This window comes from Columba livia, chromosome 22, assembly GCF_036013475.1.
Source record: "Columba livia isolate bColLiv1 breed racing homer chromosome 22, bColLiv1.pat.W.v2, whole genome shotgun sequence".
Classification (NCBI taxonomy): Eukaryota; Metazoa; Chordata; class Aves; order Columbiformes; family Columbidae; genus Columba; species Columba livia.
In genome coordinates, this window is record NC_088623.1 from 6939044 (window position 1) to 7074277 (window position 135234).

Below are 135234 nucleotides of genomic sequence, written 5' to 3' on the forward strand. Positions count from 1 at the left end.
GCAGCTCTGGCGGGTTCTGCAGGTGAGGAACAATCTCAGCTCCCTCTGCTGGCACCTGTCAGACCAGGCCCTTCCCCAGCAAATCCAGTTAAAACTGACAGCTCCAGCACCTTCCCTGCAGGACACGGTGTCCCTGCCCAGGGAGACGCTCCCCGGCTCCTGCTGCAACCAAGCACGAGCAGCTCATCGAGCAGAAGGACACACAGCCCGTCCGTCCAGCCCGCGCAGGGTGTTCACTCCTGTCTGATGGGTGAGCGAGCCGGTGGTGAGGGGCAGCTGGGGACGAGCTGCGGTCCTGCTGAGCCCCTGCAGAGCTGGGCAGCAGAGACACGACACCCATGAGCTCCTCTGGGTGTTCAATAAGTCCTGGTGGTCTCACTGCTGGATGGGCACTCAGCACCTCCAACCTCAGCCTCCCGCACCTACAAAACCCAGCGACCGCTGACCCGCTGGAACAGACCCGGGCACGAACAGCCAGAGGATCCCCAGTGTCACCGCGCACGTCACCGCCGCGGCGCTCAGCCCGGCCGCCCGCGGCAGCAGCTGCGGAGCAGGAGCTGTTTCCAAGTCAATAAAGAGTTTGCTCCGGAGAAACCACGGCCACCAGGGCGATGGGCTCTGCAGGACACCAACCGCATCCACACCCACACCTGCTCTCTGTCCAGGTTCGGGGTTTGCTTGGAGCGCGTGGACACGTCAACAGCATTTTCAGCAGCTGTGGGCAAGAGCTGGGGGCTCTGGAGGGTTTCACTGTGCCTCGAGCTGCAGCAGCATCACCTGGCTCACACACCTGGCCCAGCCCCAGCCAGCGGGACAGCTCTCCAGAGCCTTTTCATCCCCGGTTGTAGAGCTCACTAATGAATTCCCATCAACAGCCCATTAGCACAGCCCCAGAGGTGAAAAGCTGGTACTTGACTGCTGGAAAAACACCCCACTTGGTGAAGAACAATCACTCCCATGCACAGCAGCCCCCAGCCAGGCCTGCCCTGCGGAGTGAGCCCAGGCGCTCCGGGGGCAAACACGGCTGCGCCGCACCCGCGCCTGCCATCTGCTCCTGCTCCCTCACCGGGCTTTACTACTCGGCTGTTCTATGAATGGGGTAGGAAACATTTGCGATTAGATTTCCTTAAATAATTTCTGTTTAACTGGGCATTTTCCAACTAACGCACAGGCGGAGCACACAGGTGACAGAGCACAGGCGGAGCACACAGGTGACAGAGCACAGGCTGCAGAAAGCTTCCAGAGAACACCTCCGCCAGTGGCTCCCGCTGACCCCGCGCACCCAGCGCAGACCCGTCCCCCCAGCACCCCCAGGGGTCCCGGTGCTTCCCCGACAGCCCCGGTTTGCAGAGGGAAGGAGGTGAAGAGAGCACAGATCCCCCCTCCGCACCCGGGACCTGCTGGACAGAGCAGGGAGGAAGGGAAAGAGAAGAACAAAAATCACAAAAACCTGCCCTTTTCTTCCCTACTGCGGCACTGGAAAACCTCCAGCCCACACCTGCAGGTATAAGGACATGGGGTGATGCTGTGCAGGTTTTGGGGCACACTCTGCACTTTGCTGTGTGTTCAGGGGGTGAATTCATCTCACACAACCCACACGGCACAGAACACCTACCGCAGCGTCGCCTCAGGGGCCAGAGGAGAGCTGCTTAAAACCAGAATTATTGTTATTACTTTCGATGGACAATGATCTGGTTGTCCCCCCAAAAATAAAGGAGCAGCAAAAGCAAAGCCGAGCGGTTCCCAGGCGAGCGCGGCCGTTTGCCTTGGCGTCCTGCCCCCGCGCCCGGGGACCCCGAGAGCGGCCGGACGCCCCCGCTCGCTGCTCGGGCCAGCGCGAGGCGCATGGCATTGTCCCGCGCTGGCAAACTGCAGCGGGTTGCAACCCTGAAAACAAACAGACTCTTCCAAGCAAATAACTAGAACAGGAGAAGCTGTGCGGAGGGCCGGGGAGGCGATGCTGACCTGCCCACACGGGTCGGTCCCGCGCAGCACCAGAGCACGGGCTGCTGCGTCCCAAGGTGCTGAGCAAACAGCCGCGGGCACGGCGAGCAGGATGTCTGTTCCCAGGGAGGCTTACACAGCACACGAAACCTCCAGGCATTTATTCAAATGTTCAAAACCAAACCCAGTGCACACGTATTGAGGCTTCTTGCAAGGATTAGTAACGAAGGTGCCTGTAACAGAAGAATGGCTGCAGGTCAGCGGCTCCACCGCGGGTCACACAGGGAACATTCCCACCGCTCCCCACATCCGCACCCCGACCCCAGCGCCAGCCCCGTCCCAGCTGCAGCGGAAGGTGCCGGGAGCGCTGGTGTCACCGCTGTCCCCTCCGCAGGCCGCAGACACTGCACCACCCCACACCGGTGACCTGGCCCGGGACCCAGGGACACCCGCTGCTGCGGTGACCCGGCACGGTCTGAGCCAGCTCCGTGGGCCGGTGGGACCCTCCTCCTCGTACCCACCTGGGGAGGAGGGTGGGGAGGAGGTGGTTCACAAACGCAGCATGCACTGATTTTTAACGTGATTTGGGGCAGAAGCAGGTCTAGAACTGGGTTTAAGGACACTGTGCCTTAGTGACTCAAGACACTCGAGACAGAAGTAACCAGGGGACATTTAACTACACAGTGACACGTCCAGAAGTTTTGGCAGCTTCAATAAAACTCTCAACAGCTACAGAACATTTTTTTTCTGTGTTAATTTAATCATACAAATATTCATTTATACATCAAGGAAACAGCTTCCTTTATTTTGACCCCCAATGTGCTATCATAGGACTTCTCCCAGACTCAACCAGGCAACACACCATCCTGCTCTACACAAGCACTCCCGCAGAGGCCAGACGGGCTGCAGCACCCACGCACTCGCACACGCAAAAATAATTAAAACACACAACAGAAAGCCAGAGGTGGGACAGCGTGCATTTCCTCCCCGCAGAGCCCCCGCGCCGCTCCGTGTCCCAGCCCTGCCGGGTCCCGACCCAGCGCTCCGGACGGGACCGCGCCGTGGGCTGGCTCTGGGGATGTTGCGTTTGTCGGGGCTGCCACCGCCCAACGTGTATTGATATGAGCGGTGTGGTGCCGCAGCCACAGCGCTCAGCGCGGCTCAGGACCCGCGTCAGAGCCCACCAGAGATGTTCCGGTTGTGTTTTCCCTGGGGGTCAGGGTCTCTCCTGCCGGCGCACAGGCCCCATGCTGGGGGTGTCACCCGAGCGGAGCCGACGCAGCGCTCACCGCACCCCGTGCCAGCGGCACGGCCCCGGCAGGAGCAGCAGGCTCCCCACCGGTTCACCAGCCCAGCCAGCGAGGGTGTGGATTCCACGGCTCCCACAGGCCCCGGTTGTGTGTTCCCGGCTCGGCGGGGCCAGGTTTCCTGAGCCAGCGCTCGGGCCCCCACAACAGCCGCGTTCTGCACTGGACAACCAGCCCAGCTGTCTCCCGTAGCTCATGGTGACAACTCTGCGAGTTCAAAGCACCAGCCCTACAGAAACCAACGCCACCGCAGTGCCCTGACGCCACCTGGAAAAAGCTTTGCTGAACTCATCTCAAATCCCCCCATTTCCGAGCTGGAAACCTGACAGCAAGAGCAATTCAAGGGCTGGCTGCACCACTAAGCTCCAAGGAACCAAGGAGATGAAACCACCTTTGGCCTCAGCATAACAGTTTCTACTTGATGAGAAACCCAGAGGTAGAACAGCCAGCAGTTCGCACGCAGCGCGAGGCCGCGGGTGCAGCAGCAGCGCGGTCCGGCCCTGCTCCCTTCACACCTCCCCACGGACACGCCTGAGCACGCCGCACGGGGAGCTCTGTGCAGAGCAGGGGTGCCTTCGCGCTGGGGAAGCGCACGACTGGGGGTGCATGCAAGGTTTGTTCTCAAGAGAAGGAAAAGTTGGGTCCTAGAGGAGCAGGGCACACGAAGCCGCAGCCGTTGCACAGAGACGGGAAAGCCAGCGCGGGGCGTCGAGTTCAAGGGTCTCCGGGTGCCTCGGCTGACACAGGGCAAGGGCCGCAGCACCAGCCACAACACGCGCTCTCAGATCTCGATTCTTCCTCCCTTTCTACTATGCAGCTGGTAAAAGGAGCTCAATGATAAGGAGTCACCCTGATCCTCAGTCTCCAGCGCTTCAGATGGGCAGCGGCAGCACCGCGGGAGCTGTGACAGGTGTGTCTGTGTCCTCAGAGCTCGTCACGCGAGCCGCCTGTGCGGAAAGGCGGGAGCGGAGAAAACCCACTTGCCCGCGGAACCCTCCAGTGACACAGATCAGAACTCGTCCAAGGCCAAGTGACCCGCCGGGACAGGAGCAAACGCCGCGGCCGCCCTGGGGGCGGCACCGCCGTCCCGGGCTCCGCTGGGATCCGAGCGCCCTCCCAGCTCCAGAAACTGCCGAGACAGACCCAGCGCTCACCGAACGGCAAGTATGCACGTTATTTCTTACATGTCACTTGTCCTTCCCAGGAAACAGATCTTTGAAGAGAGACTTCAGATAACAGGGACCTTCAACAACGAAACCTCTCAAATACAAACAAAAATCTATCGCCCGATTCTTTCTCCGTTGGACACAAGTAACTCCTGCTGCCTTCTACCATATCCATCTGTGTGTGCCAAGACAAGAGAGTCCTTGGTAGCTACAAGTAAAATTAATCCCCCATTCAAAACCAACCAAGAAAGCAGAGCCAGTCCAGGGCAGGCAGTGTAAAGGAGGCGCTGTGCAGCCCCCCCATGCGCGCTGGGACAAACAGCCGCCGGAGAGGCTGGGAAGGAGGGAGCGAGAGCTTTGCATGTTCCTGTTTCTTTGGCAGATGGCTGCTCCAGCCTTGCTCGCGTTTCTGAGAGGACTGTGTCCCCTTAGCAGCAGCCCCAGGGGGACACGGCACCTCAGGAAGCCACCGCAGCATCGGGGCCACTCTCCCTCTCCTCTCACTGGACCTTTTCAGTCGTAACTGGAGGCGAACCCGCTGGAGGAACAGCAGAGCAACCCGAACCTGTAGAGGAGCCCTGGAGAGCCCACCCGAAGGGAAGAGCCCGAGCGAAGCCATGAGCCAGGACGATGAAGGCAAGTGAATACAAGGCGATGGGCTCCAGCTGCTGATGCTAACTCTTGCTCTGCATTTGGAAACACAAACAATCAGCCTCTAAGCTAATACTTTATCACAGGAGAAATGAATTCAAACTTATATTCTGTAAGAGAGAGATGGGAGATTCAAAATTAAAAGGACAAGACTTTTGTAAAGCTTTGCAACTACTACCAAGTGAATTACGGCTACAGAGTTTCCTCTTGGCACAAAACCGATGCGCTTGCGCGGTTGCTCTAGGCACAGCTACTGTACATCAAGAGTTAACAAAAGGGTATTTTAAAAGGCTAACCACACAGGACAGCTCTGGAACTTTAATAAACCTGCTTCTCATGGCTACGGGTGTGTATCTGTGTGTACTGCAGGAGAAACGGGCCCTCCGTGTTAGCATGGAAGTCCCAGAGTCTCTCTCCAACTTCGGCCCCGAGCCCTGGTCTTCAGCGCGGTTCCCAACGACACGCGGGACAACCAACAGCAAAGAAAAAGAAACCAGAGGAGGTTAAAAAGCTGGGAACTAAAAGCAGCAGATGATACTAAAAACGCAGAGCTGGGTGCAGCCCCAGCCTGTCACCAGGAGAAAAGCCTGACACAGTCACGGCACAAAGCCCAGAGGATGCCAAGCAAACTCCCACTCGGTAGCAAGCAAACATGACAGTTCCATAAAAATGCACGCTGTCCCTTATTAAAAAAAAATCGGAACAAGAAACAAACAGAAATTAAACATTTGCTCAAACTACAACCGCTCTGTAGGCAAAATATTTTTTTTAAAGATGGCTTTTTCATTTTCATTTTTAAACCTTTTAAGCTACCTAATTACGTGAGAATGATTTCTAAAAAACCCCATGGTGGTGGTATATTGTCGTTCTCATAGCATTAAGCAACACTCCTGAAATCCAGCATTCACACATGCATACTTAGATTTCGCATTTTGCTCTGGAACAGCTAGTCTTAAAGATACTGGGCTTTTGTTTTCTCTTCTTTATCCAGACCGGGGAGGCAGAGGAGGCGGCTCCGCGCTGCGTCTGGCTGCACGGCATCCCCTCCCTTCCCCAAAAGTCACTTCTTTGTTAAATTCTCCTCTTGGCGATACCCGTTTTGTGTTTTAAGACTGTCCGAAGGGATAAGGACCGTGGAAACCCTGAAAGAAAGTTGGAGACATAATCAACGTCAACAGGCAAGAAATAAAAAAGCCGATCAGCGTTCACCTGCAAACACCGACCATCCCGTCCCAGCGCCGCGGGACCAAGCGCAGCAATCGCAGCCGGCGGCGCCTCGTCCACAGCTCCCGGGCGGGGCTGGCGCGCGGAGCTGCCGGACGGCACCGACTTACCTCCCAGCGCCGCGAACAACGGGGTCACCAGATCTTCTGCACCAGAGCAAAAACCCCCGAGGGACGCGACAAACCCTGCGAGGCCCAGCAGCTGCAGCGTCCCAACTCTGTCCTAAGGATTTACCGCCAACAGCGAGGTGAGAGGCTGCAGCTGGTAGAGAGTCCTTAGAAAACACCCAGAGCTGGAAACCTGCACTCCCACAACCGCCACTTTCGCTCCCTCGGGATAATACACATTTCCTCAAGTGGAAATCAACCAGTCTTGCTACAGAATCCATCCTCCTTCCCTTGCCTCCTGAAACGAGTTGCCTAAACGACAGATCCAGGAACAGCGCTCAAATCAGGTGGCAAAATACAAGACCATGGTAAAATGAAGCATCTATCAGCAGCTCTCGGAACGCGAGGAGGAGGATTAGCAGACAATTAAACAGGACATCTCATCAGCTGTGTGGGAAGGGAGACTGGGAACTTGGAAACTGCTGTTTGCAGACAGAAATACGGGCAAGCGATGGAAAAACAAACAGGCTTCTGCCCTGGGAATACTGCACTCCGGGTTGTAAAGCTTCTCAAAGGTAACACCCGCAGATTCCAGCACAACAGTCCACGCCACAGGGAAATCTAGAGACCGAGATATCCAGCATTCCTGAGAAACAGTCACTGACACACGGAGGGCGGGAACAGCAGAGAGGAACGTTAAAATAATGAGAATGGGAGCAAGAAGTCCTCAAAGCACGCAGAAGGAAAGCAACGTTCCAAGCGAGATCCACCTCCAAGGGGTGAAGCTATTGAACTTGTTATTGCTCTGCAGAAGAAAACCAGGATTTGCTGCAGATTACCTGTACGCTCATTTGCCAGAATCTGCTTTCTCCTTTAGTTACCTGCCCATTAGGGTTTGTTTGCAGACACCGGCAAACTCAAACCCCAGAGGTTTAAACACGAGCTGCTCCGCTGTCCCTGCACCCTGTGTCACAGGCAGAGCCCCACTGGGGGCACTGGCCAAGGCGTCTCCATCGCCCCCGACACGCAGAACCAGCACGGTACACGAGCCCTCGGCTTACACAGACAGTTCAGCATGAGGGACCAACCCTGTTAACCTCAGCTTCAGGGAAACCCTCTGCACCTTCAGATGCTCTTTCCTGCAGCACCTAATGTAAAGCTACCCAATTATGCTAATCATGTGTCAATTAAAACGAGAATTTAGCTCACCTTCAGAGCAACAGACTACTAAGCACATACAGCTTTGTACCACTCGCTACCCCGCTCCTGACGGGCTGCCATCTCGAGCTTCGCCAGGAGCGACCCCAGGAGCAGCCCAGAGCGTGCCACGAGGGCGGCTCCTCCCGGTGGAATCAACGCCACCAGGAAGAAAAGCCCCAACTCTTGGCTCTTGGGGTTGCCACTTACCCACGAGATTTGCTAGTGTACACGAGAACTTACAAAATGAAGAACCACTTGTTTCTTTTCTTTAGGATCGAGCGCAGACTCGGCTTAACATCATAAAAAGGGCGATTTGCAGTTTGTCACACAGTTAATCCCGCGCATGCCACCAGTTAAAAAAGTAATAAATGCATAGTCCTGGTGCAAAGCGGGTCACTAAAGACGATCAGCTGGCGAGGACAGGCAGCTCAGCCAGGCAGGAACTGAAGTGCTCCAGGTGAACTAACATTAGGGCTTTATTAAGTCATTCAGCAACCATTCAGCCTGCTTAAAGTACAGTGAAGCATTGTTAAAGGGTTTTAAAAATCAAACTAGTTTGACATACGACAGTACACACCTACACACACTGGCTGCATTAACAGGTGGATTCTGAATTGTAAATAATCCTGCAATTCATTTTTCACACACAAGCAAATAAAAACAGTCAAAATATCACTCCGACTCATATAGCATCCACCAAGCAAGCCCCCGAGAGCGGCTGAACGTAAGGGTTGTTTAGAAGTGACCTGCGGTTGTGACAAGACAAGGTCACAGCCAGGAACAGTTCTGTGATCGACTGTTCCTGACCGGCGGCTCCTGGGATCACAACGTGAGCTCTGTGGTGTCCCCACACCAGCTATAAAGAAGCTCTCTGGTTACCTGGAGGGTTTGGGGTGTGGTTATTGTTACTCTTGTCAGAACTACATAAACTCAGGAGCACATCTAGAGAGATATTTTGACTTATTTGCACACGCAACTGGAGTGGGCTCCAGCCGCCAAGAGTCACAGCACCCAGACAAGATTATATAGATTTTAAGAAGGACTTGAAGCGAAACCAAAAAGGTGGATCTGGTAGAGTCTATCAGAAGCAAAATATTGTAATACAACATGAGGAGCTGGCAGAGTCAGACAGTCAAAGGAAACCTTCCTCAGCAGGTCTGGCAGAAGCAGAAGGGAAGGGCTTTGCAGTTTGTACCGAAGAACTACGCCACGCAGCCCAGGCTCAGCACTACCCGTTCTCCTGCTCCCCCAGGGCACCTACCTTACTGTACGTCACTACCGACAAGTTGTTCGAGTGACTGCTGGGGGACAGATTTACAGAGTTTTGTGACAGTCCGTTCTGATCTTGTTCGATTTGGTCAGGAGCAGGCCCCCATGTGTTTTTGCTGATTGTGCCTAGCTCGGAACCCCCAGGGTCTTTTAGGTTGTTTTCGTCTGGTTGCCTGTTCTTCTGTGGAGAGGCGAAGGGGTTAAAGTTTCCTTCTACCTTGCGATGCGGTTGCGTGTTGAACTCTGTTTCGAAGGACGACAGCTGCTGCGTGACGCCCAGGAGCCCTCCCACCTCCACGCTGAGGATCACCCAGATGACATCTGCGGAGAAAGAGACGCTCGATGGAGTCGCGGACAAGAGGGCAGAAGGAGAAAATCAGAGCGTTGCTACTGGCAGAATAAGAAACACATTTAAAGCTCTTACCTAATGTGTATCTGTCTCTTGTACATAGATAAGATTGCTATTTTACTTACCATTTCATTTACACTTCATGCAAACATTATGGCCTATTTAACTAAATACATTTCTTGGTACACATTCAAATTCAGTTTTACTGCCTTCCCCCGCCCCCTCTGTTAAGTGTGCTGCAGTTTTGTTGTGCTGCACAGAGAGGGAGAATTAGACCAGCAGTGATCCCTCATCTTATCCCAGCAGGTCTAATAGCAGCACCCGCAGCCCACGGCCCGTTCCCAGGTTGTCTGCGGACAGCGTTCCAGCCGGGGCGCTGCCGGGGGTCAGCGGGTGCTGCTGGCTTTAGCCCTGTCACCCCCAGCACGGCTCGCCGGCTGCAGCTCTCCCCAGTTTAACAGCGCTGGGCTCCTCACCTGGCGTCTGCGCCAAATCAGGACGGCAGGAGCACACCCTCCAACAGCCAGCCTGGGGAGGTCCCCGCACGCACCCCCAGTTCAGCCCAGTCCCCCCGCATACACCTCCAGTTCAGCCCAGTCCCCCCGCACGCACCCCCAGTTCAGCCCAGTCCCCCCGCATACACCCCCAGTTCAGCCCAGTCCCCCCACATACACCCCCCAGTCCAGCCCAGTCCCCCCGCATACACCCCCCAGTCCAGCCCAGTCCCCCCGCATACACCCCCCAGTCCAGCCCAGTCCCCCCGCATACACCTCCAGTTCAGCCCAGTCCCCCCGCATACACCTCCAGTTCAGCCCAGTCCCCCCGCATACACCTCCAGTTCAGCCCAGTCCCCCCGCATACACCCCCAGTTCAGCCCAGTCCCCCCGCATACACCCCCCAGTTCAGCCCAGTCCCCCCGCATACACCCCCCAGTTCAGCCCAGTCCCCCCGCATACACCTCCAGTTCAGCCCAGTCCCCCCCAGTTCCGGCAGCACCGCAGCGCCCCCTGCTGGCCACGTTCGGCGCCGGCCGGTAATTGCACAAGGGCATTAATTAATTAATGAATGCTCTCGGGGAGGGCAGCTTGGGCTCGCAGCTCAGGAGCCAAAGGGATTTTAATCCGTGCGTCTTTTCCAAGATGTGACACTTCGGGAAGTTTAGCGAGATCTCAGCCTGTTGCTCGGCAGCTGGGAAAAGCTCGGCTTTGTAAAGCCCCGTGCTGCTGAGCACAGCGCTGACTGTGAGCGCCAACACCTCTCACCCACACCGCATCACCCGGGACACCCCAACCACCAAAACAGACACAAAGGTGCTCTCGGGACAAACTACAGCTGGCTAAAAATGACTGCACGACTCCAAATGAATCAAGATGCTGGTGGCTCAGGCTGAGCCACCAGACAATATGAGAAAGCGGCTTTTAAACACAGAAAAATGGTTCACAGTAGATACACCAAGTTACACTATTAAAGCCTGGAATTTAACCGATGAGGTTTTCACCCCTTAAATAGATTTTTAAGCCCATATGTAGCTCATGATGTTCAGTGCTGGAAAATCAGGAGAGAATCCTGACAAGAGCCCCTGGGAAAGAGGCTCCGGCAGAACTGTGCAAGCGCCTTTGTTTTTCAGAGCTTCGTGTAATCTCAACTAGTGCCAGTGTTTAGAAAACTGTTCTGCGCTGACCGAGACAACAAAGCAGCTGCCCGATGCCTCCGAGCGCGCAGGGCTCTGCCCGCACAGCCGGTGACGGGGCGCAGGGGTCACTCACCTCCGTAGTACAGTCCCGTGGCCGTGCACATGCGCCACTGTCCCTGATACATTCCAGCTGTGCTGGGGCTGCACATCTGCACGCTGACGTCGGCCATCTCCTGGGGCTCCAGGGACCGCACCATCACCATGTTCACGTGCCCAAACTGGTCTCCCCCAACGTACTTCAGGCAAACGCCCGGGGGCCATGCCTCTGTCCCTGCGGGCAAACAGAAACAGCTCCTGACCGTGCACCAGGAGCGGCTCCGTGTCCGGGTCAGGCAGAAACAGCTCCTGACCGTGCACCAGGAGCGGCTCCGTGTCGGCATCAGGCTGCATGAAACAATTATGGAAACAGTCGTGCAATTGTTGAAGGAACACCAAGACACACAGAACTCAGTGACGGATGCTCAAGAATGCAGTTTTGAGATAAGGCTTAACTGGTCCATTTTGAAACTAGCAGGACAACTTACACTTTGATATTTTGAATAATCTCTAGGTCTTCTTTACATAGAAAACTTCTCAAAGTTAGTGTAACGGCTGTAAAACAAATCAGCATCACCGACATGCGCGTGCTTTACCCACGCCACGGACGAGACGAGCTCAGACCGAGGGGGTTCATTTCCCCTCATTATTTTCTGCCTCCCTACACGCAGCTCCTGAGCCTTACCACATCGAAACACACGTCACTAACACCAAGTGCTGCAAACATTTTAGTTCAGCAATTTATTTTTTTAAGCTTGTTCAGTGTCAGGAGAAACGAATAGTGTGAAGTATAATTGAAGAGCTAGTACTATTTTCTAAGCGGACTTTTTGCCCTTCTGCACCTTCTCTCAGCCTCGTGCAGAGGTAGAAAGGACGGTGAACACCCCGTTTATTTGAGAGTTCGGACAGCGGGCCGGGCAGCGCGAGCTGGCGATCTGCAGACACAGAGCAGGGAGTGCGCGCAGGCACAGCCCTCGCCCACGATAACGCGTCCTGGGCTGACAGAGACACTCGAGAAAAATCAGTTTAGCAGAATTCTCTTTTGCTTCTTCCCCAGCGGCGGGACACGACTAAACCAACGACTTCAGGAACAGCTCCTGCTTGGTTAAGGTGGATCGGAAAGCTAAGGAAAGCTTGGACCCCCTTGGTATCTAGTCTGAGATGAGAACGGTGGGTGCTGATCGGACCGTGGGCTCCCCCAGCGTCCCTCGCAATGGCCTGCCCGCTCATCTAATCCCCGCGGAGACTCAGGGAAGACACAGCAGGGACTGCTTTTCTACTCAAGTCCTTGCTCGTGGAGCTCACAATCTAGCAGGGACCCTCGGAGCGGTGGCTCCGTCACCGCGGACGGACACGGCGCTGAGAGGGAGCGGAGGCCGGGCTGACCTCAGAGTGGCGCGTGGGAGCTGACCACCAAGTCCCATGAGAAAAGGCTGGCAGCTCAGCAGCACGGTGCACTTTCCATAATTTATGTGATTTTTATCGGTTTCAATGGCTCTAGGCTTGCAAGGTGCCCAGAACGCCCCATAAAATGAAGCGACGGTGATGCCACTGCGCAGCGCGCTCGTCTCCCATCTCTGGTGTCTGTCCCGCAGAGCCAGCAGCAGCTGGGGCAGAGGGGGAAGAGGAAACAGGCCTGTTAGATCCTGCTGCTCCCTCAGCAACGGTTCCACTATACAAACTGCCCTTTTGGCAGCCAAGCCGAGCACTGTCCTGCAAGATATCAGAGCAGGGTATCAGTTTTAAATAACACCTGAAAACCTGACTGAACCTGGCTTACCGCTCGCACGCCTGAAGCCGACAATCCGCGAGCCCGTCAGTCTCGTCAGACAGCGAACGCTTCGGTGACACACGCCTCAGGTATTTCGTGTTCTAGAACTGAAGTCATTTAATCAAAGGCTCCCGTAGAGCCGTTCAAAACCTTGGCTTTGCTTCAGTTGTCTACCTAACAAGCAGATATTATCTGGAAACATTAGAGTCCTTTGATATTATACCTTAATTAAACCATAAAATGGTTTTAAAATGCTACGGTCCTCCTCAAACTGCAGCCGGAACAGCTCGTGAAGCCGCGTTACCGAAGCGCCTCTCCGCGGGCTCCGCAGACCCGGCCCGCAGCACCGCCGCCGCACAGGCCCACGTTTGAAAGTCGGGCTTTACCCCACACAGAAGCCAAAACAAATGATGGCCTTGCCAGGAACTTTAAGTCAAGATTAACTCCCTTTCCTCATTTTAGAGGCACATGGGTTTCAGAAGGTCAAACGTTCCAAGAACAATGAAATGTTTTTTGAAGTAGGATGTTAAATTCAGGCTGGATTTGCATGAGGAACAAGAGAGGGAGGAGTCTGAGAGGAGCAGGACAGGAGTGTAGTCATAACACACAAATTAAGGTACTAACAGCAGGGAAACAAGCCCTGTCCAATTCAGTACATTTGGAAGACCTGTATTGGAGACAGGTAGAAAGAAACTGCCAGGTTTTCACATTAGTGGAGTTTACACAAGGTACAAAGTCAAACAAATGGAGGCAGAAAATGTAAACTGAAATATTTAAGCCCTTTCTCTAGACTAAAGTCTCTATAAACTGGTGTTCTTAAACACACGCACCTTCTCCTCACCGCTCCCGTCCTGATGAAATACTCCTGCATCTTTAGTCTCTGTTACACTTTGATATTCAGCACAACTCTGTACAGCGGTTATTTACAAGTTGAAATACAAACAGAGCTGAACTTTACTCATGATGATTCATGATAACATGCCTTGTTGTGCTATCATTCTTCTTCACAAAAGTGCAAGCAGGTCAATTAAATTCAGACACACAGCTTAAACATTCATGCAACATCCTGTCACCGCAACACAGGAACACAAGGTATGTTCCCCTTGCACCCATGGATCTCATTTACCTCTATTTCCATTAAAAACAAACCAAACCTCCATAAAACAGAACAGCAAAAAACCCCAAACCTTGCACTTGGATTTCTATCACCTGCCTACAGAGGTTCCCCAGAGCTTTTGTGTGGTGGCACGAGGAACAAGACTGGGGGGCTGACTGAGCTGCCCCACAGCAGCTCTGCTGCCCCACACGTGTCCTGCCGCAGCCCCACAGCAGCTCTGCTGCCCCACACGTGTCCTGCCGCAGCCCCACAGCAGCTCTGCTGCCCCACACGTGTCCTGCCGCAGCCCCACAGCAGCTCTGCTGCCCCACACGTGTCCTGCTGCAGCCCCACAGCAGCTCTGCTGCCCCACACACGTCCTGCCGCAGCCCCACAGCAGCTCTGCTGCCCCACACGTGTCCTGCTGCAGCCCCACAGCAGCTCTGCTGCCCCACACACGTCCTGCCGCAGCCCCACAGCAGCTCTGCTGCCCCACACGTGTCCTGCCGCAGCCCCACAGCAGCTCTGCTGCCCCACACGTGTCCCGCCGCAGCCCCACAGCAGCTCTGCTGCCCCACACGTGTCCTGCTGCAGCCCCACAGCAGCTCTGCTGCCCCACACATGTCCTGCCGCAGCCCCACAGCAGCTCTGCTGCCCCACAGCAGCCCCACAGCAGCTCTGCTGCCCCACCGCAGCCCCACAGCCTCACCTGTGTTCTGTATCCTCCACGTTTTCGTAAACTGGGTATCGGGAGGGATGGACTCTCCTTCACCTATGGTGACATCTTCAACAAAGGACATGGAGGGGACGTTGATATTTGGACTCTCAAAATCATAGTAGGCTCCAATGGCGGCTTGTAGATTCCTAGAAAGCAAAGCAGCGGATCACAACCTAAAGTACAAGTGGTTCAGGTCCTTTTTGCAGGTTTCTGTATGTCATCCTAAACAGTTACACAAGTACTATCCAGCCCAAATTAGCTCTGCTGCTCATGTTTTCTTAAAGCTTTTCTCCCTATCACACACGGATTCTCCAAGATAAGAGAGCTCAAAATACGGCACTGCACTTGCCAGGGACACTGCTTTAGAGCACTTTCCTACTCCACTTGATTTTCAGTGGGAACCTTGGAACTCAGGAGTCTTGGGGAGTTCCACCGCATTAGCTCCTCAGGACATTTGCCAAAGAGTCCAAGAGACACCGAGGAACGCAGCTTGTAAACATCCAGGTGGGTTCTTCACACCAGCCGCGTCTCCTCAGCTCAGTTCAGAAGGACTGAACCTCTCTTTTATCTGGGCACAAAAGGTCCAAAGGAGCACAGGAAAGAACGCTCTTGTGACAACTCCAGGGCCAAAGGGCGTCGGTAGCTACGGACAACAACGCGGGCCTTGCTGCTTCAGAAACACGTCGTGTGAGCCACGAGTGCTTAAGGCTATTTATTAATCATTAAAGCGCCTGCTCATCTCTGGCAGTCACAGCTCAAAGGAACTTATAAACCACCTGAGTCAACCGTTCTGCTGAATAAAGACCAACGACACTGGAAGTGTGTGAGGCATTGAGGATGCTCAGAAAGCCACAGATGCTATTGATTCCTGAGCCGTGGTGTAACAAAAACTCTATGATAATTAACTTGCAAAGAGGAGCAGTCGAACAGGAAGAGGATGCGCGAGTCCCCGCTGCCGTTCCGCGATACACTATTAAGTTATTAGGTAAGTCTGGCAAGTCCTGTAATTCCTCTGTTTGCACGTGTCTGTGAGACTGCGGCCCCGATTTCATGTTGTGAGCAGGTGCTGCGAGCGGAGGCGAGTACAACCTCACCAAAAGCAACGGGCTTGACAACTGGTTTTCATTCACTGGTACAAAAACCTGGGCTGCTTTTTTGAGTAGGACAAAACGCCCAGCCGCCGGGAGGCGGGGAGCACCGCCCGCAGCAGAGGCGCGCAGAGGGCGGCCCGCGCGGGCGCTGCACGGCGCCGCGTGCGCGGCTGAAGCAGCGCCAGAGAGCCAAGGTGAAAGCAAGAGAAACATTCGCAGCGTGACCCTGAGGGACAGCAAACACGGGCTTTTGGGACGGCTTGCCAGCTGGAGAGAGCCTCGGAACAGCGAGCAAAGGCACGGCTCCCGTTCAACTCCTGCAGCGTTCACCCAACTAAATAAAACCAGACACTCTGAGCGCCCCAGCCAGCGCTCTGCGCAGCGCGGCCGACCCGGCACCTGCCGCAGCCACACGGGCCCGGGCGCAGCGGGGAAACCGAAGAGCCCCGCGCGAGGTTTCCGTGGCCAGAACAGCGAAGCCCGGAGCAGAAGCCATTACTCATCTCGAGGCGTTTTCTGCCGAGTGCCAGGGCTATATTTAACGCAGCGGCTCGGTCACACGCCGCAGAAGGGCGCGTGTCACAGCAGCCAATAAACACAGACAAGTGCTGGTTTTACGTCACCAGCCGCCTGTTGCCTGTACGCGGCACCAGATTTACATAACCGAGGCAGGGCCGTGCCAAGGGACTCCTGCTCCTCGGCCAGCGAGCCGAGTCCAGCGTGCACCAGGATTTCTCCCTGTATTACAGCAACCCACGGCAAACGAGCCACACATGACAGCAATATGGCTCTTTCTCTTCCTAATCCACTGCTGCACAAATACCTCTTCAGACAGACCACAACATCTTGTGAGTTACGATACTGGCACCAGCGGCAATGACATTTTCTTGATGCTGAGCGGACGACGAGGGGCAGATCTCCGCTGTGAGGTGCTGTGAGGTGCTGTGAGGTGCTGAGCCGCGCACCCGCACCGGCAGCGGCTGTTTGTGCCGCGGCTATTTGTGCACACCGGCCCTGCCAGCTCCCCGGGTCGCGTTTCAGCGCTGCCTTTGCCATGGGGAAACGGCTCCGGGCTGCCGCAGCGGGTTAAAAACTAACTGGAGAACACAGGCTGCAAAGCAAACTCGCGCCATTTGTGATCAGGTACTCGCAAACCAACCTTCCTGCTCCCACCATTTTCAGTGTGTTAATGTTTTATTTGGGGTGAGCCCTCTGTGTGTTTGCCTACATCTTGCCCTTCCCCCTAGAGAATTAAACAGAAGCTTCCAGAAACTAAAGAGAAATCGAAAGTGGCAAGAGCCAAAGTCAGGATGACAAAGCAAATCTGACTGAAGTACAGGCTCTTTGACACAGGAGATAGGCACCGCTGTGCCGCCGGAGATACCGCAGCGCCCGCGCTTGCTGCTGTTCTCGGCTTATAAACCAGCAAGCGCTCCCTGAGCCAGCGCTCCCCAAGCCCCCAGGGTCCCGGACTGCGCAGTGCCATCCGCAGAGCAGCGACCGCCGCTCCGAGCACAGCGCCACCGCACACCCGTGACCCGCAGCCCCGAGCACAGCGCCCACCGCACACCCGTGACCCGCAGCCCCGAGCACAGCGCCCCCCGCACACCCGTGACCCGCAGCCCCGAGCACAGCGCCACCGCACACCCGTGACCCGCAGCCCCGAGCACAGCGCCCCCCGCACACCCGTGACCCGCCGCTCCGAGCACAGCGCCCACCGCACACCCGTGACCCGCAGCCCCGAGCACAGCGCCCCCCGCACACCCGTGACCCGCCGCTCCGAGCACAGCGCCCACCGCACACCCGTGACCCGCAGCCCCGAGCACAGCGCCCCCCGCACACCCGTGACCCGCCGCTCCGAGCACAGTGCCACCGCACACCCGTGACCCGCCGCTCCGAGCCCAGTGCCCACCCTGCGCCTTAGGGCTGGAGCGGACAGGGAAACGCGAGCGCCCGTGGGAGACACGGCTTCAAGGGCAAACACGCTCCAGGCCGTGAAACTGGTCCTTTTTTAACAGCTTTCTTTTTTCATCTTCACCATTGTGTCCCAGCTGTAATTTCACAGCCCCAACTGCAGATACTTTGGGGGCAGGAACAAAGTCAGAGCTCTGAGGAAGGGCTTCTCCTCTAAAGCTTTTGCTTACACACCCCCACCTGCTTCCCTCCGCTCCCAGGCGTGACTGCACCACGCGAGCCCTGCTCTCCAAAGCCCGCCCAGGCCAGCGGGGTCGCTCCAGCAGCGCCGTCCCAGCCTCAGGCCCCTCACCTCCCGCTCCAGAGCGGCCCGGGCTGCAGCAGCCCTGCCGCGCTCACAGAGCAGGTCTGACGGGGTTCGGCTCCAGCTCCCGAAGAGCCTGCGATCGGTCACCCCGGGCCGGGTGAGCCCCCTCACCACCGACAGCGCCAACGCGAGAGCTGCGAGCGGGACTCGGCACAGGGAGAGCCGAGGAGGCTACAGCTCCGTGTCAGTCCACGCCGCTCCCCCTGCGGGTCTCCCACGCCCTCCCCTCCAAGGCACCCCCGACTCCTGGTACTCAGCCCTTTTCCGATGGGAGAACGTGTTCCTTTGCAGACCAAGGCTTTGTTTCCAGCCTGCATGCAATGAAGTTAAAACCTTCTCCACTAGCAGCTCTAACAGCTCTGGAGACGTCCCTGAACAACTCTTGAGTGTTTGCAAAGAGGTGGTTTATCTTGAGCCACCCTTCCCCTTCCCTGTCTTTTTTCCAGACGGCCTTTTGTTATGTTAAACAAATATATTTAGACAGTAATTACTCCCAATTAACTAGGTCACCACACAGTACTCAAAAATAAAAGAAACTCTCCCAAACCAATTCAGCAAGCAGAGGCCTCCTCATACAACCTAACTGTGGTGCAAACAAAAAGCAATATATGGGTAATTGGCTTTTTTTTTTTAAATTAATTGAATCAGATTCTTTTTTAGGAGAAGAGAAACCAGAGCACTGAGGCTTCACTCACTGCGGCCTTATGCAAAACCTGCGCAACATGCAACCCTTCTGTTACCAATAAAGCGTCTGATTCTCTCAAGGTCTAGAAATGAAGCATCTTGGAACAAAAGCCACACAAACAGGTTGTCCTGGCACACGCCACAGGGAACACCGGAGTCCCGAAGCGGAGCGCCCTGCGCTGCCGCCCCCACGGGAACGGGCTGGGATGGGCTGCGAGCCAGCAGGGGAAGACTGCAACTCCGAAAACCCCCGACACCTAACAATTCCACTCCGAAATAACATTTACGGTAGAAAGCAACAACTTTAACCTTTTAACTATAAATATTATAGGAATCTGTCAGTTTTCATTATTGTCAAATTCTTTGATGAAACACCCAAACAAAAAGACCCTTAAAAAAGAGAAAGACTGACGTTTGGGGAGTAAAAAACCAAATCAAAGGTTAAGCTCAAAGGCAGGCGGCGCACGGGGAGCCTGCGGCGCTCGGGAAGGCAGGGCTGGGCTGCCAGGGCCGCTCAGAACTTCGCCCCGGCTGGACCGTGCCCAGGCGGTGAGCAGAGCGCGTTCACCCGGCCAGGCAGAAAGACTTGGACAAATGGACTTGGCCGCCTCACCGTGCAGAGCAACTGTAACAAAGTGAATGCCAAGGTACCTTTCTGTCCCTCCACAGAGAGCGGAGCCAGGCAAGAGTCCAAGCCATAGGGTATGTTCATGGTATGTCCTCAGCACTCACATATGGCACTATATTTTGTCATGAGAAAAGCAACTCGGCTGTTATTCTCCTGGAAACGTGCAAGGCAAAACCTGAGCAGTGATATAAAAGGACAATAAAACCTCAAGAACACAATATGTTACGCAGAACACCTCGTACCCTTTCCGTAACTGAATTCTCAACCTTTAGAGACCTTCCTCTCGTTCTCCAAACGCGGTATGTAACCGGGCACCATAACACCCCACCAGGTGTCCACTGCTACAGCCAGGAAGAAATGTAGAAGAGAAAGAGTGCAGCAGATGGATAATTTCTCACTCCTAAATAATGGAACATCTCTACATGATACAGGTGGGAGAGACTAAAAATGTATATGGAGGACATCCAAATAAGGCAGTCCCAGCGCGCTCCTGCTGCCTCAGTCTCCAGTGTCGTCTCTGCTCCAGCTGTCGGGGCGGGATGGACAATATGGACAATCCCGCCGGCCAGGACACCCCCAGCGGCGGGAGCTGCCCCCGGAAGCTGAAGGGACACGGGGAGAACACTCGTCACAGCGCAGGGAAGCTCTTCTACCTGGAGTTTTCCATTCAAACGTTTCAACAGAGGTGACACGTGGCAATTAAGTGGAAAGCCTTGAGATGTTTGGAAGGAGTGGAATTCTAAGCATTCAACAGCTTTCAACAGACATTTCAGAAAGCAAAAGTTGTGTATCAGTTATCTTCACTCTTGGCCTCCTACACACTAAACCATGAGCTTGGGAAACTACCTTAGAAGACGCTGGATGATCCAACAGAACCGCTGAGGGAAGCCGGAAGCTTTAAGCCGAACTTACACAGCTGAAGGAGGGGAGGCAGGGAAAAGAGCTGGCTAATTCAAAGCTTATGTATTTTCTCACATGAAGCCACAGAAAAACATTTCATTGTCTTAGCTGAAAACAGCCAGTTCCAAACACAAGTGGGACGTTCCAGAAGAAGAGACCTGTGGTGCCCAGAAGTGATTCCGTGCTCTCCGGGGCAGCACAAGGGAACCCCGAGGGCACAGAGCAGGCACAGTGCCGCAGGATGCCCGAGCAACGGCACCGGCCTGCAGCCGGGCTGTGTCACACCACCGTCACCGGCCTGCAGCCGGGCTGTGTCACACCACCGTCACCGGCCTGCAGCCGGGCTGTGTCACACCACCGTCACCGGCCTGCAGCCGGGCTGTGTCACACCGCCATACCGCCATCACCGGCCTGCAGCCGGGCTGTGTCACACCGCCATCACCGTCCTGCAGCCGGGCTGTGTCACACCGCCATACCGCCATCACCGTCCTGCAGCCGGGCTGTGTCACACCGCCATACCGCCATCACCGTCCTGCAGCCGGGCTGTGTCACACCGCCATACCGCCATCACCGTCCTGCAGCCGGGCTGTGTCACACCGCCATACCGGCCTGCAGCCGGGCTGTGTCACACCGCCATACTGGCCTGCAGCCGGGCTGTGTCACACCGCCATACCGCCATCACCGGCCTGCAGCCGGGCTGTGTCACACCGCCATACCGGCCTGCAGTGGGGCTGTGTCACACACCCAGGGCAGTCACACCGCGATGGCTCAACAGCGAGGGCCTTGGGACACAACCAACCTGACCAAGCAGCTCCACGTCCCCACAGCCCCAGCAGCTGAACCTCCCAAAGCAGCTGGTGGCAGCTCTCACTGGTGCCACACCCCAGGAACGGCAGCGCAGGAGCTGCTCGCTGCGGCACCGACACCGGACACGGCGCTTCCCGGGGACGACACCTGGGGCAGAGGAGTCTGGAACCGCCGGCCCCCCGGCCTGACCCGCGTCGCCAACCCGGAGCTGTCCGCGCTCAAGGGAAGGGTCACCCACGGAAACCGCCCCAGCGCGGGTCCAGGCACGTAACACAGTCCGGCCAGACCAAAATCACATTGTACCCGATTCCTTCTGCCACAGCTGTCTGCCTACTTTTCCTTTTCACGAGCACCCAATTTTTAAGTGTTTTGTAACTTGGCGCACAGCACAATTACAGTGTTTTCTATAGTTAAATATACTATATAAAATGTAGGTTTCATTCAAAATGATCAGGTAAAACATTTTTGTTATTCTGGAGGTATGCAGACTGGTTTTTTAAAGCACTAGATAAAAGCTGTCCAAGAAAATACTTTTCAGTTGTTTAATTCTATATTTTTGTTACTGTTAGCAGCACCAGGGGACGGCCACGTCCTACAACAGGGGTGACATCCACTCCGCTTTAAGTCAGCCACAACGCATTAAAAAGGTGAAACCCTGTTTTCTCTCCGCGGCCATGGGGTGCGATCGACGCCGTGTCCCCGCTCCCCACACAGACACAGCTCCGGGCACACGAGAAAAGCAGCGGCCTCCGCAGACCTGACTGCCTCACTCAGGTAACCTTGAGAAGACCCTTTTCACCAGAAAGCCAGGGCAAAAAAGTCTAAGGTTTGCACCAATGAAACTTTTCCGCACGCACAATGGAAACCACCATTATCTGACACATTCCAATTGAATCTCACACCTACTAGACTAATAAAAATTCAGCTTTCTAAACAAAAGCTTAAAAAAGAACCTAAAGAAATATTACATGTCAATTACCGAAATATACATAAAGTCTTCCAAATTAGGAATCTCTTCACAACTGTGTTGAAATATGCATTTGCAATACAGCACCAGTAGCTACTTCAAGTCAAATTAATTCACTTTCTCACAGAACTAAAGCAGGTCCGAGCCTCCCCAATCAAAACAAAAACCATTCCTCCTCCCTGTCACAATACAACTTCCACACCAGCTTCAGAGAGACCTAATGACTTTAGTGAAAGAGCCTTCACTGAGCACCCCCAACCCCGCAGCCCCATAGCCCAGGGGCAGCATCGAGGACCCCTGCCCGCAGCCCCACAGCCCGGGGCAGCATTGAGGACCCCCTGCCCGCAGCCCAGGGGCAGCATCGAGGACCCCCTGCCCGCAGCCCCACAGCCCGGGGGCAGCATCGAGGACCCCCTGCCCGCAGCCCCACAGCCTGGGGCAGCATCGAGGACCCCTGCCCGCAGCCCCACAGCCCGGGGGCAGCATCGAGGACCCCTGCCCGCAGCCCCACAGCCTGGGGGCAGCATCGAGGACCCCTGCCCGCAGCCCCACAGCCCGGGGGCAGCATCGAGGACCCCTGTCCGCAGCCCCACGGGGCAGCAACAGCAGCAAGTGTTTCATGCAGACTTGTTCAGCATCGCACATCCCACCTAAACAGTCCCGACTGCAAGAACATTCACGGCAAGGGCTTTCAGGAGTTTCTCATGCGGGTAGACAGAGTCTAGACAAGTTCAGACACGTTCCCGGCCACACTATCACGTAACAGCGAGGAGCTGCAGACACCTGGATTTAACTTCCCCACAACAACGGCTCCCGGGAGCCCCCGGCAGCGGCGGCACAACATCTGGGGCGCGGGGGAGCAGCACAACGCTCTCCCAGCCGCTCCGCCCGCGTTTGCCTCCCGAGGAAGAAATACCTGGTGCCAACACATCTTTTGGAAAAGCTCGCTTTTGGTTTCAGGCCAGAGGCTCCAGGCCTCGCTCCAGCAGCGCACCTCTGCTGAGGGAAATACAGTGAGGACGGAGAACGGGGACCGCGGGTACAGAACACACAGCCGGGACCCTCGGAAAGGGCAAACTCGGATTTAGGCAGCAGAGAGCTAAGAAGTTAGACCAGCCCACAAACAAAACTCAGCACTAATTAAAAAGAGGCAGAACTTTAGGAAAGTGTTTAATAAATAACAGGGAAAAAGACAACTCACCAAAGCGTTTAACCTGTATTTCTTGAAGATCAAGGAACAGTCTCTCAGAAAAGTAGGATGCATTTGTTCTACCTGAAGCATTTTTGCAATATTGTTAATGCAACCAGCTGGCAGTTTCTTAGTCCTGTCCCAAGTCTGCCAGAACGTGGAAGGGGCACGGAGCAAGTCAGGTGCCCTGGAGGAGTGGACAGGCTTCTAAAGGCTCCTCAGGTGTCTACATCAGTCCACACTCAAACGCTCTTCTTCCCCCAAACCGGCTGACCATGCTACTTTGAAATAATCCCTCTATTTCATCAGAACTGCAAATTCACTTTAAATACGTTAAATACAATCAATAGCGATACTATTGGAAACATTCTTTCCAAAGGCCTTACAACTCAGAGTATTTACTGCACAACACGTGAAAGGCACAAACGGAACCGAGTTCAGGACTGGAGAACACACAAGGATCACCGACGAGCAGCTTTGTAGCGAAAATTATGGAGGTGACCAAGAAGAACCCAGTTTCCCACGGAAGGGCAGGGAAGGGCACCTCACCCTGCGGCCAGCGGGAGAGGGAGCGACCACCACTGCGGGAAAGCGCCTCCTTCTAACAGGAGAAACCCACTTGACGGACTCATCAAGGCAAATCATTTGCAGGAGGTGATGCAAGATTCTGACCCTAATCCTAGGCCACAAGGCCCAAAACTCAGCAGCAGCGGGGGCAGGGGGGTTACACGGGGTCCCCACGCCCGGCACGAGAAAGCTGTTTCTAGGAAAGGCAAACGCGTCTTGACGGCAGCTTTTGCAGCGACCCAGAGCAGGGCTGGCGCACCCAGGCCGATAACCAGAGGCCGCCCTGGGAGCTGGAGAGCAGGACACAGCCCAGCCCTCCGCACGGCTCGGCAGCTGATCCTCCACCGAGTTTCAAAAGTCACGTTTTCTGAGCCAAAATAGCCACTGAAGTTGTGAAATTAAAGGTATTTTAATCACCTAAGATTTTCTTCAATTGTAATTAAAAAAAAAAATAATTAAAAGCCACTGGTTACAAGATTATATTTGAGATACTGTTACTTCAAAAAGAAATTAAATACTCCTGAAAAAGCGCGAGCTTCTTCACCACCAACCAGGAACGCTACGGTTACACATAGTATCCCCACAGGTGACTCCCAGGTTCAGCTCTAGGCTCCCTGCTCTCCCAAGGAGCTTCACAGAAAACACCCGATATTATGCTGCAGTGCTGGTACTTTTATTCGTCTCGTCGCCGCGGTTCTGCTGCGCGCCACCTCTGCTCCCGCGCGCCTCCGAGACCTTCTCCGCATTGTATCAGCTTACAAAGCACGTGGTGTTATTTGCTATTCCCTTACTCCCTCTGCAGATGCAGATTTGCCAATATGATTTAATATGGAGCTGCAGAAGGAGGGAAAGTTGAAAGGAAAAAGGTGACAAAGTTGTCGCGTTGCTGTTTATTAGTTCAACAACTCCGCACAAGTTTTTTTCCCAACTGTTGATATCAAGACTTTCTCTCGGATTTCAAGCCTCAGACGCGCGGTTTCTGGGTTTGGAACCACAGCACTAATGGTGACTGCGGCCTGGCTAAGCAACGGCTGTTCACAGCACCCGAACCGGCCAGCGCGGCGGGGCCGGGGCGCCCAGCGGGAGGGTCCCGCGGGGTCGGGGCGGGCGGCGGCTCCGAGCCGGCCCCGCAGCTCGGGCAGCGGCGGTTTCACAACCCCTGGCAGTCACGGGGCTCGCGGCGCCGCTAACGCGCTTTTGCACCATTACGCTGCGTGTTTCCCACGTTTTCCTCGGGCTGCAGCTTCCCTGAAAACCTGCCCCTGTTTTTTCCTGAGCAGCAACTGAGACGCTTCGTAAAACGCAAACGCGCTCCCTAAGTCAGGAAACTCAGACACCCGGTTTGCGGGCAGACGCGAAGTTTCTACCGCACACCTGGGTAACTTCCACACAGAAAGCGCAGCAGCTCCGGCACTGGCACACAGCCGCTGCCCCACGGTTCTCCGGTTGTAGGGGCCGGGGCACACCCCCCCGCCCCGGACCAGCTCGCCCTCCGCTCCGCGGAAGCGCCTCCCAGCGCGGCCGGGCCCGCCGGACACAGGCCCGTCCTCCCGCCGCTCGTTAACAGCTCCGCAGCCCTTTGACCGGCCCGCTCCCGGCCTGGCGCACTCGCAGCCCGGGCCCCGCTCCGCTCCCCGCGCTGGGCCCGTCCCGCACACACCCGCCCGGCCCGGGAGGGGAACGGGGCCCCGCGACAAACACCAACCCCCCGGGGGGCCCCGCGGCGGCGGGACGGGCCTGCGGCCTCCGCGGGCGGCCGGGGCGGCAGTGCCGAGACCCCCCCGGGCGGGCGGGCCCCCCGCCCCGCCCCGCGGCCTGGGCCGCTCCCGCCGTCACCCCCGGCCCGCGCCCCTCCGAGCCCTCCGGGCCGGCGCCCCCGGCCCCGCACCAGTTGGTCATGTCGAGGAAGAAGGCGCAGCCGGCAGGGCTGAGCTGGAAGCCGAGGAGCCGCTGGAACTCGCCGATCAGCACGTCCTTGTCGGTGGTGCCCAGGCAGCTGAACTTCTGCATCAGCTCCGCGTCCAGGTCCACGTCCATGCCCTCCATGGCGGCGCCGCCCGGGCCGCCGCTGCCGCCGCCTCAGCGCCGCATGGGGGCGGGGGGAGCGCGGGCACGGCGGGGGGCGCGGGCACCGCCGGGCGCTGCCGCCACTGCGCAAGCGCCGCTCCGCCCCGCGCGAGGGGCACGCGGCCTATGACGCCACCGCGCTGGCGCCAGGCGCGGTGGCGTCACCCCTCGCGCGGCGAGGGGGCGGGGCCGCGCATGTAAATGAGTGTTTGGCGTGCGTGGGCGGGACATCGCAGGAGGAAATTTGCATAGCTCGGTCGCGCGCTGCCATATATGGAGGTGGCGCGCGCACGTGCTTACGTGCGCGCATTGAGCGCGCGCCTGCCATGGCGTCACGCGGCGCTACGTTCTCGCCCGGGGCACTCACAGGCTCGCACGCCGCCCTCTATACGTTAATATTTCAATGTAAATAAACTCTCCCTGGGTTGCGACTCAAACTGCTGCGTTACGTTAACGGTCTTTCCCTCCCAAGGGCCCGCAGCCGCGGGCCGCGCTCCAGAGGGAAACAACACCCGGGACGGGCCTCGCCGGCGGCGGGGTCGCGGTCGCCGCGCCCGGTGTGTTGGGAACAAGCGGTGACCGGAGGAGCGACTCCCGGGAGCGCCGGGCCCGCCCCGCGCCGCCGCGCTACGGGAGCCGCCGCGGGTCAAGCGCCGGAAGGCGTCGTTACGCGAGTGCGTCACTTCCTGGCGGCGCGGGCGGCGGGGAGCACCATGCCCAAGTGAGCGCGGCGGGGGCCGGGGCGGCGGGCCGGCGGGGCGGGGCGGGGCCGGGCCGGTCCGGTCCGGTCCGGTCCGCGGGAGGCGGGGAGGGCGCCGGGTGTCCCGGGCGCTGCCCGGCCGAGCCCCGGGCGCCCGTTCGGCGCGGGGCCGCGTCCCCGGGCCCGCCCGCGCTCCCGCCCGCACCGCGCGCTGTGGTTTCGTAGTAACAAGAGTTCTCCCGTTCAGGTTTTACTGCGATTACTGCGACACGTACCTCACCCACGACTCGGTGAGTACCCGGGCCGCATCGGCTCCGCCAGAGTAGCAAGTGCGTAGAAACGGAACGTACACAGACTAAAGGCACGTTCCTCGAAATATCGCAACGTCCTGCTTGCTTGGCCTCGTTAATCTCCTTTGCAGAAAAGGAGCAGGGGCAGGCGGGGGTTGAGCGCCAGCAGCGCAGGGCAGTGCCCCTGGTGCTGCGGAGGTTCCCCCGGCAGCTGCTCTCAGGGCAGCCCCTCCTGCTTAAACCTGTGCCTGTGCGCTCAGAGTTCGTGTGAAGGCTTTGCACGTCACCCCTGCCCGCGCTGCTCACACAAACCAACCTGTTTTATGCTGCTAAATTGCACAGGTTTAAAATTATACAACAGTTCCCAGTAATCTTTGGTTTTATGTGATATAGTCTGAGCTTTGGGTTTACCTGCTCTTTCTCAGCCCTCTGTGAGAAAAACCCACTGCAGTGGCCGGAAACACAAAGAGAATGTGAAAGACTACTATCAGAAATGGATGGAGGAACAAGCTCAGAGCCTGATTGATAAAACAAGTAAGGCTAATCCTTCCATGGCCCTGGATCGCTCTCCCTTTACTTCCTCTGCCTTTCCTCCCGCTGCTCTTCTTCATACCTCCCTGGTGTGTTTTCCTCACTCCCCTTGTGCGTCGTTGCGCTGTGAATCATGGGTGAAAACGTCGTGTGGAATACCTGGAGTTGGAAGGGGCCCAGGGGGTCGTCAAGTCCAACTCCCTGCTCCCGCCTGAACCTGGACCGCGTGACTCGGAGCGTCGTCCAGACGCGGGGCCGCGGCCGCTGCGCTGAGGGCCTGTTCGTGACCGAGTCCCGCTCCGTGCAGAACCTCCTCCAGTGCCCCATCCGGCCTTCCCCTGGCACAGTTTCACTCCATGTCCCTGTGCCTGCTTTTCTCATGGTACTTCCAGCCTTCCCATCTTTTGCCTTTCCTCTAGTCCGTCGCAGTCTTTTGAATTTCTCCGTTTCCCTTTCCCATAAGACTTTTTCATGCTTTTCCTCACCTCCCCAGGTCCTTGCCTTATTTCCAGTTTGAGCTGGCATGTCTTTACCTAACGATCCCAGGTGAAAGCTGCAGCTGCGAATCACGCGGTGTCTTTACCGTTCGCCCTCCTGTTAGGTGACATTCATCAAGGAGCTCTCTAGTCTCGGCTGGAGGAATTACTGTAATAATTGTCTTTGAGAGTATCAGGTGCATCCGCCGTGACAAGCAGCACGAACCAGGGATCTGTTCCGGAGTCAGAGCGCCCGAGCGCGCAGCATGACGTGAAGGACGCTCTGACCGCGTGGCATGGGAAGGACGATTGACAAAGGAGCTTCCTCTGCTTAGTAACTGGTTTTTTCTCCTGGGATTCTTTCTTTCCTTTTTTTGTTTTTCTTTTCCCCCCCAATGTAGCGGCTGCATTTCAGCAAGGGAAAATCCCACCGACGCCGTTCTCGGCACCGCCTCCCGCCGGAGCCATGATTCCCCCTCCGCCCAGCATCCGTAAGCCCGCACGCGCTTTGGGGTGGGAGGGCAGCGCCTCGAGCTGTGTCGCGTTTCCTGGGCTTGTAAAGAAAAGTGCTTTTAGCTTGAAGTCAAGCTAAGAATATCACAATGTAAGAGGATGCTCTGAGAGTTTCAGCAACCGTCCTGACCTCTAGTTTGTCTCACTTTAGTAGCGTTGAGTACGTTAATAGGCTGCGTGTGAGCTGCCGTGTAGAGAGCTTTGTTAAAACTTCCAGCACGGTGGGGTTTGTGTTGTTTGAAATAGAATAGGATTTATAACGTTCTTCTGCCCTTCAGCCGGCAAACGGCTGCGGGTCCTGCGGCTGGAAACGCTCTGCGTGTGCGGAGCTGGAGCCGCGCCAGCACGTTCCAGTGCACTGTTTTGGCACTCGGAGTGAGAGTAGAAACTGAAACTGAAACCAGTCTAAGACACCGCGATTTCTGAAGCGTCCTGTGAGCTGCAGCAAGCGCTTGCGCTGCACGGTGTGGCTGAGTGACGCACGGGCGTGTAACCGATGTGTCTGTGTGCAGCTGGACCCCCCCGGCCGGGCATGATGCCGGCCCCGCACATGGGCGGCCCCCCCATGATGCCGATGATGGGCCCCCCCCCGCCAGGAATGATGCCGGTTGGACCCGGTAAGTGTGGGAGTGGGGGTGTCTGGCCGTGGGGTGCTGCGTGGCCTGGTTTGGAGGAGGTTTGGGGTCGGTGTTCCGACTCGCGGAGCGTTGTGGCGGGGCCGGGGGTGCGGGGGGCGCTCCGGTCACAGCGCGCGCCGGGGACGTCGTGTGGGACGCAGCGCAGCCGGGCGGCCCCGCGCGCCAAGCTGGGCAAGTATTTCAGTCCGCGGGTACTATATACGTGTGAGCTCGTCCTTTGTGCTCTGCGAGGTGGGACACAAAACAGCCTTACAGCTGCTCATTCAGCTCCTTTACTGCTTTGAGTTACTGGCCCCTCTCTACAGCTGCTCTGGGAAATTGTAGCTTTTCTACTTCTAGTTGTAGCAGTTCGATATTTAATTGGTTAGCAGCTCTCTGTTGGCTGTGCTTACACTTTTGCACAAGGGGTACACTTCAGCGCTAAATGGATTTTATTGTTTAAAACGTCTTTAAGATAATGTGTCTCAGAAACAATGTACCGTAGAAAGTTTTCTGAGAGCTGCGAAGGCAAACTGAGAAGTCTCGGAGCTGCTGTGCTGTGATTGACTGGGGTCTGAAGGCTTCTCAGGGCGCGTCTGGTCGAGGTAGAGACTGGAACACCTGGAGGGCTCTAACGTCCCCTCTCCCGCAGCGCCCGGGATGCGCCCGCCCATGGGGGGCCACATGCCCATGATGCCGGGTCCCCCCATGATGAGACCCCCCTCCCGCCCCATGATGGTGCCAACGCGGCCGGGCATGACCCGTCCAGACAGATAAAGGGGGAAGCGGAGCCGCCTCTTCTTGTTCGCGTCGCCCTCTTCTGTACGATAAGCCGCCGCAGACCCGAGTCGCTGGGATTGTGCATCACACTGGCGTGCGGGGAGAGCTGCTGTCGGATCGCAGACGGTTCGACCTGCCTGCACCCGCACCGGTGCTTTTGTACCGGGTTTTGTTTGTGTAGTTTCCCTCCCCCGTTGAATGGTAAAACAACAATAAAACGTTAATGCTGGTTTACACCTGACTGCGGGTGTCTCTCCGTGGCCGATGACCGACGTGTTTTTCAGCGTTACAGCGGGGCTGTAACCCTCCCCATCCTCAGCGCTGGGGAAGGAATCGGCGGCGATTAGTGCTCATCAGCACGGGGCTTTGATGAAGTTGTACGTGGAAACCAAGTAGCACACAAATACTTGAAACTTATGTTTTCTCTTCCAAGCAGCCTCACTGGTTACATTGTTTTATATCTAACAATTTTAATGAAAAAAAACCCTTTGAAACTTATTTTTGGCTGACCTGGGAGTGCTTTATACAAAACGGCAGCGTGACCCCCAGCTGCTGTGGGCCTCGTGCCTTCCCACCGCGGCTCCAAGCCTGCGCCTAACCAACAAGCGATTTTGGGGGGGTCCGCCTGTGGAGTGCGGCCGCCAGGGGGCGCTGCGGGCGGGGCGGCGATGGGCCCGGCGGCCGCCAGGGGGCGCTGCGGGCGGGGCGGGGCGGGGCGGGGCGGGGGCGGCGATGGGCCCCGCGGCCGCGGCGCTGGGCGGCCCCGCGCGGCATGGCCGGGATCATCAAGAAGCAGATCCTGAAGCACCTTTCCCGGTGAGAGGCGCTGCCCGCGGGGCTGCGCGGGGCTGGGGGGACCGGGGCCGTCACCCACCGCCGAGGGCCCGCCGTGGGGCTGCCGGGCCCGGGGAGGGGCTTGGCGCCGGGGGTCTCCGAGAACCCGGGGGTGCCCGGGGGCCCGGCGGGAGCGGGTCCGTCCCCGTCTCGCCGTGCGCGGGCCCAGGCGCCCCCTCCCCGGGCCGCGTCCCGCGGGGCTCAGGCCCCTCAGCCCGGCCGGTGCCCCCGGTGCGGGCGTTCCCGCGGGCCCGGCTCCTGCCGCGGTGCCCCCGGGGGAAGCGGCCGGTGTGCGCCCCTGGGGCCGCTGTGCCCGGGCGGCCTCGGGCCGCAGCTCCTGCCGGACGGGCAGCGGGTGGGCCGGAGCTCGGGAGCGGGCGGGCGGGCGCGGCTGCCCGGCCCGGCTGCTCAGCCGCTCGGTGGTCGCTTTCGTTGAGGCTTTGTCGCTGGCAGGTGCTCGGGGGGCCCGTGGCCGGTGCGCGGCCTCGCTCGCGCCGGGGCCCGTTCCCCTCCGGGGCGCGGGAAGAGCCGGCCGCGTTATCTCCCGGCCGCAGGCGCATCCTCCCCGTTGCTAAACGCTTCTCAGAAACGCGCTTTGCCCGCAGTTTAGTGTTGCATAAAAACGGTGATGTTTTTCCATTTCGGTTTTGTTTCCTCTGAACGCCGCAGCTTCGCGCTCCCTCTGGGTCTTTCTCTCAGCTATGCTCGTTTGCCTGGAACAATTTTGCTACTCAATCATTAATGTGCCTTTATTTTCTGATTTCAACGTGCATGTGAAATAATTTTTTGTTCCTTTTGTTATTTCTTCACGTGAAGTCATTTCTGCATGGGGTGTGTTTTTGTTCCTGTTCCATCTGGAAACTTGCAAGCAACAGTCACAGGAGACAGCGAGATGGGGGAGACGGTGGCGGGTTCAGCAGCGGTTCGGATGGAGGGAATCGCGTGTCCAGCACTGGTGCCGATCTGTAAAGCCGGGCTTTGCGGGTGCTGATGGAGCTGAGCTGCAAATGTGGTTTACAAGGCTTAGCCTGCGTTGTGCTTCAGAATTCCTGGACCTCGTCTGCCCCGCAGCAGCACGCGCTCCCGGGCTGCGAGGCGCTGCAGCCGGCGTCGCCCGCGGCTCGGTGGCGCTGGGCTCCGGGGCCGGACGGCAGCAGCGGGACCTGTTACCCCGAGGGGACCCGTCCCGCCCCTCGGAACAGACGGGCAGAGGGGCAGGGCGGTGGTTCCGCGGCCGGGACGGGGTCCGGGCTGCCGTGCCGAGCCCTGGGGACGGGCAAAGGGCGGCTCGTGGTGCCCGATACGCATCGTTTGCCCACCGTGGAGGCGTGGGGGGTTCTGTGAGCCAGAGAGCCCTTTTTTCCCCACCTCAGGGCTTAGATTTTTGGCTAAATGCTGCAATCTGGAAATCGCTGTAAGGAATTACGGTCTGAATTCTCCGGTCTGTTTAGTTCTCACTTGTCCTGAAGCATTTTGCAGCAGTGCTGCGTGCTCAAGCGCTGAGGGGCAGCTGTGGCTTCTTTTACTGTTCAAAATGTTAATATTGAGGAATTCTTGATGGAAAGACAGAACCCCAGGCTATTGTGGGGTAAAGAAATAAACAGCTACGGCTTCATTGTTCAAGACGGGCAGGGAAGGGGAGTGTGTGCACAACAGGACGTGACATTTTCCTTTCACAGAGAGTAATCTCTCAAATCAGTGCTGCTGCGCTGCAGTTTGCCAGAACAACCCAATCCGGATTGATGGAGCGTGTGTCGGCCGCTGGGTGCTGGGTGTTTGCAGCCACTTCCACTGGGCTCTGTGCTGGTTCTGGAACGCTGAGCAGACTCCCGTTGCAGCACGAATGAACAGCGCTTGCGCTCGGGAGGGCGCGGGCGGGCGGCTCCTCCGGCGCCGCGGGTCCTGCCCACGGCGCCCCAGCCGGGGCGTCAGCAACGGGGCCGCTCAGCGGCTCCGCTGCCCTTGCCTCCTTTCTCCCCGGCTGCTCGAGCTCCGGCCGCCTCTGCAGCTTCTCCGTTGAGTCTGAATTATGTAATGACCTGTCGTTTTCTGCAGGCTGGAAACACAAGTGCTGATTGATCGCAGGGTGAATAATTTCCTAGAGTCAGGGAAGTGGGGCTGCTGACTCGTGCATTTATTTACGTTTCTTCCTAGTTCTCTTTCGTGTGTTATGTTTGAGTGAGGTTTAGTGCTGGGAAATTCCCTGGCGGCCGCCGCGGGTTTGGATTCCGGGTTTCGGAGCACGGGGCAGTTGGCATTTAAACGCCGCTGAGCTCCCAGCCGAGGAGCTGGAAATAGTAAAGCAGTTCCTCGGCGAGGTGGAGTTCAGCCCCTGCCAAAACCCCGGCCTCTCCTTTCGGGTTCTTTCTGGTTTGCTTTACAGGCCTCCCGGTACCAAGTCAGTCGACGGTGGGTGCACCTGGTCTGGAGCCTTTGCAGTTTTCCAGTGTCACCTCTGCTTGGGACGGGGCCGTGAAGATGCGGAATTCTCTGTTTTGTGGAACAGTGCGGACTCGTTCCTGATCTCTTTAGAAATGTTGATTTTCCTTTGTGAGTTTAGCTTGGAATTTCAAGGTCTTGTTACCTTAGTTTTGTATTGCAGTAGATAAGTCGGAGCCTAGAGAGCTGATAACTCGTTTGTTTTGAGCATGAAGATGTTTTGCAGCACTTGCGAGGCGGTGTTTGGTTTGGGTGGGTGAGCGGTGCGGCCGCTCGTTCGGTGTTTGGTTTGGGTGGGTGAGCGGTGCGGCCGCTCGTTCGGTGTTTGGTTTGGGTGGGTGAGCGGTGCGGCCGCTCATTCGGTGTTTGGTTTGGGTGGGTGAGCGGTGCGGCCGCTCGTTCAGTGTTTGGTTTGGGTGGGTGAGCGGTGCGGCCGCTCGTTCAGCGCAGTTGAAGGCTGGGAAGAGGGGAAGCTGGAGTGCGGAGCCAGCAGTGGCACGTCCGGGCGGGCGCCGGGGAGCCTGTCGGGGTGCGCAGAGCCGGCCCCGGGGAAGCGCACGGAGTTACGGTGGAACTGGAGCCGGGCGAGGTCACCGGGCTCATTGCGCCGGGACTGTCCCCAGGGAAAGCCCCATTGCCGTGTGGGGCGCAGGGTGCTGTGCGCAGGCCTGGAGTGGTGGAGGTGGCTGATCTTTGTTAATGAGATGTGATGCTTTCCATCTTTAAACAGTTGGTGAGCCTGGGATTGATGAGATTCCCTTAAGTTCTCAGTGCCTTCCTCCCGAGCGGGCATGGTACGGCTGGGTCAGTGCTGGCCCCTCTAGCGCCGCGATAAACGCGTCCCACGTTGTGCCGGTTCGGCGTTGGTCTCCTCGTGCAGCTCTGAGCGCGCCCTCAGCGCCGGGTGCGCTCACCAGGAACGTTGTTCCACGGTCGTACCAACAGCCTGGCTGACGCGGCTTTTCTTCCTGAAAGGGCTTTTACTTCTTCTTCCTGTGTCATGGAGGCAGCTGGTTTTTCCCGTTTTACTGAAGTTTTGATCACTTGCCCAGTTTTATTTCCTCCGATCTTATTTTTGGTTCATCCTCAGACACAATCTCACCGCTGAAGCTCCTGCCTCTGTCTCCCTTGAAAGTTCTCTTGTGTTTGGAAGTCACTGACCTCTCTTACTAGCCATGGACCTTTTTCCAAGTAAACGTGCCCTTTGGCTCCTGAGAAAAGAAGATGTAATGTGAGGAGAGATGTTGTATCACAGAGGGGTTGGTTTGTATTGGAGAAGGTCTTCCCATGGAAGATGGAAATCCTGTTAAATGACCTGTCCAGAACCTGCCCAGCCCAGGCTCTGGGAAGATTCTGGGTGAGGAGCAGATCCGCATTGGCCAGAATACAGGGGGAGTTTCGAAGTCTAATTTCTGTCCTGCCATAGTTGCTTAGATTATGTATTTGTGTTCCAAATTAAACCAGAAGGTCTCCGTGTCGTCCTTTGCTGTTCCCCTCATGGAGTCAAGAGCCTCGTCTGCAGCCGCTGGTATCGCTTGTGTGCTCCGACGGCGCCGACACGCTGCCCTTCCCGCTGTGCGCGTCTGGGGTCTGTCCGTCCGCTGCAGCCGGGGCGCGCGTTGCAGCCCGTACGGCGCTTGCTTCTGCCCATAGATGCTGCGTGTCATTAAGTAAAATCAAGGTCACTGGTGCACCGCTAATTAGTTCTCATGACTCTGCAGTGACGATTCCACAAAGGGTTTCTGGTTCGGCTTTTGTCGTGGTGATCCCGGCAAGCTCAAAAGGAACGCTGCCGTTTGAGTTTAGCGGCTTAGTGCTACGTGACTTCTGATCCAGTTGAAAATGAAGAAGTGCAAATATCCCACACTGTCAGTTTTCAAAGAGCTACCGTTTCCATTGAGGTTTCCCGAAGGCAGCAGTCCGTGCTGCCAGAAATGCTCCTGCTGGTCGTGTGGATGGCGCGAGCCTGCCAGCCAAACCTCTGAGCCGCTGCCCTGCGTTTGCCACGCCTGGCACTGACCACCGAGCTCCTTTCAAGTAATGAGGAACTCCCGAGCTCAAGGCACACCGCCTCCGTTTTCCTCCTGTAAGCCACGTCTCCCACATGTTGTATGTACCCACATGCCCTAAATGTGAAGATTATTCTGTTTGAAGAGCTCAGATTGCAGGAGGAGGGACCGGGAGCAGGGGACTTGGCGATGGGCACAGCTTCAGGGGTTCTGGGTGTGCACTTTAACGGAGAAAGCCTGTTTCTGGCTTAGATTTTTGTTCAGAAAACTTGCAGCTCCTGTTGTCCCCTCGGGTGGGCTCTGTGACCTCCTTCGGGCTGGAACGGTGCGTTTTGGTGCACCTAGAGCGCCTCATGGGCAGGAGTCCGGTAGTACTCGTGGTGCCTTTCTTACCGGGTCAGCGGGATCTCTGCAGCCTTTCCCTGGCGGTGACCACAAACACCTGTTTGTTGTGAGCTAGCTCGTGTTTCATACCACTCTTTCCACCAGTGTCCTGTTTCACAGCTGATGCCCTTTTGCTGCGTTACTGGGTTTTTTGATACACATACGCACTAGGTAAAAGCAATTCCCGGGTTTAGACGTGTCCTTCTGTCTTTTTTCCGCATTAGCAGCTGAAAGCAGCTTCCCCGGCTGAGCGCGCTGAGCCCGGGATGAGGCCTGAGCCGGGTCTGATCCTGCTTTGCGAGCGTGAGGAAGCGGCTGCGCGCAGCCTGTCCCGCCGTAAGCCGATCGGGGCCCGGCGGTGCCAGGCGCTTTGTGTTACCTACCCGCCCAGCTGGGTTTGTTTTATTCTTAGTCTGCAGTCCCCAGTGGCCAAGAGGACAAGGGCTTTCAGCAGAGCCGCTTGGCTAGCGTGAGACAAGGGTGCTCGTGTGTTGCCTCTGGGTGTGCTTGGTCTCATTTTCAGCAGTGTCTGTGTGTGTTCACAGTGGGACTCCGCACGCAGCCGTCACAGTCGCCGGCCGGTCCCTGCGCCCCCAGCAGCCGTGGCCGCGCTCTGCTTTCCCTGTGCAGCCCTTCCCGGGCGTGTGTGAACACGGGCCTCTGCTTAAAGGGAGCAGCCAGTTCCAAGTGAATGCGTCAGCCTGAGGCGCAGGCGGGTGTGTAATGAACCTGGTCTGTAGTCAGCTGTCGGTGTGTACGCTGGGCCCAGCCGGGGTGACAGCGTGGCACAGCGGTGGCCTGGTCAGGCCGCTGAGGCGGCAGGTCTCCGCGGCGGCCGGGAGCAGCGCACGAGCAGCTTGTGCCACCCTCCTCTTCAGGACTCGCTGCGTCAGTGGCGTGGGGTTGGCGTCAGCGGCTCTTTGCCGTCTGTCGGACTCGCTCGTCACAACACGGTCATTGTGGAGAGGCGCTTTTCCTGCAGGACGCCCCGGGCTGGCTGACCCGTGCCTGGCCGGTTCTGTGCCGCAGCTCCCGCGATGCCGCAGCAGCCGCCGTCCCGCAGCGTCGCTCTGGTCCCTCCTGCCCTCTGCGCAGTGACATTGCTCAGAATGGCCTTTGTGCCCGTCGCAGGAGTAGCCCACGCTGCTGGTGCAGGGAAAGAGGGAGAATGGCAGCATGTGACTGACTGAGAGACTAATCCTGCCTGCGCTGACAATGGGGGCTTTCTTTCTCTTCCACTTTCTGGGCAGAATTAGTTATGTGGAGGAGTGTGCAGCCAGCCCTGGCTCGGGCGGTGGGTGAGTCACTTAGGAAGGCTGCAGCTTGGAACGCTGTGCCCACGGAGGCGCGGGGCGGTGGAGAAGCCGTCCCCGTGGGGTGCTGCTGGCTCGCACAGCCTCCGATCCCGCGCCCCCCGAGCCGGTTCTGCTTCCTCAGGGATCGCAGTGCTCCTAATGAAGCCAGAGGCTTCCAGGTTTGCCCCGGAATACGTTGCTCTTGGGCAGCCCTGCTGGGATAGCTTCATCCATTGCGTTCAAATCTCAGCCACGTGAAGGGTCTGAAGATTCCAGCTGCAGACAAGGGAGGGGGGACAGCGGCTGCCGGGCGGGGGAACCGCAGTCAGGGCAGCCATGGGGTGCGCAGGAGAGGACCCGAATGTGACCTAACACAAAAAACAAACAAGTCCTTCAGATGTCAAAGTGTAAAGACTGTTTCTTTCTGGAGTGACTAACATGCCCTGGGTTTAAAAATGTCAGAAAGAGTTTAATAAAAGCAGCAAACAGGTTCTTAAACTGGCCTCTAAAGGCTCCTCTAGTCTCAGTGGCTTTTCTGGGGCTTGGCTTTATAGTCTTCTCTTTCTTCTCTTGTAGGTTTACCAAGAATCTGTCTCCAGACAAAATCAACCTGAGCACGCTGAAGGGTCAGGGGCAGCTGACCAACCTGGAGCTGGACGAGGAGGTGCTGCAGAATGTCCTGGAGCTGCCCACCTGGCTGGCCATCACCCGCGTCTACTGCAACAAGGCGTCTATCCGGGTGAGCGGAGCAGCTGTGCCCGCGGCCCCCGGCGCGGCGGCACCTTCCCTCGGCAGCTGCTTTGTCACCCGGCCATTTCTGATGGAGAACGCGGTGCGATTCAGTCCACGCGTCTCGGGCGCTGCGCTCGAGGTGTGGGTGGGCGCAGCAGCCTCACCAGTGGCCGCCTTAGCGCAGCGCCCTGCCCTGCTGTGGCGGGCAGACTGAGGGTGCTGAGAGCGCAGGGAGGTGCGCAGGGGCCTTGCTAAGCCAGCACTGAGGTCTCTAGTTAATTGCCCCTGATGGATTTCCAGGAATTTGCGCAGAGGCTTTCTGGACCCGCTCCTTTGACACCCAGAGCTGTGGCAGAGTCCCACAGCTTCGCTGCACCTGCTTGTGTCAAGCCTGCAGATACTTGCAGTGGCACTTTTGCACACTGAGCTCCTCTTACAAATTCTTCCCCTTTGTGCTTTGAGAGCAAAGAATTGGTTTTTTCCAGTTTATATGAAATGCCAGGTTGTTTAATCTCAGTTGGTAATAACCATAGTTGTGTTACATGAATCCAAGAGTTTTCAGTGTATCGAAGAGACTTGCTATAAAAGAAATACGATTCTGCCCTGCCAAGTGATAATAAAAATGTGCCTGTCTTGCTCATCTGATCTGCTCTGTTTTTAGAGTCAGATCTGCTTAATTTAGTAACAACATTTGTTCTCCCTCCTACAAGAACTGCAGAATAAATGTTGCTGTGGGAAAATAAAACGGATCTTTTTGGGTTGTGTACAGTCTTCAGAAGAGTTACTGGAGTTCCCGTAGGAGCAGCAACAAGGATGTTCTCCATAAAGAAATAGGAAAAATCAGAATTTGAGCTACGCAGTATCTGTTACTTGTGATGATAGGTGAGATCTAAGCCGGGTTTATAGGTGTTGGCTGGAAAGTCTCTCCACTTGTCTGTGTGAGCCTGTTTGACCTGGGTATGGCAGCACACGGTGGTTGTCACTGTAGTCGTTGCTCAGAGAACTTTCCAGTGCGAAGGTAACTCTCCTGACCTCAGCTTCACTTTTTCAGATCCAGTGGACGAAGCTGAAGACGCACCCGATCTGCCTGGTAACGTTTCCTCTCTTGCTCGTTCCTTTTCTTCCTCACTCTCTTTAATTTCTCCTACTGGAGAAGAGTTCTGTGAGGGGAAGCTGTGAAGTGCATGCTCAGTTTCCATTTGTCTGAAATGCTGGGCACACGGGGAAGGGAGCTCTGAGATAGTCCTGTTTGGCGCTGTGACCTCCCAGGAGACCCACGTTTCGCTGCAGGATGGCGCTGGGCTGAGCTCTCAGCCAAGCCCAGGGCAACCTCGTGCCTGGTTTTTGTTGCTTGTTTTCCCCCACTTCTGGGGATTCTGATTACCCAGCGATCCTGGCACTGCTGCTGTGGGAGCCTGAACACGTGAGGCTCCGCGAGAGGCGGGAGCCTCCGGAGCTGTTGATCCCTGCCCTGGAGTCTCCGAGCTAAGGCTGGCAGGCTGAGCTTGAGCCTGGGTCTTGTGTTCACCGCTCCCATGTTCTGTCTTCACAGTACCTGGATAAAGTGGAGGTGGAGATGCGAACGTGCGAAGAGCCTCGGCCGCCCAACGGACAGTCTCCCATTGCTCTTGCCGCCGGTCAGAGGTCAGAGCCCCAGCCCCGGGGTCTCTTTCTGGTGCGCTCCTGGGGTGTGGGTGGCCGTTGTTCTCGGTTACCCACCGGCCCCTCTGCGCTCGGGTTTAAGTGGCTCTGGTATTGCTTGTAAACCCTGGAGTCTCTCTGTATGCTCGCCTCTACCAGGCCTTTTGTTGTAACAGGTGATGACTGAGGGGTCTTCTCTTTGCAGTGAATACGGCTTTGCTGAGAAGGTCGTGGAGGGGATGTTTATCGTTGTCAACTCCATCACCATCAAGATTCACTCCAAGGCCTTTCACGCTTCTTTTGAGCTCTGGCAGCTCCAAGGCTACAGCGTCAACCCGAACTGGCAGCAGAGCGATCTGCGGCTCACGCGCATCACCGACCCGCAGCGCGGAGAGGTGCGGAGCCGGTCTGACGCGCCCGGGGGCCTCGGGGTGCTCAGGCTGGTGTCTCAGTGCCCGCACGGTGACGGGGGGGTCGGTCAGCTTGCCTGCTGAGTGCTGGAACAGGGAGGCTGAGAGCTGCCTTGTGTCCAGAGCTTTCTCTGAGCTCTTCCAACCTGAGAGTGGAACTGGAGCAGCTCTGAACACCTTTGTGGTTTGTCTGGTTCTAAACTCAGCGTGAGAGATGTTACCTGGGGCATGAATTCATTTTTGTACTGGGATCACAGAAGAAAAGTAGAGTGAATGGTTTTCTGTGGCCTTGTTTCATTCGTCGCCATCTAAGTGCTTAGTGTAACCCTTGAAGTTGTCAGAAGTCTCAGCATCTTCCTATTTCTCCTCTTCTGGGCAGGTTTTGACGTTCAAAGAGCTCACCTGGCAGACACTGCGGATAGAAGCAGATGCCACTGACAACGGCGACCAGGATCCTGTCACTACCCCTCTGAGGCTCATTACCAACCAGGGGAGGATCCAGATCTCCCTCAAGAGGAGGGTGAGAGTTGCCCCCGCTCGTTGCAGGATGCAGCCCCGCTGCGGGTGCGGTGACGATGCCAAGTTCCGCCCGCGTTCCTCAGCAGCCGCTCTTTCCCTTCACGAATGTTGAGAGCAAGCTGCTGTACCGCCCTGTGTTTTCTGTGGGAAGCAGCTGTGTTCTTACGAACGTCAAGGCAGCTGATTTCCCGGGGAGGAGAACATGTATGCAGTCAGTTTTTAAACTGGTTCAAGCATCTCAAAGAGAGCTGTCATCTCTCTACTGGGAGATTTAAGCCTGGTAGCCTTATTTTTAGCTGTCAATGGAAATGTGAAGAAGCATACATTAAAAAAATAAAATAAACCTTTTTTGTTTTAAACCGGTGAGCGATCTGCCTCCTAAAGGGGAGGTGGCTTTCGCTACTGACTCTCTCAGAGGAGGTCCTGTGGGCATCCCCCAGATGAGTTAGCTTTTCTCTTGGATGAGTTTCAGAGCAGCATCTCTGGTTTCTGCTACAGCTTCTGTGTGTTTTGAGAACGTCTGTGTATTTTCAGACCAGAGATTGCAATGTGATGGCGTCCAAGCTGATGTTTCTCCTGGACGACCTGCTCTGGGTGCTGACAGACTCTCAGCTGAAGGCCATGATGAAATACGCAGAGTCGCTGAGCGAAGCCATGGAGAAGTCTGCCCAGCAGAGGAAGAGCTTGGCTCCGGAGTCTGTGCAGGTGAGTGAGCCGTGGTTTGGATGCTGGTCTGCCAGGAGAAAGGGAAAGACAAGGTGAAAGAGACAGTTTCTCTCTGGGGGACGGGACTGGTGTAAGGAATTATGACATAAAACCAGAGTGAGCTGTGACACTCAAGGGAAAACAATGGCGACTAATTGCACTGTTGTTGTTTGGTTTGTTTTTCTTCCTGATGCTCTGGAGAGCTCTTGATTTTTGCAGCTGCTGTTTGGTTTGCCTATAGCCTGGCAGCGTATGAGAACCTTAGAACAGCTGCTTCTCTCAGCAACCCTGACCTTTCTTTGTTGTAAAAATGTTGTGCTGAGTAAATGGTTGACACGTCACAGACCGAATACGTAGGGCAGAGGACAAAGATGTTTTCAGAGGCAGGACGAGGGAAGGGGCGTATGGCTGTTTGGGGAGGCTCTGGGGAAGGAGGGCTTTGCACATCACGGGGGGATCGGGGATACTTAGCCCTTCCTGTCCAGGAGTCTTAAGGCGCATTTCAAGAGAAGCAAACGGTAGCATGATGTACAGGAGGCAGAACCACAGAGCGTTTTGCTCATGAGAACACAGGAAAGGATCCAGATTTCTGGACTCCCAATTCAATTTCTATAAATCGGTGCCTTGCAGTCTGGAAGGTTGCATGAGTTGTTTTAATGGCATTATAAGCGCTCTCTCTCCCTTTTCTGTTTGTGTTTTTTAATCTGGGTTAGTTCTCACTGAGCCGGTCTCTCCAACAGATCACACCGCCCGCCCCGAGCACCCCGCAGTCCTGGTCTCAGCCGTTCGGGGTCAGCGCCAGCGCAAGTAGCATCGGTCAATACTTCGATAAGCACGACATGAAAGAGTCATCGTACCACCTCCTCATCTCCCGGCTGGACCTGCACGTCTGCGACGACAGCCACGCTCGGGACTCAGGTGACGGGAGCAGCACCGGGACGAACGTTAATCCAGTCATCCATCTTCTGTCTTGAAGGAGGATTTTCCCCTTGAGGATTTGCCTCATCCATCCCATGATGTTTTAGAATTGATCTGTGTATCGCTGTCTCCCGAGCTGCTGTTACCAACCTCTTAGCTGAGTTTTGTTGTCTTTATTTCACTGGCCCTACCAGCAGGTGTTGGAAACACAAGTGCTGGTTCTTGTATGATGGGGGCCTGGGAAGCAATGGGATCTTGTGCTTTGGTATTTGGGATTCTAGGCCTGGTTCTTATGATGTCAGTTGTTGGCCTGTTACAGTCGGTTGTCCTTTTCCTTGCCTAGGACAGGATTTCTAATAGGTGATACCTTAATACTAGCCACAGTGACCGTCAGTCAGTAATTTTGTTCTGAGTTCTCCCGAAGCAGGACTGGGATTTGCAGAGCTGACGTGTTTGCTGTGCTCTGCTTTCCGCAGGAGCGCTGAAGCACGGGATGCTGGGCGGCGCCATGCAGCTGACCTTCAGGAGGATGGCGTTCGACTACTACCCTTTCCACAGGGCAGGTAGGGCGCGTGCAGCCCCCCGGCTCCAGGAGGGGGTCATAGTTTGAACAACAGTGATGCCGTATCGAGGAAAAGCGACCTCGGCGTTCTTCCCAGCACCCGGGTTCGGGACACGTGCCGGCAGTTGTGCGAAAGCCTGCACGTGTTTCACAAGCACATAATATGCCGCGTATTGCGTGTTCCAGATCTGATGTCAATAAAGAGGAATGCTGTACAGATTTGCATATGTTGGGGGCACAGGAGGGTTGTGTGTGTCCAGTAATCCCAGTTCTAAAGCCAGGATGTTTCCTTTCCTGCAGGAGACGCCTGCAAGCACTGGGTGAGGTACAGCGAAGCAATGGAAACACGGGGCCAGTGGGCAAAGAAGTTGGTCAGTGAATTTCAAAGCAAGATTGAGAAGCTTTATGAAGAAATGGACCCTGCGTTCGCCAGGACTCCACTTTCCCCATTCAAAAGGAAACCAGGTAATGGGACCTGATTGGGCTCCCAGTAAAGCAGGAGATGGTGACAGTTCTGCTCCATCCAGCACTGTCTCCAGCTGCCTCTCCCCAGTTCAGCGGGCTGATTCGCTGCTGCAGGAATCCCCAGCGCACTAAGGAGGAGGGTGGCTAACGCTGCAATAACGCTGCAGCAAGAATGGACCATGGCAGTGGTCACTTTTCTGGCTTGTTTATTGAGTTTGTCCATCAGTGAGCATATAAAGCAAAAATTAAATACTTAAAGGCTGGCTGGAGAGCGTGTTCTCTTGCTAGAGCAGACTCGTCTTTCACAGTGTTCCTCCTTCAAAAGTCCTCAGTTGTTTTTCCTTGCCCATCTGTTTCTAATTCTGGGGCTGTTAATTTGGCTCTGCGAGCACATACGTGTTGGTATTGGTGGTGAAGTTTGCTGCAAAGAACATGAGTAAAACCCCGCTGGTTCTGCTTTGCCATCCCCACAGATGCTTCCTCGAGTCCTCATAGCAGTCCCTTGGAGAGGGGCCGGGAACCTCCCACGAGTTTGCCGCGGCTCCGGCACCCGCCCTGGCACCGGCTCCGGTCCAGCTGCGTGGTCGTTCGAGTGGATGACTTGGATGTTCACCAGGTCAGGATCTCAGCAGCGTCTGGAGGTGTCCGTGTCGTTTAAAAACAACAACATCTTGATATGTAAATAAATCATGCAAATCCCATGTCATCCAAGGCAGCCAAAACTCTGCCCGGAGAACCCAAATGCTGTTATTGTGTTGCATGTAAAACTTTTAACCCAAGCATGACCTGCTGATAGTTTTCATGTCCAGAGGAGGCTGCACGCACAGCCACAGAGCGTCTGCGCTCGGTTCACATCCAGCCTTGCATCGAGCATGAGGCAGGCCCAGGGTGAAGGATGTCATGCATTTGAGAAGTGGTGAGGGTATGGATTCGTGGCAGAGGAGGGATAAGTCTCCCCTCGTGCTTTCTGGCCCGGGACAGGGAGCATCACCAGGCTGGGCCGGGCCATACACCCTGTAACCGTTGAAGAGCGTAACCGGTACCGGATACTGCCGTGGACTTACCAACATGCTGTTAATCTGGAAGGAAGCTCTAACAAATTTCAGTTTTGTTCATTCATGTCACCTAACTCTGATTATCATGGCCCTTGCTGACAGTGACAGGAGACAAAGAACCAAATTCCCCCAAAGCAGAAGAGCTGGCAATGTGAGCAGGTAGCAGAAAGTTTTGTTTTTACATGAAAGCAGAGTATGTTTGATGTGAAGATGAGGAGGATTGAATAGAGGAGACTGCAGGGCTACTGGGACGCTGCGTTTTGCCAGATCCGAATTCTGCACAACTGTGTTTTCAGGTCTCTACGGCTGGTCAGCAGAGCAAGAAACCCTCCCCCTTGCTCTCCTGTAGCAGAAAATTCCTCAAGTGTCCGGATCAGGTCTCTGCCATCCACATCGAATTCACAGAGTATTACTTCCCAGACAATCAGGACTTTCCAGGTAATACACCAAGGTTAGCACCTTCTTTCATAAGTTTCTTGCATAATTGACCAACTCTTCATTCTCCAGGTGTGTTAACCCTGTTACACATTCTCCAGGTGTCCATTTCTGTTTCATTTTCTGATGTTTGCCTTTCTATTATTTTCGTTTGCCTATGGGAAGGCGGGATGGAGTTTGCCCAGTGCAGAACGGGGAGGCAAAGTTGTGCTTGCAAAGCACCATATCCAGGAGCGTGTTGAAGGGCCAGTTGTGTCTGCCCAGCTCTCGGGGCTCTGCCGCGCTGACGGGCTCTGCGGCGGGGCGGTCGGGGGCTGTGGGTGCCTGCAGCGGCTGCGGTGCGAGAGCTGGTGCAGCTCGTTTCTCTGCCGCACCACGCTGCCGCGCAGCCAGAGATCTCTCTGCCGGCAGCCGGTGAAGCCCTCCACGCTGGTTTTGTCGGTGCGGGTTGTACACTGAGCCGCAGACCACCCAAGTGCCTTTTCTGATGTTATTAACCTGTCTCAATGCTGTTTCATTCCAGTTCCCTGCCCAAACCTGTATGCACAGCTGAACGGCCTGATGCTTACCCTGGACACAGCGAGCGTGCTCTGGATAAATCTCTTCTGTCTGGATCTTTATCGCAGCTTGGAGCAGTTCAAAGCCATCTACAAGCTGGAGGACTCAGGCAAGCGTGATGAGCATGTTGATGTTCGACTGGATGGCTTTCGGCTGAAGGTACCGTTTGCTCCCTTCCTTTCCCAGTCTCTAGTGTTCTCTCCCTCCCTGTTGTGGAAGGAACATGAGACCAGGATGTAGCTGGAGTCCAGAACGAGAGAACAAACCCTCTGCCTTTCTCTAATTTTCTTCTGTCTGCCACTCGTGTTAGTTTTAGTTGGATCTATGGGCAGTAAACCAGCTTGACCTTCTGCGTAAATGGCCAGGAAAAGCCTCTGTTAAAGTTCCTTCTCGCCGCTTTACTTGTAACGTCTTTCTCCTCTGTGTAGCTTAACATCCCCGTGGAGAAGAAAGTCGCCGACCATCCAGATCGTCCACAGAGCCTCTGCGTTTGCGCGTCGGAGGTGACTGCCACCAACACGCGCCACGCTCCCTTCTGCGCCTGCCAGGACCTCCAGGGCCTCTTCCGTCGTTTTGCCAGTTCAGAATTCTTCCACTCCAGCTACACCAAGTTCCCACGGGCTCAGGACAACTTCAGCCTCCTCCACACCCTCTTCTTGCGCCACGCGTACGAGGTGGACGGCAGGCCTCGGAAGCGGCCGGGCTCTCCCCGGCTGTTGCACAAAACCGCTGCCTCTGAAGATCTGTGGTCGGTGAATTTCACCGAGCTTTCCCTGGACTTTGAGGGGGCTGAAAGCTCAAAGGGCAGAGCCCTGAGCTTTATTGACCCGTTTCCTCTTTCAGTTTGGGCCTGCCTTCCCAAGAGGTGGGGGCAAGCGCAGATAGCTAAACGACAGGAACTGGTTGCCTCTGAATTGAAAATGAAGCCTTCTGCCAGCTTCAGCCATCACTCCGAGCATGAGAGCCTTTCCAGAGAGCAAGGGCTTTGTCAAAGGTCAAAGACTGACCAGGATCTGAAGAACATCTCCAAGGTCCCAGACACAATGGATGTCTTGGGAGAATCTGACTATGAAATTAGTGATGGAGTAGATGACAAAGAGCTGGAAACCTCTGCTGATATCCATGTGCTTGTGTCCTCATCTGTTCACGTCAAAGTTCGGCTCAACCACTACCAGTACTTGGTGCTGCTCAGGATGAGGGAAGTTCTGCAGACGCTGCAGGAGCAGTTGGCCCAGGATACCCAGGAGGTGACCGGGTGTCCTGTGGACCCTGTGTCCGCGTGTGTAGGAGCGATGTTCCACAGTGCCGAAGTGGCCCTGCTCATGAACCCCACACCAGGCACCGTCTTGGAACCCAGATCCCTTGACTCAGACACAACGAGCCTGATCGAGTCGGAGCTCTCGCCTTCAGACAGCAAGGAGGGGCTGGCGGCCGAAGAGAAGGAGCTGAGGTCAGAGAGCAGTTTGGAGAAGGGGGTGCGCAGTGCCTCGGAGCTCCCGGAGGACAGCGGGGCTGAAAATGCGGGTACTGGTGTGACCAGTGCCCCGCCGGCGGGGCTCCCGAGGTCCGCGAGCGACGGAGCTCTGAGTACCGCTCCACGGAGCCAGAGCGCAGAGGAGAAAGCTTTGGTCGAGGAGGCACGCGAAGCTGTGGAAGCCCTGGCTGCAGAGGGACCAGCGGAGCCCAGCAGCCGTCCCCACAGCCCTCCCGCCCTCCCTTCCAGCCCAGCCTCGGACACGCAGCCCTCGGGGAGAGGAAGCGTCACTCTCAGTGCTCAAGCAGAGCTCATCCCTTTGAAGAACATCGAGGTGGAGCTGTCTAGTGCGCTGCATATCACCAAGGATGCCACGAAGGAGGCTCTGCACGTGACCATGGACCTCACCAAAGAAGCCATGTCTATCACAAAGGACGCTCTGAGCCTGAGCCGGGAGAAGATGACCTCCACCGTGCAGAAGATGCTCTCTCTGCCCCCCACCAGGTGAGTGGCCGCCCTTCTGGGCCCCCGCGCAGCAGCAGCGAGGCTGCGGGAAGGGGGAGACGTGGGCCGACTGCTCCTGTTCGTTCTGTGTCATTTGGATTAGAGATGGGATAGCTCTTCATCTTGGGCTTGCTCTAAGAACACTAAAGTCTGACTCGCAAGTGTTCAGAGTCCAGCCCAATATCTGGATAGTGTGGAGGCAGAGCTCTTTGCCTTTATCACTGGTTTTTGGCAGGGATTCTGTGCCCAAAGCGGAGGAGGGCGCGGTGACTCCGGGCGGGGGGAGCAGCCGGCTGCGTTTCTTCTCCATGAAGAGGACGGCGTCCCAGCACTCCTTCGACACCACGTCCGTGGACGGGAGCGGCCCCGAGGACGGGCTGTCTGTGGACAGCGATGGCAGCGACGGCTTCGTGATGCTCACAGACTCTGGTAACGAGCGCTTGGCTTTATCTTCTTCTTCGTGCTTATTTCCCACCAGTGAACAGTTTTCTGCCACGGGCCACCGAGTCACGCTGTGTTCGTATAGAACTTGCTTGTGCCGCTCCTGTTTGAAGTCAGGAGTGGTTCACCCGCGGTGGCTCTTTCTGCTTGCGGAGGTGCCGCTTCTGGGAGATGAGGGTGACGCCTGCACGCCCCAGCGTGTTCCAGGACTGCGGGTGTGTGCGGGTGGCTGGATGGTACCGAGCCCCGAGGAAGGGTCAGGAAGGGCTGGCTGGAGGGAGGGCACCCTGAGCGCTTCAGTGGCGGCCTTTCACTCCAGCTCTCTTGCTTAAATTCGTCTGAGGAGCTGGAGAGTTCCTTGGGGACGGTACAGGCTGACAGGCCGTGACATTCAGGCAGATACTGAGATCAGGGCTTCTTAAAACCAGAAAAAGAACCAGAATTGAGTTGTTGTTACTTCCATTTCAGAACCCAGCCTGGAACCTCTTCCCTCAGGGCACCTTCCTCATGTCCACGACGACACGGGCAGCAGAGCGAGCCTGGCGGCGGGGGACGAGGGTGGCGTGTCTCCCGAAATGAACAGCTCCACGTCGCAGAGCGAAGACCCCAGCGCCCCGCTGGTCAGCGTTCTGTTCCTTTGCACTGCGAGGTTGTCTTGAAGTGAATCTGGAGCCATGTCGTGGTGTTTGTTTTAAGAGGCGATCTTGTTGCTCGCTGTTTCAGGTGTCTGTCCTCGTGCTGAAGATGAATGAGGTGAACTGTGGAATAGAAGCACGAGGTGATGATTTATCTGTTGCTTTACAAGTCATGAACGTGGTTCCAGAGCAGCTGAGCAACGTGGGGATGTGGCAGTATCTGCGTGGCTATCTGGGTAAGATGCTGGCTCCTGGAGTCTTCTATAACTGGCTTTCATGCTGCCCGCGCTCAGGGGATGTTCCCTTTGCACTGGTTCTTCAGTGTTAGTGTTCAGTGTATTTAGGATCGAGTAAGTTTTGTGTGTGACTGAATGTCAATGCTAACTTTTCTGTCAGTGGTTCAAATACAACAACCACCAGAAAGCCCAGCAGCAGCCCCAAAGCTGCGGTGGCGGCCGCAGCCCTGCCCCTGCCCCGCGGTCCTGTCCCCGCGGTCCTGTCCCCGCGGTCCTGCCCCTGCCCCCATGGTCCTGCCCCGTGGTCCTGCCGCGGGGGCGAGGGCACACCGGGCTGGGGAGCTTGTGCTCAACTCTGCGCAAGCCACACAAAGGCCGGTTTTAAAGAGTGAGAGAGGAATGCGTCCAGGGGCTCGAATGGCCCGGTTCCGGTGTTGGCTCCTGTGATGTGGACCCTTAGCTGTTTGAAATTTGGATGAATTTCACGTGAAGGATGATTTCAGACTGCTGTTGTGAACCTGACCCCATTCTGCATCTCGACAGCACACAGGCATCTTTTCAAGATTCCCATTTCGATTTTGTGTTACTGCTGGTGCCATGTTCTGTGTGAGGTCTTTCTCCCGCAGCTCTGGGAGGTGCGGGTTTGGAGGAGCCGCCGGTGCCCGGGGCGGGAAGGGCCCCGCCGGCCGTGTGCCTGCGGCTCAGCGCGGGACCCGGCGCTGCCGCGCACTCGCCCCTGGCCGCGCAGAACGGCTTCCTCCGGATGCTGGTGCACAGCTACATGGCAGAGCTCTCCATGGCCTTCCTGACCAACCTGGGCCCCTTTCTGGAGGATGAAACAATCCCAGAGGTGATCCCCATGGAGATAGAAGTTGTGGATGCCAAAATCACCTTGAAGGTGAGAGTATGGGGAGGCGGAGGTTCCCCCGGGGTGGCAGCCTGGGCAGAGCTCGCTCGCACAGGATGCCGTGGGCCTGCTCGGGGCCCTGCAGGGGTCCTGTTTTCCCAAAACTGTTTTATTTTGCTTCTGAAAACTGCCCTAGGGATGAACAAGTAACACAATGGAATTGTTGAAAGATTGGATTGTGGGGAAATGGGAGCCTGACATTCAGATTCTCTCCCCAGCTTTGTTTTTGACCTGGTTTACAGGCTCAAGGGAGGGAATTAAATACTCCTTCCTCCAAGTGCCTGTGCAAAATGGGAAATATTTGACCTTTTCTGTAAGCATTCAGGGAATTACCGATGAAAAACATTATGTAAGAGCTGGTTGGTATTTAGGAGGGGGGCACTGACAGAAGTTCTTGATGAAACCCTTTTGAAAGCAACGCTTTGGCTCCAGGACGAGTAGGAACCAGCATCGCTGCACAGCAGCACCAGACTCTCCAGACTAGGGGATATTGCCTTTTTTTGGCTCAGGAATGTTGGCGAGGGGTTTGAATCAGGAGTTCATAGGACAACTGTGAGAGCAGCGCCATGGTTGTGGGTCCCTCTTCAGCCTTCACTGTGGGCAGGACAGAACTCCTGATCTGTGGGAGAGATTTCTGCACAGATTAAGACTCGCATGCAGCCTGGTTTAATAAAGCCAGGCTTTTCCTCGGGGTGGGTGACCCTGGTGAGCTGTGGCGGTGCTGCCGTTCGCTGACGCTGGCGCGAGGGGAATCCTCCGCAGAGCTGGTAACCTCCGCTCGCTTTTCTCCAGGATGACAGCCCGCGGGTGTACCCCACCTCCCCCGGCCCCGTTCCCATCACCGTGGCACTAGATCACGTCATTGTGGAGCGCAGGGATGACGGAGTTTTCTACGTAACAGGTCAGCAACAACGGGGAAACTTCCTTTGCTCTCCGGCGGCTCTGCCCGGGCGGTGCGGGGGCTGCGGGCTCCGCTGTGCCCGGCGCTGGGGCGCTGGAACCCACCGGTGGCGCGGCTCTGGCCCCTGAGCAGCCCCTGGTCCTGCTCTCTGCCGTCGCTTCCACCACAACGGACGAGCGGTCGGGGCGCGGTGCAGCTCCCTCGGGCTCTGCGCGCTCGGCTCTGGACTCAGCCGCTCCTGCCTCTCTCGTTCCTGCTCCGGGTGTTCCGTTTGGACGGACGGTTTGATACCGCAGGCGAACAGGTTCACACCTAAACCAGTGAGCTGGCAGCCTGAATTCCTGCCTGATGCTTCCTTGAGCTCGCATGGTCAGGACAGATTAGCACTTCTTCCCTTGCTTTAGTTTCTCCATTTTCAAATAGGAATGAGATTTTATTTTGGTTTGGTTTTAAAAAAAGATGAAGTTGCTCTTATTGTCCTGAGGACCCTGTTGTATAAATGTCCACCCTGAATGTTTCCTGTGCCGCTTGCAGCTCCGCGCGGGGAGGGCTCAGCGCAGCGGCACGAACCCACGGCAGCGCCGCAGCAGCAGGAGGAGCCTGTGCCGGGAGCACGGGGGCTGCAGGTGAGTCACCGCCGGACAGTGCAGCCTCTTGTCTGCGTGCGTTTGGCGGGCGTGGTGCGGTGCCGACAGCGGCAGCCTGCAGCTCCTTTCGCGGGCGTTCTCAGAAGTTCTGGGACGTGAGGGTCAGCCCAGCATCAGCTCCTGGTCCCTTTCTGAAATCTGTTGTTGGGTTAAAACCTTGCCCCCCGCAAGTCTGGCTCCCGTTCCTAGAGAAGGGAGGTCTGGAGGGAGCAGAGGTCAGGGAGCCAGCCCGGCAGCCCGCGCCGCCGCTCGGGACGGGCACGGGAGGCCGCGGGCACCGGTTGGCGAGGATTCCTGCAGCTCAGCCTGGGCCACGTTGTCAGTGAGCTTCGCGCAGTTGTGTTACGTCATCTCGAAGGCTCCTGCTTTGGTTTTCCTCTGGGAGCAGATGGCGTGGGAGCTCTGCGGGGCTGCTGACCGCTGGCAACTCCTGGGCTGGTTCCCCCCTCTGTTTCTTGCAGTTAAAGGACGTGCCAGAGTTGCAAAGGGAGCTTCAGACCATGAAAATAGCGCTTGCAGAAGCCAACATGGACAAGACTCGCCTTCTGCAGGAGATTAGGAAATACAATCCCCTGTTCCAGCTCTGACGGTGAAGGCGCAGCCGCAGCTCGGGACAGCCCAGCACCAGCACCGCGGCGGCCAGCTGGATCCTATCGCTGCTAACGGGTCAGCCTCCTGCAGCCCGATCCCCTCGGAGAACGGAAACCAGCAGTGACCCCAATGAACTCGAAGGAGGGAGAAGGCAGGGCTGGCGGGGCAGCGCGGAGCGGTCTGTTCACCAGGGCGGGCTCGGCCGCAGACCCGGCTCAGTTGTCTCCGTGCCCGCGGGCGGTGCCGACGGCTGCTTCCAGCTCTCACCTTCCCCTGTATCATCTGGAGATGGTCAGTGTTGTGTTTGTGCTGCTTTCAGCTTCCTCGTTGGGAAGGAAGCTGCTTAAGCCACAGAACGAGATGACCTGGGTGTGTTCTCTTTGGGGTGCGCGCCGTCCCACACCATTGCACGCCGGTTTCACCAGTGGAGGGGGAGAGCAGTGCTGGCCGCGCAGGACGGAGCCGTCTGCGTTCTGCACAGCCACGTGGTTTTGTTTGTATTAGCACCGAGTTCCTGCCTGGTCTCAACCGTCTTTTACCGGGGATGCTTATGTGAGGTCAGGAGAAGGTGCTGCCGCCGTCAGCCGCTCGCGGTGGGCGTGAGCTGGGGCTGAGCGCGGTTTGTGTTCTCACCTATTCGGGAGCTGCTTCCCCGGGGAGGAAGAACTCTGTGCTCAGTGACTGGCGTGATCTATAAAGAAACAGCCTCTGCGAGTGCCGGGGGCAAAACAGAAAACCTTAGTAAAATATGAAGTAAACACTAATTTTAAAAAGTAGAAAAGGAAATGTTGTTGATGAACTGCAAGAATCAAATCCCGAGGCAACGAAGGCACCGGGTACGTGGTTTCTGCGGGTCTGGGCGATACGGGGGAGCAGAACCGTGTCCTGCGGCAGGAGGTGTGAGCTTCGGGGCGAACACCCGCTCCCCCCGTCACACACAGCAGAGGTCGCTGCGCCTCATCTTATTTCAAACTTTGATTTGGATTTTTCCAGCTGCGTTTTGTGTTTGTGTCAATGCACCATTTCTGACACACGAGCTGTTTAGTGCTCGTAAAACAAACGTGCGGTGATTGCCACCCGGAGGGAGGAAAGTGCCTGCGCAGCTGGGCCAGCTCTGGCGTTCGCGGTCCCCCGGCCCAGTGCTGGCCCCGCTGTGCTGGCCCCGCTGTGCTGGCCCCGCTGTGCTGGCCCCGCTGTGCTGGCCCCGCTGTGCTGGCCCCAGTGACGGGGTCGCTGCTCCCCTGAGCCCCTTCTGTCACCCGTCAGGACAGGTGTGGAGTGTGCTGGGCAATGGACGGGAAGGAGCCCGCGGGGCCTCTTCTCCAGAGGAAAATGCACTTTACATTTCTTGAACGTCTGCGGGCGCTTCCTTCCCCAGTCCTGCCTCGAGCACGCAGCTCGGCAGTAAGAGCCGGTCCTGAAGGGCCGGGGACCTTCTGTGGTCACACAGGCTCTTGCTGTGAGCAGCTCTGTAGTGAGAGCAAGGAGGTGACGGCACCTGCGAGCCTGGACCAGCTGTGACACAAACCTCCCCACCGGCTCGATGTCACACCAGCGCTGCCTGTCCTGTCACAGCGGCTGTGACACCGTCCCCGCTGCGCAGAGCCCGCACCAGCACACTCGGGCCCTGTTCCGTCCCACTGCTCCTGTTCTCGCTCCCTCTGCCTGTGTGCAGCAGGAAATGCAAGAACTGTTGCTGTGGGGAACGCAGAGGTGTTCTTTTATTCACTAATTGCTTGAAAGTGGGAGGTTTCTTTCTTCTTCACGTTCACGTTTTCATGCTGTTTTGTTGGAGCGGGTGTCCAGCTTCGTCCCCAGCCGGTGTGGGCAGGAGGTGCAGAGCGCTGTCCCCGGGGCGCTGTCCCCCTGCCGTGTCCCTACCCCCCGTGCCAGGCTGGGGCCAGGCTGCTCACAGCACATTTGCTGCAGCAACTCAAATGCTTTTGTTCAATTAAGGCACTTCTGCTGTTTCCAGTACCAGTAAAACGTTCTGTAAAACAAAATCCACGTCCCTCTCCAGGGCAGGAGTGGGAGGATCAAAACTCCCGCGTCTCCACTGATGACGACGAGCAAAGTTCACCCAGCAGAGCCCCAGCACGCTCCGCACGTGAGCAGCGGCTCCGGGGATCACCGTGTGCACCGGTGGGCAACGGGCAAGCCTGACTGTGGGTTTAGGCAGCACTGGGACTCCAGAGTGTGTTTCCACTCACGTGTTTATTGGTTCTATGAACCACAGAACGAAATTAAACCTGTTAACCTCCTGACGGGCTCCTGCGGTTTATTTCCCCCTTTCCCTCGTGCTCACCTTCCCACTTGCCGTGTTTTCGGTACGGCACGGTGGCGCCGCCCGATCACACAAAGGCCGTTACACAATTAGTACTGTCCAGCAAGAGTGACAATACAATAACAAGTTTAATGTACAAAAACGGACAGTTCTGTACACAGACTCGCTGCACCTGTGCCAGCAGGAGGTGGGATCCCAGCGGGTCGGTACAGCAAGGAGCCGTCCCTGCGGCCACAGGAGGACAAAGCTCCAGCCAGGGCCTGCGAACGCAGCGCCGGAGCCGGGCGCTCGAGGCTGCGCCGAACCTGCGGCCTCTCGCTGCCCCTGGGCCGCTCAGTGGAAGATGATCTTTTTGTATTTGGAATTGGGGATCTGCCCCCGGGACTTGAGCCGCCTGACGGCCTCTCGCATGTGCTTGGGCTGCAGAGGGGGCAGCTCCCCCCACTTCTCACACACGTCCAGCGCTGAACAACAAACCAAAGAGGTCGCGTGAGTTCGGGGACACGGCACAGCCGGGAGCCGCGAAGGGTCCGGGCTTGTTCCACGTCCTCCTGCTCCGCTCTAATGAATTTACCCCATAGTCTTAACTTTTAACACTGACGTTTGCCACTCACCCTCCTCCACCACCTCCCCAACGAAGACCTTGGAGATGCCGGACATGGCGATAACCACGTTCTGCGAGACGGAGGTGCCGGTGATGGACTGGATCAGCTGCACAGGACACACAGCGACAGGGAAACGTTTCGACTCGTATTTAGTGGATGGAGCCCGCCAGGCTTAGTAAAGCTCAGCCTGAGCTCAGGCTTCTTCTGAAGCGAAGCGTCGTCGTACCCGTTTGATGGCAGCCTTGGGGAACGCGGAGCGGCGATACATCTCGTAACGGTTCAGCTGCTCTTCGGAAAAGGACGAGACCAGGATTCTGGGGGCGAGAACCGTAGTTCACGCAGAAACGAAAGGCGCGAGGCTCCCGGGCCGCCTGCAGAGCTGCGCGCTGCCCGGCCCCGCGGGCGGGCTGGGGACCGGGCTGCCGGGAAGGCCCCGCGGACACCGCTAACCCGACAGACCCGACAACGCCCGGCCAGGGCCCCGGGGCGCAGCGCGGCACTCACTGCATCTTCTGGATCTCGTCCTCGTCCACCTTCTGCTTCTTCTCCTTCCGCTCCTTCAGCTCCAGCCTCGCCCTCCTGGCCGCGCACGGCTGCAGCCCGGGCTCCTCCCCGTCCGCCGCCTCCGCCCCGGCGCTGCGGCCCTGCGGACAGCGCAGCGCTCGGACCCGCGGCCCGGCCCCGCTCCCCCGCGGCGCGGCGCGGCCTCACCTCCCCGTCCGCGGCCTCCGCCCTGGCCTCGCCGCCCGCGCCGGCCTCGCCCGCCTCGGCCCCGCCGGCCCCGCCCGCGCCCGCCGCCTCCTCCGCGCCGGGCCCCGCGGGCGGCGGATCCTGCTCGGCCGCCCCGAGCCCGTCCCGCGCCGCCTCGCCGGGAGCCGCCATGGCGCCGGCAGCGACGGCGCTTCCTGATGACGCGTTACGGCTGCCGCGAGGGGCCTCGGACCCCGCCCACACCTCGGACTCCGCCTCCCGCAGGCTCCGCCCCCAGCGCGGTCCGCGCCCTTTCATGCCCCGCCCCACCGCGCGGCCCGCCCCGCGCAGGCCCCGCCCCGGAAGGGCGCTCGGGGGGCGTGGCGCGGCGGGAGGCGGCGGCGGCCGGTCCGGGCCATGGGGAAGGAGCAGGAGCTGCTGGAGGCCGCGCGCACCGGGAACCTGCCCGCCGTGGAGAAGCTGCTGTCGGGGAAGCGCCTCAGCTCCGGCTTCGGCGGCTCCGGGGGGGCGGGCGGAGGAGGCGGCGGCGGCGGCTCCGGGGGCAGCGGCGGCGGCGGCGGGAGCGGCGGTGTGGGGCACCCGCTGTCCAGTCTGCTCAGGTGAGCGCGGCCTGAGGGGCTGCGGGCGGGGCGGGGGCGGGAGCGCTCCGGGCGGAAAGAGGGGGTGGGGAGGGGGCGGCGGGGGCGCTGGGCCGGGGGCGGGCGGGGAGTCCGGAGCTGCGGGGTCGTGTCGGTGGGGCCGGGGTGGAGGAGGCCGGAGGTGCGGGCTCTGTGGGCTGGGGGCCGGGCAGGGCTGGGGGGCGGTGGCACGGCTGCGGGTGCCGGAGGTTCGCGGGGCTCGGGGTCGCGGACGGGGGGCCGGTCCGCGCGGGCCGTGGGTGCTGCTGGTTGCTGGGCAGCTGCGGACTGGCGTGGCTGGGGCAGCGCGGTGTGTCCGGAGGGTCCGGGCGCTGACGGGCTGTGCCCCCCGGCCGGGACGGGGCGGGTGCCCACCCGCTGCGGGGCGGATTCGCCGGCGTGCCGGGCTGGGTCGGGCCGCGCTCCCCGCGCCGCACACTCGCCCTCCTCGGCCGCTCCGTGCTGCGGTTCTCGCGGCGCTGCGGGTGGGTCTGGGGGCGCCCGTGCTGCGGCTGCACCAGCATCTTTTTGCCGTTCTCTGCTGGACACGGTGCTGTTCCTGTTCCTGGAGCAGCAGGTTTATACCGGGGCAGGGGAGGGGATTAGAGTCCGGCGCTGAGTGACAGTGTCACTGCTCGGCCTGACTCTTTGGAAAGAGGCAATTTGCCCTTTTGTGGCCAAATTTGATCCTTTTTTCTTTCCACATAACCTTATCAAACTCTGCACCTTGGGCTGAGCAGCAGAGACCTGCTGACACGGAGACTTCGTGTTCTCCCAGCGCCTGCATTGGCTCCTCTGAAATGTACATCTGCCCTGGTCCAAATTTCTCTCCTCTTTTAAAGTATTAAACACTCTGAGTCCTTGTTTTGAGTGGGAAATTGCTCTGCCCACTTCAGGCTTGTCTGCGTTAGAAGATGGATGTAGTCACAGGGTGTTTAGATAAAGTGGAGAGGGTCAGTGAGTTAAATACACACCGTGAGTGTTATCAGCCTCTTGTTCTGACAGCTCCGCCGCACCTCCCGGCAGTGCCTGGTGACGACGCCGACCCTTTTCCCCGGTAAGGCGCTGGCTGGTGGTCCAGCCGGTGTGGAGCAGGCCAGCTGTTTGCCAGTGTGGTTTTTCGCGTGTAAACCCGTTTGGTGTGTGGATGCGGATCTGAAGAATGGTGACTGTCTCAGCTGTCGTTTGTAGCTGTGTGCTCATTAACTTGCCTGTCCTAAGTGTCTGTCGGCTGACGCTATAACCACCCCTTTCTCCCACCAAACCTCCCGGTCCCTGAACCTTCCTCCCTGCTGCTGAGTTACAGTCGGGCTTTTTGCATGTTTACGATCGCAGGTCTCATTCTGCGGGCGCCTTGGCTTTCTTGGCCTGCCGGGCGTCGTCCCAGCGCTTCGTTGCGTGTGCGCGATCCGCAGCAGCGCCCCGGTCCGCAGGGGGGGGGCTGCGCTGCTGGGAATGCTGCACGTTGGGTGCCAAAAACGGACCTAACAGCTTGGAGGCTTTCCGATTGTCTCTGGTGTTCTGTCAACCTGTTTGGCTTTTGCTTTGGGCTCAGTGATTCCAGGTGAGCAGACTTGTGCTTGCTCTGTGGCGACAAGGTTTTTATGAGAAACAGCTGCTGAATTACCTGTGAGGAGACCTGAGGATTGTTTGAGGAGCAGCTGGGACGAGCTGCTCGAAACTGTTGTTTTCTGTGGTGTGGCCCAATGGAAGTGACCGCTCGGCGTCCCGGGTGGCTGTGGGATGGCCCTGGGATGTACGGGCTCTGCCGGACACTGTACTGCAGTAGCAAATGCTCCTTCACGTCCCCTTAGTGCCACAGCAAAACGCTGTGTTTTGGGACTGAGTTTCAACCAGCCCCAGGTCTCAAGCGGCGTGTGTGTCCCGGCAGGGGCTGCGCGTCTCCAGCCGCTCTCCTGTCTGCGTTGTCAGCGCAGGCGTCTGTGCGGCCGGTCTGGCTGCGCGCTCCCCGGGGCAGGGAGGGCTCCGAGCAGGAGCGGTGCTTAATTAGACTGCGCTTTGCCTTTCTGCACGCCTGTAGGCACGACTTCAAGGCTTTGGAGACAGGGAACGTGAAACTGTGTCTGCCCGACACGTCAAGGAAAGTGGAAAAGGGGCAAATTAAAGGGACGTGGTGCTGCGGGAGGGCGGAGGTGCCAGCAGAGAGCCTGTGCAGGTCCCCCCGCCTCTGCCAGGGCAGCGTCCCCGGGTGAGCGACAGGTCAGCAGCCACCTCGGAATAACCATAGGGCTGAAGGGTTTTCTCTTTAATCTTACTCCTCTATCTTGTTTTCTTTTGTTTCCTGATGGGGACGTATTGGTTTATCACGTACACGCACCTGCCGCTGTGCTCGTTACAGTTTGAATGTGAACTTTGTCAGGGCCTTGGCTTTTGCAGTTCCTGCGGCGGCTGCGGCGGCTGCGGCTCACGGCGCCGCGGGGAAGACGATTCACCTGAGCGCGGCTTCCTGCGGGTCGGCAAAGGCAGGCCCAGCAATGGCAAATGCTTTGTGAGTCCTTGAGGTGTGTTGGATTTTAGGGGCACTTCTGCACAGGGGCTGCACAATTTCAATTCTTCTTTTACTGCTTCACTGTGAAGTTAAAGGCAGGAAAAAACAAAATCTGCGGCCTGAAATATCAATCTGCATTCAGTACGTTTTGCCGGTAGCAGTAAGGGATGAATTGTGTTACAGCCAAATGTGCAGAAAAAGCTTTTTATGTTGATCTGGTGACGTGCAAAGCCGGGCCCTTTGCTGAGCAGAGGGGAGACGGAGGCTGCGCGTGAGCTGCTGTGAGGTACGGAGGACACGCTGTGCCGTGGGCCGGGACGGCACAGCCGCTGTGCGACGGGGCCGGTTGCTGCTGCACGGCAAGTGTTCCGCCGGTGTGCAGCGGCCACTGCGCCTGGAAACGCCGTGGTGCCGTGGCTGAGCGCTTGAAGCAGCTTCAGACGGTCCAGATGGGGTTGGGAGTCAGAAAAATTATTTCTGTTAAAAAAAAAGTGGTGTTTCATATCGGCTCCCGGGCGGTTTGAAGACGGGGCCCGTGGGTGCTGCCGGGGCCCGGCCGGAGCCGCGTCCCGGTTCACACGGGCGGGCTGGGCTGGAGATCGCAGCCGGGCCTTTCGCTCCCCGTGTGCTGGGGTTAATAACTCCTCGCCCACTTGTAACCGTCTTCTCCTCCACGCCCGTTCCCGCCAGCAGCCGGATCGCTCTAATGAGCTGCTTGCACGCGGATGTTGGTGCCACGGGCGTTAGGTGTGCACCCGCTCCCCTCTGAATTGTTTTCTAAGCACTTTTTAAATCATTCAAGAAGGCTGCAATTATTGGCAGTGACTCTGAAGCGTGTTGCATCTGTGTGATCTTCTAATTCAGCTTTGGAACGTTTTATTTGCTTGCTTGGGTCAGCATGATTCTGTGATTAAGGTTGTGTCTGGGGTACAGTCTTGACATGTTCATCTCACAGATTCGGGGCTGGTTTTCCTGGCGCGGGGCGTTCCCGGCGCTCGCCTCGGCGTGGGCGCTGGTGGGACTCGCGTGGACTGAGGGGTGTTTGTGACGCTCCCTGATGGCTTTTGATCCCTGTAACCAGCTTCCTAACCTGCCACTGAGCTGTGTGTAGGAATCACGGGGCCAGAACCACAGCTGAGTGTGTCAACAAACAGGGGATATTTGAGCAATGAGATACCGATGTTTCCACCACCTTATTCCCTCGACTTTGTCTGCGATCCCCAAACTGAAGAAACGTCCCTGCAGGTCTGAACCCCGCGTGTTCTGTGTTTTGGAGGCAGGAGCTGCGCACAGTTCAGCTGCATGCGGAGCGTGTCACAAGTGGCTTTTGGCGTTCGATGTTGAGGTGTGAAGGTCACAGCTGCGCTTGTCCAGCAGTGAGCGGTGGGAGCGGTGGTCTCGTCCTTCCCTGTTTCGCTCCCGATGTTCGGGTTGTGTGGCTGTGCCAGAGTCGCTCCGGCTGCTGATCTGACAGCGGTTTGTTCCGTGGGGCCGTGCGGTGCGCAGGTCCGGTTCAGGGGCGCAGCAGAGCTGGGGGTGACTGGGGCAGCAGGGTCCCCCGCTCTGGTGCTCGGAGCGCTCGTCCTGCCGCGGTGCAGCACCGTGTACCTGTGTACGTGCTGCCCCAACAGCGGCGTTTGTGGCCATGGAGCCGCTCAGTCGGGGGACGGGGTCCCGCGCTGCTCTGGCTTGTGACGGCTCTTGGCAGAGAGCTGAACTTACTAGAGATGAATGTATGAAACAGCGTTTGACATATTAGGAGCAGCTGAGCCAAGAAACAGTGTTGAAACAGTGTTCATCCAGTGTATTTTTCATGTAATGCCCGTGTGGGGTGCTGGACATGGGGCGGGTGCTCTGCCGAGCTTTGCCAGCACGTCCCTGCTCTGTCCGTCTGTCCCGTCCGCCCTCTGCGCTTTTACTCGGCGGGTACAGCTGCATCTCTGGAACACTCTGTCTATGGGCATCGTTTCAAGGTGAAGTGTCCTGGTGAAATGCAGAGGTGCATTTAAATACGGGCGATGGCTGTTTCCTCTTGTCATTGACGCCAGGTACGAGGTCCTGGCCGATGCTGCGATGTCACCGTCGCTGTCCCAAAGAGCTCACTCTAGAGTACAGCTTAGTCGTGGAAATGAGGTAAATCCTATTTCACAGAAACTGGTAAAAATAAAACTGTTGAGGATTGATTTGTTTCTATAGCAACAGCCTGGAGAAGCTAATACAGCTGCTCTCTGCAGAAGGGAGGAAAACATGCGTTGGAATGTTAGTCCACCTGGGGCTGTAGCTGTCAGCGAAGAAAGACCTTCAAGAGACTGACGAAGGGGTGAGGTGCTTAATTAAAGACGGAGGGCAGGAAGGTGTGAGCTGCGCTTGGAAAGACGTGGGTGCTGGGGTGTGTGGACGTGCCTCTTCGCGGTGTCCTCGGAGCCGTGTGCAGCCGGTTTCCCGGAGGACGGTGTTGGAGCCGCCTGCCGCCCCCGGGCTGCTCGGCGGAGCTCGGGCGGCGCTTTGCTGCGCTCGCTTTGCTGCGCTCGGTGCTCGTCGTGGCCAGTGCGCCTTTTAAACCTGGGTTTCAAATGACCTTCTGTCCTGCAGTGAATCACCATGGTTTGCTTGAGGAGCGTTCAGGGCTTGTCAGGGAATCCTTGTTGGATGGACGAGGAGGCGGCTTGTGAGAGGTCGGGCTGAATTTCTGAGCTAACTTTTCTTTAACTCAAACTGGAGCTGGATGCTTGAGTTCATCTCGTTTAGGTTTGGTAAGCCCAGATTATATTAGCACTCTTCCCTTGTTACTTTAATACATGGTTTCTTTTAAAGGGAAATGAAATGTAAAAAATAAACCTCAAGCCTTTTCCAGCTAAAAGGAGGTGTCTGTAGTGCTGCGTGCTAAGGACGCGAGAACACAACCCTGTCTAAAAGTGAGTGTCATAAATATGATGTAAATACATTATCTCATTAGATTTATGTCTAATCCTGGTGCCTGCTGGTTTTCAGCCTCTTAGGCCAGACAAGGCTGAAGATGTCATAGGTGGTCTTTCAAATCTAATACTGAAGCGGGTTGGAAATCAGGTGAAATGACTTTTCCCTCATCCTACTTAAGACACTATGAAAACTCCTTTCAAGTTTGGCATCACCAAGTAAATTGCCTGGTTTTAAACTGCAATCCGATTGAAGCGGCCCGTGCCCGGTCGGTTGGAGGCTGCCCGTGCAGCGGGGCCGATGGGCTCCCAGAGCCCCTGCTCCCCATTCCAGGAACCAGCACGGGCTTTGTGGGAAGCAGGAACAGGATTATGATGAAGCCTTGAAATCTGGAGACTTCAAAGCTTTGCCTCCTGCTCTTGGTTCTGTTGTAAGGATTGTGAAGTCCATCAGATGACTTGAATAAGGAACTGTTTGTCCTGTGGACTCGGGTTTTTCTGCTCTCCAGCTGTCCAGCCTGGAAATGAGAGCCCAAGGGTGCTCTCCTGCCTGGCCCCGCCAGGACCGCGCGCAGCTCGTCCCCGCGGCCGCCCGGTGTGTCCCCGCGGCCGCCCGGTGTGTCCCCGCGGCCGCCCGGTGTGTCCCCGCTGTTCCCGCCCCGGGCCCCACGGGGTCGCTTTTCTGGCTGCCCTCTTGCCCTCGGGGTCTCTGCGCTCTCGTTTCCCCGTTACTTGCTCTCTGGGCATCCAGCGGAGAAGCTCATCAAGAAGGAATCTCATCTGGAGTCAGTGCAGTGGTATGTAGTCGACTTGTTGTGTCCCGCATTGGTGCCAGTTGATTCCTTGCTCGGCCGTGTCTTTCTGCAGCCTTCAGGGAGTTCAGACGGAGCCGGGGCCCCGCGCTGTGGTGTGTGCTGAGATGGGGTTCTGTGGGTGAAACGCTTGCCTGCCGACGTGGGTTGTGTTGAAGGGCAAAGCCCGCTCCTAGTGCTGGAGCTTTGTCCTGGCTCTTAATTCTGCGCTCGCACGTTCCCTTCCTCGAGGGCCTCTCCTCCCGTCCCGGTGCATTCAGTCTTCAGTTCCAGAGCGACCAGTTTCCTTTTACCGTCAGCTCAGCGTTCCTCCGCGCCCGTCTTGCCGTGCTGGGACGGGCGGCGCGGGCCCCTCCACGCGTGCCCCCTCCCGTCTGTCGGAACAATTAAGCGCTTCAATGCCAGCAGAAGTTCAGAGCCCTCATGTCACTGATCTTGGCAATGTCACCAGGGAAATGGGATGTTGTGTGAGCCAGTCTCATTTTTTTCCAGTCTCCCTAAGGCAAAAGTGCACTCCAGATGCACTTATTGGTACAAAATAATTGCGTTTGCTTTCTAATTGATGTAGGGGAGGGCTGGTTCAAGCTGCGGGGCCTGTTTACCTGTCTCGTGAGCTCGGGTGGACCCGGGCGCCGTTGGGCTGCCGGTGGCTGGGGGACGCGGGCCGGGCGGAGCGGCCGAGCTGGGCTGCGGGGCAGCGGGCTCAGCGTCCGCTCGCACGGACACGGGGGAACTTGGGGGCGATTTGTTTTCCCCGTACAGAGCGTCTCTGACACTTAACCAGGAGGAGGATGTCGTGTTTAAATAAAGCACCACCTTTCCCATACACTTCTGGGTGCGAGGTTCCCTGCTAGAAATCCCAGATTCCCACCGAGATGTGTGTTGGGTCAGGTCACTGTGGGTGCTGGAAAATAACAGTAACTTGGGCTGGTTCTAATTCTGTTGGTGTTATCTGACAGTGACCACGTAGCTGTTCTGCAGACTGGACAGTTAGCAGAGGGTCACGCATCTCCTGCCGTCCCGAAACACCTAACTGGTGCCTCCGTACGGGGGAAGGACGGGTGGTGGGAATGAAATGCGCTCTGCCAGAACTTATTTTGCACAAGTTCCTTTTGGCAACAATTTTTGCTCCAAACTCGGACCTTTTGTGTGTCTGTCAAAGGGAGCAGCGCAGATGGACACGTACGGTTCAAGACACGATGCTCTGTTTCTGAGTTGATTGTCACGTCTCTTGGGATTCTGCAGCTCGTTAAATCATGTCACGAAAGGCGAAGCGCGGGGTTGGCAGCTGCAGCTCCCGGGCTGTCCCGACCGGGACCCCGTGGTGCCCAGCGGCTGCTCCGCGGGTGCTGGATGGGGACGCAGGGAGCGTCTCGCGCCGTTCTGAGGAGCCGCGCTCCGGCACAGCCCGGAGCCTGCGCGTCCAGCGCGTCCTGCTGGTTTGCTCTGTGTCTGGTCAGCTTTTAGAAAAGTATTGCATTTTCTCTGAGCTGCACCTTCGCCAGCACCGCGGGAGCGGAGGAAGGAGTGCTTACCGTAGCGGTGCTGCTGGTTCCGCTTTGCGGTTCTGCGGTATTGCCAGCTCCGGGCTGGTTTATGTGACTTTCATAATGCTGCTCAGTTTATTAAATTTCTGCAGGAATGTTTTGCTTCCTTTTGCTCATATTCCTCAAAGCCCCATCTAGTCAGACGCAAAAGACAGAGTCCACTGCAGAACTGGTATTTAGTAAAGCTCATTAGGAGGTTTGTGAGCATTTGGTTGTCCAATTTCTGGCCTCTCTTAGAGGTCGGATTCCCCACCCAGGAGGACCAAGGCAGCTTTTTCAGCGTGGGTGCTCTGTGTGAAGTCCCGCGCGTGCGTGCTGGGCGCCGCCGCTCGCTCCTGGCAGACGCGGGCGCTCCGGCCTGAGAGCACCGCTGTTGGGGCGCCAGGGGACGCGGCACCCCACGCTGCGCGCCATAGGGGCTAAATGCAGACTCTTTTAAAAATTACTCCAGTGAGCATTTGCCCTTCTCCTTCCTTCCCAAATCTCCTCCTCTCTTCTGCGTTTTGTCTCCATTTCAGCTGAGTGCCAGCGTGACACGGTGGTGCTTGGGAGCTGAAAACGTGGGGCCCTGTGGCTGATGCCGTTTTGATGTTCCCCGTTTTCCCGTCCCTGCGGAGCGCTGCCCGGGCCGTGTCTGCTCCTGACCCGGGCCCCCGGGCCCCGGAGACGCTGCTCGCCTTTCCCGTCTCCGCTGACAGTTTTTGTGCTTCTTCCAGAAGAGCTTTGTTCGGATCCAGCCCCTGGAGCCGGCGCGGAGCCCGTGCTGTGTGTGAACTCTGCTCCGCTGCATGTAATCAGCTGGAAACGCTCCGGTAATGGGAGCAGATTGCACAGCCAGTGGCTGGGATGCTTTTAAGAATAAAGGGCAGCACATGCACTCAAACCAGACCTGCGTTTTTTTCCTCTCCTGCAGCTATTTATTTTGCCTCCTGCTCGGAGGGATTCTTTGATGTAGCGTGACGTGCACGCGCGACCCATCCTTTCTGTCTCCGTTGCACAAAGCAGGTGACAGAGCCCGCTGCCCCCCCATACACTGAATGTAAAGAGAAGCATTTTCACTGCCAGGAGCCATCTGCCAGGGCAGGGCTGCCCTCTTGGATGAATGCTTTTCTATAAGCGATGCCAAGCCTGTCTTGTTCCTTTATGGTGTGAGCCCAGAGGTTAAATGTGTGGTTGTGGTAGTTCTTGCACCAACCCACAGCAGCCTTCTGGGTGAGGAGTGGGAGCCGGCAGGCGGGTTCGGAGAGGGACAGACGAGCTCACCCTCAGCCCGCGGCAGCTCCTGGCCCGCTCCTCAGAGCTGCCGCCGCTCTGGGCTCCGGCGCGGGTCCCGCCGCCGCTCTGGGCTCCGGCGCGGGTCCCGCCGCCGCTCTGCGGAGCCGCAGCCTGCGCGGGTTCTGCGCGGCCCTTCCCGCAGCCTGCTTCAGGGGCCGAGGCGGCGGTGCTGGGGCCCAGCCGCGCTCTCCCCTGCCCCGGGGAGATTCTGCTGTAATCTCCTCCGGCCTTGCCTCAGCAGGTTATTTTCGGAAGGGCTGTCGCATTATCCAGCGGCTGAGGCCGGCGGGAAGGGGTCGCAGCTCCGCTGCGCGCCCACCGCTCCAGCCCCTTCCCACGGCCCGATGGGCAGTGTCACCGCGCTTTCTGAGCCCCGAATCCTGCGCGAAGCGCTGGAGTTGTTTGTGTTACCAGTCTGTAAGCAGGAAATACCGAAAGAGGGTCATGTTCGCGTTGAGGGAATCTTGCAGTTGTATGGATATTAATAGCCAAGATGTGAACGTTGACTTGCGATGTCCTCTGGGCCAGGGACTGGGTGTCGTCTGCCCCCGGCCTCAAGTGCCCCGTGACAGCGTCTCTGAGGCCTTGAACTGCGGCTCTGGACATCTGGGGCCAGTTCTGAGCTGCTTCGACTTCCCTCGAGACCTTGGGCCGAGTCACTCGTGCACCCTGAAGCTGGAGCAGCCCTGGTGCTGTGCCTGTTGTCCTCAGGATGGGGTGTGTGAATCCACCGGGCAGTGCTGGTGCTGTGCCTGTTGTCCTCAGGATGGGGTGTGTGAATCCACCGGGCAGTGCTGGTGCTGTGCCTGTTGTCCTGGGGACGGGGTGCGTTGTCCCGGAGCCTCTGGTCCCTGTAATGCGGATCAGTGAGACTGTCAGTCAGCTCCGCGGCTCATCCTCTGGTTGAGGACGCTGGTTGTTCTCAGGGCGCTTGGCCTTTGCTCGAGCCCGCTGCCCCGACAGCGCTGTGAGTAAAGTCACCGCGCTTGGGAGGAAATACATGGGAAAGGCAGAGGACAAATATGGCCTTGTTTAAAGGAACTATTGGGTTTTATCGTGACCTAAAGCAACGTGCCTTATTCAGCAGTTTGTAAAAACAGGAAGCTTTATTTAGAAGGCTACGGCACTTGCTGAATCATGGAGCAGGAGAGCACAGAGTGCAAGAATTAGTTTAAACAGAGCAAGTTTGGCAATTTATGGAGCTTTTCTTGTGTCCTCAAAGTTCAGTGTTGGTTGCCTTGACCAGACGCATCAGACACTACCGCGGTGCGGCAGAGGAGGTGAAATCCCGGTAATCACTGGGGCAGTTTGCTCTCCTAAGGGAGACTGCTCATGGAAAATCCAACCTCCTCTTCGCCGTGAGGGGTTTTGGGGTTTGGAGGGGAAAAGAAAGCAAATGGTGGTGGCCACATTGGCTCCGGACCTTCTCAGAGCTTTACTGGAAACTTGTATTTACAGCACCCTCCTTCCTGTGCAGGGATCTGTTTTCAGGTTAATCAGAAACAGCCCAGACTCACACTTGGACACATGTGTTTGGCTTTGCACCTGCTGCTCCGGGTGCCGTTTCCGTTTGATGGGTGGGAAGCTGGGTGTGTGCCCTGGGCGACGTCCCGCGCTGGCGTTGGTGCGGCTCCTCGGCTCTGCAGCCCCCCGTGCAGCGTTTTCCCGTCTCTAGATCCAACGTGAGCAGCTCAGGATCTTATCTGTGTCACTTCAGCGCCGTGCGTTGCGCAAGTACAAACGGGGTGAGAGATTCGGTGTCTGTTAACGCGGGGCAACGGCGCAGCCCCCCGCAGGGCGGGAGGGAGAGGAGGGCGAGGCTGGTGCTCCTCGCTGCAGCCTCACCTCCCGCTGCGAGCAGTTCTGTCTCTGATCCTTGCAGCCTGCGGTTCTGGGTGACCTGGCCATTCCGCGATAAACGCTTTCTTTATTTACAAGAATAAAAGGGCAAGGGGGAGGAAGGGACACAGCAGATTATTATTATTTTTTTAAAATATCTTAAAACCTTCGCAGTGCGGAACCAGCTCCGTCTTGGGCTCCGGTTTTCTCCTCCTCTGGGTCCCCGAGTGAACTTTGTGTTTGTGAAGCGTTAAGCAGCCAGTTGGCGGCGGCTGGTGGAGCTGCGTGTGCGTTCCTGCAGGGCTGACGGGGACGCGCCCTGGGCGCCCGGCCCGCGGCTCGCCGGCTGACCTGCGCGGTGCCCGCCGCACCACTAGCCTTCCTTTCCTCCCCTTGTAACTTCAGCTGAAAGAAACATGGGCTTCCATTCCATCCCATTCCATTCATGTCCACCTGCATCGTGCTGCCCCTTCCCTGGGGACTCCTGCTTGGTCTGCATGAGACTCCTGTTGGTTTGGTGCCTTTCCTGCTGCTTTATACACTGGTCTAGAGCTTTTCCTGGCTAGGAGCCCTCCAGTAGTGACTGTTATTGTAGAAAACCTGGTCACTGCCCGCGCTGCCCCCGTATCGTACAGTGAGTTGTAGCAATTACGTGCTGGGGAGGAAACGAAGTGATCGGGAAAGGCCAACTCCATAGCGAGCAGCAGCTGACTTTATTTTAAACCAATTAAATTGGGGAATAGAGGGTGCTGTTAAGTTCAGCCCCTAGTAAAAGAAAACAGTGCAGGAAAATGCAGTGTATTAGCAGAAGCATGATTGTCTAGGCTTGTAGTAAACCCTGTGTAACTCTTGAAAGTATTAACACACGGCAGCATGCAGGGAATGATGAGGAGTGACGGAGAGGACCGCGCACGGGACAGAGATGGTTTCAGTGGCAGAACGTATTGATGTGGGTTCTGTGCCGCTCTGGGGGTGGCGGTGGACACCGAGCTCCGGAGCGGCGCCGGCTCTTCCGCACGCGGCTCGCTCGGTTTTAAATAGGACACCTTGCAGCGCTCGGGGGGAAGATTAATCCCCTATGGGGTTAATCCTTAAATCCTTGGCGTTCGACTTGTGAACAAGGGAGGGAAGTTTGCAATATTCTCGGAAGTGCTCGGGGACCTCGTCGTTGATGGTTTGCTGTCTCTTGTGGTTAACTTGGTGGGCACATGTTCCTCTGGAGCTGCTTTTGGCAAGCACGTGTGTGTTTGAAAGACGTGTGGAGCAGGAGAGCGCGGGAGCTGGGGCGCGGGGCGGGGGGTGCGTGGAGGCGAGTCCGTGCCGACACTAACCCGCTCCCGCGGCGCCGCGCGCTCTCGTCTCTGTGTCGCGCTCCTAACCTCGCTGTGCAGATAACCAGCCTGGTGTGAGAGCCCGAGCCTCGTCCTGCAGCTGTCTGTCTGTCCGTTCGCTGAATGCTAAGTGTTCCCTGTCCGTTTTCTGTCTTGCAGCATCTGGAGAGGGCCCAATGTGAACTGCGTTGACAGTACTGGATACACCCCGCTGCACCACGCTGCTCTGAACGGGCATAAGTGAGTGATCGTACCGTGCTGGTCAGAGGGACGCTGAGTGCCGTAGAGCTGCGGTTTCTGGGCAGTTCAGTCACCAAACACCCAAAGGCGGCGGTAGTGCAGCACGACACCATCTTCAGGACAAGCGCTGAAGGACACGGGTGCAGTGAAGCTGTAGAGGCGCTGCCTGCTGCACTGTGGTCACACATCACAAATCTGGCAAAACACTGGCTTTTCAACCAGCCTTTTGCTGATAAGCCATTTGGCTAAGACAGAACGACACGTTCAGGGTGCTTCTCCAGTAACAGTCCTGTGCAGTCTGTCTGCTGTCCCACGTGTTGCTGTGCCTGCACCACTGAAAATGTGCTTTTGTGCATTAGTATGTTTTTAAGTAACTCCAGTCTTCAGCGCGGTACATCTCCTGTTGTTCATTGCTACTTAAGATGTTGAGAAACTGAGCGCATTGTTCAGTTATTCATCTGCATTGTGCTGGTGCCTTTCGCTTGTCACCGGAGCGGCTCGGGGATGGCCTCGGTCCCCGCTGGCTCCGTTAGTGGGAAGGTAACACAGATCTTTCCGGAGCTCGCCTCAACAGCATTGCATTCTCTTTCCTTGGGCAGCACTTAATAGGAACGTTTTAAAATCACCTGTTCAGATGAACTTTGTGTAGAGTACTTACTGCAGAATGTGGGCCGTGGAACAGGGCCCGAACGCCTGATGGGCTCGAGTTTCCTTCTCTTGCAGGGATGTGGTGGAAGTGCTGCTGAGGAACGACGCGCTGACCAACGTGGCAGACTGCAAAGGCTGCTACCCCCTGCACCTGGCAGCGTGGAAGGGCGACGCGGACATCGTGAGGCTCCTCATCCACCAGGGACCCTCGCACACTAAAGTGAATGAGCAGGTCTGCCTGTTTTCCCGTATACCATGGAATCGCTTCCCTCGGATGGAGACGCGCTGCTCCAGACGGCTCCTGGCCCTTCCCAAACTAGTAGCAATGGTTGTAAATTCCTACTTGCTAATGGGACAGGAAGGGCAGTGCCTAAAGTGATACCCCCGGTTCTGAGTTAGTGGTTGAATGAGCGGGTATATAAGTTTATCTAGAGAGGTATAGATGTGAGAGCCACTCAGCACCTAGGAAGCGGTCTCCTGCTTTCATACTGGGCTTCTGAAACTAACCCATAGTGTTTGCTTTCAGTTGCTGGATAGCTGAAAGGTTTCTAGTGCTGTCAAAGGACACACTGGCTCCCTTCTTGGGGACTAATCAAAGCAGCTTTGTTTGGCCACGCTCTCTTAGCTCCTCTCCTGGCTTGTCTCTAGCACTTGCTCCAGTTAGCTCATTTGTAAGCTGTAAGATAATTTTAGCCCTACTTGCCCCCAGATAAGTCCCAGCTTAATCTTAAAGAACTGTTTTCTCAGGCAAGAAAGCAAAAGAAAAAGGGGATTGTTTGCCCTGTGTCACACTGATGGGATTTGCTCCAGGACGGCGGGGGACTGGCCTGCAGAGGCAGCGGTTCCGTGCAGCGGCAGCCGCGTCACCTGGAGCGCTGGCTCCGTCTGGCCGCCCCTGGAGGGCGCGGGTGTCCCGCAGCTCAGGAGCCCCTGGAACGCTGCTGCAGCAAGACCCAGGTGTTGTTTAGGAGTTTCGGACAAGGGCCTGGCTTACTGAGCGGGGTTGCTGAACACTGAGCCTGAGCCATGTGGTACTTCGGGGAGCCGAGGAGCGAACTCCCTTGGGCTGGTTTGAGGAGTCCCCGTCCCGCTTCCAGCCGGACCTGCAGCCACCGACGTGCCACACGTAGCTTTGCTGTTCCTCAGTACAGGACGGCTGGCTTGATGCATCAGGCTGCTCCGCGGCCTCGAAAGCATCACAAAATGAAAAATATGGTGGTAATGCTATTGTCCACCACTCCCCAACGGAGCAGAAATAGCTAAGAGTGTGTGTTTTAATGTCTCTGGTAGGGCTTTCCACTGCAGTCGATAGTGTCTTCGGGCACAGCCGCAGGCATTCAGTCTGTTTCAGCAGGGCGGGGTGTAGCTAGCTGTCTGCAGTCAACCCCATAGGAATTGACTGGGCGCCCCAAGTATAAACTTTCTGCTCCGAGTAGGACAGGTGTAGAGAAAGCTTTGCAAAAGATTAAAAGCTTAGTGTAATCCCTCCAGGTAATGTTTCATTAACGTCTGTTTAGCAGGAGCCTCTTTAACCGAGAAGAGTCAGGCGAGCGGCCCGTGCGGTGTTCGCAGGCTGGTGACCGGCGGCTGGGGTCACAGGACCCGCGGCTGCAGGTTTGCTGTTAATGGCTTTGACTGGAACAAGATGCTGAGTCCTGTCATTCCCCCCTGGGAGTCGCCCATTGCTTTGTTGCTATATCTCACCCATTTCATTATCACATTTTTGTTTCTTTTTCCTCTTCCTTTTTGTAGAATGCTCTTGAGATCAAAGAACTCAAAAAGTACGGCCCCTTTGACCCATATATCAATGCCAAGGTGTGTACTTTGCTGTCCGCATTTCACTGCATCGTGACTCCACGCTGCACTCGCGTGCTTCCAGGTGCAATGTCATCCACTCGCAGTAACACCTGTTCAGTTTGCAGCTGCCCGGGGAGGAGGAAAACACGACCGCTCCTTTACTGTGGGTTTCTTTCTTCAAAGCAGTTATAGAAACATAAATTAAGGGAAGTTTTTCCTTACTTTCCTGGGGGTTTCTTCATTGCTTAGCCTTGTAGGACACGCGGTGATGGTCAGTTTGCTTGGTTTGGCTGGATGACTTCCAAAAGGTAATGTTATTTCAATTAAAATGCTCTAGGTCTTGTTTCATGTGCTAACGTTGCTGATCAATGCAAAGAGATGGAATTTTTTTTCCCTGCTTAAACATGGATGCATCTTTTCTGTGGGCTGTTGGGAGTGAATTTTCATGCCTTTTCTCCTGCAAAATGCACAATGGTGTGTCTGTCGTTGGAGCGGACGGTTAACTCCGGTGGTGGTGGGAGGAGGGTCGGCAGCGATGCTCACACCTCCCTTCCCAGTCCTTCGTGTCCTGCTTGTTGCATCAGTCTCTCTTTTGGTGTGAAGTCTGTTGTGTCGCCTGACCCTCCGCCCTGGCCTCTCTTCTGTTTCCTCGCCTCTCTGCTCCTCGCTTGCTCTGGGTTGTTCTTGAGCTACAAGCAGGCAGGACAGCAGCAGCGCCGGCGCGCCGGGCTGAGCCGCCGGGGAGCAGACGGGGCTTTGGGGCTGGTTTCTGGTGGAGCTGCGGGCGGGCGGTGGCAGCGCCGTGTGCCGGGTCACCGAGCCCCTCCTGTGTGAGCCGCCGCGCCACAGGAGCGCCCAGCGCGCGTTTTGGATCAGCCGTCCATGGCACGTTTGTGTCTCAAGGTTAACTTCAGACGTTCACTCTGCTCGATCTGCAGAACATTAAAGACCCACGTTCAAAATTGCTGAGCTTGCCGACTGCGCAGAGCTGTGTTGCTTTTCCAGACTTCTGTCTCAGGAAGTGCTCCAGTGCGTTTCTCTTGCAGCACAAACATGTTCACGTGAAGCTCATCCCTATCGGTGACTCTTACAAAAATCCAGATGGGAATTGTACAGCAACAAATGTCTTGTGTGGGAACGTATCAGTTCAGCTGCCTGCAAGGAGCTTTCTGAACACCGTTAGTAAGAGCAGAACCACACACTTTGGCGTTAAATGCTGAGCGGAGAAGGAATATAAAGGTGAAAGCGAGCTGGCTTTCTTGTGGATTGTTGTTTTGGCGTTCAGATTTGGAGGTTTGACAAGCGCGTTGTTTTGGAATCTCCGTTCGGGTCCCCAGGTGGCTGTGGTGCTCTCGAGAACAAGGCCGATGCTGTCGAAACCCTCGCCTTGCTTTAGGGAGGGAGGTGAGATTACACTCAGCCTGTTAGTTTCATGGCGGGTTCTGACCAGCTTTCCACCAGCACGGCGCCAGTTTTGCCGCGGAGCCCGTGGAATCGCGCCTGTCCTACGGACCTTGGTGTTTCCTCCATGGTTTGGCTGCGGGTGGAAGAACCAAACCAAGTCCGGGTGCAAAGTGCGAGTCCCTCGATGGCGCGGGACGGGACGCCACGCGGAGCGAGCAGAGCGAGATGGGCCACCTTTGCAAACGCTTGGGGATATTTAGAAGAGGAGGAAAGCATTTGTATATGGCTGGACCAGAATTTAATATCCTCTTGAGGAAGAGATGAAAAGCCAGAAGCTTCTTGTTCTCCTAAAAGTTAAAGGAAATAGTTTGCAGGTTTTTTATGCCCCTTCCTTTCCAACACCTTTTGTTCAGTAGCACGTCCCTGCGATGTGTCTGGTACAGGCCCAGCGGACTTGTGAGAAGCGAGCGAGAGCAGCCAAGTGAGGGGATGGAGCAGCAGCTTTGCTCCCGTCCCTCCTGCTACCTTGAATTGTGGCGTTTAATCTGCATGAAGGAACCGACCAGTTGAGCCCACGTGGATGTCCCTGGTGTGCCCTGCGTGTCACCTCCTGGGGACACTGGCATTTTGCTTGATGTTCTTTTGTCCTTCCCTTTGGCCTGCCTTTGACCGGAGCTCTGTGGAGCCGGTGCTTCGGGGTCGGTCGTGCCACAGGAGCAGCAGGTTTTAATCGGGCGGGAAATCCTGCAAAGGAATCTTAGAAGTCGTTTGGATGGGACCGAAGGGTCTCGGCGCCTCTTTCCGCAGCCCTGGCGCGGGACCAGCTCTGCCGGCGCCGTTCGGACCGCTGCTCGTGTAGCAGCTTCTCGGCGGCCTCGGGGAGGGGCAGCTCTGACAGCGCTGTGCTCCGCTTTGGCACTTCGACCGTGCAGCCTTTTCAGCTTAGAAAGGGAAAACTTTCCTTGTTTAAACCGAGTCTGCCTTTCTTCACCTGGAGCACGGTTCCGGTGTGTTGAGAACAAGAGCACGGACAGATAATGCTCTGAGGAACTGTAGATGCTCCATTTTATGTGTGATGAGGAGCATGAGGATATCGTAGGTGATACGTGGTTACCAGGGCTTGAGAAACTTGCTGGAGCCCCTATGGCAGCAGAGACAGCTCTGCCCGTGCTCCCGTCCTGGGCCCGCGGCGCTGTGTCTGAGTCTTGGAATCTGAACCATGTGCCTGCGGCTGCCGGACGGAGGTTTCTGCTCCATCTCTGACAAACGTGTGTCTGAGCACTGTGCTGGTTGCTCTGGTTTGTGCTTGGAGAGGTGATGCGGGAAGGGAGGCAAAGCCCTTGCCTGGGACGGCTCTGGCGCGTTCGGCTGCTCAGAACTCTCCCGGAATACGGAGGCAATAGAGACTTGTGCAAGAGCGGAGTTTGTGACTTGCTGTGGTGACTCAAGGGAGTTTCGCCCCCTGGCGATCCCGTTGCAGGAAGAAAGGCTGGGGGTTTCATCCTGAGCAGCAGCTTCAGCTGATCGGTAGCTGTAACTTGCAGTTCTCTGTCCTCTGCCCTTCTCACTCCCTGTGTGCATGTGGTGTGCAGATTCTGTATTCTGCAGTAACTCTGTCCGCCTGTCTCTGCTTCCTTGCCCGTCTGCTCTGCCACCCATGCAGAGCCCGTTGTCTGTCCCCGAGCTCCGACACGGCGCTGTCCCTCCCTGTGGAGTGTCACCTGTTGTCTGTCCCCGAGCTCCGACACGGCGCTGTCCCTCCCTGTGGAGTGTCACCTGTTGTCTGTCCACGAGCTCCGACACGGCGCTGTCCCTCCCTGTGGAGTGTCACCCGTTGTCTGTCCCCGAGCTCCGACACGGCGCTGTCCCTCCCTGTGGAGTGTCACCCGTTGTCTGTCCCCGAGCTCCGACACGGCGCTGTCCCTCCCTGCGGAATGTCGCAGCTCCTGTCTTGGCTTTCCCGCGAGCTGCGGTGCCTCTCCAGAGCTCCTCGCTTCCCTCGCGCTTCTCAGTGGCTGAAAAATGATACAAATACCATATAAAACAAACAGGAGTTTGCATGCGTGACTCCTGTCATCCTTAGAATGACTTAACACATTAATAGGATTAAAGTACCTGTAGAACAGAGCGAGTTCTGCAGCGTGGTTGTGAAACGGTGCAAAATATTGACTGCTCCTACAAGCTGGTGTCCAAAAAGCGCACGTGCTCTCCAAGTGCAGAGGAAGGTGCTTTGGTCAAATGCACCTTCTCAAGCAGCACTTCCAGCTCCATTAAGACAAGTATGTTCTGGTGTCTTTTTGTGGGGGCTGTTCTTAAAACGACAAATTCTACCACAATCCTTTCAGCTAAAATTGAACCGTGTGACAGTTTGTACTAAAGTTTCTTCGGTCAAATTGTTAGATAAGTCATCGTTTCTAAAGTCCTTAAACAGAAATAGCTGTGTGTATCACGCACAGTGGTAAAACTAGAACTGGGGGTGAATTGAATTTGGGAGCAGGCTCCCTGCGCCTGGCAGCGTTCCGTTCCCAGCGGCAGCGAGCTGGCGGGTGCGTCTCGCAGCGCTTTGCACGGGCTGTTTGTGCCGTGGCGGGACCGGGCTCTGCCCCCGCTGACCCGAGACCTCGTCAGGAGGGCTCGTTAGCGCAGCGATCGGCTCACGCCTGATCCACAGCCTGCACGTAACCTCACGCACCCTTTCTCTAAACCAGCCAGCCTCAGAATTGCAAAGGTGGAATGACTTAGGATTTGAAACAATTGAGGTTTAAATCTAAGATGCTGACAGTTGAGCTCCAGCAGACGGAACGCGTGCTGCGGTTTGCCTCTCGTGCGCTGCAGCCTTCGGCGTTCGCGGCAGCCCGCGTGCGGGATGCTGCCGGCGCTGGCGGAGCTGACGGGAATCCAGCTGCCGCCCCACAGTCCCTGAAACTTCAGCGCGGTCCCTTCATTGCGACCTCGGGGCTCTGAAAGCAGCTCTTCCGTGTGTGGCGCCTGTTTCCCACTGAGCACGTTTCCCATACCTGAGGAAAGATGATTGTTGGAAATGGTTTTGAAGCTTGTACTGGGTGGGTCAGTTGGTGAGTTCAGAGGGGGTGTCTGTGCCTGGTAATGTGAGGGGGTGAAAACATCACTCCAGGCTCCGTTTCATACTGGGCTCTCTGCTTCCTGACTGCTTTTTTGTCTTGTTTTTGCATTTAAACTTCAATGGTTTGAGCGAGCAGGGGGTGGCTCCGCGCTCCCCGTTCTGACGCGCCGGTGTGTCTGACCCCCAGAACAACGACAACGAGACGGCGCTGCACTGCGCGGCGCAGTACGGCCACACCGAGGTGGTGAAGGTCCTTCTGGAGGAGCTGACCGACCCCACCATGCGCAACAACAAGTTCGAGACCCCGCTGGACCTGGCCGCGCTCTACGGGCGGCTGGAGGTCGTGAAGATGCTCCTGAACGCTCACCCCAATCTTCTGAGCTGCAACACTAAGAAACACACTCCGCTGCACCTGGCGGCCAGGAACGGGCACAAAGCCGTGGTGCACGTCCTGCTGGACGCTGGCATGGACAGCAACTACCAGGTACCGTGCAGGGAAGGCCGGAGAACCCCACGGTCCCGGCACGGAGAGCTCCATCCAACCCTCCTCCCGCGGGATCCCCTGCGAAAGAGCAACAGCTTTGCTGCCTCCGGGCTGCCCGGTCAGCTCTCGGTGGCTCCGAGAAGCCGTTCGGAGGGCCTCGGGTGCTGTGCATGCCTCACGCCTGCTTGCGAGCTGGGCAGAGAGCCCCGGGCGTGTTGCGAGGGAGGAAAAGCCCTTTTGCCTGAGCTGTTCTGCCCTGCAAACCACCAGCTCTTGATAGCAACGGAGGCAAACTGCTTCTCTTCCTATCAAGCCACTTGTGAATACGCTGTTTTCACAGCAAGAGCTTGGACGTGGCGGTCTTGTCTTTCCTGTCAGGACACGACCTCTTGCTAAGCTGTAAAGTCCTTTCTTGGTCTTTAACCTGGCCCGCATGTCTCTGGAGAGGTCATCCCCATTTTCCATTCCAAATTCTCAGCGTTCTAATAATATCAATGGTCTGTCCTCAGTTGTAGATAATTGCGCACACTTTGTACGTGATGCTGTGTACTTATTGCTTCTGTAACCCTCTAAAACGTGCCTCCACCACCATTCCCCGCTGTCCAGCTTCATGCTGTTTTTCCATTTGATTTGCAGACTGAGAAAGGCAGTGCTTTGCACGAAGCTGCTTTGTTTGGCAAGACAGATGTGGTACAAATATTGCTGGCTGCAGGTGAGAGAATGATCCCCTTCTAAAGCGATAACGTGGTGATCCCTTCACCCAGCACTCGAGGACAGCCCTTCGCAGGGCAGCACCGTCTCCAGCCCCTCCGCGTCCTCGGGGCTCCGGGAGAGGTTCCCTCTGGTGCTTGGTTTAGCTCTGCCTCCCGAGAGCACGTTTTAGCTTCCCACAGTGGTGATCACAAACGGAAGAACCGACTTGATGAGAGACTTGAATTTGCACATAGTTTGAAAATATTCTTGCTTTTGCCTTCTCTGCACCTCTTGCTGCAGGTATCGATGTGAACATAAAGGACAACAGAGGCCTGACAGCCCTGGATATTGTGAGGGAGCTTCCTTCGCAGAAGAGCCAGCACATAGCAGCTCTCATCGAGGGTGAGCGATGCCGCGCTCCGTGTGAGCGGGACGGGGACTTCGGGGTGCTGACTGTGCCGGTGCAAGCACAGGATTTGGTTCTCTGGTCCTGGAAAGTGCTGGAAGCAAAGCGGCGTCAGGCCAGGCCGGGTGGCGCGACGGGCCGTGGCGGCGCTGGGGGAAGGGCGCCCGGCCGCTCGGGTGCAGGAGGGCAGCTGGGGATCGGCTCCGCTGGAGGAGCGTGGCGTGACTCTTACAGTTTAAATGGGCTTAATTGAGCTTTGATTAACTCACTTTAGAAGTTAATTAAAAATAAAGATAGAGTAAATCTGCTTGCAGAATGTGAAGTAACAGCTTTAGAAATGGTTCTGGATTGACTGTCCTTTATGTGTCTGTGTAGGGAAACAGTCATCCACGGATCTTACATCCTACTCCTCGCTTCATTGTGAAGCTTGGGCATGGGTTTTGCAGATGAGATTTACAGAAAAGGCCTTGATTACTTGTGGTTTATAAAGGAGCTTGGCCCATTGTGCCTGTTCGAGTTAGGGGAGGAAATGTGGCATCTTAGCTATACTCATACCTTGTAATTATGCTGTCTCAATTTCCTCTCAGCTGTGGGAAGAAAGATCAGAAGCATATGCAACTGTTGTGCATTATTCATGCTTACCATTTGAGAACTTTACGGGTTCAAAGCACTTTGCAGACTTTTAATTAAGCTTTGCCTGTGAGGCTGGTAGGTGTTATCTCTGTTCTGAAATACAAAGATGGGCTTTGAAAGGGGAGTTCTTTGCCCCTGTAGGTGAGCTGCCTGCGTGAGGCCGTGCTGACTTGATTCCCGCCAGCTTAGCGTTGCCGGCTTGGCCTGTGGCGAGGGGACCACGGCTGGAAGTGCTTTCTCTGTCCTACGACTCCAGGACAGCAGGCTGTATCTCTGTTCAACGTGAAGTAATCTACTCCATGACGTTGTGCTGTACAGGAGCTTTGCAGCTTTCTGATTAAAGACTGTAAAAGTTCAAAGAACCATCCTTAACCTTGTGCATGTGATTAAAGAGGCCGCCTGCTTCTATTCTGGGATCTGAGCTGCAAGTTTTAATAACGTACCTTGGTTATAATTGGAGACTTAATAAGCTGGCAGTTGGCCTTCCGTCCCCGAGGGAGGAAGCACCGTATGCTGCAGTGGACACCGAACTAGATCGGCATAAACTGACGCTGTGCCCCATCCCTTTGCAGATCACACGGTTGGGAAGAAGAGCGCCAAAGCTGCAGAGAAGACGGAGGCCCCGCTGGCCTCAGCCGCGGAGCCCGTGAGCCGCGCGTCTCAGGGTGCGTGTCGGGCGCTGCTCCCGCGCGGGCCGGCCCCACGGGCGCGGGGCCCCGGCGACGTGCTGGCCTCTCGTCCTCCCGCAGGTGACGTGGAGAAAGCCGTCACAGAGCTGATCCTGGACTTCGATGTGAACCCAGAGGAGGAGAGCCCCTATGAAGCGCTATACAACGCAACGTCCTGCCACTCGCTGGACAGCCTCGCCAGCGGGCGGTCTTCAGATCGAGAGCCTGTGAGCAGAGAGCTGGAATCGGCTGCTCTCAAAGCAGCAGCAGTCAGGCCTGTACGTAGCCGTGCGTGTTCCTCTCTGCTTGCGCAGGACAGGGAGCTTGGCTCCGTTTTCATGGCTGCGCAGCTGGCTGCCGGTCCCCCCGCCCGAGCGAATCTTTAAACCCGTCCCTGACGCTGGGTGGAGCGGGTGCCCGTCCCCCCTCACGGGCCTGTCCACAAAACCCTGTTGTGTTGCCCACGAGTAACCGCTTCCAGGTGCCCGATTTTCACCTGGTGTTGGGTCCTGGTCCCTGTGAGTTGGCGGTTGTCAGGACGTTGCGCTGTGCTGAAGGGCTGACCTCTTACCGAGAAGAACGCTTTGGCAGTTTTTGCGTGGAGCATTTTTCTCCTCTTTCTTGCTCTCTGTTGGCCCGAGAGAAGGCTCTCAAGAGATTATCCTTAAGGATATCCTGTTGGAAAGGAGTTGGCGGCAGAAGCGTGGTTTGGGTGTTGGGTTTGTTTGTGTATTACTTGCGCAGATCTGCAGAGGGTACTCAAGGCTTCGCGAGGCAGCGCAGAGCGGCTGGAAGTGTCTCCAGAGCGTCTTCCTCACCTCCCGTCCGCTGGTCTGCTGCCCCGGGGCAGGGCTGCTGCGGGGCGGACGGGGTGCTGACCGTGCAGCACGCTGGGTCAGCTGCGGGCTTTGTTTGCTGATGGGTTTTACAGAGCCCGCTCCATGCGTGTATTTGTGGACAAAAGGCAAAGCAGCGATGAACAATTAAACTGCTGGTGGTGCTGTGACCTCCCTCTCTGCAAAGGGCGCGTCCTCTTTGCTGTACTGTTAGCAAATACAGCAGAAATGAGACAAAAGCCTTTCAGCCAGATCTCCGTTTAGGGTATGCAGTACAACACGCATTATCCTGTTGTTAACTAAATCTAGGCGCCTTCTATCCGTCTACATACCGTTTAATGTTAATAATGTCTAATGTGAAATAAGCTCAGCTCTGAGTAAGCAAAGATGAGAGGCTGAGCTGCAGTGAGGAGGAGGAAGAGGGACATGCTGCAGGAGCTCGCTGGGATTTCTTCCAAAACTTAGGCTTGAGTTTTCTGAGTGAGCGTTTCCCTGAGCCGTCAGATGGAGCCGTTGCAGGGCAGGAGTGACCGGGGCTGCGCGGGGCTCTGAGCTGTGCGAGCAGCGCTGGCTCCGCACCTCTGGGGTCCCTTATTCCTATTAGTGTTTCCTTAATGCAAGTGGTGAGCCTCCCATTCTGCTGATCTGCACCAGTTCCTTCCTGACCGCCCCTGCGTAACCGCTGGGATTGCCAGGCTGGGGTGAATGAGCAGGTTTAAGGAACGGAGCAATAAACCTGTGTGCGCAGCCCCTTCCCCAGCCGCTCGTTCTGCAGCACGGCTGGTGCTCATGGGGAGCGGCACAGGGGCGCTTTGTGTCAGCGGTGGCTGCGGGGCTGGACTGCCCCGCTGGGTTTGGGGGCTGCTCACCGAGCTGTGCGGGGGGCAGGGGGGGCTGCTCACCGACCTGTGCGGGGCTGCGGGGGGCAGGGGGGGCTGCGGGGGGCAGGGGGGGCTGCAGGGGGCAGGGGGGGCTGCGGGGGGCGGGGGGGCGTGTGGAGCGGCACGGCTGACACTGCTCTTCCCAACCGCAGCGGGAACGGCCGCCCCCGCCGGCCAAGCCCCCGCCCGATGAAGAGGAGGAGCAGCACGTGGAGAAGACGACGGGCCACGGCGCTTCCTGCGAGGTACGTGGGACTTGGTCTGGGCTGAGTTATACGAATGTGGTTTAAAGAACAGATTTAGCAGTTCAGGAGGAGCCAGCTATGGTATTCCCTCCCTTGCGAGTTGGGCTGCAAATGTGAAGTTCTCTTGCGCTCCAGCATGGCTGCTGTCACTTGCCATGGGAATTTCCTTTGTGCAGCTCTTCCCGGGCACCTCTGGTGACCTTCAGCCTCACTTTCCTGTTCTTGGCTGGAAATTCCCTTAGGAAGAGGTTTTTCTGAATCGCGTTGCGCTGTGGACCGTTGCCCGCTTGTAATGATCCCACCAAATGCTGCTTCGCTCCACTGGAGCCCGGAGGCCCGTGAGCTCCTGCTTCCTCTGGGCCCCCAGCGGGGAGGAGACGCGTGGGCTGCGGGTCCTGCTGATGCAAACAGGGACCGTTGTCAAATCTACACGAGACATAAGTAAACATTATTTGCTTTAGTAGGATGGGTGGTTTCTAGAGATATTAAAGCTGCAAACAGTGCACAAACAGTAAGATGGCAATGCGGAATTGCGGACTGATCTCTCCGCGGGTGCTAAAACGGTTTTCGGTGTGCGATAACCAGTCCCGGCCGTGCTGGGCAGCAGGTCACGGCATCATTGGAAAGCAGATTTTGTTCAGGATGATAAACACGAGGGAGGGAAACGTGCATTGACTGCTCCTGCTGGGTAGTTTTGCCGTACTTAATTATAAAACACCTGCTGTGTTGTCCTGCCATTAGCGGCTTTGGAAACGTGATCCACTAATGGAAATCTTGCTGCCAAATACACTTGTGCACAGAGTGACTCGCCGGGGAGATCTTGATTTGCAACCAAAGTCAGTGATGAGAGTTGCGGGAAGTGACCTTCTCGAGGCGCCGCGGCGGCTCTGGGCCCGACTCTGTCTTCGCTCGCTGCCTCTGGGCCGCTCCGCCCTCCCGACCGCTGCGTTTACCGCCCCGGGACGCGCTCTCGGGTCGGCGGGCGCAAACGGGCGCGGCGCGGGGGCGCTGCGAGCACCTCTTGGGGCTCCTGATCCGCCGGGCCTGCGCGCGCGCTGCCACCGGGACCGTTAGTCACCGAGTGTTCTGGGCTTGGGCCAAACTCTGGTTTCCAAAGCAGTCGTTGATTCCATTGCCAAGATGGCGCTATCGCTCTGAGCAGATGTGCACAAACAAGAAACTTTCAGCTTTCATCATGGAAAAACGTCAGCACAGACAGGGAAAAGAGCGGATTGTTTGGGGTTCTTTCACTATCTGCAGAAACCTTCTGGGTCTGTAGCTGAATAAGAGCCTGCGTTGTCAAAGTAAACTTGAGTTCCCGTTGTTTACTGCTCATCTCCGGCAGGGAAGCGCGGACAGAGGCCCGGGCGCCGTGGCCGTTCCCGCGGCTCGCGCTGCGGCTCTGCGGGGGGAGGAGAGAAACGAGTTACCTTCAAAAGCCTTTCAGTCCTCTGCTGCGGATTCAGCGCGCTTTAGAGACCGTGCTCCTTATTAACAACCTCTTGCTTTGGGGCTTGGTAACAGTGAATACTGGACCATGCTAACCAACATGTGTACAGGGATGGAGGGTGAATTGAAGACAGTTTTGATGCTGCTGGTTGCAGAGCCTGCAGAGCAAGCACAGCTCTCCAGCAAACAATGGTCTTCATTTTGAGTGAACTTGAACCTGAGACTGTCTTTAAAGCTTGCGAGGATGAGAGGTGGAGACAATAAAGTGCAACCAGGGCTGTAAGCGCAGCAGAGCACGAGCTGGGAGTTGCGTGCTGCTGGAGAGCTCCTGCCCGAGCGCGCTCGGTGCTGGAAGAGGCTCCGGAGCCGCGGCTGTGGGAGCTCCGGGGGCCGCGGCGCCGGGTCCGGGCTGCGCTGGCAGGACAGGCGGCTGCGCGCGCTTTTCCAAGGTCTCTGCCCAGAGCCTGTACCTGCTGCTCTGGTCTGATGCTTTTGTGCTGCCATCTGGTCAGGAGGTTTTTTCCCCTTAATTTGCTGGTTATGAGCTCTTTCACCTGGAGAGGAGCAGGTCTCCCTGACAGCTCGTGCCCGAAGCAGGTAGAACAAATGAATAAATCCTTTCTCTGCCGGACACGGCCCGTTTCCTCCCATTGAGAAGGGCGAGTTGAAGGCCGCTGGGCCCGCACAGAGCGGTGGGGATGCAGCGGTGGGGATGCAGCGGTGGGGATGCAGCTCTCCTGTCTCGTGCTGCTCGCTCCCGTGTCTGCCCAAGGCTCCATGAGCTCCCAGCGTCCTGGCCAGCCTGCACGCTGTAGGTACCTATTGCCTGTGAAGCAAATCTGATGCTTTCACTTCTTAGGGACGTGGTTTAGTGTCAGTGTCGGGTTAACGGTTGGACTTGATGACTTTAAAGGGTCTTTTCCAACCAAATGATTCTGTGGTTTTGTGGTTCCTGGGACAGGGCTGCCAGGGTCTGGCCAGGAGATGGTGCTGGAAGGCAGCTGAGCGTGCCGCAGGGCGCCGGGCAGCCCAGGTCAGCCCAGTGAGCACTGGGACGGCTCTTCCTTGGCCGTGAGGTGGTCGGGCGCTGTGTGCTGAGCGCTCCTGCGCACGGATGGGCGCTCCAGCGGTTGCTGGAGGCTCTGCCAGCCTCACAAACAAGCTCTAATCGGAGGCTTTTTGGGATTTCAATGAGCACAATCGCTGCTGCACATCCTGAGGTTAAACTGAGTTTATAGTGTTGCCTGAGGGCTCTTCAGTCCTGAATACGCTGTGCGTCTGAGCTTAGAAATCCAGGGTCTGACTCTTCGGAGGCGGCAGGGCTTTGGCTGGGTGTCTTTTTCCCCCAGCCATGTCCTAACAGACCTGGCAGCTAAATAATGAATGACGGTGCAGATTCCAATAGCAACAGTGCGTCTGGGTTGGGATGAGCAGGAACAGTGGTCTCAGCTCTTTCCCCCCGGCTCTCTGCAGCCCTGCGCAGCGGATCGGTTGCTCGGTGCCAGAGAGCTGCCAGCAGCCTGAAATACTGCAAAGTAAAGTGGGGGGGGATTGTTTTTGAGGGGAAAAAAAGGCGTTTCACATTTTGGATCGCAGTCAAGAGCGAAGGTGCTGCCTCTGCCAATTCCTCGCTTCAGCCGCGGCACAGGGGCCTTGTGCTTGCTGCCGGGACGAGGCGCTGCTCCGCGGAGCGCTGCATTGTGCTGTTTCTCTCAGGCCCCCGCGCGAGGACGGAGCAAGGGAAGTGGAGCCGAGGAAGAGGAGGAGGAGGAGGAGGAGGAGGAGGAGGAGCACCCCTACGAGCTGCTGCTCACAGCTGAAACAAAAAGGCCGGTTGTGGTGGACAGGAAAACAAAAGGTGAGTGACCGTCCAAAAAGAGTTGTTTGCTTAGATGCGTTTAAAGAAAGTACCGAGGGCACAGGGTAACTGGAACAATTAAACTCTTTGTTGGGTGGGGCGGCTGGGTCCGGATTCCAATTGTTCTGTTTCCTGGTAATCTTCACTTTTATAAAGGAGACATCCAAGTGTTCCTGTACAAAATGTACACGGAGGAAGGGCAACTCTGCTATTTTGACAACTGAGAGATTGCGAGAACCTGCTCTGTTAACTTAGAAAACAAGCGAATCCTGTGTGCAGCCAAGTGGCTGTGCTGGGCTGGGCTAGTGCTGGGCTAGTGCTGCGCTGGGCTGGGCTGGGCTGGGCTGGGCTGGGCTGTGCTGTGCTGTGCTGTGCTGGGACACGCGGGACCAGCCAACGCCAGCGTCCGCGTGAGCCCGCTCTCCACCCAGCTCAACCCGAGGAGCCGCTGCCACGGCGCGTTTGCGTCGGCAGGTGATTTGCCCTGCTCTCCTGGTCGTAAAACCAGCACCCCGCTGTGTATTAGAGCTCATTGGAGATATAGACTAACAAAAGAGGAAAATAAACGTGTGGAGCAAGGCCCTTTCTAGACCTGACTGCAAATCCACCACAGAGCCAGGTGAAGGGCTGACCTGGTCTGTCCTCTTCCGGAGCAACTGGCATGCGTTCCAGAGGACCTGGGAGCACCTTGTCTCTTGTTCAGCTATTGCTGGGCTTTTTGGCTCTTTTTCAACAACAACAACAGATTTGTTTAGTGGAAAAACATCTCTTGTTTTATTCAGCAGTCCTGAGCAGGAGTTTGGAAGGTTTCAGTTCGGGCTCTAAACCTGGAAAGCATCTCTCTTTAAGGATGAATGGGGGCTGGCGAGGGCTCGGCGCGATGCCATGTAGGGCCTGCAGCTCGTTTTCGTTCTCGCCGCACGGTGATCTCGTTCCCTGGGTCCCGCGCGCTCCCGCTGCTCCGGGCGGCACAGAGGTCGTTGTTTTCCCACCAGCGGCTCTGAAGCCGGTGCTGCCGGGGACACAGTTACGCTGCTTTTTTGGTGCTTTGCTGTCCCGGCCGGGAACCCGAGCCATTCAGGCTCCTTTCCATGTGCGGCTGTTGCTGGTCATTCACGTGCGAGCTACTTCCAGCGGTTTTGCTCCTTTCTCTGCCCTTGATTAATATGAGTGAAGGCGTGTTGTAGTTTTGCAGTAGTTGGGGGCAGGTGCCAGAAGGGCTTGTGGAAGCAGCCGTAGCTGCGTATGGAATGCGAGGTACATGCTGATGGGGGGAGAAGATGCATTTAGGGACTAGCAGAGTCATTCTGGCAAAACGTTAAACAAGGGCTGTATACAGGATGGAGCCGCAGCTGGTGTGTTGGAGAATTTTCCCACCTCTGGAGCAGGAGGGTCCTGGAGCATCAAGCAGCAGCTCAGACCCAGGACAAGGAGCATGCTGGGCCACGGCCTCGGGTTCCCTCTGCGCCCTGGAGCCGAGAGCGTGGGCTTCCCCATGGCCCTCCGAGCTCTGGAGGAGCCTTTGGCCAGCAGAGGACGACTCTGACTCCCGTGGCTGCTGCAAAGGGCTTTCCAGGGCAGCCCGAGGGTTTCAGGCCCGCGGGTTTAATGGGGCCTTTCAGATGTGATAGCTGCCTTTGTCGCTCTTGCCGCAAGACTCTTGCATCCGGTGGCTGATGAATGTGGTATTATCCGCCCGGCTCTGGCTGCTTTGTGTGTGTTACAGCCGTTTGCTGTCACATGCTGGAGCGCTGGGAAAAGTTGCCCAATGCATTGGGCAGAGCATCAGAAGCGGTTTGAGCCAAACGCTTTCCCATCGCTTTGGTGAGGACACGACGTGCGATCGTGTGCGTGAAGTCAGAGCGTTCGGGGCTGGTAGCAGCGCTCGGGAATCGGCCAAGGGCGGCGGAGCAGCCGGGACGGACGGACTGCACGGCTCCGCTGGCCGGGACGGACGGACTGCACGGCTCCGCTGGCCAGGACGGACGGACTGCACGGCTCCGCTGGCCAGGACGGACGGACTGCACGGCTCCGCTGGCCAGGACGGACGGACTGCACGGCTCCGCTGGCCGGGACGGACGGACTGCACGGCTCCGCTGGCCGGGGATGGGTACGGAAAACACTCCTGAGTTGTGACGTCTGTCTTGCTTCTCAGGAGAGTCGTCCCCAAGCGCTGTCAGCAGTAACCAGCTGCAGGTAGGACTGACTTGGTTCCTTCTGATGCTTTTTAAAAACCCGTGTTTAGGTTCTGCTGTGCTGCTTCTATAGGAAGCCCAGCTCGAAGTCCCTGCTTTTGCCCTTCCTCCTGCTAGTTTTTGTTTGCGGTTGACCAGGCTCAAGCAGATGTGTGGCTGTGCTCCAAACCAGAGACCTGGCCCACTGAAAAAAGCGAAACGCGCTGCCGAGAGACTGAAGGAAGACATCTTTACCCAGAGCCAGAGCGTGGCTGCGGGAGCAGCGGGACGCGGGCGTCGCTGCCGGGGACGCGGGGAACCCGCAGGCGTTGGCTGAACGAGTCGGGTCGGGCAGGTGTCCGTGCTGGGACCTGGGCAGAGGTTCCTGCGTTAAGGACAACTCCTTTCTGGGAGAAAAGCGGTAACTGCAGGACGATACTTTCAAATGCCTTGAGGTGCAGCAGATGGGTAGAACTGAGGTCTCTCTGCTTTTCTGGCACCTAAATATTTTCCTCTCTCTGAATTCACCGTACCCTTGATAAATGAGTGCTACTTATCTTTTTGTCGTGAGAGCAGTGATGAGCACAGCAGCTGAATCACGTCGGTAACCGATCCCAAAAGGGATGCCGTGGTGGTTCCGTCCCTGCTGCCCACCCGGAGGCACCTTGAGCTGGAACCCCAAAGCATCCCCTGGCACCCCAGGGTCCCGGGAGCCCCCGTGCTCCTGGCAGGTCCCGCAGTGGTGACAAGGTGACATTGCCTGTCCCTGCCGTGCTGGGCTCCCCTGCAGCTCTCGGCACAGGCCCGGGACGTGTCTCTGCCAGATGTTCCTCACATCTGAGCAAGCGCTGCTGCCCTGGCTTCCCCCGTCCCGCCCTGGCAGCCTCGTGTTTCGAGGCCCCTCAGCCCCGGGGGGAGTGGGCGGCCGCGATCTCTGCGCGACAGGAGCCCTTTGTGGCCGGGGCTGCAGCGGGGCACGCGGCCCTGGCTGCGCCGCGCGTCCCAGCGCCTGGCAGCAGCTCTCGGCCTCTGCCGCCCGCTGAAATGTCGGCAGAGGTTAAGCTGGGTCATGGCAGAAAACATTTCCAAGGAAGGAAAGAGGTTGAGAAGCGAGGCTGTTGATTGTGCAGAAGTCTTTCCCTCCCATTGGGTTACCGTGGCTGTCCCGTCAGTGCCGTGTCTCTCTTACCAGGTCGGTAGCTTTTCCTTGTTAACACCGGCCTGTCCTGCGAGTGCAGCGTGTGTGACCTCTTCCGAGGTTTCTCCAGCGGGACAGCCTCGTACGTTTATGCAGAGCCCCTGCAGGCAGTCGGGGCTGGAGGCGCCGCGCGGGCGCTGCTCCCGGCCCTGCCCGGCGCGCGGGGCCTGACCTGCGGCGCCTGCCCCGGGGCCGCGTCCCCTCGGCAGCTCCGGAGCTCGCGGTGCGTGTGCCCGTGCAGGGTCATCAACAACTACTTCATTGTCCTGGAATCTCTATCTCACAGGATCCAGAATGAAATAAGCCCTCGCATCACTTGGTCCCAGCGAGAAGCGAGCTCTGCCAGCGCTGCCCTGGCAGTTAAACCTCCGCTCAGGCTTTGGCTGTTCCTGACTCAGCTGCCAACAGAACGAGCTGCTTTTAGCGTTTCTGTGGAGCAAGCAAGGGGACCAGCTCCGCTCAGCAAACATGGGGCGCAGGACACCCCAGGGTCTGAAGATGCTTTGAAAGACAAACGGTCAATTTGGACCTTTCCTGCCTTGTTCCTGGTGCGAGAACAGACCACAAAAACGGCTGGTGTTAGTTTTGAAAACAGCCTGCTCAGGCTGAGTGCAGGAGAGGGTGGGCAAACAGTTCATCTCACTGTTGATGCTCATAGGCTTTTAGTTCAAGATAAGTAAAATTCATGAGTGTATTTTGCCTCACTGAAATGAGGTTCCTTTGCCTGGCTGCTGTTTGCAAAGCAAGCGGTTCATCTTCACTTCTAAAACCCTCCCTGCGGCCCAGAGCCGTGTTACTGGGCGCTTTGCTCGTTCCTGTGCAGTGTTTTTTGGTCCCCAGACTGAAAATGTTTCTTCACTAAATGGAAGTGGTTAAAACTTGACAGTGGCTCTGGGCAGGTGTAGGAACGCTTGGTAAACAGAGGTTGTACTTCTCAGCTTTACGGCTTCCACGGTTAAACGCGTGTGTGTAAGGTGAGTACGCGTGTCTGTGCACACGCTTGGCGATTGGCACCAGTCAATTATTCATGATTTGTGCAGGGCCTGTGGTACCTGATACTAAAGGCGCTGGTGCAGCGAGTGTCGCGTTTCTGGTCCGGCCGGCCCCCCAGCTCAGCCCCCGCTGCGCAGCACAGAGAACTTCTGATGGAGCTTGTTATTGCACAAGCTGTTTATTTCTCCCCCGAGCGGGGAGGGGAGGTTACACTCGGAAGCCACCAGGGAGGAAAGCAGCGTTTTTTCTGGGGAGCGGATTTTGGAGCGCGCAGGTCGGTCGCGGTCCAGCAGCTTTCCCGCCCCGCAGCCCCTGCCAAGAGCAGGGAGCGCAGCTCTAAATAACACTTTGGCCTTTATGGAAATGTATCAGATGTTCCAGGAGCCCCGTCTCCGCTTCTCCTACCTCACTTGCTCTCTCTGCAGGATATAGTTAGCACTTCTCTTAGCCTTATATAGCAAGGCCTGATAGTTAGTGTTAACAGGAATAAAACAACAAGGAGAGCTGCCAGATTGCATAAATCAGGCCAGTGTTTGGAATTTCGTAAATGCCACGACTTTGGGTACAAGTTGAGCGCGCGGAACAATACTGAACTGTTCTCTCTTTATCTCTCCCTCCCTCGCTGAGGGAGGGCAGGGGGAGAGCTGGAATTTTGGTGCTTCTTCCATGTTTTTAATTCCCCCCCGTTCTCGTCCCTTGAAGAGCGCAGGCGGAGCAGCGGCAGCCGCAGCCAGGACGCCGCCGACGGCCCGGACATCCAGGTTCCAGAGCAGTTTTCGGGGCTGCTCCACGGCTCTTCCCCCATCTGCGAGATCAGCGAGGACCCTTTCAGGCTGGTTTCCTGCGCGGAGCCGGGCGGCGCGGAAGCACCCAGCCGCCCGCCTGCCATGCAGCGGGAGGATGCCGACTTACCTGCGTCGGGACCAGCGCGGGCCAGCCCTCCGGACCAGACCCAGACCGTCGTCTACGCAACCGTCCAGCACACGCACGTCAGCCGGGCGGATCCCGCGGCCGTAGTCACGCCCCACGTGCCGCTGCACCCCGGCGGCGCCGAGGAAGAGGGGGACAGAGCTGTGGGCAGAGCCCACCCGGGCAGCAAGCCCAAAGCCGAGCTTAAACTCAGCCGCAGCTTGTCCAAATCGGACTCTGATCTGCTGACCTGCTCTCCGACAGAGGACGATGCCATGGGGAGCCGGAGCGAATCGCTCTCCAACTGCAGCACCGGGAAGAAGCGGCTGGAGAAGTCGCCGTCCTTCGCGTCGGAGTGGGACGAGGTAAGGCCGGCCCTGCCCTGTTCCGCTGCAGCCACGCGGGTGTTTGGACAGGTCCTGGCTGGTTTTCGCTGCTTTACTAACTCTCGGATCACGTTAACAGGCACATGCTCACGTTTAAGTCTTTAAGGTGTTAAATGCCAAAGGATTGGCTTAACTGGAGTGGGGGAGAAGCAGAACTGCAAGAAGTGGGGGACTTTTCAGAGTTTAAGTTGCTCAGATGCAGAGCTTGGTTTCTTTTAGGCAAGCCCAAGCTGAGGGCAAGTTGGTAACAGTGCTCCTTGCAAACCTCTGTGCTGAGCTCCCCTTCCAGCCCGTCCCCCGGGACGCTCCCAGCATCCGGAGATGTTTTATTTTGGGTCCGTGCTGCTGGGGGGGCAGCAGCGTCCTGGGTTCATGGGGATGGAAGGAAGGGAGTAATTAGGCTGTGTTTTGTGTATTTAATAGGTCCTGCCTTCCTCTTCACGTATTTATTTCAGAGGCTTGTTAGAAGTCGCTTTATTATAGTCCAGGAGGCCCGTGGATAGTTAAATATTTCATGCTCAGAAAGTTGGCCCTAGCGAACCACTCGGGCGAGATTAAGTGTCCCTCTGAAATTCGGCGCCGCAGCGTTACTGAAACATTCTTTGGAGATGATGCTCTGCTGGTCGAGCAGCAGCGCTGCGCGAGAGATAAGCTCAGCTCAACCCCTCTGTACACTGAAAGGGAATAAACCCCGGCCCGTGCCCCGCTCGCCCCTCCGCACGCGTGGACACTGCGCCGCCTCGGAGAGGAAATCGTGTTTTGTGGAGGAGGGAGGTCCCGAGAGATGCTGCAAGCTGAGTGGGGATCCCCCTGGGCACGAGCCCGTCTTCAGTCCGTGCTCCCGCTCCCTGCCGTGTTTCAGGGTCACCAAATAATCTGTTTTCCTCTGTAGCTGTTCTGGTTGTAGAGGCTTTGCTGTTAATTACCCAGGTCAGTTGTGGTTCGGCTGTGAGTGCGAGATTGTGCAGCAGAAGGCTCGTTTGAAAGGACGGGATAATTGTCACGGTGCCTTTCGTGCCCGGCCCGGCTGTGGGCAGCAGGCGCTGGGGAAGGGGCGCCCTGCCCGTCCCGCTCGGAAACAAACCGCGTTTTCCACCCGTGTCAGCCTAACCGGCCACGAGAGGAAAGTCCGCTTCCCCTCCCGTTATGTTTAGGTGAGGAAATGGGAGAAAGAATGTGAAAAATTCACATCTGTCTGCAACGGGGCGAGTCTGACTGAAAACGCTGCGTACAGAGACGTGTCCTCCTGAGACGGGGCCGGGCACGCAGCTGCTGCTCCGCCGCCCCGAGCCTGGTGCGCTCCTTGGTCTGCGCGGCGGTGCGGGGCGCCCGGGGTCTCGCTGGCTCCTGGCCGCGCTCTCGGGGCAGCGGAGCCGTCGCAGGGAGCTGCCGACCCGGGCTTGTGTGGCCGGGCCAGCCCTGGCTCTCAAATGTCCTAGAGTAGCCTCGGTAAGAAATGGTAAAGATGCACCTGTGGGGAACATCTGGGGAGTTTTTGCCATGATTTCTGTGTGCAGAAAGGGGCTGATCTGGCTGGTGATAATGGCAACAATGAGATTTAAACATAAATGTAGTGCTGGTTTTGGAGGTTTAATGAGTCCCTGAATGGGATGGTGCAGCTGCTCGCAATGAGATGCAACTTGCAGCCTCCGAATTTGCCAGGCTAATATAAAACCGTGTTGAGCCGCCCCGTTAGCGATGATTTGGCTCTTCCTCTGTGTTGAGGGGAAACAATGGCAGATTTCTGTGCATTATTCGGTGAATTTTGAGAGTCTTTATGCAGGCAGAGAGGAGGGATGCGATCCGCGTGCAGCTCTGCGCAGCTGCAGCGAAGGCTCTGCCGGTGGCCGTGCCAGCGCTGGGTGTGTTGGGGGACGCGGTGTCCGCGCAGATGGCGCCGTGGCAGCGCGGGGCCGGGGCTGCGCTCCGCAGGGGTGTCTGCAGCGCGGGGTCACGGCCCGGCCCCAGCCCGGCGCTGGAAGTGGAAGGTGGTGCCGGCTTTGCCAAAAGGGTGGGATGGGGAAGAAATGATTCACTTGGCAAAGCTCGTCCTGTTCCCGGTTGCCGCTCCCGGCTCCGAGGCCCGGCCCGAACAGCAGCTGCCCACAGCGCTGCGTTGTGTTCCATCCACGCTCAGCGCCGTCCGTCTGTCCCCAACCTGCTGTCCTGCGCCGGAGCTCTCACCTCCTGTCCCCTTGGCCGCTGCGGAGAGCAGCTCTTGGGGTGCCGGAGCAGTGGCCAGAGTGGTGGCCGCAGCAATGACCGGAGCAGTGGCCAGAGTGGTGGCCGCAGCAATGACCGGAGTGGTGGCCGCAGCGAGCAGCGACGTGTGGCGCGGGAGGGCGAAGCTGCCCCGGCTGTGCGGGCAGCGCGGTGTGGAGCGGCGCGGAGCGGCGTGCGAGGGCAGAGCTCATGGTGAATGTTTGATCCTTCCAAGCTCGGCTGAGGGCTGAAGTGATAAATCTGTTTTCCCAATCATCTCATAAATATTCAGCAGCCGCGAGGAGCGAGCGGCAGCCGTAGCTCGCTGGGCTCGGCGGCTCCAGCATCCGTCTCACAAATGAGAGTCGCTTTGTGTTCTGTCTTTAGCTCTTTTAGGGAGAGATTAAAGCTCCTTCGGAAGAGGCTTAGGGAACTGAATAAAACATGCATTTTACTTCAGCTTTTTTTAGGAAGAAAGGAAATGCACAGTCCACCACTTTGCCTTTTTCCCCAAGTGAATTAGTTGAGAAATTAATGAATATTGTGCAGCTAATTATGGCCCCAGACAGCCATCCTCTCCTGTGGATTCATGCAGGGGTGCTCCGTGTTTTGCTGTCACCGCACAAGGAGTTCTTTCCCGTTTGCAGTACCTGTGGATTCGGTGTTTCACCTCTTGCAGACCTGCTTTCGGGTCTCGGTGTCACCTGAGGACGGGTGCCGGCTGTAAGCGGCACGTGCGGTGCCTCCCGCGCGGGTTTCGAGGAGCTGGAGGTCGTGTCTGCCGTGGGGGTTCAGCACCTCATCCCCATCAACCTCTCCGGGCTGCTCGGGCGCGTGAGTGCCTGCTGGAATTAACGCCTCATTACACAGTTGGGCTGAGGATTAGGAGCGTTGGCGTTGAAATGTGAGGCTGTCAGGACAGCTCTTGCACAAGATGCCGCTGCCCGGGGGCCGCGCGGGGCTGCGTCCCCGTCCCCGCTCACCCTCTGCCCCAGAGACATGGTTTAGTTTCCAGGGGAAAAGCGGCAATGTGGTCAATATTTTTGTTCTCATTTCTGCTATTCTAAGCAAGTGTGTCCATCAGGATGTTAATCAACTTAATAATTGGGCTGATTATTCTATTATCTCCACATCCCACCGTTTCCTCCTGTTTTTCCTGTGCCGGGGTCAGGAATTCTGACACCACCTCGCATTGCGGCTCTTTCCCCTTTGCCCGTGCTGAGATTTCCTCCATCCGGACTAACTTCCCAGGGCGAAAGCTTTTGTGTTCCCACCTCGCAGGTTTCTTTGTGCCTATTGCAGATGGACGGCCTGTGAAAATTATAAACCAGTACCGCACTGAGCAATCCGAGCCAAATTAAGACAATTTACTAGTCCCGTAGGTAAAATCACTTGGTGTTCTGGTCTGAAAGGTGGATGTACAGGCCGAGCGTACCTCACTCCTGTGTTTGGCAGCAAGGTTTAGGCATCACAAGAATTACGTTGGCCAGCTCTGTGGATCGTGTCGGTTCTTCGGGAGCAGCTCTCCCAAGGCAGGTTTGCAGAATACAGACACTGCAGCTCGTTGGCTTCCCCGAGGCGGGCGGCAGTTTCCCGCGGGCAGGTCGGGTGCACAGCGACTCCTTTCTGCTCGGGTTTGTAGGTCGCCAGTTACGGACTGAACGTGGATCTGAATTAGCCCGTGTGCATCCAGCGTGTTAGGACAACGCAGCAGCCGCGGTGCCCCGCTGCCGCGTGCTCCCGTTAACCTTCCAAGTGCGTTAACGCGGTATTTCTGGATCAGGAGCTTTTGAGTCTCATATGTGAATTACTCGTGCTCTGGTGGATGTTTCGGTTATGTAACCATCTTGTCATCGTTAGCATTTTTGGGACTCTCTTTTTCAGAACAGAAGTGTCCGGGCTGCGGTCTTGGCACAAAACGGACGTGCCAGACGGAGCCATCGTGTGCTTCCAGCGCCAGCCCAGCGCCCCTTCGTGTTCCGAGCTGGCTCGTGAGGCCGCAACGAGCTGTCCCCTTGCCCTGGGGGCTGTTTGTGCTCAGAGGGGTTTTAAGCTGTAGAAGCAGCTTCTCTGGGTTTTTTATAATTTTAAACCGAATCCACCACATCCCTCGGTTGTGGGAGCTCGGGAATAACGAAGTCTTGACCCTTACACTCACACAGAAGTTTAAAACACTGGTAACCTTTACACCCAGCTTTGTAAACGGCTTTCAAGAATGAGATCTGCTGCTGAACTGCTGTCTGGTCTGCCGAGCTCCAGCCCTGGGCGAGCTTGTACAATAGGTTACGAACCCCTTCACAATAAGGATTTATAATGGGAATCCTGATATATTCTTGATGATGCTGATGCTGCAGGGGTCGTTACAATGCACTAACACCACACATATGGCAGACAGTGTGCCCTTTGTTTCTGGGAGTTTTTATGTCATTATGGACTTTTACGTGAATAACTCCGCTGCCCAGCGCGGCCGTCCCCGTGGTGCCCGTGCAGGCGGCCGCTGTCGGGCTGCGGTTCGGGAAGGGGCTGGGGCTGGTTTGGGGCTCAGCCGGGTTGGGGGGCTGGGGCTGCAGATGGGGGTCCGAGCAGCTGGAGGCTCCGACCACCTCCTGTTGTGAGGGGACCCCAGCGCACGAACTGGCTGTCACGTATCTGCTCATCCGAACGCTGCCATGTGTGTACATATATATATGTGTGGTTTTTTTCTCCCAGGACAACCTTGCGATGTCCTTGGGACTCGCTGACGCTGCGCGCAGAGGCTGAGCACAAAAGCTCTGCGTTTGTGTCGATGGTAAATGCAAAGGCTTCTCAGCCCTAGGTGAGGTTCTCCCAAGCCCGACCCCGGCGGCAGCGGCACGAAGCTGCCCCGACACGGGGTCCAGTGCCGCCCCGTCCTGCTTTGGGAGCCGACGCTCCCTCCCCTGCGTGCAGATGAGCTGCTGCAGACAGCTCGTGGAGCGCGGGGCTCTTTTACTGTGGCGATAAAAGACCCGGGACTTGTTTAACTGTCCTCTGTCTCTCAATGGACTCGCTGGCTCCAAATGCCAGCGCTGGCTCTGGCAGGAAAGCGGAGAGATTAATATGAGCATCACGGCTCCATGTCCGCGGGCAGGGAGCGAGGGCAGTGCCGGTATTGGGACTGTGTCCTGCTGGCTGCGGGGCCGGGATCGGGGAAACAGGGAATTCTGCATCCCACTCGGGTCAAAACCTGCTGGTGCTTCTGCCGTGGGTGCTCAGGGCGGGCGTTCTGCTCAGAGCTGGGGCTGAGATCTGCCCTGCCAGCACGGCCAGCCCAGTGTGCGGCGCGTCCCCAGTCCCCCAGTGCGGGATGGAGTTGTCTTGAGCTCCCTCTCCTGGGTACTTACAGCATTTGCCCCCATGATGTTGCTGCTTCCCAAACTCCATCCCTTTTCCAGCTCTTTCTGAGCAGCTCTGCTGGTGAGGAGCGGGTGAGGAGCACGGTGTCCGCGCACAGCGCTGGGAAATGGGTGGTTTAAAAGTTACAATAGCCCCAGCCGGTGAGGGCTGGGGAGCCGCGGTGCCGGGCCGGGTCCGCGTGGCCGGCTGAGCTGCGGTTCCCGTCCTTCCCCTCGTTCGCTGCCCCAGAGGAGGGCTTGGTTGGAGCTGCTGTCCCCAGGCTCTGGCGGGTGTGGGGGGGCAGCTCTGAGAGCCCCACGTCCAGCAGGGTGCTGAGGGCCAGCGGGATGAGCAGCCTGCCTGGGTTTCTTGGGCACTCACGCCAGAGGCGGAATCCAGGGGCTGCCTTTCACTTTTCCTGGGTCTTTACGAATAGTGCAGCACGTGTGGTTTTTCTTTCTGTTTTGTATTTTCAGATTGAGAAGATCATGAGTTCCATTGGCGAAGGCATCGACTTCTCCCAGGAGCAGCAGAGGATCTCAGGTAGCGTGCCCAGCTCGCGCGTGCCCGTCTCGTTGTGCTCTGCGCCAGGCGGAGGCGCCGGCTCCTGCGTGCAGAGCTGCTCGGGGCTTCTTCGAATTCTTCTCTCCCCGGATGCAGCTCCTCTCTGAAAACCAGCAGGTTGTTAACAAACGCCCGTCTCGCTGCCGCGGGCACAGCCTGGGTCCTGGGGGCTCATCTCCCCTTGGAGCAGAGTCTGTGGCCTTCGGAGGTGGAGACAATCGCTGGGCTTCAATGGTGCCCTGAGAAACGGAGCTGTTTGTGGTGACACACAGCGCACAGGGCTCAATCGAAGGGATGCTGGTGAGCTCTGCTGTCTGGGGACCAAAGGTGCCTAAATGTCATGGACTGCTCAAGGGCTTTAGAAAATCTGCATCTCGGAAGTGTCACAGGAGGCGCTTTCTGCTGGCGGGAGCGGTTGAGCTGCGGCAGCGCTGTCCTCCGCGGGGCGTCCTGGCCAAGCAGCAGGCCCCGACACGGCGGTTTCTGTGGGAGGATCGTCCTTGGGGCGCTGCTGGAGCAGGATGGGCTGGGGCCCATTGCCCGTCGTGGTTACTGTGCTACTGCCTCAGTCTGGGTGGCACTCGGCTTATCCTGAGTGTGCCTGTGGGTATCGACATCCACTAAAGAAGAGGTGCTTCCCCCACCACTTTAAGCGTGAATTCCTTTCTCTGCCTTTGAATGGTGAGCAAAGACAAAAGCAGAGCTCAGGAGCACGTTTGCCTCTGCTGCAGCATGATGGAAGGTGCTGGAGAGCTGCCACCGATTCTGTCCTTTTAAATCCTTCACCTCCAGCTGCTGCGGGTGGGCAGCGTCTCCTCCTGATGAGATGCTAATGAGCACCCGCAGCACACACTTGCCATAATGAAGCAGATCCCGTACCCGTTCGTGGGTTCATGAGGAGGAATCCACCGTGGTTCCCCGTGGCGATTCAACCTGCGCCTGCCCTGGGCACCACGAGCCGAGCGGGGCTGGTGCTCTGCAGAGGGCTGCGAGGGCCGTGGGGCTGGGGCTGACGCAGCGGCAGCTGCTCAGCATCCAGCTTTGTGCCCAGCCCTCCCCTCCCCAGTCCGGGCTGCGGGGGATCGATGTCGGCAGTGAGGAGTCTGACATGGAGGCAGAGGAGGAGCCAGCGCTGCAGACGCTGCCGCTGTGCAGGGCTTTCAGCAGCATGGACACGGCTGCGCGGCCGGACGGGTCCTGCGCCGGGCTGCCCGGGGGCTCGGGCTGCCCGGGGGCGGCTCAGGTAGCTCTGCGGTTGACCTGGGATGTGGAAAATGTCCTTGGTGCTTTACTTGACAAAAGAGGAACCCGTTAGCAATCTGTGTTTGGCTAATTGATCTCTGTTCCGGTAAAGTCGGGTGCTGGCTGCATTTCTTGTATCTGGTGGCATTAATGGCAACACGTCCCTTGCCCGTCCCTCTTGCCTGATGTACTGCTGGTGTGTGGCCCCTCGGTGGGTTTAGGGACTTCCAGCTGCTGATGGTCCCCAGCTGTGGCACCAGCGGCCTGTCCTGGTTCCCCTGCACGCTCACATGCTGTGGATGGTGGTTCCATTACACTTGGTTGGATTTGCAGTCTCTTGTTCCGGGGGAGCTGGGTCGTGTGTCCCCAGGTCGCACTGGGTCACCTTAAACTGTTACCAGGTGATGAGTTTGGTCCAGAGTGGCCCGTGCACTGATTTCTTCCTCAAAGAGGCCCAAACTTTGCACTGAAGGTCATTATTGACACGTTAACTTGTAAAAGGACCTTGCTGGGCCCTGGTAGCCCCCTCCCTTCTCTCCCTTCTCTCCCTTTCCTGTTGTCTTTGACGCATCCTCTTGCAACAGGAACCGAATTGCTCGCCTTGCCTTTTGTTTCTTTTTAACTTTTAAACGCTCAAATTATTTCAAACTGCACTCTATGGACTGTTCCCCCTCTGCTACCTGCAGGCCTTTTGAGGTAGGATTCCTAAAACGTGGAGCATAAGGACAAGGATGGAGCTGAGGATTAGGTGTTTGTTTTAATCAGACGTGATCGAACACTTGCTGGGGGCACAGTGACGGGGGTTCATTGTTCCCCGTCATCCTCATAACGTGCAGATATTCAGTGTATTTTGGGCTTCCTTATGCTCAGTGTAGGACGTTCGGGGGCATCTGTTACCTTCTTTTTCTTTTTCAAGTAAACCCCTCCATTCCCCTCCCTGCACGTACAAATACCCCCCTCCCTCGTCTTGTCTCAAAGTGCTTTAGAAACAGAAAACCTGCACGTGGTGTCACTGTCGTCTCCCCTTTAAAATCAGAAATAACATTTACGAGTGTACAAAAGCCCGAGTGGAGTAAATAATTTTTTGAAGCAAAATTGAGGCGCTCAGAGGAGGGAGCTGCTGCGGTTTCATTGCACCTGCCGGCAGCCCGGCTGCTCCCAGAGACGCTGCGGCAGGCGGCTTCCTCGCCTCTCGATCCCTTAACTCTGGGCCAGCCGCACATCGCCGGGGGCTGTCCGGGCAGACCCGTAACGTCATTTTGAAAACCCAGGCCGTGTCATCCATCGCTGAGCAAATATCGGGAAGTCAGTGGTTTCCAGCAGGGAGTTCGGGAGCCGCGGGGGGAGGCTGGAGCGCGGGGGCCGGGCCGGTGCACAAAGCCAGCGCTCCGCAGGGCGCGCATCGCCGGGAGCGCATCGCCGGGAGCACACCACCAGGAGCACACCACCAGGAGCACATCGCCGGGAGCACACCACCAGGAGCACACCACCAGGAGCACATCGCCGGGAGCGCACCGCCGGCGCGGCAGCAGCGAGGGGACGGCGGCGGCGCCGGGCGAGCAGGCGCTCCGTGCGTAAATCCCGGGCCTGGCTGCCGTCCTTCCGCACGGGCTGCGCGAGGGAGACCGAAACCTTTTGTGCTGGGCGGCGCTGGTGCTGCAGCGGCGGGCAGGGTCTCCTGGAGCACAGCAGCGGGGCCCCTCCCCAGGAACTGCTGGATAACGCCCCGAGCCCCCCTGCAGCCCCCCCTGCAGCCCCCCCTGCAGCCCCTGCCGTGGGTGGGATGGATGGTTTGGAAGGGACCACACAGCTTCAGCTGACCTGGCAGCTCAAAGGAAGCAAACTCGGTTTTCTGCGCATCTCTGCAGTTCCACACACCCCTGAAGCAGACGTGATAAGAAGCCTGAAAAATTCTGCCTGTCTCAGTGGCGAATTTCCTGCTGACAAGGAGATGTCTGAAGTTTCTTTGTGTCATGGCTAAGGTCTCAAGCTTCTCTGGAGTAACAAGTCCCCGGCCTCTCTCCCCAGGGCTGCGGGAAGGGAGAGCTTGTCTGCACAGCCTCTGCAGGGTGTCGGCAGGAATCTCATTGACCAGAGGCTGAGAGGAGGTGCCAGGGCATGTCTGGCGCCGGAGCTGCTGCAGGAAGGGGAGGCAGCGCGCTCGCGCTCGGGTTCTTTTTGTCTCGCCGTGCGAGGAAGTCGGGAGCTGACATGGCTCCCCAGAGCCACTTGGGGCTGTGCTGAGGGGCCAGGAGCTGCGGAGGATGAAGGAAGGGCGGACGGAGCGTGCACCGCGGGACCGGCTGTGCCGGGGGAGCCGCGCTGGTCTCGCCGGGTCCCTGCCAGCGCGGCGGCCGCGCTCCGCTCCCAGCAGCGTGCCGAGATGCTGCGTGTCCAGATTCCTGGTGAAACGCCTGTGCCAGGACGCTGGTGCTTGGGGTCCCTCACGCCTCTGCTCCTCTTAACACCGTAACGGAGAGAAAAAGCCCTTGCTATGGTTTGCCTCTTTCAGGACTGCTTGGGGAAAAAAAGTATAAGCCCGTCTTTTCTCCTGCTGCCGTTTGTGTGCTTTCTTTGTCTTGCATGTCCTCCTGCGGACAGCTGCTCTAGTCTGGCTTCTGCTGCTTTTCTGAGGCTCTGTCGTGTCTGTTTGCTGTCTGGCCTGCATGAGGATGTCTTTTCTCTGTAGCCGCTTTGTGCCCGCGCTGCCCTGGGCCCGCTGAGCAGGATCGAGCCGCACGGACCGCAGGACCCGCACAGCTCCGTCCCCCACACCTGCGCCTGCCCGCGCGCCCGGGGCGGACGGTTCTCCCTCCTCCCGCCCTCCAGACTCAGGAGTGGATCCGCGGGGCTGGGCTTCGCGCGCCTGCCCGGCCCGACGCTGCGCGAGCCCCGGGCGCAGTGCACGCCGCGCCTGCCCCGGCCGCGCTTCTGCACTGTCTGCCCGGGCAAGCTGTTTCTTTTCCTGCGTGTTAACTGGGATACAAATTGCACCCGCGGGCACTGAAGCTCGCCCGCGGTCTGTGCGCACCGGAGGAATTGGCTGCCGGCTGATCTGTTGTACTCTGAGCATAATTTTTTGAGTTTCTCTATGGTAATGACTATGATGTGGCAATGCCATCTGTCTTCCTCAGAGTGCCGCTGCTACCGCCTTAACGGATTCTCCCTTTTCAAGCGTCTGCCGATTCCTCTCTCGTCAGGTTCGCGGATGCTGGAGCAGAGCGTCGGGGAGTGGCTGGAGTCCATCGGCCTGCAGCAGTACGAGAGCAAGCTGCTCCTGAACGGCTTCGATGATGTCCGCTTCCTGGTGAGTGCCCGGCGGGACCCACGGGCTCTAACGAGCGTCTCGGCCAACCCGGGGTTGTGATCCGCACCCCGTCAGCTGCAGAGCACGTCTGGTTCTGCAGCCCCGCAGAACAGTCCTGGGGGCACGTCGGAGGTTGGCCAGAAGCAACAGCTGGGCGTTGCGTTGGGTCAGGGTCGTTCACCTTCACTCGGGTGTTAGAGTTCTTTTGCTATAGTTCTGTTTGCTCTGCCCCTAAATCTTTGCTATCGAGTTCACTCCAGCAGTGGGAACTGGAAGTCTCTAGTGTTTGAAGCAACCCCTGAGCAACTCTGGGCTGCAAAGGAGGTGGTGGACCTCTCGTTGGAAGTGTCCTTACCCTGAGCATGCAGACAGCACGTTAATGAGCTGTACTTAATTACATTGACACTGTTGACTCTGAAACCTAATGATGACAAGAGAGTAATGCTTCACGTTGAGGGTTTTCCCTGCAGATCCCTGCTCAGGATGCTCTGCTGGTGCATCTGTGCCCCGCGGTGTCAGGGCTGCTCGCGCAGCAGCCTTTGCCCTGCCCGACACGGGTGCTGATCAACCTCCTCAGCACAGGAGTTTAACAACCCAGAGAATTAACTTTCTGCCTGGCCCCGGAGGGCTGGGAGCTGGAGGTTCAGAAGCAGGAATTTGTGTTGACTCTGCTTATTTGCAGCAAATAGTAGCCCTTGGTTGTGAATTGTCCAATGCAGGATTTTGTCATTTATAAGACGAAGGAAAAGGTTCCTTGGATGCGTCTCACTCGGTGATTTTGTTGTAAACGTGGTGGGAGTCGCTGGATGCTTTGTTCCCATCCGGTGCTGCTCCCGGGTTGGGAATCGGCTCGCGCTGCCTGCGGGAGGTGGGACGCTCTCCCGCTCGCTCCTCTGGTTTTAAAAGATCTGATAATTTCACAAACCCTGGCCGATTGCTTTTGCGTTTCGCTGCTTCTCCCTGTCACGGGGCAGTTGGCTCCAGCGCCTGCCAGACTGGGTTTAAATCCGCCCAGCCCGGCGTGGGAGTTTAATTCAGAATCTTCTCCTCTGTGCTGTTACTGGCCTTGAGCTTCTGGTGTGGGAGTAAAACCTTCAGATACGGTACAAACGAGGAACAGGTATTTAATTTGTTTCTAGTAGTGACGTTGGTGTTCTCAGATGAATCACTGAAGCTGTTGTAGCCGCTGGAGCCGGGTGGTGCGGCACCGGGAGGGCGCGGGTGCTTGCTCCTGGTGCTCCTCTCCTCTCTTACACAACCATTTCTTCGTTAGCTGCCACTTTCAATTGCTAATGAAGAATATTTCAAACCAAGTGGCGTTATTTTCCTGGACTTAAACGGTTTCTGTGAAAGGATTAGTCCCTATTAGGGCATCATTATGTTAAATATTTCGATCTCCAAAGAATGCTGGGTAATGGTTTGCAAACTGCCAGACGGGCTCTGAGGCTAATGAAGTTTTAGTAGCAACAATGAAGAAGTTGGAGTCTTTTCGTGCGGAAATGCTCCTGTTTTGGTGTGACGTTGCACCCGGTGCTGTGGGTTCAGCCGAGGATGCTCCGTTCGCCGCCCGAGTGCCCCGGTGCCCGTTGGTGAGCGAACCAGCAGCCTGTGCGTCGGGCAGACGAGAAGCCAGCGCGGCAGGAGCAGACTGTTAGGTGTGTGCTGATAGTACAGCTGTGAAGCGGGCTGTGTCCCACAAAAAGAGCTTTTTAACGTCCTTACGAAGGAAGCTCAGCCTGCAGGAGACAGTGACTTACAGCGGGGTTAAGAGTCTGACAAAGAGCAGGTCCGGTGACCGCGGCGGGACGGGGAGCCCCGCGGCTCGGAGGCGTTTGGTGCTGCTCCTCCCTGACGAGGACGCGGTACGTGCGGGATGCGCGGCGCTGCGTGCCGGCCCAGCGCCCCTGTGGCCCCCGGGTTCCCCAGTCCTGCTCTCAGGAGTTCGTGTCCCGTGTGCTTTCGGTTGCTCTTGTGTTAGTTCGCAGCCCGTGTTACCGAAGCGCCTGCCCCAGATAAGGGAAGTGTTGCTAACACAAGTCACCAGGGTTATTTAAACATGGATTTGACATGACGTTGAAGGGTGCTTGCGAGCGCACGTGTTTCTGGGAAGGAACTGAAGTCTACGTTTGTTTCAGATGGTGTAATCTCTTGGCTGGGCTGAGGGAAGAAATGGGCTATAAAAGATGGATTTAGGTGGCTTAGTTTTCTAAAAGACCGAGTTCTCCTTCCAAATACTGACACCTGCATAGAGGCTTTCCCCGTTTTCCTGGGTAAACCTGCCAGCACGAGCCCCGCGGCCGTGGGAGCAGCTCCGGCTCCTCCGCGGTGCCACCAGGTGACCTTCGGTGCCAGTGCCGCTGCCGGGGCTGTGACACTCGGCCTCTGCAACTGGGGCAGCCGCCTGGTCAGCCAGCCGGGGTTCAAAACAAGCCGAAATGGAGACAGCGCTTCCAGTTCTCCTCCGCTTCACAGCCTGCTGAATCCTTTCACGACAGGGAGAGGTTTATCTGTGCGGTGGGAACACGGCCGAATTGAAGCTGCTGGCTGAGCGTTGCTCGTACGGGCTGGGCTGTCCTTGGCTCAGCAAAAGCACAGCTTTGCAAGTGGAATCAAGCCCTCAGCAGGACCGTGCACCAAATGTCCAGCACTAACGACCCAAGAACAGCTGCCCCTGCGCGCGGGGGCCTCGGGAGACCCGCTGCCTTGTCCCACACCAGAGGAGGAAAATACAAGGTCAGGTCACGAAACCGTAGCGATGAGTGAGCAGCGTCGTTCAGAAAAATGCGCTGTAAATCGGCTTAATCATCCTTAACCAGGAAGAGCTGGGGGAGCTGTAAGAGTAGGAAAAATGTCCCGAGAATATGGACCAGGAGGGATTCTCCTGCTCCTGGCACTCGGTCCCATCGGTCCCCTGTGGTCACCAGTGTCCCTGCAGCAGATGTTCCCTTTGGGAGCCCCTGAGAAACTGGTTTTGCTCCGTGAGATGCACAGGACGTCCCCGTGCCCTGCGGTGAACGCAGGAGCGGCCTCAGGGCAGGACCGGGGGACCCTGCGGTGTTGGGGACAGAAGGGATGGTGCCGGTGTCACAAGGAGGAATTACAGCATTTCTTGGTGGAATTGCCCCCCGGAGCGGGGAAGGACGTGGCAGCACCTGCCCTGGCCCGGCCGTGTCCGTGGTCCCGCAGATGGCACCGCTGCGTCTGAGGCGTCTGCAGCAGCTTTGCCGTCCCGGGGCTGAGCGGCGCTGCTGCCCGTGGGTCCCGGGCTGGCCAACCGCGCGCAGCAATCGTACGTTATTCTGCGGCTGAACTTCCGAGTCCAAAGATACTTTCATTCACAAATGAGCAGGTAAAACGGCACATAAACCATTTTTACAGCCTTTTTTTGTATTGTTCTAGCCTGGATTCCCATGGAGAGTGTGGAAAGCAGCTAACGCTGATTCAACGAGACAGCGTCAGAAACGGAAATCTGTGCTCCTTGCGCAGTGCCCTGGGCTCCGCTGGGTTGGTTTTTTGTTTTTATAATCGGGGAGAAGTGGTAGAAGCGTGATGGCATTGGAAGAACAGCATGTCCACAAATAATTTAGAGTACTGACATGAATTTGGTTCGGTGTAATTCAGCGCCACGTTAGATTAGCCTGCAGCGTTTCCTCTGCGTGTGCGCAAGTGAACGGTCGGTAAGAACGCGGAGCCGAGGTGCTGGGTGCGAGCAGAGCTGGAGCAGCCGAGGCCGCCGGGCAGGACGGGGACGGCACCGCAGGACACATGGGGCTGGTTCCCTGCAGACCCCCTGTGGATCCCTCGCAGACCCTGCGCACCCTGTGGACCCCCTGTGGACCCTGCACACCCTGCACACCCTGCTCGCTGCCGCTGCACTTGCTGAAACAAAGAGAAAACTGCTGTGGTGGCAGCTCTTGGAGAATTCCTGAGTGTGGACCCAGCTGAACCCTGGGCATAGGTTGTGCCTGGGCAGGTAGGCTCGGTTTCAAGCCGAAGCTGTGCCTGTGCAGTTAGGCTCGGTTTCCAGCTCTGCTTAGCCAGGAGCTCTGGGGCGGGTGGTTCTGTGCTCGGTGCTCGCAGAGCTCGGCTCCGCGGGGCCGGCTCGTGGGTGTGTGCGGAGCTGCGGGGTCAGTGCTGCTCACGCTGGAACCCACCCGTGGCTGTCGCTGAGCAGCGTTGGGGTCACGCTGGCACGTTTAGCGCTGCAACGGCTTTCGTTCATGTGTGTGATACAGGGAGGGAGCTCGCCAGCCCCGTTCCGTGGCGTGGTGTGCGCTGTCATTGCTGCCAGCCTGCTGCAAATGCAGCTCTTCTGCGGTGCCCGGGCTGGTGTCAGTGCCCTGGATGAACCCCCGTACGACCCCCGCACGAGGGTTTCTGCCAAGCGTCTGACCGGGAATCACAGCGTACAATGGAGTGAGATCTTTGTGTCTGGCAGCCTGCCGGTGGCTGGAGATGCTGCTTGGGTGGTTCAGCAGGACTGCGTGGTGGGGTCGGTCTGGGGTTTTCTCTGGCGGGGACGGTGGAGCGATGCTCTGGGCTCCCAGGTGATGTAAATGGCTCCACGGGGACCAGCGAGTTTGGGCCGGATTCTGAGGAGCAAAGTGGGTGGACCAGAGCTGGCACTTCAGAGGATACTTAAATTTGATTCATTAGTAGCTCCAGGCCTAATAAACATTTTAAAAGCCATTAAAGTAGCAGTTAACTTCTTTTTCTCTCTATAAAATCGCCCGAACTTGACAACCATGACCGATTCCCTCCGTTGCCATTGTCACGCTGCCAGTCTGCACGGGGGGGAAAATTGAACAAAAACGAAGCGGCCGTGTGCTAATCCAGGATTTATTGCGGGTTTCCGTGTCCGAGCCCTCTCCGCAGCCGATGCTCTGCGAAGAGCGAGGGCTTCGTTCTCGTGCCCTTGGCCGGACAAACGCGCGTTTCCCGCTGGTTTCCGCGGAGCTGCCTGGAGCCGCAGCCGCTGGCGTCACCGCGCGCAGCCGGAGCTCGGCAGAGCCGGGGGCTCCCGCCCCTCGCCGCCTCCTGCGTGAGGCTCCGGAGAGCCGGAGCTAGCTGGTACCAGCGCCATCAACATTAGCGTTCTGGATCCCCTTGTCCCTTGGAAAGGAGAAACCTGAGTGATGTTGGGGCTGAGGAAGGTGCCACCTCTTGTTTTCAGGACTTGCTGCCTATAATCCATGTTTAGGTTGGGTCTGCGGTGACCTGGATGAGTCTCCATCTCCCACGTGCAGGTGATCGGTTACCAAAAGTAAAGCAGTAGCAGTGGCAGTAAAATCCTTGACAGGATGCAAATTGTACTGAGGGGCAAAAGAAAAATAGCTTTGTATGCATTAAAATAAGAAGAAATGGCTGCTTTGTGCAGGCAGCTGAAGGCGCTCTGCTGGGGGTGTTGCAGAAGCCTTTGCAGTCTGGAAAAGCTGTGTTTGGGTTTTGCATCTGTTGCTTTTAATAGCAAACACATTCTGGTCCCTCTCCTCCCTTCAGTCCCGCCTGTCTTTAATACCGGGTTTAGTAACAGAGGCAGCGCTAAGCCTGAGCTTAGTGAGACAGTCTGGATTCATTAAACCGCGTTGCTGGCTGGATCAGATGGCGCGTCCTGTGCGGAGCCAGACGTGTGGCTGGGCCTGAAACGGGCGGTTGGTGCCCGCGAAGCGTCCCGCGGGACCGGGCACTGCGGACCCGCAGCTGGGGCTGCCCGGACGGGACAGCGCGGACCCGCAGCTGGGGCTGCCCGGACGGGACAGCGCGGACCCGCAGCTGGGGCTGCCCGGACGGGACAGCGCGGACCCGCAGCTGGGGCTGCCCGGACGGGACAGCGCGGACCCACAGCTGGGGCTGCCCGGACGGGACAGCGCGGACCCGCAGCTGGGGCTGCCCGGACGGGACAGCGCGGACCCGCAGCTGGGGCTGCCTGGGACCGGGCGCTGCCCCAACTGCTGCTGCTCTAGCGAGAGACACGGGGCCGTGCGGGTTAGTGACAGCGCAGGGTGTGCAGAGTCTTCTCTGAAGACTTGTGCGTCCATAGGAGCATCCTTGGGGTGCATGAGGTAACAAGCACTTGTCACAACAGACACTCTGAAATGTGTCTTCGGAGTCTTTCTGATTCTAACTGGCGCCTGTGCCAGTGCTGCTGGGGGATCGCAGCGGACCGGGCAGCGGCAGAGCGATCCCTGGGGTTTTCCTCTTCCCCCCTCGCTGTTTGCCAAATTGGTCCCCGAGAAGCCGAGTGGAGCCGCTGGGACCACGAGGTGATGCCCCCGGCCCCGCTGCCCACCCACCCACAGGCTCGCGGAGCAGCTCTGCCCCTCAGCTTCTGTCTAAACAGTGTGTCAAATGCAAACAGGCCTAAAGTCTGGTTTAAATAGCTCATCTGTTTGGTTGGCAAAGGTTAAAAGATCTCCAATGTGTTTGCATTTAGTTACCTATTTTAGTGGCAGATTGTCTTTTTCCGCAGGAGGTGGAATCTGGGTGGGTTTAGAGGACGTTTCTCTGAGGGGAGGCTCGTGCGCGGTACGCTGTAATGATTTATTCAGAGCTGCTGTGCTTTGTCTCTCCGCGTTAAGTACCCTGGGAACACGGACTGGCACTGAGGGAATTTAGTATGACACATAAAAATACGGAGTGTTGGAGAGAGCTGGAGGCTTTGCAGTATTTAACTACCTTGTATCCTTGCTACGTAGCGAGCCATTTGTCTTGAATTTGAGATGCCAAAGAGTGGGAAAAGAGCCCTTGCCTTGGGGCTGGCGCTGCGGTGTAGAACAGGCAGCCCGGGGAGCAGAGGAGCCCCGGAGCCGCGGGCGCTGCAGGGCCCCGCATCCCCACCACCCCCACTTTAATTTGCCACCGTCACTTGCTCAGGGATTTTCTCCGCAGTCGGAGCTCTGGGGGCAGCTCTTACCTGTACCGTTAATTCTCTGTTTCTCTGCACATGTGTCTCTGCAGCCGAGGAGAAGAGCAGCTCTCAGGGACACTTGCTGTCCTTTGGAGGGGGCGGGTGGGGATCTTCCCCTCGCCCTTCCCTCCTGCCGGCCCGGCCGTCGTGCCCGAGCTCCCGCAGCCTGTCCGCCCTTGCGGCAGCGTCCTGCCCCGCAGCCCGTTTAATGAGGTTTCTGTGATAAAACCCGAATGTGGAGCGGCGCGGCGCTGTCAGCTCGGAGCCGCGGCTCTGCGGGAGCGGCGGGAGGCAGCTCAGGGTCTGGGGAGAGCGCAGACCGCGGGGCGACAGCAGCGGCCGTGCCGGGACGCGGGTGACAGCAGCGGCCGTGTCGGGACGCGGGTGACAGCAGCGGCCGTGTCGGGGCGCAGGTGACAGCAGCGGCCGTGTCGGGGCGCAGGTGACAGCAGCGGCAGTGTCGGGGCGCAGGTGACAGCAGCGGCCATGCTGGGACGCGGGTGACAGCAGCGGCCGTGCCGGGACGCGGGTGACAGCAGCGGCCGTGCCGGGACGCAGGTGACAGCAGCGGCCGTGTCGGGGCGCAGGTGACAGCAGCGGCCGTGCCGGGACGCGGGTGACAGCAGCGGCCGTGTCGGGGCGCAGGTGACAGCAGCGGCAGTGTCGGGGCGCAGGTGACAGCAGCGGCCGTGCTGGGACGCGGGTGACAGCAGCGGCCGTGCCGGGACGCGGGTGACAGCAGCGGCCGTGCCGGGACGCGGGTGACAGCAGCGGCCGTGCCGGGGCGCGGGGTGGGCGCTGCCAGTATGCGGGCAGGGGCGGGGTGGCAGTGAAGTCGATGTGCTCTGTGTGCGGCCGCGCTGGCTCTCTGGGGAAAACTGGGGCACAAAACGGGCTGCAAGGGGCAGCGTGTGGGGACGGAGCTGCCTCCCTGCTGCAGCTCCCGATGGGGGTAGATCTGGCCTTCCCTGGGTCACCTGCTCTTGAGGAAAGAAGTTGTGGTTTCTGTGTGGTTGTGCAGGGAGGACGAGCTGAGCCAAGTGACCCCGTGGGCACCAGGGCTGGGTTTCCTCAGGCGTTGTCGTGGGCGGTTGGAGTGTCTGTGTGTCGGCAGGGAGGTGACAGGGACGCTGCGGGAGCAAGGGGACAGTGATGCTGTGTGCCGCAGTCCCGCTCCTGTCACCCTCTCGGTGCCCAGGGTCGGTACGTGGGGCCCAGCTGCCCTTCTCAGCAGTTTCCTCCTCCTCCTCCTCCTCCTCCCGCAGGGCCATCGGCAGGCGCTGTGAGGCACCGTCTGTGCTCCTGGTGCCCTCTGCTCCATGTGGTTCCTTCCTGTCCCCGCAGGGCTGTAATGTCATGGAAGACCAGGACCTTCGGGACATCGGGATCGGTGACCCGCAGCACCGGCGGAAGCTCCTGCAGGCAGCTCGCTCGCTGCCCAAGGTCGGCAGGGATGGGCATTGCCCGCGCGGCTGCGAGAGCCCGGCGCGGGGCTGCGGGAGGGTTTTGGAACGGGAAGAGCTGTGTGGATGGGGTGGCTGGGGAGGGGTTGGGTGTCCCACCTGCCAGTTTTGACCCCAAGCATGTTCCTTGGTTGTACAGGGATTTTTTTACTTTAAAGCTGCTAGTGGAGATGATGATGGCTTTTAAATTGTTTTTAGTCAATGCTGTGTGCCTTGGGATCCCAGCCCCTGGGGCTTTTAACCTCTTTCTTCTGGCTTGTGCTTTTCCAGTTGAAACCGCTGGGCTGCGATGGGAACAGCCAGCCTTCAGTTCCCGCCTGGCTCGACTCGCTGGGGCTGCAGGATTACGTGCAGTCCTTCCTCTCGAGCGGCTACAGCTCTATCGACACTGTGAAAAACCTCTGGGAGCTTGAAATCGTCAATGTGAGTACTGCCCTGCTCCCGCCCCGGCAGCCAGGTGCTGCCACGTCCCTGCGGGGCTGGGACTTGCCAGGAGTTGTGTTAAACGGGGGCAGCGCTGCCCAAAGCTGGAAACTGCGCTGTGTGCCGAGCGCTGGAAAACCTACAGTGCCCCGGTCTGCCCCTGCAGGTGTTGAAAGTGAATCTGCTCGGCCATCGGAAGAGGATCATCGCCTCCCTGGCAGACCGGCCCTACGAGGAACCACCTGCAAAGCCACCACGGTTCTCGCAGCTGAGAGTGAGTCCCTGTTTGTGCTCCTGGTGCTGGCAGTGGCCGGGATGCTGCTTCTGCCCTGGCTCTGCTTCGCTTTCCTCCCTTTCTTGCAAAGAACTAACCTGGGGTTTGTCAGGGATAACTGTCCCATTTCTGATGAGCAGTTCTCACTTGCGGGGGACCCGGGGAGCTGTAGAGGGCGTTTTCTGAGAGCTCAGGTCCTGGACGGGGGTCCAGCCTTACTCTGCTGCTGCCACGCGCAGGCGGTCCTGCCTGGAGACGCAGAGGAGCCCTTGGGTGCAGCGTCCCGACTGCGGCGCTGCCGGGGCTGAGAGAACGGCTGTTTGCAGCGGTTCCCGGGCTGCAGCTGGTGCCGCCCTGCACCCAGAAGGACGTCAGTGGCCAGTTCAGTGAGTCCGTAGAATAGGGCTGATGGGCGCTGCAGCTGCGAGCTCCGCGTCGGCTGGCACGTCCAGCGGCGAGTGCTCCGGCAGCGGCAGCCGCGCTGTCCCCGGCTGAGCCCATCTCACTGGCTCCCCGGGGCAGCCGATCCCCAGTGCTTCGGGTGCTTTGCTCGGAGCTCGTCCCGCTGTCAGCACCCTGCCCACAGCTCAGCCGCGCTCCTGGGCCGAGCTCACGGAGCCACGCTCAGCAGAAAGGGCTGCGTACCTGCCCAAAACAGTCCTGGAGCAAATCGGGGGAATTGTGCGGAAAATAAACGGTGTGATTGATGCCGCTGAGGCAGGAGCGTGCGGAGTAGGAGCTGACCCCGATAACGCCGCTCGCTGCTCCCCTCGGGTGGCGCACTGTGCCGGGGGGCGAGGGTGGCACGGCCGTGGCACAGGCTGACCAGGCGGCCCGTGGTCTCTGCTTGTTTCAGTGCCAGGACTTGATGTCCCAGACATCGTCACCACTGAGCCAGAACGACTCCTGCACGGGCAGATCGGCCGATCTCCTGCTGCCCGCCGGGGACACCGGGAAGAGGCAACATGATCGCGGCACCGAGGTTGCTCCCTACGCCAAAGCCGAGCGCTACAAAGCACAGGTCAGCGGGTGCTTCTGTGTGTCCTGGGGCCCCTCTGCGCAGCTCAGCGCAGACCTCGATTCTCTGCAGCCAGCGGGGAGCTGCGATGGTGCACGGGGGGCCGGGGAGCTGAGCATGCACAACTTCCACGGGCTTTAGAACCACCAGCTCGCTTTTGCCTCAGCCTCACCTTGCAAACGGGGAACTTACTCTTCCATCAGCGCCCTTTGGCAGCCTCAGATCCATGTTTCTTCCCTTCCAGGAGGACCGTCGGGAGTCCAAGCTGACCCTGCGCCCCCCCAGCCTGGCTGCCCCGTACGCCCCAGTCCAGAACTGGCAGCACCAGCCAGAGAAGCTCATCTTCGAGTCCTGCGGGTACGAGGCCAATGTAAGTGGCTTCGCCCAAGGGGTGGCAAGGACGAGGAGGCTCTAGGGCCAGGCCGGGCCGTGGGGCCGGGCAGTTCCCTGCCTGGGGCCTTGAACGTCTCTCCCTCTTCCAACAGTACTTGGGCTCCATGCTGATCAAGGACCTGCGAGGGACAGAGTCGACGCAGGACGCCTGTGCCAAGATGAGGGTACGGAGGCCACGGGGACGGGGGATTTGCTCACAGCCCGTGGTGGGTGGGGGTGAACGGGGGTCTCCGTCCCCATCCCTTCCTCTCCGCTGCCACCAGGAGCAGGTTTTCCCCGCTCAGGCCTGATGCTGTGGGGCCGTGGCCGGGGGCCCCAGGGGAGGGCTGGGCCGGTGGTGAGGAAGGGAGCGTCTGTTCTCAACTGGTTAATCCAATGTTCTTGTTTCTTAAGAAATCCACAGAGCACATGAAGAAGATCCCAACCATAATACTGTCCATCACGTACAAGGGGGTGAAATTCATCGATGCCTCTAACAAGGTGAGATTTGCACAGTACGAAGGGGGTGTCAGGAGGGACAGGCCCCGCAGTCCCACAGGCCTGGGGGTGCAGGTCACGCTCAGTGGCTCCAGCAGCCACGGCTGGTGCTGAGGAGCTGCCAGGGGATGGGAGAGCAGCGGGTGCTGACAGTCCCCTGAACGCCGAGAGCTGGGCACACCGCTGCTTGTGGGCCATGTTGCCATTGATTCCCGCAGTGGGGGGGAGCTCTGACCGGTCAGACTGGGAGACCCCCTCCCCAGCCCCAGCACACACTTGCCACAATCACCGTTTGCCGCGTGTGTAATATTTGCCATCCCCAGAAGGGTGACGGGTGCTTGTGGTTGACCCTGGCAGAATGTCATTGCTGAGCATGAGATCCGGAACATCTCCTGCGCTGCTCAGGACCCCGAGGATCTCTGCACCTTTGCCTACATCACCAAGGACCTGCAGACCAGCCACCACTACTGCCACGTCTTCAGCACCGTGGACGTGGTGAGTTGCCGTTGTCTCGTCGCCCGCTGCGCTGCAGGCCTGTGCCGTCCGCTTGTTTCCTCGCTCAGCTTTGTTGCCAAGTCATAGAACAGGATCTGCCCTGTTCTAGGGCTCTATTACCTGTTTCTGCCCTAAAATATCAGACTGCTGGCTCCAAGTGCTTTTACTATGGAGCTCTGTCGATAGAGCATATTTGTCTGGCTTTATTACTGCAGTCTCCAGTGCTGAAAAAAGCAGGGCAGGCGTTTTTTCCTCCTGGGGAACATGCCGTGAACAAAACCCTAAAACGCTTTCAATTACGTGCAGTGTAATAGGCTGATTTAACAGCCTTTTACTTCACCGAAAGTGTGGAAGCATAACTTGCTTTATTCTTGGGCAGAATCATCTCTCTGGGACGTCTGTGTTTCTCTCTTTACGACGCTCAGGGCTGCGCAGTCGCGGTTCCTGCCAGGACGTGACCTGCCAAGGGGCGGCGCTGGGCTCACCGGGGCTGCGTCTGCTGAGCACACGGACCGCGCAGGGCCACTGACAGCGTTGTTTCTGTGCCCTCTCTGCAGAACCTGACGTACGAGATCATCCTCACGCTGGGGCAGGCGTTCGAGGTCGCCTACCAGCTGGCGCTCCAAGCCCAAAGAGCGAAGCCTCTGGGTGCTGCAGCAGGAGACACGATCGAAACAAAATCTTCCAAACCGGTGCCTAAGCCGCGAGCTGGCGTGAGGAAATCTGCAGTACGTGTGTGCGGGCTGGCGTGATCTGCACGCTCCGAGCTGGGATTTCCCTGGGGCACCGCACGCTGAACCCTCCCTGCACGGTGGGGGAGCCCACACGCAGACACGGTGCCCAAGGCTCCCGGCACCGCTGGCACCGCGGTGTCGTGGCTGTGCCGCAGCCCTGCCGCTGTCCAAGGGGGGGACAAGGGCAGCAGGGTAGAAACGTCCCGGGTGGGATGGGGGTCCAGTGCCAGCTGTGTCCAGCACCGCTGCCCTGTGCGCACCCGCAGAGCTGCAGTCAGGTCTGTAGGTCACCTGTGGTTCGCAGCCCCCGTAGCCACAACCAGCCCCGGCTGGAGCTGCTGGACGAGCCATTGCCTCCCTGTAACTGTCTCCTTTGTGTTCTGCTTGCTCCCCCCGCTCAGGTGCCGCTCCCTCCCGACTCTCGCTGTTGTTACTGTCACACCTGCACAACTCACCGCCCCTCCTACCTGCCGCTGCAGTCTGTTAGTCCTGGAGCCAAGGTCTTTACCCTTTTTCCTGCCGTCTGCCCCGCCGCCTCCCGCACCGCGCGCTGTGCTGCCGTCCTGCCTCGCTGCCGCCTGCGCTCCCCGTCCGCCCCAGGGCCGTGGGCTGGCACGAACCCCGGGACAAACCGCTCTGTCTGTCCCCGCTGATGCAGAGTGGCAGCTCCCGACTCACTGCGCTGCTCTTTCTGGTGCTGTTAACCTTCCTGTAGGATCCTGATTCAGGAGGACAGGATGGAAGAGCCACGCTTGTTTGGGAGAGTTAAATCACGTGGGGGCTCACCTGCCGGTGCTGTCTCACTCTCTCTCCTTCTGCCTCTATTTTTATTTTTATAGTGCCCTCTTTAGAGTGCTCAGTTTTTCATGCTCGTTTGTGAGATGAAGCGAAGCTGTCGCTAACGGTAATGGGCTTGCAGGCCTAATACAGGACATCATCTCAGGGTGCTGGGTTGAGACTGACATGGCTAGACATGGCTTAGCTGGGAAGGACTCAAATGCCTCCCCAGCGAGAGCTGCTTCCTCCCCACACGCAGGCAGGTTTTTGGGCTGGCGTTAGGCAGAGCAGCAGCCTCTCCGCGTTCTGAATCCCCGCTCGCTCTGCCCCAGCAGCACAGGTGACCTGACTTGCCCTTTCTCTCTTGTTTCCCAGCTGGACCCCCCTGACGTGGACCAAGACTCCCAGTCTCATGCCGGTGTCTCCTGGGTCGTGGACCCCAAACAGGACTCCAAGCGGACCCTCAGCACTAAGTATGAGACCACTATCTTCTAAAGCAAACACACCCTGTGTCACCCAGTCTAACCGTGCCTTTGCGATCTGATCTGTCTGCTGGTCTAAACTCCCTCTTCCTCCGGCTGCTCACTGAGCCCCGCCTAGGCACTGCTGCTCACTGAGCCCCGCCTAAGGTACTGCATCCGAGGCAGCAGCACTTAGGAGACTCTAGACTTAAACCGGCTTTCGTACCTGATCACTGCTGAACACTGTGAATTCTCCTTACTCGGAAACAAGGGTAACGCGCTGTCAGATCCCTGTGAGGCAGGAGGCTCAGAGGGACGCAGGCTGGGGGAGTCGGAGCTGCGGACCCAGGAGCCGCCTGCCGTTGCCACGTGTCCCCTCGCTCTGGCACTGTGAGTCCCTGGGGCAACGTGACCCTCCCCAGGGCTGGTTTTTTGTTTCACCTCGGACTGATGGAGACTCTTGTCTCTGTGGTGCACGCGCTCCCTCCTCTTAGGTCCTTCCCGACCGAGCCGCGGCTGCGTGCTGCTCCGGTGAACTCACCCCGTTCTGCCCAGCCCCTCGAGCCGGCACTAACCACTGTGATGCTTCTGCAAATAACACACCCTCACCGCCTTTCCTCACGGGGACCCTTCCCACAACCTCTGTCCTCGAAGCCTGGAGCAGAAAACCTGCTCTGACAGGGATGCTGCTTCGGGCCAGGTGCGATCGCTCCCACTGTGAGTTCTGTCCCTCTCAGCCGTGAGATGCAGTTTTGGTAGCATTTCAGTCCCCTGTAGGATGTTTTTTCTCCTGCTGCCAAAGGGAGAAACATGATTGAAATCAGTCTGCTGCCGTCCCAAAGCTTTTCAGTCTACAAACGATGAGGGCTGTAGGGATCTTGAAACATCCGTCTCCTTCCATCCTGGAGAGCGAGATTTCACTTGGAGCTGGCCCCGTGTCAGTGGGCACAGCTGCCGTTCTGGCTGGTTCTCAAGTGCACATGTTTTTCCTCTGAGAAAATGTCCCCATTTCTGTGTATCTCAGTAGAAGCAGCTTTCAATTCCCGAATATGACTGGGAATCATTTGCATGAGGCCGCAGGGCACTTGGCGCCACCATATGGTTCACGGCCCCATGAAAGCCCAGCGAGTCCAGGCCCTTACCCCGGTTCCTGCGCTTGCCCTTGCAGAGCTCGCTGCAGCGGAGCTGAGGAGGATGCCGGTCTCGTGAATAACAGCACGGGGGCAGGACGCAGCCCGGGCGCCGCTTCTCCCTGGCATGTTGGCCATCCAAGCAGTTTTGCCTCGTTACCTCGGTTTCCCCTCGTACAGGATGGGGATGTCCTGCCTGCCTGTGGGGCTCACTCCCCGCTTTTGAGACCCTCTGAGAAAGGTGCTGGGGCTCGCACAGCGTGGCAGCAAACCCGGCTCAGCCTCGGGCTCGCACAGCGTGGCAGCAAACCCGGCTCAGCCTCGCTGTCCGACACGCCGAGTTCTTGGTGCTCAGACACCAGAGCGAAGCTGCGTCCTGCGCCCCGACCGCCCCGGCAGGGCGAGGGGCTGCCAGGGCTTTAGAGCTGTTTCCTCACATCTTCCGTTTCCCCAGACTTGCAGTGAAATCTGATGTTTCAAAATCCCTATTTAGCTCTTTCTCAGGAATGGGTTTGATCTCCCAAGTCCTTTGTGGTTAATGGCACTGGGCGGCAAACTGACTTCAAACTAAGCGCCAGGCTGTAAGAACCCAAGTGAGAGGACTACAGGGATTGTTGTCTTAAAGCAAGATAGAAAGAAGGGAAAGTTCAGTCTAGTAGATGTGTCACATGGAGCCCTGAACACAGCACCAGCGCTCAGTGCGGCGGTGCCATCCTGCGGGTGCCGCGGCATCGCGTGCCCGAGCTGCTCCGGGCCGGGTTGGGGTGGTCAGCACCTTCCCAAGCTGCGGTGGTACCCCGAGGGTGTCGTGTCCTTCAAAGAGGAACTGAATTAACGGCAGCAGTGACGGCAGTTCCTGTGCTGGTTGTACCGCGCAGTTGCCTGCACGTACGCCGGATTTCAGAGGGTCTGAGCTCGCGCGTCTCCTGCCTTCAGGAGACGGACGGGTTCCTCAGCACCTCCTGAAAGCCGTCGCTGAGCATGTGCCTTGCCGGGGTGACATCCAGCCCCGCCGGGGTCCCGGGCAGCCCCGCCTCAGCCGCGGAGCTGCACCGCGTGTCCGCAACCCCGGCGCGTCTCATCTCGGCATCCGCCCGCCCTCCCCGGCGCTCGCTGCTCGTGTGACTCAATCACTCATTCCCTTGTCTTCCTTTCTCTTTGCCTCTGAAAAGCTGATCTCCGGGCAGCTCCTCCTACCACGGGAATGTAGTAACGGGGCAGAGACCTAAGAAGCCGTGGCGTGCCGACACGACGATCGCCTCCACCCGTGTCTGCGTCGGCGCGGGCGCACGGCTGCTCGGTGAGGGCTCCCGCAGCGGGGGACGGGGATCCCACCCCGGCAGCTCTTGGCGCTTCTGTCACAGAGAAGCCGAGACTTGCAGGGCGAGAGCTGTGTCACCTTTGCTAGTTTGAGACAAAAGGCCTTTCGACCCATTTCTCTTTTTAACATGCAGAACGATACAGAGCAGCTGCAGTTCACGGTGTAAATGTAGCACTGCAGTTTTTTGGTGAGGAAAAAAGGAAAAAACCAAAATCCTTATTTACTGGGAATGCCCACGGTCCGGTGAGGAGTACAGTAGAAAGTCTTAGTGGTGGGACTGGTGTGCGCATCTCCAATGGTACTTAAATCTGCTTCAGTTCTGGGTGAGCAGTAGAGAACGCCAAGGTCTTGGCAATAACTGCTCCGGTGCGAGCAGCCGGGCAGGTGAGCCTGCAGCCCGCGTGCAGAGCTGCCCCACGCTTCCACGGCACACGGGAACGCGGAAAGGAGTCTGCGAAGGATCTTCCAGCCCAGAGTGGCTGTGGCCAAGTGTCCCGATGGTACAAAGCTCGCTTCCCCGGCAGAGAACGCTCCCCTTGCAATACTTGACGTCTCCATGGCAAGGACACGGTTTCTTCCATTCACGCACTGAGTACCTGCAGCCGCCCTGCCCCGCCTCGGCACCTGTCTGGGTCTGAAACGCAGTTGTGCCCTGAGGGGTTGGGTTGTTGTGTTTGGGTTTTTTTTTAACTATATGTGATTTAGCACTTTTTTGATACTAGCTCATTATTTAATTAGTGCAACAGTTTCAGAAGATGAACAAATAAGGAGTTAAATTTTGGGCATTACGCTGAAACAGCCCCTTCCCGAGGATGAATCACGTCAGCCTGAGGATGGCTCGGCCCCGCACGCCCCAGATGCCACCGTCCCCAAGGCGCTGTGCGCTCACTTTTCTTTGGAGTTCCAGAGCGTTCACGCTGTGGCTGTGGCGGGTGTTTCGCAGTGCTGTTTCCCTCCAGGGAGAGATGTTCAAATGGTGATTTTAATTCTTCAGATGCAAACATGTAGCACAGCACGTTTGTGCCAATGCCGGCAGGCGATGCCGTGGCGGGGACGCGGGACCCGGCTGCCACACCGGAGCCACGTGCCAACTCATTCCCGATACCTCCGGTGGCTGCTGAATGCCAGTTCAGTGGATCTCTCCAGCCGGTGAGGCTGCAGAGAAGGGAACCGTGATCCCAGGGCACAGACCTGCACATGGTTAGGAGGGGGAAGTGGAGATGGGTTTTGTTAAGTTGATGAATTTAGGAAACCTAACATTCCTTGATATGCATATGTTGCAATTCATACTGGTGTAAGTGTAAATATTTGGTGTGTCAGCAACAAGTCTTTTTGGAGAGAACGCAAATTGAACCTCTGCTCGGGAGGAGGACACGGCTGCATCGGCTCTTTGGAGGTCGGCTTGGAGGTGACGTGGCGATGAAGACCCCGATCCGCAGGGCTCGGTGACCCTGGGGGTCGTCCCAGCCCCGCGTGTCATCCCGCGGGTGTCTTTAGTGACCCAGCAGCTCTGTAGCCAGATCTTTCTCATTCACACAGCAGTTCTTTCAGCAGCACGTCTCCCGTTTTGTTTCCATGGGTTTCTCACGGTACTTGTGCGCTGGGGCCTCATCCTGGGCCTCCCAGAGTCTGTTCACCCCCCGGCGCTGAGTCTTCCGGCTCTTCCTCCCACCGTGGTTTCGTGGTATCTGGAGGAAAGTGCCCTGAATTTCTGGTGCTGAATACGACTTTAGAACGGCAGCGCAGGTGCCGCGGTGCCTGTGTGGGAGGGCGGTGCTGCCGGGGCCGCGCGGCTGGGACGGCAGACCGGGGCTTTGTGCCGCGCGAGCCCGGGCCGGGAGCTCCGGACGGGTGGACCGGGACGCAGAGTTGTCTTTTTTATATAGGAGGGGATGTTGTTTTCTCGGGTTTTTTTGTTGTTTTTTTTTTTTCAGATCGAAGCTGCTTTATCCTTTTAATTTTGTATTTACAAAAAAAAGCAAAGCTGATGTTAGCTGTCTGGCTGCCTTTGAACGTGCTTTGGGGTCGTTCCTTTTAGAAGAAATTATGCAACTTTTGTGGGGTACGTGCCCGTCCCCTCCAGGGAGAGGGTTCGGCCCCGCAGTGCGTCTGCCCCTTCCCCGGGCAGGGACACGGACCCGATGCCAAGCGTCCCTGCGGGCGCGTCCGGCGCGCGGCTGCGGCGCCTCGGTCGCTCCGTCGCTCCCCCGCCCGCTCCTGGAGGCCCCGGCAGCAGTTTCCCGCCTCATTTCCCCGCGACCCATGGAGTTCGGGGCGAGCGCAGCGTTTGCAGCGCTGCGGTGTTGCTCCCTTCGCGCTCTCACGTTGGCGTTCATCGCTGCGTTATTCTTCCAAAAGGAATGAGCTGTGCTGCTCTCGCAAAGTCGATACGGATGGAACATTTGTACCCGTGGAAGAATAACCTGAGGTTCTCTAACAGGGCAGAGAACGGTCGAGTTCAGTTTGCAACGTAGACGATTTTGCTAATTGTGATGTATGGCGGTGGGACTGATTTGTAATACAAATGTTATTTAATCTGTCTGTATTTTGATACTTGAATTTCCTTTTATTTCCTGTATATACAATTGTTAATCTGTTCAAATTTGTCTGAATTTTAAACATCTTGTGGTACCAAACGTAACCAATCTGTGCAACAACATAGACTGACCTCACTACAACAAGGCGAGAGTGTAAATATTCCTGGGCTTCCAGCAGTCGTTTTGTTGTTCTCATAATTGTACAACTTGGAACAGACCGAATGAATAAACGCGCGTAGCCCGCTGTGCCGCGTCACCTGCGTGAGCCGTTCTCGGCCTGCGTGCCCAAGAAATAGGACATTGTCATTATGTAAAATTAGAGCAAGGAATCCAGACATTTAAATGCAGGTTAAAGTTCAGATTTTCATGTCAAGTAAAATCTGGCTGCTGTAAAGTCCTAAATACACCAGGGATTGCTAAATTTATACCACGTGTTCCATTTCTAATGATTCAGTAAGTCAGGTTTTCAAGCTAATATTGAAATATATTGAGCAGTTTTACTGATCTTAACTACCGCACGGCTTTATCAAATGCACACGGCGTCCCTGGCGTGTCGGCAGAGTCGGTTACAGAGTTAACACCTGGAAGTAAAGAGGCCGCAGCCGCGTGCAGCGCAACGAGCTCCACGTGCCGTTGCCCCCCACCCAGCCGCGGCGGGCTGGGGAACGGCCCTGCCTGTCGCGGTTGGGCTGTCTGTTCAGAGACGGGCGCCGAGGTCGCCTCCCGGCAGCAGCGCTGGCCCCGCTGGGTCGTCCGGTGCGCTTTTACAACCTGAACCACGATTTGGGAAGCTCGGGGGATGTTCCACCCCCGCCTGGTGTGCGGTGAAGATGATCAGAGAGAATCGGTCCCCGCGCTGGGTTCTGCATCTGGGAGAAGAGCTTCCTGGAGAGCTCCCGGCAGCGCGGTCAAACGCCCGCCCGCCGCGGCGGTGCCATCCGCCACGCTGCCCAGCCTGCGCCCACCTTCGGCTCCTGAGCCGCACCGACGCCCTTGGAAATGCTGGGAGTCCTGTTCCTCGGGGACACGGAGCGGCCGAGGAAGACGCCACGGGACCGAGCGAAGCTGCGCGGGCGTGCGCGCGGCCCGTTTGTGTGTCGCAGCCGCTCCAGCCGCCGTGCTGCCCCGGGACCTCGGAGCGCTCGAACCCGTAAACCAGACGGGCCAGGGGAGCAGCTCAACAGTAGAGACGTTCCACCCGCTCTGAGCAGTTTGTGCCACATCGGAGAGTCAAGCGTTTCACAAGTGTAACAGAATATAGAAGTCCAGAGCCCGGGGTTTGTCCTGCCTGCAACAGCAGCGTTTGAAACGGAAAACGTTCTCCGAGGCACACAGGGCTGAGGATCAGCGGCACGGGTGCTTCAGGTGTTCTTGCACTTCAGGTGGGTACGTGGGAAATGCTGGTAGCGGCCGGGAGTGCGGGCAGGACGCGCCGCTGGGCTCCGGCACCGCCGGGGCTGCCCCGGGGACCGTGGCCCGCGCTGCCCGCCGGGCGCTGTTAATGCAGCCCCTGAATTACATCAGAACAAAGCAGTCTGCCCCGACGCGGGGAGGACAAACCCAGCCCAGCAGTGGTGGAGCGCAGTGGCCGGGAAGGATACCCTGCCAGACAAAGCAGCGGGCAGGAAGAGCCCCACCTGACTTCAGAGCTGATAAAAGTTGGTCTTCCATGTGGAAATAATTCCGGTAGCACACCAGCTGCCTGTGGCACTGCAACCTGATGCGGAGTTGGCGCTCAGAGTACTAATAGAAGGTCAGAGTAACCAGGTATTCCAAACCTGTGTGTAACGTGGCAGCGGAGCCAAGCCCGAATACCCCGCACCCTGTGTGGCTGGACAGAGCGCGGGCGGGAGCGCCAACCGGAGCCTGAGAGAACGGGGTCTAACGAGCCCCGAGCCGCTCTGCGGGGTCTGTGTGCCGGGGTCCCAGCCCCGCGGTCCGTCTGTCCGTCTGTCCGGCCGGCGAGCGGCCCGCGGCTGCCCCCTGCCGGCGGCACGGCGGCTCGGTGCGGCGGAGCGGCGCGGAAAACCCGCTCCCAGCCTGAACAGGAGTCAGTTGTACGTGTTGAAACGTAAATGCATTTGCCCTGCATCCATTTCCTTTGCCAAGTGACCGGTGATATGAGGAACTGTAGTAGGAGAATGTATTTTTAATGCATTTCCTGCAGATTTCTGCAAGGGAACCCAATTCCTGGGTGACTCACTTGCCACAAGGGCAACAGACCTCAGGAGAGCTACTAATAGGCAGGGTGAGTTCTTTAATCTACTGTTCTAATGAGCTCCATCCACCGCATTGATTAGATTAATCTCATTTATTTTAGCCAAGCCATCCAGCCGAAATCCCAACAGAGGAAACTGAGATTTTGAGCATTTCGGGGTGAGCGCTTCAGTATCAGGCAGCGAACTCCATAGGGACATTTCCAACTGCCCTTTGATTGCCTTGGGGATTTGTGACCCTGCTCACCACCCCGGAAAGGGCCCGTTGGGCTGCAAACCTGTTTGCAGCACGCGCAGCATTTCCCGGCGGGAGCAGAGGGCGCGGGGGCGTCCTCACGGTGCTCCTGCCAACCCGCCGCGCGACCCCCGGGCGCAGTGCAGCCTCGTCGCCCAAACGCCTTCGCCAGCCAAGGGCAAAACGGGTTCTTGTTTAAAAGATGGCGGTTTTTCAGGCCTGACAAACGTGAAAGTCCCCATTCAAAGGAGTTGGGCCAGCAGTGAAGTTGGTCGGTGTTTGCACACCCACAGAGGCAGCTGAACCGAACGTCCCGGTGTGTCCTGACCCAAATCGCCGGGAGCGAAGCTGAGCAAGCGCAGCACACTGAGCCGCGAGCAGCCACCAAAGGCTCTTTGCAAAAGGCAAACCCTGTTCTAACGGGAGAGGCAAAGCCCAGCTGGCGTTACAGCCCCCACTTCAGAAAACCGAGGCAATGTGGCGGCAGGAGCCGCAGCTGTGGCTCTGTTACAGTCCTCGGCAGGAGGTGATCAGGGCAAAGTGCTGGCAGGTGTCTGGGGAGGGGAGAGCGGGGAAGCCGGGAGTTTCCTCTGACCCACCAGCCAGCAAAGCTATTTTTGCTGGAGCCCCTGGGACACCAGACAAGGTTGGGATTGTTTCTGTGCTGGACGCTGGTGCAAACGCGCGGGCAGGCGGCCAGACCCCGCGGAGCTCGCGGCTTCCCCGCTGGAATGGAGCGGCCGTGTCGCCTGGTCCAGGTGAGACCTCGTCTCGGTGTCCACTGCTGCAGCCCCTGGGTTTGGTTTGGGAGTCCCTAGGAGGGGGGAGTGCTGTGGCTGTGGTGCAGGTGTGCAAGGTGTGTGTGTGCACATAACACCACGTGCTTTGCCGATGACTACGACATCTATTAATTCCACCCCCCTAAGCTGGTGTGTGACCTTTTCCATGACACAGCCCGTGTGCATGAGCTGGCTTTTCCCACCTTGGTCACAGCGCACGTGTCCGAGCTGTGGGGACTGGCCACTCCGAGCAAACCATGACCCGTCCTGCCCGGCCCGTGTAGCCAGCAACATGTCCCGGGCCATTTCAGGTCGATCCCATCATCCCCATGCTTCGCGGATGGGCTGGTGCTGGGTAAATTGAGGCTTGGAGGGGTTTGGCTGCTGGTCACGTAGGTGGCCTGGCCACGGCCCAGGGGACGTGCACGGAGCCAGGGGGATGCTCCTCGTGCACCTCGCACGCCCTGGGTCCGCAGTCGGTTCAGGGCTCCCCGTGCAGAGTGCCGGTTCGCTGCCGGTGCTGCTGGCTGCGTGATCTTTGTGTTCGCTGACTTCACTTAATTCTCGCTCAGGAGAAGCCGTCTGGGGCGAAGCTGCGGGACGGGGCGCCCCAAACCACACACAGCGTGGGGAGGGATTTCGATCGAAAAAAAAGTTCAAAGGTGTTTTTTGCTTAAAGCAGTTTATCTAAATTGCTTTATGTTCATTAATCTGGATTAACACAAATGCTCTTGGAACGGCTGGGAAGGGTTTGCTCAGCTATTCGGACGAGGACAGACTTTTCCAAAAATGAAAAGTTTGAGCTGGAATAAAAACTCAAACGGGTCCTGTGTTGTGTTGAGCGCGCGTGAGCCCCGCGAGCAGAGCGAGGCGGGTTTGTCCCTGCTGTCCCCCGGGTCGCCCTTGGCACCCACGTACCCTGACGACCGATGGGACCACCGGGCTTCCCCGCTGCGGCAGAGGATTAATCCCCCGCTCTGTTTCGGGCGACCCGATCCCCGTTTTCGGCTGGCATGCCAGGGGGTTGGATGATTAGTGAGTGAACTCCAGGGTAACTTGGCGGTCAAGCCCAGATTTGAGGGTGGTGGGCGCGAGGTGACCCGGGAGCCGCGTGACGGGGCGATGTCCTGGTGATCCCCGTCCTCTCCCTTCCCTGGCGCTGGGATTAGGAGAGATTTTACAGCTCAGTGACCACCTCATGTTAAAATTTGCTTTGCAATGGCTCAGCCCCGCGGCCCCTTATCAGGAAGGACGTTTTAGGGCTTTTATGGCCGTTTTGCTTGTCAGCAGGGCAGTGGGCGCCTGTGGGGGACCTGTCCCTGAGAGGGGTCACCCCGTGACTTCCCACCCCAAGAGTGCCTGGTGTGGAAACAGGGGGTCCCGTGGCTCCGTTCCTCCCGTCGCTGGGGACAGTGATGCTTTCCACCGTCACCGGGGCACTCGGGTGCCGTGGGGAGGGGGCTGGAGCCCCCTCGGGGACCAGCAGGTCGGGTCCGCGGGGCCCCAGCCCTCGGCGCCACCAGCGGCAGCAGGGAAGGAAGCCGGGATGGAGCTGCGGGCCGGCGCTGCCCGAGCAGGGGACTCCGTCCTCCCCTGCAAACAGCAGGTTAACTATTTATCTGACGTGTTGCGGCTGGTTCGTTCTTCACCCGCTCCCCTGATCAGAGGGAATGAATGTTGCAGTGTGCAATAATGTTCATTTCAGGTGAGGGTAAATATAGAAAGGAAAACCCGCTGAGAGCAAGCCATTTATTTCTGCATTTGGAAGTTTCTGCTCATAAACAGTCAGTCATACCCATTTGGAAAATCCCAGCGTGGTTTTCTTGGCCATCATAGAAGAACATTTACTTTCCTGTAGGTTAAGAAGTTCGTTTTAAATGAAGGAAAATAATAATGGCGTCTCACTTCCAGCTGCCCCGGGTGCCCGGGGGTGTGGGCGCACTGAGGCCGCTCTGTTCGCTGCGCGATCCCGGGCGCCCTGCGGGGAACCTTCTCTGGGGGCTCCCCTTGCCCGGTTCTGTCGAGGTGCTGGGGGGGCAGGGCGCGGGGGTCCCTCGGGCCGCGCGGGGAGGGCACGGGGTCCGGACTTGGACCGCAGCTCCACGTCGGCAGCACCGGCTCCCGCTCTCTGGTTTTCTCGGTCAGTAAAGGGTCTCCCTGTTTCCCGACAGCCCTGGGATTTGGCTCGTTTGCCTTGGTTTGGGAGGCAAGAGGCAGTTAAGTCTCCTGGAAGAATGAATTAATTAGCAAATGCCTTTGGTCAGGTCAGCGCCCGGAGCGGCGCTCGCCCCGCGCGGCTCGTGTTACCCTGCGTGATTTAAGAGCCGTACGTACATCATCCCCCAGGAACCCTTTAAAAGAGAAAAAGCCTCCCCAAAACGCAATGTTGACTCTAATGGTGGCGTTTGTGTAAGCAACAAAATATTGACACGTTGGCTGGGGCCTGGCTGGGGCTTCTGGAAATGAACTGCTGCCTTGTTAAACTGGAGGTGGAAACGCAAGTGGGAAGGTGAGTGACAACTTACCCAAGGCGGGCAAATAAAATCACCACTTTACTACGGCACGAGAAGCTCAGGAATTAATAGGTCTCCTTCTGCCTGGGGGGGTTGGATTTATCCCCCAGTAAGATTCATAAACTATTTTAAGGGGAGAAGTGCTACTTTTAAACATGTGTGTCCGGATGCTGCGTTAACGCGGTGCCGAGGTGACCCTCACGTTCTCACCGGCTGGCCGGCGGGCACAGCTCTGCCGAACAGACGCACCCACACCTGATCAGCGCTGTGGGTTTGCTCTTGAAGGGAATTAAATACAATGTGTTCCAGCAGCTTCTGTCAGAAATGCATTTCAGGCCTGAAGCTGAACTCTGAGCTGGCTTTTACGTGTGTGCGACATAAACTGCGTTTAAAATAAAGCACCTGCTCCAAAGCCACGCGTGGGGTGAAGCTGAAGCAGACGCACAGAGCGCTGCCGAATCTGTCCGGGGTGCGATCCACCGCACCCCGAGAGGCTCCTGTTGACTTCGGTAGCTGTAAGAGCTATTACCAGGGTTTCTTCTGTAGGAAATACGATTAACAGCTGTAAAGAGCAATACGCTGCTCCCCTCTCTGCCCAAAGCCCCTTCTTTCTGCACCGCACCCAGCCGATGTGCACGTGCTGGTGGAAAAGCCGGGGGGATAAAAGCCGTGGAGCGCACAGCGGGTCCGACCCGCCAGCAGCAACAATACCAGCGTAATTATACGCACTCCAGTGTGATTTCTCAGTAATTATTCTGGAATAAAAGCCTGCCTATTTCTGTAAGAGCTTATGTCACTTGGAAAACTGTTATAAACTCGTCTGGAAAAAGGGACCCTTATTCTGGGATAAGTGTGGTTAGTGGTTAGCTGGGAACGGGGCTATTCCTGGCGCTGCCATCGACCTTCCCGGTGACGCCGGGCCAGCCGCCTCACCCCGGCGTGTCACCTCCTGCTGCAGCCCGGGAGCTACGGACAGGGACTCTCAGCGCACGCGGGGCTTGGGGAAGCTCCGTCACACTGGAAAAAAGGTGTCATAGGATGACAGTCATTTAGTGCAACTCGGTGGGTTTTCACCCCCCTTGGAGGCACCTCAGTAAAATCGTAGGCTGGGGAAAGGAGGGGTGTATCGGGAGCTGGCGCTGGGGACCGGCTGGTTCGCCGGAGCCGGGGCTGTTGGCGCGTTACTGGAATACAGCGTTTTCTTCCTCGGTTATAAAAATAGTCCATTCTGTTCCACGTTTCAGACCACAGCCCTCGCGAGGGCATCGAACCATCTCAGCTGCTGTTTGCTCCAGCCAGATGTGCCCCACGTGTCGGGGACGGTCCTGGTGTCCGTCACCAGGCGCTGTGGGCGAGGGGGGAGGGGGGCGGCCGGTGCCGCTCCCGGCGCTGTGCCCGGTCCTGGGCCCAGAGGTCAGGGGCATCTCCCATTCGCGGTGCTGTGCCCCGTCCCTCCTCCAGAGCCCTGCACGGTTCAGTGCCTGGTTCTGTGGGCACCATGGGAGTTGCGCTTCTGCTGTGACTTCACAGCAGCTTCTCGCACTGCCTCAGAAATCCCTCTTGGCTTCAGTACCACGCAGATCTGCATGGTCAGAGCTGACGATGCGGCTCCTTCGTAGCATATGGCACTGAATTCATGCTGGAGACAGGGAGGTCTAGTTTCCGAGTTTATTAGCCCAGATCATGCAGGGTGGTTTCCAAGCTGGGGTTTGTCCGCTTTGCCGAAACGGGCGCTGCCCATGGAGTGGGGGGACTGTCGAGAGGGGCTCCCACGCCTGGCTCAGCGCCCGGCTCAGTGCCCGCCGGGCTCCAGCCGAGGAGGAGAGGAGAAGCAGCTTTTCCCAGCCCGTTAGTGCTCCCAGAGCCATTCGGCCCCTCTCGTAATGAAAGCGGTGGAAGCCACAGAAACGTTGCAGCTGGTGTGCAGAAGGTGCCAGCTCGCTGCCCGGCTCCGTGTCCCCTCCCGGTGGCTTTGCCGGAGCCGCTGACCCTCCCGGCAGCCCCGGCTGCTGGAGTTCCCTGGGAACGCAACAACGAGCTGGCGAGGGCTGGTCGGTCGGGCAGAATGTGCATGGGAGGCTTCCAAGTGCAAATGTGTGTGTGCTAATGGGGAATGAATTGCCTCTTGCCCCCAAGCCTTGCAGCTTGAGGAAAACAAGGGCTCTGGGAATGACCTCACATCGCCTCCCGGGGAATGTTTTGCCAGATGAAGGGGGAGGCAGCATCAAGACACAATGTATGTATCTCTCTCCCTGTGTAAACATCCCTGTAGCTGCAGAAACCTCTTAAAACCGAATGAGAAGAGAACAGCTGCTTTGATCTGTGGATGTGGTTGTTATTTTCTAAGTGCGGATCTGTTCTTTTTTAAATTTTGCTTCAAATTAAAAAAATGCCTGTTGTGATCTTTTGCTTTTATTTCTTGGCTGAGGACCGGAGCAGGGTGCAGTAAATTTTCATTACTCCCCATGTAACCGTTTCAGCATGGTTGACAATCCTTGCCGGCTCTTCAGTGCCGAGCACAATGGACTGAATCTTCTGGCCCTACATGAAGCCAAAGCAAATGAATTTTGCCCAGAAGTGCACGACGGGGAGCGGAGGCGGCGGGGGAGGCTCCTGCCACCTCCTCCCCACCTGGAAAACCCGCACAGACACGCGTGTGTGCGGCTGTCCCGGGGTGCTCCGGGGCTCCCGGCTCCGTGCCAGCCCCGCGGCAGCCGGAGCGGGTGCGGAGCCATTGCACCGAAGCGCCGGGCTGTCCTGTGGGTGATTTCAGTGCGATTCATGGCTCTCCTTCCAGACCCGCTGTGTGATCTCAGGAATCTCCATCTGCAGGGCACGGGGGAGGGGTGGGGGGGACGTCCCTGCGCTCGGGGGCACCGCGGCGCGCCTGGCCCTGGGGGCTCCGCCGGCCCTTCTGCTCACCCAGGCACAGGCTTTTGGAAGAAAGAAAGATTAGATAGATAGATATTTTTAAGGGAGTTTCTGGACATCAGCAGCCCGCCCCAACCCTACTGCTTTGCCGTGGTGCTTTGTAACCCCCTTGCAGGAGCCAGGTGTGGGGTTCGTGTCTTCGCTCCACCCCAGTACAAGGCACTGGTTTAACTGGGAGCGCACGAGCGAGGCGCTTGCTCGTTCCCCGTGTGGCTGCCCGGTGTTTTGGCGTTTTGATTACATACAATACTGTGTATTTAAGACTGGTTTATGGGTGTTTATACTAATGCGTAAACCTGTAATTTAGAAGCTTGGTTATAAATCAACATTGCTAAAGGTCTTGTCCCTCGTGCCTTGAGATCCGTCTCCAGATTTAGCAGACAGGTTAGAGAAGAGGCCTGTTTACTTTTCCTCGGGTTATGATGATAAAGGATGGGAGCTGGGCTGCGGGTCCCGCTCCAGTGCGGCAGCTGGGCACAGTGGAGAGTTTACTTATTGACTCTGCTCTTACAGCCGCCGTAAGGGAGACTTGTGTTTACATGGCAAATCCCAGCCTGGAAAGTGAAGTGGTGCCACAGCTGCTGAGCTGGTGCTCGCGGGAGGCCAGTGATGCCCCCATAGTGCTGTTCCTGGCTTGCGCCATCCTGGGACGTGAGCTGCATGGACCAGGGCCCCTTCCTGCTCGCTCTCCTGCTTCCCGGGAAGGGGTTGGTGCCCGCGGGGGTCTCAGCCCCTGATGCTTTGCGTGGGGAGGCGCTGGTGGCAGGCGGAGCTGTGTGGGTGCAGGATGCTCTGCGGGAGCGCGTTACCCGCAGCCTCGGCCCTGGCGGGGCCCCGGCATGCAGCTGAGCTCCGGGATGCGTGCGCGCTGCTCTCCCGGCCCGCTGCACTGCCTCTGTCCGTGCAGAGCTGACCAGGGGCTGCGCGTTTTGTAGGGAAGGTGTAACTAGGCACAGGGGCTCCTCAGCATCCTCCTGTCCTGCTGCAACCTGTCCCTCTGCCCCGCAGCAGGATGGCAGCTGGAGCGGGATGTTTCCCATCGGCTCCAGCCCCCGTTTTTGTACGTCCAAGGGTTATTGGGACAAAAGAGCATGGCAGAGGCTGTGGGGGCAGCGCGGTGGGCAGGGTGGCAGCTGTGGGACCCCTGTCCCCGGGCAGGTGGAGTCACCGCACATGTCTCCCGGCCTCGGCTCCCACTGCAGCTCCCGGCTCGGGGTGTCGTGTCTGTCCTGGCCCCAGGAGCAGAAACGCCTCGGGAGAGGCAGCGGCACAGGGTCCCCTGCACCCCGGGATGCCGCCTGCAGGGGCCAGGCTGTGAGCAAACCACCCCCCCTGAGCATTTCAGAAAGGTCTTTTCCGGCCCCCCTCCACCCGTATTTCCAGTGCCCCCCCCTTGCCATCAGCGGGGCTGTTCTCGGGTCCCCTTTCCCCCGCCCAGCGGCCCCGGACGCTGGTGCTGCCGACCCCAGCCAGCCCGCGCCGTCTGAAAACTCTTGTTTGTGGGGTTTTTTCCTTATATATATATATATATATATATATATGTGTGTGTGTGTGTGTGTGTTATTATTTTTTCCTTCCCCGGTTCTTCTCCGCCCGCTGCCTGCCCCCCGGCCGCCCCCGCCCCCCCGGCCGCCCCAGCCCGGCTGCCCGCGGGGTGCGGAGGGTCCGGGGGGGCCCCCATTGATCGGCCGGGCCGCGCTGACCCCGCTGCTCCCGGGAAGCAGTCGCCATGGCTACTGGCCCTGCTGCTCCAGCGCAGACTGTAAATTCCTGCAGGCAAAGCCCGGCCTGGGGGGTGCGAGGGGGGAGCCGGGAAGAAGCAACCAAAGCCAAATAGAAAGAAAGAAAGGGCTGGAGAAAAGGGCGTTGCTTGGATGGGGCTCTCCTTTCCACTCCCCTTTCTCAGGTCCCCAGCACCAGGGCAAGGCGCCCGCTCCCCCTCCAGCGCCGCTGCTGCTCCCTTGCAGAACTGGAATTGGCTGGGATTATTTAAGGAAAAAAAAAGAAAAGAGAAAAGGAGAGGGGATCAGAGAGAGGGCGATAGAGTCCGCTCTCCTCCAGCTGCCTGGGCTCCCTCTCTCGCTCTCTCCTCTTCAGCAACACCAAGAGCCCAAACCGAACCCAGAGAAGCTTTTTCCATCAGTTCAGTTCCCTTCCCTTCGCTCCCTCCGTCTCACGCGCGGCGAGGAGAGCCCCGTCCTCCTCTGGTTCCCTTCGCGTGCTCAGCCTCTTGTTTCCTCTAAAACACTAGAAAGCCCCTTCTTGCCCCGCTGCTCCATGCAGACTGGGATTGCCATGGGAGCCCTGCAGACTGCTGGATTGTCCATCCTGCTCGTTCTCCTGCACTCTGGGATCACGCTGGCAAGTAAAGCCGGTCAAGGTAAGAGAAAACCTCCCCGGCGCAGGTTCGCTGTTCGATGCGTGTGAGGCAGCCGGACCTCCTCTTTGGATTTGGGGTTTATGTGCAGGCTGGAGAAATTAGCAGCAATAACAACAAATAGTGGAGGGAATTTAAAACGTTGCTTGCAGATATTCTTGCCTGCTGCCTTTGATTGGGGCTGTTTTTTGTAAACTCTTTAATGAGCTGCGTTTCTTACACTTCCTTTTCTTGGTCTGGACTCTATCTCCAGGCAGAGGGTGCAGAGGTAGAAAATTAAGGGGGTGCAAACACGTCTGCACCCATCACAGGGAAGATGTCTCTGTCTGGAGGGGCTGGGGGCTGTTCTGGTTCGGGGTTTCGGTGTCCGCGGGACGGGGCAGCACGGGGGCGCGGGGCCCGTCCGGGTGGGCGGCGGGCAGGGCAGCGCGGGGACGCTTGATGTTTCGCTCACGTCTCAAACGTTGTGCTGTAGGGGCGCGGGCTGCAGGAAACTTGGGGGAACTGAACACAGCAAAGCCTGAAAAAATAGGGGAGCCCTTTCCCCACCTTAGAACAGAGAGGTATGTCCTGTTGTTATCAGCCAGGCTGCACTGCGTGGAGCCAGAGCTGCTCCTTCCCAAATGTACACATGCAGCCTTATGTATGGTCCATCTATACCTTAGGTTTTCTATAGCACCTCTATTTTTAGCTTGGATTTTTCTCTACACACACACACAGGACTGCGCACACACAGCCCTATGTGCGTGTTGTTGGCTGTCTTGAAGGGGTTTCTCTCCTTAATTCCCCACTATCTATACAATCTGTTGGGTGGTTTGGTTGTTTTGGTTTGTTTTTTTCCATAGCACTCAACAGTATGTGAGATACATCGAGCCAGCTTTGGCTCTTGCTATCATAGTAGCCGCACATTTATGCATATGGTGAGATTCAAGAGAGCGTGAATGGAATACAGGAGCGCAGGGTGTAGTTACAGATCTCGTGTGGCACCAGCAGCCGGCGGTTGCAGCCGAGCGCTTGGTCGCCCTGGGCCCCGTCACCGACAAAGTTAGGAGGAATTTCAAGGCTATTGTCTTATCCGGCTCAAAGTGTTTCTACAACAATAGGTGACTTTTCAGGAGGGCAGTTTGGGCCAGCGCCGGGAGATTTCCAGGGCGAAGGTTTGGTAAGAGGGTGTCCAGCTTCACGTGAAGTTTTATGATTTAGGCTTGGGAAGGAATGCTTAGGTTTTTATCCCCCCTCAAATTATCTTGAGTGTATGCATTGCTTTCATTTCTTATCATAATATTTATTTATTAAGGCCTTTTGGTTTCCAGTTCCATTTAAGCCCGAGCCAGAATTGCATTAAAATAGCAAAGTAAAATTCCATCGTGCAGAGACTTGACAGATCCCTCCGGGGCAGGAGAGGGTGGAGAGGGGTGAGCCCGATCCTGCGCCGTGAGCCCAATCCTGTGCCGTGAGCCGCCCGCGACGGCGCTGGCACCAGGGCTGGAGCGCGGGGTTAATCCCCAATGGCGGGGGGGGCGCGGGCTGGGGCCACGAGCTCTCTGGGCAGGGCTGGACCCCGTCCTCTTTGCATGGGGCTGAACTCACAGACCCGGCGTCACTAATGGCAGATAAAACCATGTTTTTTCTAGAAACCCACTATCGCCCGTTTTTCTGCATGCACAGATGTCGTTGAGCTCTTAGACGCCACCCCATGCACCTGGGGCACGTTTTAGTGGGATGTTTCTGGAAAGCATCGCACATCCCCCCCGAATCTGTGGGGTGATGCCCCAAGGACGAGGTTCACAGCACCCCGCCGCCCCTCTGGGGACAGCCAGCCTCGCCAGGCGCCTGTCGCGGGCTGGGGACAGCTCCTGTCCCCTCGGATGGGCGAGGGCTCTCTGGCTCATTCCCCACACTGCGTCACCCCAGCCGGTTTGGTCTGCAGGGCCGGCGGGGTTCAGCGGGCGGGGGCTGGCCCGGGGGTGTCCGCAGGGCTGTTGGGTCACTTTGTGGCCAGGGAAGCCCTGACACGCACTGAGCTGGGACGAGCCCTCCCTGCAGTCCCCACGCTGAGCTGCTGCCGTGCCCGCAGCTCCCCAGGGTTTCGGGCAGACGACACCACCCCCAGTCCCACCCCAGTGTCCGTCAGTCTGTCTGGCAGGAGCATGCCCTGAGCTCCCACTCGCACAGGGTGCTGCCCATCACGGGAGGACGGAGCTGGGGACTGCGGGTCTGTCCCCTCGTGTCCTGGGCAGCCCCAGGTCTGGCCTGTGTCCCCCAAACCGGGGAAACGTCCCAGGATTTGCCACCTTTTCTTGCAACCGAATCGCACGTCCCCTCGGCGGTGCCGGGCAGGGCGGCAGGACACGCAGCATCCCCGGGGGTCCCGGACCCCATGCGCAGCCCCGCCACCCGCCCGGTGTGGCATCCCCAGCCCAGCCCGGTGTCACCTGTGGGACAACCAGCCCTTTTGGCTGGTGACCCACAGCCGCGTCCCGTGCGAGGGCCGGTTCGGCGGGGTGCACCTGCAGAGCCTACGCCGCCAGGGCTGGGGTTTTTATATATGTATTTTTGTAGGAGTCTAAAATTTTCCAATTGCAGCGTGATGCCGGTTGATTCCCCTCCCACCTCTGCCAAACCTCCTCCCCCTGGCCCCCGCTTCCCTCCCTCGTGCGTTCACAGTGTGCGACTGTTGTGCCTGTCCCCCCACCCCTCTGAAATATGAAATGTAAGACTGTAAACATTTCAGCATGCAGCGGTTCAAAGGGGATCTTTGACTACGGGCGTCTAACGTGCCTGTACCGAGATTAAAAAGGGGAGCGGGGGTAGGGAGGAGGGAAGAAGACTGGTTTTGTATCTGCCAACGGGAGTATAAATATTCAGACACCTCGAGCGTTCCCGAGCGGAGATGTGTCGCCGTCTCCAAGCTGCTCGGGACTGCATTTGGGGTTTTTTTCTTTTATTTTTATCTAGATTTTTCCTTCACAGACAGTCACACCGGAGTAATCCATCTAGGAAAAAAATATGCATGAATAACCTTAACCTTCACTTTGAAAATTATAAGTCCCCCGAGAGGCTCTAGGAGAAGCCTGGGATGGGGAATAGTTTGCTCTGTGCCGCGATGCTGGAGGAAGCGCGGCTGCTCCCCCGTGGAGATCTCGTGCCTGTTCCCGAGGCTGCAAACAAACAAACATGCGTTTTTGAGGCAGCGCAGGGTCAGTCCGATAAGCCAAAGGAACAACAGCAAGGACGGTTCCCGGGAATGGACTCGCTCCGGTGCAGAGCATCAGCCGCTCTGAGGGCAGACGGAGCCGCGGCGCCCAGGTTGGCGCCAGCACTGGGATGGGGACGGGGGGAGCGTCTCCAACCCTGGGTGTGCTGGTGGGACCAGGATCCGCCAGGATCCCGGCTGGAGCAGGACATGGGGAGCTCAGCTCTGCCCTGCAGGAGTCGGGGGCTGATGGGGGGAAAAGGCCCCTTTTGGGGTGCTGCCAGTTTTGGGGAAGCAACACCCGGGGCGACAGGTGCAGAGCAGAGTCTGGGCAGGGGCAACGGGGTCAGCAGCTGGGACCCGCCCAGGTCCTCTCTGCGCTCGTGGCTCCTTGTCCTCCACCCGTGCTCCGCTGCCGAGCGCCGTGGCTGCTGGGAGAGCCGGGGATGGGGTCCCACCGTGGGGCTGGCACGGGGTCTCATCGTGCCCTGGGACACAGACACCGCACTGGCCCAGGGACCCTGGCACGGCACCCCCAGCCCAGAACGAGCCATCGCGGAGCACCTGGGTTAGGATCTTGAGTTCAGATGACGCACCTTTGGCCAATTTAAATCAACACCCCCCGGAGCACCTCTCCCCGGGCAGCCCCGTGGGGGCACGCCGTGGGCCGTGCCGCAGCCGCGCCCCGGGCAGCGCAGATCGGCCCTGAGGGTCCCCGGGCGAACAGTGATTAATAAACTGCACCACAGTGTCTGAGGTGGTTATTAATACCCTGGTAAAAAGAGCTACTGAAGCTATAAAGCTTTAATTTGGCATTAAGGCCGAGTGGAAACTCCATGTGTCTGCCAACAGCTACACACACATCCCTATACAGACAGGCTGTTAATATATACGCCTATATAAAAATAAAGAACAAAATTAATTTGAAAAAGAAGCTGAAGTGCTTGAAGAAGAATGAAGAAGGACAATGGTTTTGTCTGTTCAGGGGTTTTCTGGCAGGTTTTTGCTTCCCCATCTCAGCCCCCTCCTCAGATTTATTGGTCCTTTCAGCCTACAGATAAAATAATCTTTTGCTATTTATTTTTTTAAAAACAAAATAAGGAAGTGCGGAAAGAGCCTCAGTCCAGGCTCTAAAAATACCCGAGCTGTTGCTTTACCCTCCGTCACGGTCACGAATCGTGGGCAGTGTGACGCTGCGGGGCGCGCACGTGGGCCCCGGTGCCCGTGGGCTCTGCCACCGCCGGGCCCGGCCACGTCCCTTCGCCCCCCGTGGGCGCACGGGTCCCAAGGGCTGGCGGCCCCGCGCTTGGCGTGCTCGAAATGGCAGTGGCGTTGGAACCGTCTGCCTCCGCTGCCTTTGAAATGGAGAATAAAGCTGCAGCTGGAGCGGAACGGGGCCCAACAGCCCGCGCTGGAAAATCCCACCCACAACGGAATAAAAAACATGGCCCGAGGCGCGGGGCGCGCGCCGCAGCCTCCCGCCCTCCCCGCACACCCGCTCGGCGTGGCGGCCGTGCCCAGGACGCTCTTGCCTCTGATGAGCCCCGTGGGGCGGGCAGGGCAGGGGCTGCTGGGCACAGGGGGTCGGGGGACCCCAATGGGACTTGGCATCTTCAGCAAAACTAAATTCCGCCCCTGCTGCAAAACCCTCTGGCTCTGGAGATTTGAGGCACGATGCGCCCATCTGCACTGTCTGGTTTGGGCTCATTTCAGGCAACTTTGGGTGCAAAAGGGTGTCTTTGATTGTTCCTGCAGGAACAGGAGCGAGGGGCTGTAGGGGTGCAGGTCTGCAGGGATTCTGCACCCCAAAGAACCCCCGTGGGTTTGGAACCTGGGCTTCAAACCGTCCTGTCCAGCAGGGGCGAGCGGGGGCGCCCGGCGTGTTTCACCAGAGCGAGCGGGTGGGAACGTCACTCAGGAGCTTTTAAATCTCGTCTTTGCGGGCCTGCAGACGAATCCCCGGCCTGGGGCACCTGCAGCGCCGCGGGCGGCTCCCGGGGTGGGAAAAGCGCTGCCCTGGCCGCAAACCTTCCCCTGCGTGGGAAACTCCTCTGGGGCTGGGAAAGATGCAAACACGGAGCTTTTCAGAGAGCTTTTGCACTTCACCGCATCGCTTCTGAAGGACACGTCTCATCAGGAGAGCTCGGCGTCCTGAAGTGGGGCTGGGTGCGAACCCCAGGGCGGCTCCCGGGGCGCTGGGGAGGGTGTTTACTCACTCCTCCCACACACACACATTTTCCCCTTTTTCTGATCCTGTAACCTTTCAGAACGTCTCCAGCTTTGGAAAAATTACAGAATGGCAAATTTATGTTTTCTTTTGTACTTTTGCTGCTGTGTAATCTTCCCAAAGTTAGAGAAGTTTTGAACTTGCAGAATGGAAAAAAAAAGAGAAAAAGATAATATGCATGCGTGAGCGGGAAAGGCACCGGATTGTGTGCAGCCCGCGTGGGTGCCGTTCGTTGTTGTCGAGCCCCGCGTGGGTGCCGTTCGTTGTTGTCGAGCCCCGCGTGGGTGTCGTTTGTTGTTGTTCAGCCCCACGTGGGTGTCGTTCATTGTTGTTCAGCCCCACGTGGGTGTCGTTCATTGTTTTTCAGCCCCGCGTGGGTGTCGTTCATTGTTGTTCAGCCCCGCGTGGGTGTCGTTCATTGTTGTTCGGCCCCGCGTGGGTGTCGTTCATTGTTGTTCGGCCACGCATGGGTGTCGTTCATTGTTGTTCGGCCCCGCGTGGGTGTCGTTCATTGTTGTTCGGCCCCGCGTGGGTGTCGTTCATTGTTGTTCAGCCCCGCGTGGGTGTCGTTCATTGTTGTTCAGCCCCGCGTGGGTGTTGTTCATTGTTGTTCAGCCCCGTGTGGGTGTCATTCATTGTCTTTGAGGGCAAAGAAGGAAAAAGAAACAGAAAATCAAACAAACAAACAAGTGAGATTTCTGGCAACAGGCTGGGAAAATGTCAATGATGTGATGGCTGATGGACGCTGCACGTTTTGGGTGTTTTTAAGGGAAGGAGCTGAGGGTCAGTGGGTGGTTTGTACCGTTTGGGTGCTGGTGGCTGTGCGGGTGCTGGCACCCAGCAGCTCTTGCTGTGGGACCATCGGCTTGAAACACTGACCTGGGATTTGTAACCTGGGGGGAGAGCCAGGAGAGGGTCGGGACGGGTTTGCAAATTCAGTCCATCTTTGGTTCTCATCGGCCAGACGACTTCCTCCTGCACCAAAGGCTCTTGGGGCCTGCAGATGCGGCTGGGGGGAGCGAGCTGTGCGCTCCCGCGGGGCTTTCTGCTGGTGATCCTTGTGGGACCCCAGCGCAGGGTGGGCAGTGATGCTCTCCCGGGTGCAGGGTGGGCAGCGATGCTCTCCCGGGTGCAGGGTGGGCAGTGATGCTCTCCCGGGTGCAGGGTGGGCAGCGATGCTCTCCTGGGTGCAGGGTGGGCAGCGATGCTCTCCCGGGTGCAGGGTGGGCAGCGATGCTCTCCTGGGTGCAGGGTGGGCAGCGATGCTCTCCCGGGTGCAGGGTGGGCAGCGATGCTCTCCCGGGTGCAGGGTGGGCAGCGATGCTCTCCCGGGTGC

At 57.6% G+C, this 135234-nt stretch overlaps 7 protein-coding genes across 29 annotated transcripts in view; 5 read left to right on the forward strand and 2 right to left on the reverse strand.

Annotated features, from left to right (window-relative positions):
• Positions 1 to 2640: 2640 nt before the first annotated feature.
• ILRUN (inflammation and lipid regulator with UBA-like and NBR1-like domains) lies at positions 2641 to 25810 on the reverse strand. Its single transcript, XM_065038534.1, has 5 exons — positions 25534 to 25810; positions 14523 to 14677; positions 10984 to 11181; positions 8861 to 9189; positions 2641 to 6210 (listed from the first exon to the last, which is right to left on the reverse strand). The coding sequence occupies exons 1-5, from the start codon at positions 25689 to 25691 to the stop codon at positions 6175 to 6177; spliced, it is 876 nt and encodes a 291-aa protein (XP_064894606.1). The 5' UTR covers positions 25692 to 25810; the 3' UTR covers positions 2641 to 6174.
• Positions 25811 to 26071: 261 nt separating this feature from the next.
• SNRPC (small nuclear ribonucleoprotein polypeptide C) lies at positions 26072 to 29853 on the forward strand. 2 transcript variants are annotated; one of them, XM_065038548.1, is made up of 6 exons: positions 26072 to 26433; positions 26660 to 26702; positions 27128 to 27236; positions 28108 to 28200; positions 28735 to 28839; positions 29492 to 29853. In XM_065038548.1, the coding sequence occupies exons 1-6, from the start codon at positions 26426 to 26428 to the stop codon at positions 29614 to 29616; spliced, it is 483 nt and encodes a 160-aa protein (XP_064894620.1). In that variant the 5' UTR covers positions 26072 to 26425; the 3' UTR covers positions 29617 to 29853. The 2 variants fall into 2 exon arrangements, with proteins under 2 accessions (XP_064894620.1, XP_064894621.1); XM_065038549.1 differs by having other exon boundaries at positions 26086 to 26433; positions 28111 to 28200.
• Positions 29854 to 30299: 446 nt separating this feature from the next.
• BLTP3A (bridge-like lipid transfer protein family member 3A) lies at positions 30300 to 53177 on the forward strand. Of its 5 annotated transcripts, none has more exons than XM_065038413.1 (21): positions 30300 to 30435; positions 37157 to 37319; positions 38364 to 38402; positions 38865 to 38956; positions 39159 to 39348; positions 39743 to 39883; positions 40417 to 40587; positions 41328 to 41505; positions 41982 to 42068; positions 42368 to 42532; positions 43006 to 43148; positions 43884 to 44025; positions 44546 to 44739; positions 45009 to 46558; positions 46794 to 46987; positions 47468 to 47619; positions 47723 to 47870; positions 48497 to 48768; positions 49570 to 49678; positions 50213 to 50304; positions 50787 to 53177. In XM_065038413.1, exons 1-21 carry the CDS (start codon positions 30392 to 30394, stop codon positions 50910 to 50912), a joined length of 4392 nt encoding a protein of 1463 aa, XP_064894485.1. In that variant the 5' UTR covers positions 30300 to 30391; the 3' UTR covers positions 50913 to 53177. The 5 variants fall into 5 exon arrangements, with proteins under 5 accessions (XP_064894485.1, XP_064894487.1, XP_064894484.1 ...); XM_065038415.1 differs by lacking the exon at positions 30300 to 30435 and adding an exon at positions 33042 to 34978; XM_065038412.1 differs by lacking the exon at positions 30300 to 30435 and adding an exon at positions 34999 to 36583 and having other exon boundaries at positions 50213 to 50281; positions 50782 to 53177.
• Positions 53178 to 53309: 132 nt separating this feature from the next.
• On the reverse strand, positions 53310 to 54713 carry TAF11 (TATA-box binding protein associated factor 11). The gene is made up of 5 exons (XM_065038540.1): positions 54517 to 54713; positions 54310 to 54449; positions 54032 to 54119; positions 53815 to 53911; positions 53310 to 53664 (listed from the first exon to the last, which is right to left on the reverse strand). Exons 1-5 carry the CDS (start codon positions 54685 to 54687, stop codon positions 53534 to 53536), a joined length of 627 nt encoding a protein of 208 aa, XP_064894612.1. The 5' UTR covers positions 54688 to 54713; the 3' UTR covers positions 53310 to 53533.
• An 83-nt stretch (positions 54714 to 54796) lies between these two features.
• Positions 54797 to 117849, forward strand: ANKS1A (ankyrin repeat and sterile alpha motif domain containing 1A). 12 transcript variants are annotated; one of them, XM_065038423.1, is made up of 26 exons: positions 54797 to 55115; positions 56139 to 56190; positions 67521 to 67601; positions 68325 to 68481; positions 70002 to 70064; positions 74720 to 75016; positions 75653 to 75728; positions 76010 to 76111; positions 77321 to 77413; positions 77498 to 77694; positions 79286 to 79378; positions 82544 to 82685; positions 87753 to 88324; positions 94378 to 94444; positions 98908 to 99014; positions 107266 to 107364; positions 107655 to 107807; positions 107974 to 108081; positions 108938 to 109102; positions 109344 to 109469; positions 109585 to 109656; positions 109886 to 109972; positions 110327 to 110464; positions 111022 to 111192; positions 111600 to 111698; positions 112351 to 117849. In XM_065038423.1, the coding sequence occupies exons 1-26, from the start codon at positions 54812 to 54814 to the stop codon at positions 112468 to 112470; spliced, it is 3741 nt and encodes a 1246-aa protein (XP_064894495.1). In that variant the 5' UTR covers positions 54797 to 54811; the 3' UTR covers positions 112471 to 117849. The 12 variants fall into 12 exon arrangements, with proteins under 12 accessions (XP_064894495.1, XP_064894490.1, XP_064894488.1 ...); XM_065038418.1 differs by lacking the exon at positions 56139 to 56190 and having other exon boundaries at positions 54865 to 55115; positions 112351 to 112448; positions 114739 to 117849; XM_065038416.1 differs by lacking the exon at positions 56139 to 56190 and having other exon boundaries at positions 54865 to 55115.
• Positions 58822 to 67504, forward strand: LOC135576001 (uncharacterized). Its single transcript, XM_065038232.1, has 2 exons — positions 58822 to 58887; positions 64099 to 67504. The coding sequence occupies exons 1-2, from the start codon at positions 58822 to 58824 to the stop codon at positions 65059 to 65061; spliced, it is 1029 nt and encodes a 342-aa protein (XP_064894304.1). The 3' UTR covers positions 65062 to 67504.
• Positions 117850 to 127950: 10101 nt separating the features above from the next.
• SCUBE3 (signal peptide, CUB domain and EGF like domain containing 3) overlaps positions 127951 to 135234 on the forward strand; it is a 32348-nt gene continuing 25064 nt past the window's right edge. For 6 of the 7 annotated variants that reach the window (XM_021281124.2, XM_021281126.2, XM_021281127.2 and 3 more), the window contains exon 1: positions 127957 to 128478. In XM_021281124.2, coding sequence (XP_021136799.2) covers positions 128376 to 128478 — 103 coding nt within the window. In that variant the 5' untranslated portion in view covers positions 127957 to 128375. Of the gene's footprint in view, positions 128479 to 135234 lie in introns of all 7 variants that reach the window. The other variant, XM_021281132.2, reaches the window with a different exon arrangement.

What these genes read in the sequence shown, in the direction of transcription:
- ILRUN (XM_065038534.1), bottom strand. Translation starts at nt 25,691, where the DNA reads ATGGAGGGCATGGACGTGGACCTGGACGCGGAGCTGATGCAGAAGTTC. An exon ending in CACGGGACTGTACTACGGAG is followed by an intron (nt 9,190 to 10,983) that starts GTGAGTGACCCC and finishes CTTTCTCCGCAG; the next exon opens with ATGTCATCTGGGTGATCCTC. An exon ending in CGGTAGTGACGTACAGTAAG is followed by an intron (nt 6,211 to 8,860) that starts GTAGGTGCCCTG and finishes ACTTTCTTTCAG; the next exon opens with GGTTTCCACGGTCCTTATCC.
- TAF11 (XM_065038540.1), bottom strand. Translation starts at nt 54,687, where the DNA reads ATGGCGGCTCCCGGCGAGGCGGCGCGGGACGGGCTCGGGGCGGCCGAG. An exon ending in GACGAGATCCAGAAGATGCA is followed by an intron (nt 54,120 to 54,309) that starts GTGAGTGCCGCG and finishes TCTCGCCCCCAG; the next exon opens with AATCCTGGTCTCGTCCTTTT. An exon ending in TGGGGAGGTGGTGGAGGAGG is followed by an intron (nt 53,665 to 53,814) that starts GTGAGTGGCAAA and finishes TTTGTTGTTCAG; the next exon opens with CGCTGGACGTGTGTGAGAAG.
- ANKS1A (XM_065038423.1), top strand. Translation starts at nt 54,812, where the DNA reads ATGCCCCGCCCCACCGCGCGGCCCGCCCCGCGCAGGCCCCGCCCCGGA. An exon ending in ACCCATATATCAATGCCAAG is followed by an intron (nt 70,065 to 74,719) that starts GTGTGTACTTTG and finishes TCTGACCCCCAG; the next exon opens with AACAACGACAACGAGACGGC. An exon ending in CTGGCGTGAGGAAATCTGCA is followed by an intron (nt 111,193 to 111,599) that starts GTACGTGTGTGC and finishes CCCCCCGCTCAG; the next exon opens with GTGCCGCTCCCTCCCGACTC.
- SNRPC (XM_065038548.1), top strand. An exon ending in CGTACCTCACCCACGACTCG is followed by an intron (nt 26,703 to 27,127) that starts GTGAGTACCCGG and finishes GCTCTTTCTCAG; the next exon opens with CCCTCTGTGAGAAAAACCCA. An exon ending in AATGATGCCGGTTGGACCCG is followed by an intron (nt 28,840 to 29,491) that starts GTAAGTGTGGGA and finishes CCTCTCCCGCAG; the next exon opens with CGCCCGGGATGCGCCCGCCC.
- LOC135576001 (XM_065038232.1), top strand. Translation starts at nt 58,822, where the DNA reads ATGTTTCCACCACCTTATTCCCTCGACTTTGTCTGCGATCCCCAAACT. An exon ending in CTGAAGAAACGTCCCTGCAG is followed by an intron (nt 58,888 to 64,098) that starts GTCTGAACCCCG and finishes TGGTTGTGGTAG; the next exon opens with TTCTTGCACCAACCCACAGC.
- BLTP3A (XM_065038411.1), top strand. Translation starts at nt 36,501, where the DNA reads ATGGGGGCTTTCTTTCTCTTCCACTTTCTGGGCAGAATTAGTTATGTG. An exon ending in CCGACCCGCAGCGCGGAGAG is followed by an intron (nt 39,349 to 39,742) that starts GTGCGGAGCCGG and finishes TCTTCTGGGCAG; the next exon opens with GTTTTGACGTTCAAAGAGCT. An exon ending in CGGAGTTTTCTACGTAACAG is followed by an intron (nt 49,679 to 50,212) that starts GTCAGCAACAAC and finishes TGCCGCTTGCAG; the next exon opens with CTCCGCGCGGGGAGGGCTCA.